A 144,179-nucleotide genomic window follows, 5' to 3' on the forward strand; every position below is an offset into this window, starting at 1 on the left:
TTCGGTTGATAAAGGGAAGCGTCGGTCAGGTACTTCACTTGGGGGTTTGATTCAAAGTCGTGATGGGGTTGCCATTTTGCACTATTGTTGTTAGAATACCGGACCAGACACCAACTATTTTTTCAATTTGTAAAATTGTGTCAAAATATTACAACGTAAATACTGAACTCAATGTCCTTCTCAGTGGTTGAATCCTTATTTTGATAAATATTTATTTATCTTGAAAAATAACTAACAGGTCTTTCTGTATCTTCGTTATAACAGTACAGCACCAGTGCCCACATCACTTTCATCAATGGCCACCTTAAATTGCTTGTCATAATTTGGTGTCACTAAAACTGTTGTTATGCTTACAGTTTTGGGATTGTCAATTACCTCCTGACATTCTGATGTTTTCTGTGCCTTTTCAGAAGTTCAGCCAGTGGAGCAGCTACACTGGCTGAAACCACTCATACCCAAAAATCTCAGAACTTCTCTGTAGTTGATGGTATTGGGAACTCTCCAATAGCTTTCGTTTTCACATTCCATGGGGACCATCTGACCATATCCAACAGTATGGCACAAGAATGTGACTTAGCCTTTTGCAAACTAAATTTTAGTCAAGTTTATTCAATCCAGCCTCTTGTACTTGATCGGACAACTCCTTTAAATGTTTCAAATGACCCTTCCACATTTGACTGAACCAGATCGTCAATGTACACTGCACAGCTGTTTAGTCCAGAAATGGCCTTGTTGGTTAGTATTTGGAATGTTGCTGCCACATTCTTCATTCCACTTGGCGTAACTTTAAACTGGTACAGATCCTTTAGTGTTACAAAAGCCAAAACTTCCTTTCTGATACATGTGCTTGCCAGTATCCTTTAAGTCAATAATAAACTTTGGTTATAAACTTTGCTTGTCCCACCTTTTCAATAGTCTTCAAAATGAGGAATAGGTTGCGAATGACTTCGAAACCGCATTGACTTTCCTATAGTCTACATAAAGTTCCATTTGGTTTTCGTACCATCATAATAGGTGAGCCCCAATCGCAGCAACTCACTTCAATCATATCATTCTTCAGCATTCTTTGAATCTCCTGTGCCAAATTTAGGAGATTGAGTCCATTTGGATGTTTCAGAATTGGAATTGAAATTTCTACGTCTACATCATGTATAATTACTTTTCTACTTGTAATTTGTTCCCACATATAGCTCTATGTGACTCTAATAACTTGATCAGGTCACTCTGATTTTCCTCTGGAAAGTAACTCAGTAATTTGCCCCTAAATTTTGAGGGTACCCGCCACCACCGGGCTCGTGGTATACCTCGTTGGAGGGAGCGGCAACAGCGCCGTTACCAGCGCCTCCAGGCTCGTTCCCACACAGGACGCCACCTCCATCCTCTTCCATGCTGCCCCTTCCCCGTCCATTACCCACTTACGCACCATCGCTGCATTGGCAGCCCAATAGTACCCACAGAGGTTGGGCAACGCCAGCCCCCCCTATCCCTGCCCCATTCCAGGAACACTCTTCTCACCCTCAGAGTCCCATGCGCCCACACAAATCCCGTAATACTCCTATTGACCCTCCTAAAAAAGGCCTTCGGGATAAGGATGGGGAGGCACTGGAACAGGAACAAAAACCTCGGGAGCACCGTCATCTTTACGGACTGCACCCTCCCTGCCAGTGACAGCGGTAACATATCCCACCTTTTGAACTCCTCCTCCATCTGCTCCACCACCCTTGTGAGGTTGAGCTTGTGCAGGGCCCCCCAGCTCCCAGTCACCTGGACTCCTAGGTACCTGAAGCTCTTCCCTGCCTGCTTCAGTGGGAGCCTACCAATCCCCTCCTCCTGATCCCCCGGGTGCACCACGAACAACTCGCTCTTGCCCAGGTTCAGCTTATACCCAGAGATGCCCCCGAATTCACTAAGAATTCTCATCACCTCCAGCATCCCCCCCAACCGGGTCCGCCACTACAGCAACAGGACGTCCGCATAAAGCGACACTCCTTATCAAATAATATACCATCTCAATTTCATTTCGATTTGATAAGGCCCACTGGTAATAATACTAATATTTTCTCTCCACTAACAAAACTACGAGGTTTGGATTTCTTATCCGCCTCTTTTACCATCACATGCTGTGAAAATCTTAAATGCTTTGACACATAGTCTAACAAGATAGTCTCAGAACGCTGATTCACCAATAGTCATTAAATGAATTTAAGTTGTCCTCTTACCTCACGACCAAAAATCTATTTGAACGGTCTGAATTTAATTGATTAATTAGATGCAATCCCAATTGCAAATAGTACAAAGTGAATTCCTTTAACCCAATCCTCTGGATAATCCTTTTTTTTTTAAAATAATTTTTATTGAAAAATTTTGAATTTATACAACAATAACGCACCATAGTAAAATACCAAAAATAACAATAATATTAACAATCATAAACATTCGCCCCACCTCCATGAACAACACAGCATTTTAACAACAACGCAAATTAACACAATATAAAGTTACAGAATAGACACGACAATAAGGAACACCCCCCCCCCCCCCCCCCCCCCCGGGTTGCTGCTGCTATTGACCAAGTTACCTATCTCTGAGCCAGGAAGTCCAGAAAAGGCTGCCATCGTTTATAGAACCCTTGTATTGATCCTCTCAGGGCAAATTTGACCCTTTCCAATTTTATAAATCCCGCCATGTCACTGATCCAGGTCTCCACTTGGGGGCCTTGCATCCTTCCACTGTAGCAGAATCCTTCGTCGGGCTACTAGGGACGCAAAGGCCAGGACACCGGCCTCTTTCGCCTCCTACACTCCCGGCTCTACCGCAACTCTCAAAATCGCGAGTCCCCACCCTGGTTTGACCCTGGATCCAACCACACTCGACACCGTCCCCGCCACCCCCTTCCAGAATTATTCCAGTGCTGGGCATGCCCAGAACATATGGGCGTGGTTCGCTGGACTCCCCGAACATCTGGTGCACCTGTCCTCACCCCCAAAGAACTTACTCGTCCTAGTCCCGGACACGTGGGCCCGGTGCAGCACCTTAAATTGGATGAGACTAAGCCTCGCACATGAGGAGGAGGAGTTGACTCCAAGGCATCCGCCCAAGTCCCGTCCTCTATCTGCTCCCCAAGTTCCTCCTCCCATTTAGCCTTCAGCTCCTCCACTGACGACTCCTCCACCTCCTGCATTACCTTACAGATGTCAGACACCTTCCCCTCTCCGACCCACACCCCCGAAAGCACTCTGTCCATCGTCCCCCACGACGACAGCAGAGGGAATCCCTCTACCTGTCGCCTACAAACGCCTTTACCTGCAAGTATCTGAACATGTTCCCTTGGGGAAGGCCAAATTTATCTTCCAGTTCCCCCAGGCCCGCAAACCTCCCGCCAATAAACAGGTCCCTCAATTTGCCGATGCCCGCCCTTTGCCACCTCCTAAATCCCCCATCCTTGTTCCCCGGGATGAACCGATGGTTGCCACCCAGTGGAGCCACCATCGAGCCCCCTGTTTCCCCCAATGCCGTCTCCACTGTCCCCAGATTCTTAGGGTCGCCGCCACCACCGGGCTCGTCGTAAACCTCTTAGGGGAGAGCGGCAACAGTGCCGTTACCATGGCACCCAGGCTCGTACCTCTACATGACGCCATCTCCATTCTTTTCCACGCCGCCCCTCCCTCCTCCATCACCCATTTACGCACCATTGACACATTGGCTGCCCAATAGTACCCCAGAAGGTTGGGCAGCGCCAGCCCACCTCTATCCCTCCCTCGCTCCAGGAACACCCTCTTCACTCTTGGAGTCCCATGTGCCTACACAAAGCTCAAAATACTGCTAGTCACTCTCCTAAAGAAGGCCCTGGGGATAAAGATGGGCAGGCACTGAAAGAGGAACAAGAACCTCGGAAGCACTGTCATTTTGACGGACTGTACCCTCCCCGCCAACGATAATGGCAGCATGTCCCACCTCTTGAACTCCTCCTCCATCTGATCTACAAGTCTGGTGAAGTTATGCTTGTGAAGAGTCCCCCAGTCCCTGGCCACCTGCACCCCCAGGTACCTAAAGCTCTTCCCTGCCCGCCTAAGCGGGAGCCTACCAATTCCTTCCTCCTGGTCTCCAGGGTGCACCACAAACACCTCGCTCTTGCCTAAATTAATTTATAACCTGAAAAGATCCCAAACTCAGCTAGCAACTCCATCACTCCCGGCACCCCTCCCACCGGGTCCGCCACATACAGTAACAGGTCATCGGCATACAACGACACCCTATGTTCCTCTCCACCTCGCACCAAGCCTCTCCACCTCTCTGAATCCCTCAACGCCATCGGCAGCGGCTCGATTGCCAGTGCAAACAACAAGGGGGACAGGGGGCAACTCTGCCTGGTCCCTCGGTAAAGCCGGAAGTACTCCGAACTCCTCCTATTCGTGGCCACGCACGCCATTGGGGCCTCATATAGCAGCCTTACCCATCTAATGAACCCTTCACCAAATCCAAACCTCCCCAACACCTCCCATAGGTACCCCCACCCCACTCTATCGAAGGCCTTCTCCGCATCCAGTGCCACCACTATCTCTGCCGCCCCCTCAATCGCCGGCATCATGATGACATTCAAAAATCTCCGCACATTCGTGTTCAGCTGCCTTCCCTTCACGAAACCTGTCTGGTCCTCGTGCACAACCCCTGGCACACAGTCCTCTATCCTGGTGGCCAGGATTTTTGCCAGGACCTTAGCATCCACGTTGAGGAGAGATATGGGCCTCTATGAACCACACTGCTGGGGGTCCTTGTCCCTCTTTAAAATTAACGAGATCAGCGCCCGCGACATCGTCAGGGGCAAAGTCCCCCCTTCCCACGCTTCATTGAGTGTCCGCACCAGCAAGGGGCACACTAGGTCCACAAACTTTTTATAAAATTCCACCGGGAACCCATCCGGCCCCGGTGCCTTCCCTGACTGCATCTGCCCGATCCCCTTAACTAGCTCCTCCAGCTCAATCGGCGCACCCAACCCCTCCACCTTCTCCTCCTGCACCTTCGGGAAAGAAAGCCCGTCAAGGAACCTCTCCATTCCCCTCCTCTCCCCCGTTGGCTCCGACCGGTACAGTTCCCGTAAAAGTCCTTGAAGACCTCATTCACCTCTACCCCCTTTCGCATCACATTCCCACTCTTGTCTCTCACTCCAGCAATTTCCTTAGCCGCATCCCGCTTGCGAAGCTGATGACCCAGCATCCTACTCGCCTTTTCACTATGTTCGTACACTGCCCCTTGTGCCTTCCTCCATTGTGCCTCCGCCTTTCTAGTGGTCAGCAAATCAAATTCAGCCTGCCGGCTGCGCCTCTCCCCCAACAGTCCCTCCTCTGGTGCCTCTGCATACCTCCTGTCCACCTCCAGCATCTTTTCCACCAGTCTATCCCTCTCACTCCTCTCGCTCCTCTCCCTGTGTGCCCGGATGGATATCAGCTCCCCACGAATCACTGCCTTTAGGGCTTCCCAGACCATCCCCACCTGCCCCACCCATCCCTTCCTCAGGCGGACCTGGTCCGCCACCTTCAGGTGGGTCTCCTGAAGCATTGCCACATCTGCCTTTAGCCCCTTCAGGTGAGCCAGTACCCTCATCCGCTTCACCGGCCCATTCAACCCTCTCGCATTCCAGGTGACCAACCGGATCAGAGGGTGTCCCGCCCCCCCTCCCCCGTTGACTAGCCATAGCCCGTCGACTGCCCGTCCCAGGCCAGCACCCCCTGCCCGACCCAGTCCCCACAGCGACAACACCTCTCCTCTGTCCCCCCAGCCCCCACCAGCTCCTTCCTGACCCTACCAGCAGCAACCCGGTATTCCCCTTCCCCTTCCCTTCCCTCCCAGGCTAGGAACCCTCCCAGCCGTGAACCGTCCTCCATTGTACTTCCGTGGGTCAGTTAACTTCTGCTGACCTCGGAAACTCCCGCCAATAACCCGACCCCTCCCAAAGTGGGATCATCCCCCAATCTATCCCTCCTCCAGGCACCGCTCCAGCGCGGGGAAGAACCAGTTAAGGCCCCGCCTCCCCCGTCACCGTCTCCGCCCCCCCAGCCCCGCAGCGCGGGAAAGCCCGCACTTTCGCACTGCCCCACCACACCCTTCTGACGCAGCTCCCAAATAACAGCCCCACTCCATACACCCCACCCGACATAGAATACAACAAACCCCCCCCGACCCTCCCCGCAAGATACACAACTCAACCAATGCCCCACAGCAGAAAAAAACATAGCAGAACAACACCCCCATAAATAACCATATCAAAATTACAAAAGTACAAAAAAAATTCAGCCTGCAGGCTGTGCCTGCACAGCACAGGCGAACACAGCAACAGCAGAATCCAGCGCTAAGATATTACAACCGACCCCCAAACCCCTAGTTCAAGTCCAGTTTCTCCGTCCGCACGAAGGCACACGCCTCCTCCGGGGAATCAAAATAATAATGCCGGTCCGAATAAGTTACCCACAGGCGCGCGGGCTGCAACATTCCGAACTTTATCTTTTGCCTGTAAAGCACCTCCTTCGTCCGATTAAATCCGGACCGCGGCTTAGCCACCACCGCACTCCAATCCTGGTAGATCCGTACAACCCCATTCTCCCACTTGCTGCTCTTCACCTTCTTGGCCCAGCGCAGCACACACTCCCAATCACTGAACCGGTGGAACCTCACCAGCACCGCACGCGGGGGTTCATTGTCCTTAGGCCTCCTGGCCAGTACTCTGTGTGCTCCCTCCAGCTCCAAGGGCAGATGGAAAGACCCGGCCCCCACTAGCGAGTTCAGCATTATAGCCACATAGGTTGTCAGGTCCGACCCCTCCAGCCCCTCTGCAAGGCCCAAGATCCGCAGGTTTTTCCGCCTCGTGCGGTGATCAAGCTCCTCGAAGCGTTCCTGCCACTTCTTGTGGAATGCCTCGTGCCCCTCCACCTTACTCACGAGGACCACGGCCTCCTCCTCTCGTTCAGTGGCCTGCGTCTGCAACTCCTTGATGGCAGCACCCTGGGTGGTCTGAATCTCCGACAGCCTTCTGTTTGTTTCCTGCAGAGAGCTCAGTACCTCAGCCTTGAAGTCTGTGAAGCAGCGCAGGAGAGCAGCTAGTTGCTCCTGGGCCCACTGTTTCCACTCCTCTGGAGCTCTGCCGGCGGCCATCTTGGATCCCTTCCCCCGTTTTTTCTGGGGAGCTGCTGCTGCTTTTTCCCCCTTTCCACTCCGAGTTCGAGTCATGGACTGCGGGGAAAGTCGTTCAGCATACCTTCCCCCACCGGGAGACGTCGAAAAATTTCCGTTTTGGGCTCTAAAAAGAGCCGAAAAGTCCGTTTAAAACGGGAGCTCCCAAATGTGTGGCTTCCTACTTCATCACAGCCACCGGAAGTCCCCTCTGGATAATCCTGACTATGAGCTCAATCCTCTGGATCATCCTGACTACAGGCCCTCAACATGGTCTTTTGATACCACCTGTCTTACGCTCCTTGTGATTCTGGATGATGCGCATGTTGCTTTACTCTTAAACTATCCATAACTTCCCTGAATAAATTCAAAATAAAATTGGATCCCTGATCTGATTGGATTTATTTTGGTCATCTGTATCTGATAAAAAATGTAACCCTCTTAGCTGTAATATTTTGGATTGAAATAACCTCCGGATATCTAATAGACACATCCATTATGGTCAACAAAATTTATTTCCACATTTCATCTTAAAAAGGGGTCCCACACAATTAATTAGGACCCGAGGAAGAGTTTCTCAAATGCTGGAATGGGTACTAAAGGTAAAAGCAAATTACTGCGGATGCTGGAATCTGAAACGAAAGAGAAAATGCTGGAAAATCTCAGCAGGTCTGGCAGCATCGGTAGGGAGAGAAAAGAGCTAACGTTTCGAGTCTAATGACTCTTTGTCATGAGCTTGGACAAAGAGTCATTGGACTCCAAACGTTAGCTCTTAGCTCTTCCTGCAGATGCTGCCAGACCTGGTGAGATTGTCCAGCATTTTCTCTCTGGATATTAAGGGTGCTGGTTTGATTACCGCCAGAGGTTTCTCTATTGCCTGACATGTGTGACATATATGGCAAAATTCAACTATATTGTGATGCAATAAAAATGTTTTTGTATTTTTGCTTGAGTTTTCCTAAACCCCCTCACGCGCTATCCACAAAAGCTTTATATAACCCTCTGGTAATACAACTTTATGAACTACGGCCCATTTCTCATCTGCCCGAATATGTAAAGATTTCCACTTCCTCATTGATACATTTTTCCCGATGTACTCTCAGTTTCTATTTCTGTGTATGCGTTCTGATACAACTGCTTTATCTCTGAATCAGGGCGGCATGGTAGCACAGTTGTTAGCACTGTGGCTTCACAGCACCAGGGTTCCAGGTTTGATTCCAGCTTGGGTCACTGTCTGTGCGGAGTCTACACGTTCTCCCCGTGTCTGTTTGGGTCTCCTCTGGTTTCCTCCCACAAGTCCCGAAAGATGTGCTTGTTCGGTGAATTGGGCATTCAGAATTCTCCCTCTGTGTACCAGAACAGGCGCCGGAGTGTGGCAACACGGGGATTTTCACAGTAACTTCATTGTAGTGTTAACGTATGCCTGCTTGTGACAATAATAAAGATTATTATTATGTTATATTTCTATGAACTTTCCTGAACTAAAGATATCTGTTTCATTGTCCACCTGCTCTTGTTCTTTATCAACTAGCTGATAAAAGATTGTTTCTGATAATTCAACCGCAGCCTCATTATCTTTACTGCTTGATTTCTCCTCGTCTCAACCTATGGCTTTATGATCTTGTTGCCACACAACCTGGCAATACCACAGTATATGCTTCCTGCAACACCTCCGTTGTTTGACTTTCCATCGGCTTTTTAACCACAGTAGGCATCACTCCCATTTGTGATCCAGCTATATTACCCCGGATAACTGAACCTCTAAAATGGGTAATTTCTCTATATCCTACCACCAATTTTCACCACCAGACTCCTTAACTTTACATAATGTAATACTACTCATTTCACCAGTAATCCCACATATTACCACTGTCGGGGCTGGTTTAGCACAGTGGGCTAAATAGCTGGCTAACAGCGCGGGTTCAATTTCCGTACCGGCCTCCCCGAACAGGCGCCGGAATGCGGCGACTGGGGGCTTTTCACAGTAACTTTATTGAAGCCTATTTGTGACAATAAGTGATTATTATTACTATGTAAGGGCTCTTCCTGTTGATTCCCTTACTTCCCATTTCGTTTATTTTGCCGTTATCATTTTTGATCCATGGATGTTTAATGGACATATACTTTAAGTCGAGCAGAGGAAGTGAGGGACTTAAAGGTTACGAACAAAAGAGAAAATACTGGAAAATCTCAGCAAGTCGGGCAGCATCTGTAGGGAGAGAAAAGAGCTAACGTTTCGAGTCCGATGACTTAAGAGTCATTGAACTCGAAACGTTAGCTCTTTTCTCTCCCTACAGATGCTGCCAGACTTGCTGAGATTTTCTAGCATTTTCTCTTTTGTTTCAGATTCCAGCATCCGCAGTAATTTTCTTTAATAAAGGTTACGAACTGTACATTGTGCTTGCTAACTCTTGAACATCAAAACTTGGACTCTTTGGCACCTGAGGATCGGAGGGACTCGGTTTGATTGGTTGGCTCGTGGTCCATGAATTGGCAAAAGTCTGTATTCTGCCCGGTAACAGGGGGTGATTGGGTCCTAACCAAATGGGGTGGTTTTCAGAGAACCAAGGAAAGGCCAGTCTGGTCCTGGACACTCGGGAAAATGCTGTGGGAGTCTCGCTCCCCAGAAATGCTGCATAGCTGCTGTATTTCTGAAACTACAGAGAACCTGGATAAATCAACAGTGAAAACCATTACAGACTGAAAGCAAAAACCCTGAACTAGTGTCTAGATTGAAGGAAGATGTGCTGGAAAACAACCATTTGAAAGAGTTTTATCCTTTTACTTCCATCATTATTTACACCCCTCTTTTCCCCTCTGTTTGTTTGTCTTGTTTGTGTATATGGGCGTGTGGAGGGTGGGATGAGTTAAGGGGAGGGGGGGGGGGTGTAGGAATTAGTTAACCAATTGTATGTGCTGCATATTTAATTAATTCATAAAATTAATTGTGTTTAAATTTACAAACCTGGTGACTGTAGTTAATGGATAGCGAAGGGCCAAAGACTTTGGGTGTTTATTCTAAGAATTATTTGTTAATTTCAATTGTGTTGCGATTCTGGGTCAGGTCGACTGGAATTGACTGCACTAGCCCAGGGATTGTAACACCACCTTTTCTGCCAATGCTCCTTCCAAACAACATATACCTCCTGATCTCTCACCATTAAAGATTGACTTGCTCCTGTATCCCTTAAGATTTTAACCACCTTACCTACTCTACCTTTTACACATGAGTGAACATTACCCTCACAAATAAAATCTTTCAAAAGACACTTTTGACAGCGGTGGGAACACAGAATCCTGCTGGCAGTGAACGCCGTGTTGCTGAGAAACACAGTTGGGAGGCTAGAGAATCCCATGCTGTGTCTCTGGCAAATTGAAATGTGCAGCTATCACTTTAATGATCGCCACCTTTCTCATCCCTTCTCCCTACTGGAGAAGAGCAGTAGTTATGTGGACTAAGGTAACTGCTTTGGGGAAGAGAAAACAAGGTGTGGCATTGGCTCTTTACCATATGGCAGTAAAATCTGAAACAAAGGGCGCGATTCTCCGCTGCCCACGACGGGTCGGAGAATAGCGGGAAGGTCTTCCCGACAATTTTCACGGCCTCCCGCTATTCTCCAGCCCCCCCCCCCCCCCACCCACCGGTCGCCCCCCGACGCGAATCGCTGCTCGCCATTTTTTACGGCGAACAACGATTCTCCGCAGGCCGATGGGCCGCGATCACACCTGCTTTCAGCGTCCATGAAAACGGCCGCAAAGTGCCCATCCCGGACAACCATGGCACCGATTGTCACGGCCGCGCCAAGGGTGGCAAGGGCCTGCGATCGGTGGGCACTGATCGTGGGCAGCGGGTCCGATACCCGCGCACTATTTGTTCTTCCGCCGCCCCGCAGGATCAGTCCGCGGGGCAGCTGAGGGGCATGACGGCTCGCGCATGCGCGGGTTTGACGCGTCTGCGTGATGATGTCATCCGCACATGCGCGGGTTGGAGCCGTCCAACCCGCGCATGCGTGGCTGACGTCATCGTGCGCGTCAGCCGGCGTGACGCTTGGCGCGCGGACTTAGCGATGGTCGCTAAGCCCGCGATGCCGTGCTTCACGGGGCCCCACTGCTAGCCCCGCCTGGGGGGGGGAGAATCGGGTCCCGGGAAGGGGCGCGGAGGCTGCCGTGAAACATGGCCAGTTTCACGGCAGCCTTTACGACTCGCCGCATTTGCAGAGAATCGCGCCCATAGTGCTTTCTGAGCTGGAATTGGAAGAGTCAGACTCAGAAGAAGGTCTGGCGACTTTATTATATATGGATAAGATTTATAAGAAAGGTGAGCATGAAGCATGGTCGGATTTTGATAAGTTCCGGAAAATGGAGAATTTATCGATGGCAGACTATATAAACGGCTGCAGAAACACTACCTGGAATTTCCAGAGTCTGTGTTGGCCTTTAAATTACTTGACTGTGCTAGAGTGAGCAACATGGATAGACTCCTGGTTTTGACAGGAGTTCAGTTTACGGATAACGATACCTTATTCGAACAGATGACAAATGCTTTACAAAAGTTTCTGGGGAAACATTCAATTCCGATGGCTCTGATGACCCAAATAGGTCAGCCTGCAATAAGGAAGAATATGGAAGATACACTACTAACAGGATGGTGAAATTGTATGGCTACAAACAGGCCTCAAGACTATAAAAGGAGACCGAGACAAGGAAATTATGAAGACAGAAACCCAGTTAGAACCTACAATAGGAAGATGAACCCCAGAAATGCAAGGGGCATGATAAATCGATGTTTTCGATGTGACTCTCAATACCATTATGCTTTCAACTGTCCAACACATTATGATAGAGTGTTTGAAGCGACACATGACACGGAAGAGTCAGAAGAGGAAAAATATAATGACCAGTAAGAAGGCACTGTCCTATTAACAAGCCGTTTTACGCCGATTATAAGGGTGTTGGTTGCAGAATCCTTCAACTGCGCTGTATTGGACAGTGGGCATGCCCAGCGCTGGGGGAATTTTGGAAGGGTGTACCAAGGAAGGTGTCGAGGGTGGTAGGATCCAGCGTCAATCCGGGCTGGGGGCTCGCAATTTTTGGGGTTGCAGTGGAGCCGGGAGTGCATGAGGCGAAAGAGGCCGGTGTTCTGGCCTTTGCGTCCCTAGTAGCCCGGCTGAGGATTCTTCTTCAGTGGAAGGATGCGAGGCCCCCAAGCGTGGAGGCCTGGGTCAACGATATGGCAGGGTTTCTTAAATTAGAGAAGGTGAAATTTGTCCTAAGGGGATCAGTGCAGGGGGTTTTCAGGAGGTGGCAGCCATTTCTGGATTTCCTGGCAGAACGATAGGAAAAGGCCAGCAGCAGCAGCCCGGGGGAAGGGGGGGGGGGGGTTGTTTGGACCGGAGGGACGGGCATAGTTGTTCTATGCTAATGGCGGGCGCTGATTTATTTCTTTCTCTACGTATACACGGGGGGTGGGGTTTGTCGAAGGTGCGGGCGTGTGTTTTGTGCGAATGGCGGGTGTTAATTTACCTCTTCCTTTGTGTATGGGGGGGGGCGGGTTACTGTTTTTTCTTTTTTCTGTTCTTGTAAAAAAAATTACTTTTTTGTTCATATTTTATGAAAATTTTGAATAAAAATTATTTTGTTTAAAAAATGTTATCCGGACTCCTCGAATGCTGAAAATTGTAACAAGGTTAAGGAATTTGAAAGTTCCATAAGTTTCAGGTTTGGGGATGATAATACTCTGAAGTTGCTGAAAACAGTGGTGATCCCTTGCAATATTGCTGGAATGAATCATTTCATTAGCACGGATGTTGTATCAAGTGAGATACCTTTGCTTCTGAGCAGACCGTCAATGATGAAAGCACACATGGAACAGGATATGGAACAGGATAAGGCAACAGTTTTTGGAAAGACGGTGGACTTACAATTTACACAGTCGGGACACTATTATATTCCATTACTGACAAATAATATTTCAAGTAGAGTGGTTAAGGATGTGTTAATGGCAGTTGAAAATGGGGCTTTAGCTGATAAAAAGCTTATTGTAAAACTGCATAGGCAATTTGCACATCCGTCTTCTCGGAGGCTGAAAAATTTATTAAAGGATGCAGGGGTAAGGGATGACGACTATACTAAACTGATAGAACAGGTTAGTGATCACTGTGAAGTTTGTAGGAAGTACAGAACGACACCAGCACGACCGATAGTAACCCTACCTTTCTGGATTCTGGATCAAATACTGGAAAAATGGATCGGGACAGGAATGGGTCCACCGGCAAAATTCCAAAAGGACAATGGGGGAGAATTTGCTAATGATGAGTTTAGGGATATGTGTGAAAACATGAATATCAGAGTTATGAACACGGCTGCAGAAAGCCTATTTAGTAATGGTGTCTGCGAAAGAAATCACGCTGTCATCGATTACATGCTTCGGAAAATTTTGGCAGATCGACAAAACTGCAGGCTCAATTCAGCTTTAGCATGGGCGGTACATACAAAGAATTCATTGCAGATGGTTGGGGGCTATAGTCTTATCAATTAATGTTTGGTAGAAATCCTAAAATTCCGTCCATTTTGGATGACCAGCCTCCAGCTTGGGAGGAGACTACAATTAGCTCTGGTTTTGCTGAACATTTAAATACATTACATAGCAGTAGAAAAGCTTTTTTGGAAGCAGAAGTCTCTGAAAGAATTCACAGAGCTTTGAGACATAATGTACGGCCATCAGATGCCGTTTTTTAGCAAGGGGACATGGTATACTATCAGGGAGACAACTCTAATGAATAGAAAGGCCCAAGGAAGATCATAGGCATAGATCGCAAACAATTATTTTGCAACATGGTAATCAAACTGTTAGGGTACATTCATCAAGGATAATGGGTACCGATTTCAAATTTAGACAGAGCAGACAGATGTGACGAAGGAACCAGAGTCATCTGGTACGCATGTGTTACAGAACTATGAGGATCAGTTAACTGATATAGACCGGGTTTCTGTCGAGGAACACGGCACTTCTGATAAATTAGAACGGCCATTTTTCGAAAGGGCAACTGCCAAAAGTTGGTACAAAAGTGACATACTGGCCTGAAGGGTCTAGTCAATGGAAGGATGCAACTGTTATTAGTAGAGCAGGGAAGGCCACTGGCAAGTATAAACATTGGTTGAATGTACAGCATTCAGGGGAGAGAGTTAAGACAATGGATTGGGAAAAGGAAGTTCAAAAATGGAGGGAACAGAAACACAGTGCCAGTTCAGATAGTACATCGGATAATGAACAGGTTCGCAGGAAAAGGTCGAGAACTATTGAAAGGACATCCCACAACAGAAGGGAAAGATCAAGCAGTAACAGTACAGAATGAGATACCAGGCGGGAGAGGGGACGTAGTTTATCAAGATCCCGGAACATGAGTAAGACTACGAATACCAATAGGAGTAGAAGCCCACATGCACGTGAGATTTTGGTGGCTTCAAATAAATTAGATGAAAAAGTTATCAAAGATGCTAAACTGCAAGAATTGAATAGTTGGAGTGAATTTGGGGTATACACGGAAGTACCGGATAGGGGACAAAAAGCTCTATCCCACAGATGGATTTTCACGGAAAAGGTTCTTCCGGATGGAACTTATAAGGCAAAGGCTAGGCTTGTGGCAAGGGGATTTGAAGAAAACTTAGAAGATCAGGATTTAAGGGTAGATTCACCTACAACAGGGAAGGTTATTTTAAAGATTTTCTTGGCTCTATTAGCCACAAAGGCATGGGAATGCAAATCTATAGATATAAAAGCTGCCTTTATGCAGGGGCATCAGCTCCAGACAGACTAAGTTAGGGGCAACTTTACGTCAGCAATCTTATTTGGAAAGCATCAGCCCAATAGCAATTAGTCGTGGCTGGGTTTCACAAAAAGACACATTGGTTTCAAAGATAGAAAAAGAGCAACTGCGAAGTTTAATTGGGCAACTGAACTGGTTAGGTAGACAGACTAGACTGGACGTGAGTTTTGATGTCTTAGAGTTGAGTACAAAAATGAATGATCCCAAAGTGGAAGACATAATAAGAGCAAATAAAGCGTTGGCCAAACGAAAAATGCAGGAGTGTGTTTTGAAGTTCCCGGTTTTAGGCGACCGTAGGCACTCGAAACTCATAGTTTATAGTGATGCGTCCTATGCAAATTTATGTGATGGGGTTTCAAGCGCAGGAGGTTTTATAATTTTCCTTTTGGGGAACAATGGTAAATGTTGCCCTCTTGTGTGGGAAAACAAAGAAAATAAGGAGTGGTCAAAAGCACTTTGGCTGCTGAGACGTTAAGCCTTGTGGAAGCGGTGGACATGGCCTTTTATATAAGCCAGATATTGACAGAAATTTTGGGATTAGGGGATTTGGGTAATATACCGACTGACTGTCACATTGACAATAAATCCCTGTGGGAAAATGTGCACTCTACAAAAAGTGTCAATGAAAAGAGGGTACGGATAGACATCGCAAGTTTGAAGCAGATGTTGGACAGAGGGGAAATAACAAAAATTAAATGGGTTGACAGTAGCTATCAACTGCAGACTGTTTTACGAAAAGAGGGGCTAGTTCACGGAAACTTTGTATATTGTTAATGAAGGGTGCCTATTTCTGTGACTTTTTTTCTCTTCCAAACAAAAAAAAATGAAAAAAGGGGGGAAATCACGTGTGTGTTTTAGTTTCTAGAAATTTTGTTTTCACCTAATTGTTTTTTTTTCTCCAAGGAAGGGGAGACTGCTAAGTAATGGGTTAAGAGACATTGCAATTAGTTGTCTCATTTATGTTAAGTGTCCAATAATTGACACTGATATGTAAAGGGACTTCAGGTGGCCTCTGGGTCTGGTGATGTGTAGAGTTTTGTGCAGAGTCTGTTGGAACAAATAAAAGTGTGTTGGTGAAAAAGGAACAGAACTTTTGTCTCTTCATACCACAGCATCTAATACATCTAACACGGAATGTGGCATCTAGGGGCTTTTCACAGTACTTTCATTGCAGACTTAATGTAAGCCTACTTGTGACAAAAAAGATTATTGAAATGAAATTGATTGATTGTGCTGAGCACAAAAGGTGGCTCTCTGCCTGGAAACTCAAATTTAGGCACTTTCAGCCCAAAATAGCCTGATATAACTGGGAGAAAAACCCCTCACCCTCCTCCAACACCATCAGGACATGCCAGGGGCTGAAAGGATGGCAACGGCAGTAAAATCCTTGAGAAAAGGACTGAGGTAACGGCAAGCACGCAGGGCGGCAAAGTCCCGGCCACACCTGATCAGGAGGGCCTGCCATACCACACGCAGGGTCCCCCCCCCCCCCCCCCCCCCCGAACGATGAATGAGTGAAGAAAGTTCCCAACACAGAAACTCCAAGTCAAGGCCATCAAAACAGTCACGGCAGCAACGATAAAAGTGGCAGTGGCGGTCACTCTGCATGTGGCACTGGTAAAGGCAGAAAGGCGGCAGGAGACTCAGGAGGCAACAGTCAGGGAGCTAGAGAAGGTCACGACCAACCACAGTGATTGGATCACCGTACTGGAGGCGCAAATGGCAAGGTTGATGGTGACACAAGGGATATGAACGGGAAAGGTAGAAATTAGTCATGCCGCCAGAACATCTGCATTGTGCACCTACCGGAGGGAACCGAGGGAAGTAACCCTGCGGAATACGCGGCTAGACAAACTAGTGGGAAGGGAAAACTTCCCCAAGTCGCCAGATGTAGACAGGGCCCACAGATCACTCCAGCCAAAGCCCAAGGCCAGGGAGCAGCCGCCAGCCATAATTTTGAAGCTGCCTGATACCAAGACAGGGAAAGGATCCTAAACTGGGCTAGACACACAGGGTCGGAGGGTCACTTGATCCAGGTGTATCAGGACATCGGGGCAGACCTGGCCACGCGCCAATCAGAATTTAACAAAGTCAAGGTGGCCTTCCTTAAAAACAAAGTACGGTTCGGAATGCTGTACCCAGCCAAGCTCTGGATGACCTTCCAGGGCAGGGAATACTATTTCATCGCACTGACGGAAGCAGATCTGTTCATCCACAAACATGTGATGGGCAGGTAACACTCAGCCAGCATTGAACCACATACCCAGCATATCGACACAGAGAAATTATTTGCACTGGACTGAACTGCCTTGTTTTAAATTCTGGAGTTAAGTTGCAGAAAGTAGGAGGAGAGCAGCAGGGTGCAGGAGGGGGTCAGGAGGAAGGGGGAACGGACATGCAGAAGTCGGGTGGTGGCAGTGATCAACCCGGGGAGGGGGGGAACCACACCAGCACGATGATCTTTGATTACTAGCAGGTAAGCTAGCAATAGGATGGATGAGCGAGGGAGTGGGGCCACAGCACATCTCCCGTCGGGGAGAGGTGCCTGGTGACAGGGTGAGAGAACACGAAGGGCGCAGACCGGGGAAAAGGGGGGCTAATGGAAACGGCTGCGAGGGTGGGGGGCACTTGCAAGGATGTGGGAGGGGCGGGGCGATGACAGAGCCGGGGGGATAGCAGAGGGATGGGAGGGGGGGGGGAAGGGTGCTGGGCTGGAAAAGACAGATCGCACGCACATGGCAACAAGTAACACAGGCACCACAAATAGCCACTTTGGAGGGCTTCCAAAAGGCAACCCCGGAGTGCAGGGGCTCACCCAGGGCACACACATAGATGGCAGCCATCTTGGGTGGCCCCTGGACAAAGGGAAATATCGGAGCGCAGGGGCTCGGCGTCATAATGAGTAAGATGACCACAGCCATTTTGGATGGACCCCTAACAAAGGGAAACCCCAAAGTGCGGAAAGCGGTGCTTCCAGGGGTAATAGGAGAGGAGTATTCCATAATCGCAATCTCTGACCATGCTCCACACTACATGAATGTGAGGTTGGAGAGGGGCAGGGCCTGGCCCAACCCCTCCCCCCTGTGGAGGATGGACAGGGCCCTCCTTGCCGATAAGGCATACTGTGAATGGATACCACAAGACATCGACGGGCACATTACCAATACCCAGAATGGGGAGGGCTCATCCTCCATGTTTTGAGAGACACTGAAGGCAGTGATGAAAAATTATTGTGTACAAGGCGCGCAGAGATGGGAAGGAGAGGGCGGCTAGGCAGCAACCGATCGACTCCATACTGGAGGTGGACTGGCGGTATTCCGCAGCCCTGACCGTAGAACTACTGGCGGAGAGGAAGAAGCTACAAATGGACTTTGACCTGCTCTCTGCGAGGAAAGCAGTGCACCAGCTCCGCCAGACACGGGTAACCTTTTATGGGCATGGAGACAAAGACATCGCCTGCTAGCTCACCAGCTGAGAAAGCAGGCAGCCACGAGGGAAAAAGCTATGGTTAAGGACAGTAACAGCAGGCTGGTCGCCATGCCGGAAAAGGTCAACGAGGCCTTCACGACTTTCTACGAGGAGCTGTACACCTCCGAGCCCGAGAGTTACTCAGGGGTGAAGCAGTTCCTCAACACTCTGGACATGCAGGTCGTGGGGGAAGATAGGAGATGGGGCCTGGAAGTACCATTAGAACTCGGAGAGGTCATGGAGAGTATCACAGGTTTACACCCGCAACAATGGACGTGACCTTCAAAAGGTGAAAACAGGACGAGGGAACACTGACATGTGCAGAAGATAGAATAGTAACCCTAGAGGAACTCACGGAAGGTTTCAACTCCCAAAAGGAAACAAACTGAGACACATACAGGTCAAAAATTTCCTCCACAAGGAAACTACGACGTAACCCAGATACCAGGATATTCACTAGTTGAGGAACTGTTGGACAAGGGTGACCGAGGGAGGTAGAACTGTGAGAACCTGTATGAGCAACTGTTGGAGGAGGTACACTCCCCCAGGGTGAGACAAGCAAAAAATAGGAGGAAGAACTAAGTCTGGAAGTAGGGCGGTTGGAGGGCGGATGCCCAAGGTTGTGGGGGGTGATGACAGAGCCATGCCCAAAAGCGGCTGTCTGCGGGGTCTCAGAGCAACCAGAACTCTTTATGGGGAGAGGGGGGCCAATGCCGTAGCCTTTGCCTCCCTAATCACATGCCGAAGAGTTCTGCTTGGCTGGCGATCGGCAGCACCACCCAAAAGTTGCAGACTGGCTGTCTGACCTGGCGGAATTCCTCCAACTGGAGAAGATAAAAGTTGTCATCCAGGAATCGGACGAGGACGTGGAAGCCATTCACCACCTTGTTCGAAGACCGAGTCATAGCAAGCAACCAGTAGAGTGGGTGGTGGGGGAAGAGAAAGTTATGGAACATGAAGGGGTGGGTGGGGGGAGGCTCACATAAATGAACGTGAGGGACAAGAGACAAAGTCGCAGGGGGCAAGCCCGAGGACATGCGGATAACCAAAGTGAACAAGAACACACCGGTTCATACACATTCGGGCCACACTGAGGAGCACAGCAGAGGCAGATCGGCGAAAGGTGGAGGGGAGACAAGTTCATGTAAATATAGATAATCTTCCTTGTTTGTTCCCGTTATCTTTTTCTCTTTTTGGTTTTTATTTTTTGTAATTTAATTTTTCCTTGGTTGTTTTTGTTCTATATTATGCTCAGTCATGCAACTTGTAATTTACCTTCCGAACTGAAATGTAAAACATAAAATGCGAAAACCAATAAAACAAAATGTTGAACTTACAGGCTGCCAGTTTAAAAGAGAAAAAGCAATCTGTCCACAGCCTTGGGACTTAACCCCTTAGAAACTGAATCTAATACAACAGAAATATTTCAAGTTATTGCCAGTTGTGACCTAGTTAGCACTCTCGTCTCGGGAGTCAGAAAATTATGGGTTCAAGTCTTACTGTAGACTCTGGAACATTGAGGCTGACACTCCAATACAGTAGTCAAGGAGTGCTGCACTGTCAGAGGTCCAGTCTTTCAGATCTGTTGAAGTAAGGCCCTGCCTGTTCTCTGAGGTGAAAGTAAAAGCTGGCATGAGACTACGTTGTATAAGAGCAAGGGAGTTATCCCTGATGTCCAGGTCAATATGGATCCTGCAATAAACATCACCAAAACAGATCATCTGGTCATTATCACATTGAAGTTTTTGGGATCTTGCTGCGCACAAATTGGCTGCCATGTTTCCTACATTACAACACTGGCTACATTTTAAATAGCACATCACTGGTTGTAAAGTACATTCGGAAACCAGGTTTGTGAAACTAGTTATATGGATGAAATGCAAGTCTTTCTTTCTTACTTGAGGACACATTATGCTTCCTGTGAACTGGAAATTCTAAACCCATTGATGGAGAAAGTATACCAGCCACATTGACATTGACCAATATATTGTGCACAAGACTTATTGTCGGCTCCTGAGTGTTTCAGTGAATAGGAACACACCAGACTGATAAAACAGGTAGTTCGATGTAAGCTATCAAATTAATTTGAGTTATAAATCTGTGCAACAGATTGATAGGACAGCTGACAAACAACACAATATTCAGCTTACACTAAACCTGGAATCAACCAAAATAACAAAGCATTTGAAAATGACAAAATCTTTTAAAGAACATGAAATGAAACTTGGAAGAGTGTAGGTTAACATAGCACGTTGTTATTACATTGCGGTATGATGTTGGGGACTGGTTGACCTCTGGGACTAATGGTCGTTCAGTTCCTTGCTCAGTTGGTGAAACCAGATCTGCCTCATCAGCTGTCTGCTGTGAAGGAGCAGCTTCTCCGGTTGTACATAGATGTCTGCGGTTATGATGATAGATCTGGTTATTCATTTTCACTGTGTACGATCGAGGTGACAACTTCTCCACACAGGTCCCAGGTTTCCCAGTGAGCTGACTTTTGTTGAGACAGTTGAATGTTTCACTCTGACTGGCTCTTCAACTCCCAGCTCTGACAAATCATAGATCATAGAATTTACAGTGCAGAAGGAGGCCATTCGGCCCATCGAGTCTGCACCGGCTCTTGGAAAGAGCACCCGACCCAAGGTCCACACCTCCATATCCCCATAACCCAGTAACCCCACCCAACACTGAGGGCAATTTTGGACACGGAGGACAATTTTAGCATGGTCAATCCACCTAACCTGCACATCTTTGGACTGTGGGAGGAAACCGGAGCACCCGGAGGAAACCCACGCACACACGGGGAGAACGTGCAGACTCCACACAGACAGTGACCCAAGCCAGGAATCGAACCTGGGACCCTGGAGCTCTGAAGCAATTGTGATAACCACAATGCTACCGTGCTGCCCTTAAACATGGTGGCAATATTAAATTACAAGCTTATCAAGGTTGCATCTGGGACTCGGTATCAGCGATATTACCACCCTGTCAGACTAAGCAATTTACCCCGAGTATCAGTTTTATTTAAGCTTCGGTTTAAACTCTAGCTTCACACTTGGCCCATTTGGTTTCTGTGCAGTACATACCAATGAAAATTTGCTGCTAGACCAGTCACCCCCAGGATCAGAATTTTTAAAAAAAACAGCCAACTAAAATCTGTGTAGCGGCAACATATCCATCCTCATCCAGCCAGTTTGAGACCTCGCTCAGTTTAGTAGAGATCTGTTCCCGTTCATCTGGTGTGGAGACTGCCTGATACTCATCCTGGTACAGGGAGATTTATCAAAGTGAAATCTATCTTTGTTGTTTCACTCTGATCTTGTCACTCCTGGCCTCAGTAGTTTTTTAACTGCTGGGTAGTCTGGGTGCAGCCTGACATTAGTCGTTGGAATGAACAACTTCCCATACGTTCAGCGAACATGTTTCAACATTTCAGCACATTGCAAGGCATCTAGTCAATGCTTTGATGAACGCTTTGACAATTTTCACTGCTGCCTCTGACTTTCCATTTGATTGGGCATAGTGTGGAGATGACATGTTGTGCTGAATTTTCTAATCTTTGATCAAGAGTGTGAATTTCTCACTGATGAATTGAGGGCCATTGTCACTCATCACAATGTCTGAAAGCTGAAGTGTGGTTTCAGGCGTCTGCAATCTCACTGGTATTCATCGACGTCAGCTGGTTTAACTCCTAATACTCTGAATATTGGTCAACTGTGACTGTGGTTGTGCCAGTGCTTCTTGTTGAATCTGAAAGATTTCACATTTGGTACGAATATTATCAACTTCCTTCAAAGATAGTGTAGCCCTTTACAGCATATCGGCAATGTACATCTGCTTCCCTTGTTTGTACTTCACTTCCAAATGATATCTCTGCAATGAAGTAACTTCATTTGTAACACTTTGAAGCAGATAGAAGTGGTTTGAGAAAGATGCTTTGAAGTGGCTTGCGTTCAGACTTGACCATCACTTTCTCTCTCCCAAACAGGTATTGATGGAAATGCTGACAAGCAAAGACAATAGTCAGGCACTACTTCACAATCTATGTATAGCATAATTCAGTTTGTGTTAATTCACTGGATACAAACACAACTGGTTGTCCTTGCTTCATGAGGGTTGCTCCAAGTCCTGTTTCACTGGTATCTCACTGCAGGGTGACATCATCATTGGTATCTCAGCAATGGCATTGTCATCACCCGTTGTTTGATGTGAGCGAAAGCTGCCTGTTCTGTGCACCAAGTTCACTGAATATCCTTTGCAGTAAGCCTGTATAGAGATTCGCACTCCAAGAAATTTGCTTGAATTTGGTTTCAGTAATCTCTGTGTTGGTTCACTGATGTTCCAGGTGTTCCATCAATTGTGTCTTTCATTATAGATCTCACAGCGATAGAGTTTCTTTCCTGTGTATGTTGATGGGAGTTTTGTCACACACCTTACACCTGAATGGTTTCCTACTGGTGAGGATATGCTGCTGCTTGAGCTATTGGAGGAGTTGGTGAAAATCTTGTCACAAAACATTTCACCCAAAGTGCTCCTCCCCTGTGTGAATCTACTGGTGGCCCAGGAGTGTTACAAATGTCACAAGAACTTCACCTCAAACCTCACATGTGAAGGGTTACTCACTGTGTGGATCCTCTGATGGAGCAGGAGTTTTGATGATGTGAGAATGACTTGTTGCACACCTCGTATATGAATGGTCTCTCCCATGTGAAGGTTTAAGTGTTTGCAGAGATCTGATGACTGCGAGAATATTTTGTTGAGACGTCAAACCTGAATGGCTTCTCCTGTATGGATCCTCTGATGCATGTGAATTTGTCACACACCTCACACATGAATAGTTTCTCTCGTGTGAACGCGACTATGTTTACGAGATTCTCTATTCTAGCAACTGATATGTCGCACATGGCACATGTGAATGGCCTCTTGTGTGTGAATGCCCTGGTGTTTGCGGAGATACGTTGACCATGAGAATGATTTTTCTCACACCTCATTGGTTTCTCCCCAGTGTGAATCTTCAGCTGCTGCAGGAGACGCGCAATTGTGAGAATTATTTATCGCACTTGAATGGTTTCTCCTGTGCGAGTGCGTTAAGTGTATGTGGAGATTGGATGATGATGAGAATGATTTCTCACACACTTCACATGTGAATAGATTCTGTCCTTTGTGAATGCATTGGTGTGCACGGAGTACTGACGATGACGAGAATGATTTGTCACACACGAGACAAATTAATGGTCTCTTTCCTGTGTGAATGCGTTGGTGTACGTGGATATCTGATGACTGTATGAATGATTTGTTACACAACACACATGTGAATGATTTCTCCAGTGTGAATTCACTGGTCCTGCAGGACATGCGTTGACAGAAAATGATTTATCACATACCTCACACCTGAATGGTCTCTACCCTGTGCGAATGCTTTGGTGTACATGCAGTGTCATTGATGATGAGAATGATTTGTTGCACACCTCACAGGTGAAAGGTTTCTCCTGTGTGAATCCTCTGGTGCTGCAGGGAGCTGGATGACTGTGAGAATAATTTGTCACACACTTCATAAGTAGATGTTTTTTCCTCAGTGAATACATTGTTGTGAGTGACGTACTGATGATGACGAGAATGAATTGTCACACCTCACACTTGAATGGTTTCTTCCTGTAGGAATGCGTCCTTGCACGCAGAGAATCGATGATAACGAGAATGATTTGTTGCACATGTCACAAGTCAATTGTTTATCCTGTGTGAATGAGCCAGTGTTTCATCAGGCCTGATAACTGTGCAAAGCACTTGTTGCAGATCTCATATTCGAATGGTTTCACCAAGTGTGACTGCGTCGGTGATTCACGAATGTCAATGGTTATTTGAAAGCTTGATCACACACCACACACTTGAATGGTTTCTATTCCAGGCTCTCATTGTGGTGTTATATGTGGAAAAATTGATGCACCTTGTACATTGGGAAATCATATGAGCCTGCGGACCTTTCTCACACACTTCACACTTGAACAGCCTCTGACCTGTAGGAACGAATCAGTGGTTCCTGATGCTCAATGTGTCATATAGATTTATAGAACAGTACAGCACAGAACAGGCCCTTCGGCCCTCAATGTTGTGCCGAGCAACGATCACCCTACTCAAACCCACGTATCCACCCTATACCCGTAACCCAACAACCCCCCCTTAACCTTTAATTTTTTAGGACACTACGGGCAATTTAGCATGGCCAATCCACCTAACCTGCACATCTTTGGACTGTGGGAGGAAACCGGAGCACCCGGAGGAAACCCACGCACACACAGGGAGGACGTGCAGACTCCGCACAGACAGTGACCCAGCCGGGAATCGAACCTAGGACCCTGGAGCTGTGAAGCATTTATGCTAACCACCATGCTGCCGTGCTGCACCTATAGTGCAAGCCTTCTGTAAAACAGGAAAAGGAAATATGATTTTCTTCAACTCCCTCTCCTCCTTTCAGCTGAAGGGGATGACTCCTCAGTTGGGATTATTCAACAGTGAGTGCCAGTCTGCTGTTCCCCCGTGTGAGGGATCAGAGGCTGGAACATGCCTAATTAGAAGCTAAGGTATAGTTTGCATTGGGCATCACTGGAGCAGCAGGACGGACATGTGGGCATGAGAGCAAAACGCTGAGTCGAAATGGCAAGCAACCAAAAGGTTAGGGTCATACTTGCGGACAGAGTGAAGGTACTCCACAAAGTGGTCACCTAGTCTGCATTTAGTCTCCCAGATGTAGAGGAGACTGCATTGGGAGCAGCAAACACAGTAGAACAAATTGGAGGAGTTGAAAATGAAATGTTGTTTCAACTGAAAAGTGTGTGTGTGCCCTTGACAGAGGTGGGACAGCTGCTGCATCTTCTGCGATTGCACAGGACGGTGCCAAGGGAAGGGGATGGGGAGTTCGGCATGGTGGAGGAGTGTACCAGGGTGTCACAGCAGGAGTGCTTCCTGTGGAATACCAATGGGGGCAACGGGAAGATGTATTCAGTGGTGACATCATGCTGGAGTTGACTAAAATGGTGGAGGATGATCCTTTGAACGCAAAGGTTGGTGCGGAGAGAAGTGAGGGCGAGACTAACCTCGTCATGGTTCAGAGAGGAACGGGAAGGGGCGAGGGCAGAGGTGCAGGAGATGGGTCGAACACAGTTGAGTGTCCTGTCAACCACAATGGGGGACTCATCAGTTTTGAAAAGAAGGCAGACATATCCGAAGTGCTGTTTTTGAAGGTGGCATCACTGGAACAGATGTGGCAGAGACGGAAATACTGGGAAAATGTGATAGATTTCTTCCCGTACTGGCCTCCCTGAACAGGCGGCAGCATGTGGCGACTAGGAGCTTTTCACAGCAACTTCACTGAAGCCTACTTGTGACAATAAGCGATTATTATTGAGCCGTGATTGACAAACCTGTAGTTCTGCCCTTGCACAACTTGGAAATATGACCCATGGTCCACCTAACCTTTCCAATTGAAATAAGTTGTCCATATTGTAAGGATCCTCCTGTTTAAACCCTGTTTGTTCCCTTTCTTTTACCAACATCTTACCTTTTTAGCTACGGAAGATCTTGTAATTCCAGCAGAAGCACAGGCTGAAGATTGACCTGTGACCCTCAAGCAAAGCAATTTGCATGAAGCTCTCTGTAATTCCCTAAGGTTGTGCTGACTTTATTTCAAACAAGCAGATTCCAGAACGATTTGGCATCAGTGATGATTCAGATTGATGGACTTGGCTGGCAGCCAATGAACAGGCTCAAAATGGTAGGCTTTGCCGATAGTCCCGTGGCGATTGGTTAGGATTTCTCGGGAATGTTTCTCGCTCCAGTAAGGTTAGGTGGTTTCAGTTTTTGTTTTGAGTTCAGAAGCGAGAAGCTTCAGATTCTTTCTCTCTAAAAATCCTTTGCAAGGCTGGAGGTCAGTGAAACTGCAGGAGTGAGATAAAAAACTCAGACTGGGATTGAGATGAGATGAAAAGTCTTAAGGAAAGCAGGCCAGAAGGTGAACCCTTGAGTTGAAGGCCCGGTTTAATAAAGGCTAAAGTACCTCTCCAAAAGAGATCCTATTGCCTGAGTACCAAGTGTATGTTTCTGCTGGAAGACCAACACCAATTGTACACAGTGGCTTTGATTGTTCAGCGTGCTGGAAGGACAGCCTGCTGCAAAGAATCCAACCTTGAAAACAACGACTCTTATTCTTTGTTATCCTTATTTTTACCCATTTCCAGATCTTGTGTGTGTGGGTAGAGGGTGAGACGTTTAAAAGGAGCAGTAGCAGCTTAGCTTGCTGTTATTCCATTGTAATTACTGCATATTTCATCTTGGTTTCTGTTATAAGTAAATCTGGTGACTCGAGGGCAACCAAGGGCCAAAGATTTCAGGAATTTTACACAAATTATTGGCTAATTCAATTGTGGAGCTGGAATAGACAACACACTAGCCCAGGGTGGCGTAACAATGTGACGGCATGAAGACAAACTTATTATTTTCAAAGCTCCATCAAATCAGCCCCATAGTCTCCACTTCCCTAAAGTGCACACAGCCAGCTATTGGGATCCAATGGGGCAAAATACTGTGTCTGCTGGAAATGCAATTAGAGATTCAGAAAATGTTGGAAATGCTCAGGTCAGGAAACATCTGTGGAGAGAGAAGCAACCTCTCTGCTGCCTTTGACATGCCCGACCACACCGTCCTCCTCCTGCAACTCTTCTGTGTTGTCCAGTCAGTGGGACTGCTATGACTTGTGGCACTTTTTCCTCTTCAGTTGTACGCAGAGAATCTGCTGCAATGGTGAATCTTCCCACCGCCATCGCTCTGGTTCCTCCCAAGGGTCAATCTCTGCTTTTCAATTCGATTCAGCCGCTCGGGCTCGCGCTTCCTCACATTCCAACTCCCGAACGCTGGGCGCCGACCGCCTCTGTGCACCAACCGCCACTGCGCGAGGAAGAACTACAACTCTGTTGGACTCTGGCCCCCGATTCCATACTACCCCTCCTCACTGCGCAGGCTCTGCAGCCACATGAGGCCTGGGTAATGTAGTTTCTATCCGATAAGAGCCTCTCCAGAGCCGCTCTGTCGGGCTTTCAAGGTTTGGGTTTATTCCACTGCCCTCGCTACTTTCTCCCTCCATCCCCTACCCCATCCTCCCATGTGACTCACTCAGGTTTGCGGGGCGAATCTCACCTGCCAGCGGCTGTTCGGTCGCTGAGCCGCCGTTTTACCTCCTGCAGCACAGCCACGTGCAGTTGTTTTCTGCAGTTCGTTTGAACCGAGTGAGCATGCGTTCGACAAGTGATCTGCATATTTAAAGGGATACTGTCCCTGTGGAGACCTGCCATTTAAAGGGAGTGTTCCTATGAACAAGGCTGAACGGGATTTGGAGGAACAAAAATCAAGTGAAGCTGAAAGACTCTTGAATTTCTGCAGCAATTTATTTTATGGCAACTGCTGATGACAGGGAGAGAGAGAGAGAGCGTTTGCCGACAGGAAGCTCAGACCAGACATCATGTCCATCGGAACCAACATTTCGGTAGGTTTGGCTGAGCGAGATCAGTCAGGGTGAAGCTGGGAAGAAGTGTGAGTGGACTCCAAATGTGGAGAGAGCTTCAACGTTCACAGACCCTCTTGAACCAACTGCTGACTCATTCCTACAGTAAGAAGTCTTACATCAGGTTAAAGTCCAACGGGTTTGTTTCAAATCACTAGATTTCGGAGCACTGCTCCATCCTCAGGTGAATTAAGAAGTAGGTTCCAGAAACATATATATAGACAAAGTCAAAGATGCAAGACAATACTTTGAATAGGAGCATTTGCAGGTAATTAAGCCTTTTCAGATCCAGAGAGAGGGGTAATCCCAGGTTAAAGAGGTGTGAATTGTCTCAAACCAGGCCAGTTGGTAGGATTTCGCAAGCCCAGGCCAGTTGAATGTAATGCAACATGAATCCAAGGTCCCGGTTGAGGCCGTACTCATATGTGCGGAACTTGGCTATAAGTTTCTGCTCGGCGATTCTGCGTTGTCGCGCGTCCTGAAGGCTGCCTTGGAGAATGCTTACCTGAAGATCAGAGGCTGAATGCCCTTGACTGCTGAAGTGTTCCCCGACTGGAAGGGAACATTCCTGCCTGGCGATTGTCGCACGATGTCTGTTCATCCGTTGTCGCAGCATCTGCGTGGTCTCGCCAATGTACCACGCTTCGGGACATCCTTTCCTGCAGCATATGAGGTAGACAACATTGGCCAAATCGCATGATTATGTACAGCGTGCCTGGTGGGTGGTGTTCTCATATGTAATGGTGGTATCCATGTCGATGATCTGGCATGCCTTGCAGAGATTGCCCTGGCAGGGTTATGTGGTGTAGTGGTCGCTGTTCTGAAGGCTCGGTAGTTTGCTGCAAACAATTGTTTGTTTGAGGTTGCGCGGTTGTTTGAAGGCAAGTAGTGGGGGTGTGGGGATGACCTTAGCAAGATGTTCATCTTCATCGATGATGTGTTGAAGGCTGTGAAGAAGATGTCATAGTTTCTCCGCTGCGGGGACCTACTGGATGACAAAGGGTAGTCTATCGGTTGTGTCCCGTGTTTGTTTTCTGAGGTCAGTGCGGTTTTTTGCTGTGGCACGTTGGAACTGTCGATCGATGAGTCGAGCACCATATCCCTTTCGTACGAGGGCATCTATCAGCGTCTGCAGATGTCTGTTACGCTCCTTCTTGTCTGAGCAGAACGAGGAGGAGCATAACAGACATCTACAGATGCTGAAAGATGCCCTTGTACGAACAGGGGCAAAGTATCATCTTGCATCTTTGACTTTGTCTATATATATGTTTCTGGAACCTACCTCTTCATTCACCTGAGGAAGGAGCAGTGGTCCGAAAGCTAGTGATTTGAAACAAATCTGGTGGACTTTAACCTCGTGTTGTAAGATTTCTTACTCTGCTCACCCCACCAATGCCGGCATCTCCACATCATTCCTACAGGTGAGAGACTGTTCACGTGTGAGGAGAGCTCCACAGAGTCATAAGATCTCCTAACTGTAACATTATACAAATGTACAGCATGTGATAAGTTAATGTCATGTTAAGCCGAGCCACCAGAGGGAGCTAAGGGACTATAAGTACTATAAATAGCACTGGCTCTTGGGCTGGGGGAGGAGACGAGGTTTGGAGCTCACAAAGGTAAGATTCATAGTGTATTGCAGAGTTAGTTAAGATATAATTGTTATAGTTAGTAGATAGAGATAGTAGTGTTAGTGAGTGTACTTTAATTCTTACATGTATGGTTGCTATTCAGAATAAGTGTCAAACTCAAATTTAGTTGTGTTAATAAAATTAGTTTAGTTCTTCAAAAGAGCTTTGTGATCACTATGCCTCCATCCTGGAAACCCCTCACAAAGATCACCACATGGTACCAGGTTGTGTATTCCCACAAAGCAAGCAGTAAGAAAGAAGAAAGAAATCAGCACATCGCTACACATTGAAATCTGCAAAGAAAAAAGAAAAAAAAACGAGACCAACATGGATGCTGTGAAAAAAACCCAGATAACTTCAAGATGTCCAGTAAACTGAGTTTAAATTGGAAAAACATCAAGCAGCAGTTTGAGGTCTTTCTCTCTGCCTCTGCGCTTGAATCAGCACCTGACACTAGAAAAATAGCGCTCCTACTAAATCTGGGATGTCCACAGGCATTTGAACCCTTTAACTCATTTGATTTCTCAGAAAATGAAGATAAAAATAAGTATGAGACAGTAATGGAAACATTTGACTCTCATTGCAAAAAACAGGTCAGTGAGGCAGTGGGGCAGCACGGTAGCATGGTGGTTAGCCTATATGCTTCACAGCTCCAAGGTCCCAGGTTCGGTTCCCGGCTGGGTCACTGTCTGCACGTCCTCCCCGTGTGTGCGTGGGTTTCCTCCGGGTGCTCCGGTTTCCTCCCACAGTCCAAAGATGTGCAGGTTAGGTGGATTGACCATGCTAAATTGCCCGTAGTGTCCTAAAAAGTAAGGTTAAGGGGGGGGGGGGGGTTGTTGGGTTACAGGTATAGGGTAGATATGTGGGTTTGAGTAGGGTGATCATTGCTCGGCACAACATCGAGGGCCGAAGGGCCTGTTCTGTGCTGTACTGCTCTATGAGGTGTATGAAAGATACATGTTTTAAAAAAAGGATGCAGCTAAAAAGGGAATCTTTTGTCTGTTTTCTAACTGATGTGAGGCTCCGAGTGCAATCCTGCAATTTTTCCTCAATTATTAAATCAATCCTGCATGACAAAATTGTGTTTGGCATATTTGAAGAGCAACTGTAATTCCATCATGTGTTAGAGAAGACATTCTCGCACAAATCCACAAAGGACATTGAGAAATGGAGAAGAAGAGCACGGCAATCGGTGTATTGGCCGGGAATCAATACAACTGCATTCAACAGTGTCGGATATGCCAAATGCACCAACCGGCACAATGTAAGCAAACCTTGGTAGAAAACGAACTGGTTACTCAACCTGGACAAATGTTGCCATGGACATATTTTACTTTCAAGGCTGTGATTATTTGATAATCATTGACTATTACTCAAATTATCCAGAGGTTATCAAATTGTCTAACTCAACAATACATTCAGTTGTCAGGGCAACGAAAAATGTATTTGCTAGACAGGGCATTCCAGTTACTGTTGTCACATACAATGGACCATGTTTTAGCAGCCTGGAGTGGTTACCATTTACCAATGACTACAACTTCACACATGTAACTATAACTGCAGGCAAATAGAAAAGCTGAAAAAGGGGTGGAAATTGTGAAGCAGCTTCTCAAGAAAGCAATGGAGGACAAAGAGGACATCGATTTAGCACTGTTAGCATACAGGGCGACACCATTGTCATTGGGGCTCTCTCCAGCACAACTTTTGATGGGACGAAAAATATTTACGATGCTACCTACTAAAATTATTCCAAACACAAACGAACAAGTCGTACATCCAAAAAACGCAGCAACTGAGGGATAAGTAAAAGAAGTATCAAACCAAACCACTATCTTCACTCAGAAGATGATATTCGAAATCCTGAAGGTGGATCGATGGACATTGCAAAAGTACTCCATGAACTCACACCAAGATCGTACGTGAGCAGAACAGAATCTGGAAAGATTTTTCGTAGAAACAGAAGAGATCTTTTGAAACTTAAACAACCTGTTACATTCGCAGAGTCAGCCACACGTCAACAACTCATATTTCCTACAAATGACTTTCCAAAAGCTATATTGTCACATAGAACATAGAACATTACAGCGCAGTACAGGCCCTTCGGCCCTCGATGTTGCGCCGACTTGTGAAAACAATCTAAAGCCCATCTACACTATTCCATTATCATCCATATGTTTATCCAATGACCATTGGCGAGTCCACTACTATTGCTGGCAGGGCATTCCACGCCCTGACTACTCTCTGAGTAAAGAACCTACCTCTGACATCTGTCCTATATCTACCTCCCCTCAATTTAAAGCTATGTCCCCTTGTGCTAGCCATCCCCATCCAAGGAAAAAGGCTCTCACTGTCCACCCTATCTAATCCTCTGATCATCTTGTATGCCTCTATTAAGTCACCTCTTAACCTTCTCTCTAACGAAAACAGTCTCCAGTCCCTCAGCCTTTCCTCATAAGATCTTCCTTCCATATCAGGCAACATCCTGATAAATCTCCTCTGCATCCTTTCTATAAGAAGGCCTATGGTGTGCTAGCGTTCATTAGCAGAGGGATTGAATTTAAGAGCCGTGAGGTGATGATGCAGCTGTACAAAACCTTGGTCAGGCCACATTTGGAGTACTGTGTGCAGTTCTGGTCACCTCATTTTAGGAAGGATGTGGAAGCTTTGGAAAAGGTGCAAAGGAGATTTACCAGGATGTTGCCTGGAATGGAGAGTAGGTCATACGAGGAAAGATTGAGGGTGCTAGGCCTTTTCTCATTAGAACGGAGAAGGATGAGGGGCGACTTGATAGAGGTTTATAAGATGATCAGGGGAATAGATAGAGTAGACAGTCAGAGACTTTTTCCCCGGGTGGAACACACCATTACAAGGGGACATAAATTTAAGATAAATGGTGGAAGATATAGAGGGGATGTCAGAGGTAGGTTCTTTACCCAGAGAGTAGTGGGGGCATGGAATACACTGCCTGTGGTAGTAGTTGAGTCGGAAAATTTATGGACCTTCAAGCGGCTATTGGATAGGTACTTGGATTAGGGTAGAATAAGGGAGTGTAGGTTAACTTCTTAAGGGCAGCACGGTAGCATTGTGGATAGCACAATTGCTTCACAGCTCCAGGGTCCCAAGTTCGATTTCGACTTGGGTCACTGTCTGTGTGGAGTCTGCACATCCTCCCCGTGACTGCGTGGGTTTCCTCCGGGTACTCCGGTTTCCTCCCACAGTCCAAAGATGTGCTGGTTGGGTGGATTGGCCATGACAAATTGTCCAAAATTCTATGATTAACCTAGGACAAAAGTTCGGCGCAACATCGTGGGCCGAAGGGCCTGTTCTGTGCTGTATTTCTCTATAATCTATAATCTATAATGAGGCGACCAGAACTGCACATAATACTCCAAATGTGGCCGCACCAGAGTTTTGTACAGCTGCAACATGACCTCATGTCTCCGAAACGCAATCCCTCTACCAATAAAAGCTAACACACAGTACGTCTTCTTACCACCTTTATCAACCTGGGTGGCAACTTTCAGGGATCTATGTACATGGACACCGAGATCTCTCTGCTCATCCACACTACCAAGAATCTTACCATTAGCCAGTACTCTGTGTTCCTGTTACTCCTTCCAAAATGGATCACCTCACACTTTTCTGCATTAAACTCCATTTGCCACCTCTCAGCCCAACTCTGCAGCTTATCTATGTCCCTCTGCAACATCCTTCCGCATTGTCCACAACTCCACTGACTTTAGTGTCATCCGCAAATTTACTCACCCATCCTCCTCCATGTCTTTTATAAAATATGACAAACAGCAGGTGCCTCAAAACAGATCCTTGTGGTACACCACTAGTAACTGAACTCTAGGCTGAACATTTCCCATCAACCACCAACCTGTCTTCTTACAGCTAGCCAATTACTGATCCAAACCGCTACACCACCCTCAATCCCATGCCTCCATATTTTCTGAAATAGCCTACCGTGGGGAACCTTATCAAACGCTTTACTGAAATCCATATACACCACATCAACTGCTTTACCCTCGTCCACCTGTTTGGTCACCTTCTCAGAGAACTCGATGTTTGTGAGGCACGACCTACCCTTCACAAAACAGTGTTGACTATCCCTAATCAAATTATTCCTTTCTAGATGATTATAAATCCTATCTCTTATAATCCTTTCCAAGACTTTGCCCACAACAGAAGTACGGCTCACTGGTCTATAGTTACCGGGGTTGTCTCTACTCCCCTTCTTGAACAAGGGGACATTTGCTATCCTCCAGTCTTCTGGCACTATTCCTGTAGACAATGACGACATAAAGATCAAAGCCAAATGCTCTGCAATCTCCTCCCTAACTTCCTAGAGAATCCTAGGATAAATCCCATCCGGCCCAGGAGACCCATCTATTTTCACACTTTCCAGAATTGTTAACACCTCCTTATCGTCTATCCTCAATCCCGTCTAGTCTAGTAGCCTGTATCTCAGTATTCTCCTCGACAGCATTGTCTTTGTCCTGTGTGAATACTGACGCAAAATATTAATTTAGCACCTCCTATCTCCTCGGACTCCACGCACAAGTTCCCACTACTGTCCTTGACTGGCCCTACTCTTACCCTAATCATTCTTTTATTCCTGACATACCTATAGAAACCTTTAGAGTTTTCCTTGATCCTACTTGCCAAAGACTTCTCATGCCCCCTCCTGGTTCTTCTTAGCTCACTCTTTAGGTCCATCCTGGCTAATTTGTAACTCTCAAGTGCCCTAACTGAACCTTCATGTATCATCTTTACATAAGCCTCCTTCTTCTTCTTGACAAGTGATTCAATTACTTTAGTACACCATGGTTCCCTCGCTTGACCGCTTCCTCCCTGCCTGACAGGTACATACTTATCAAGATCACGCAGTAGCTGTTCCTTGAACAAGCGCCACATTTCAATTGTGCCCATCCCCTGCAGTTTCCTTCATCATCCTATGTATCCTAGGTCTTGCCTAATCGCATCATAATTGCCTTTCCCCCAGCTATAACTCGTGCCCTACGGTATATACCTATCCCTTTCCATCGCTAAAGTAAACGTAACCGAATTGTGGTCACTATCACCAAACTGCTCACCTACCTCCAAATCTAACACCTGGCCTGGTTCATTACCCAGTACCAAATCCAATATGGCCTCGCCTCTTCTTGGCCTATCTACATACTGTGTCAGGAAACCCTCCTGCACACATTGGACAAAAACTGACCTTTCTATAGTACTCGAACTATAGCGTTTCCAGTCAATATTTGAAAGTTAAAGTCCCCCATAACAACTACCCTGTTACCTTCGTTCCCATCCAGAATCACCTTTGCAGTCCTTCCTCTACATCTCTGGAACTTTTCGGAGACTGATAGAAAACTCCCAACAGGGTGTCCTCTTTTTTCCTGTTTCTAACCTCAGTCCATACTACCTCAGCAGACAAGTCGTCATCAAGCGTCCTTTCTGCCACCGTAATACTGTCCTTGACTAACAATGCCACACCTCGTCCTCTTTTACCACCTTCCCTGAGCTTACTGAAACATCTAAACCCCAGAACCTGCAACAACCATTCCTGTCCCTGCTCTATCCATGTCTCCGAAATGGCCACAACGTCGAAGTCCCAGGTACTAACCCATGCTGCAAGTTCACCCGCCTTATTCCGGATGCTCCTAGTGTTGAAGTAGACACACTTCAAACCACCTTCCTGCCTGCCGGTACACTCCTGCAAATTTGAAACCTTACTCATGACCTCGCTACTCTGAACCTCCTGTACACTGGAGCTATAATTCGGGTTCCTATCTTCCTGCTGAATTAGTTTAAACCCTCCCGAAGAGCATTAGCAAATTTCCCCCTGCAGGATATTGGTACCCCTCTGGTTCAAGTGTGGACCATCCCGTTTGTAAAGGTCCCACCTACTCCAGAATGAGCCCCAATTATCCAGGTATCTGAATCCCTCCCTCCTGCATCATCCATGTAGCCACGTGTTCAACCAATCTCTCTCCCTATTCCTCGTCTCGCTAGCACATGGCACTGGTAAAAACCCAGAGATAATAACTCTGTTTGTGCTAGCTCGAAGATTCCACCCTAGCTCCCTGAATACCTGCCTTACATCCCCATCCCTTTTCCTACCTACATCCTTGGTGTTATGTGGACCACGACTTGGGGCTGCTCCCCCTCCCCCGAAGGTTCCTGAAAACACGATCCGAGACATTATGGACCTTGGCACCTGGGAGGCAACACACCAACCGTGAGTCTCTCTCGTTCCCACAGAATCTCCTCTGTCCCCCTAACTATGGAGTCCCCAATGACTAATGCTCTACTCTTCCCCCCTTCCCTTCTTAACAACAGGGACAGACTCTGTGCCAGAGACCTGGTATGTTTGGACTTCCAGAAGGCTTTTGCCAAAGTCCTGCATAAGAGATTAACGTGAAAATTAAAGCGCATGGGATTAGGGGTAGTGTATTGAGATGGATAGAAAATGGCAGATGGGATATAAAGATGAAAAATTTGTTTTCAAAAATATATATTTTTGTTAATTTTAGCGTATCCAATTTTTTTTTTCTAATTAAGGAGCAATTTAGCGTGGCCAATCCACCTGCCTTGCACATCTTTGGGTTGTGGGGCTAGACCCACGCAAACACGGGGAGAATGTGCAAACTCCACAGGAACAGTGACTCAGGGACGGGAATGTACTTGGGACCTCTGCATTGTGAGGCAGCGGTGCTAACCACTGTGCCACCGTGCTGTCCTTTAAAAAATATTTTATTAAATGTTTTTAATTTCAACATTTTAATAATTAACATTATAAAACAAATAACATTTATAAAATAAAACCAAACCCCAGCCCCCCCCCCCCCCCCCCCAACCTCCTCCCACCTTCCCCTTCCCCTCCACCCTCGCAGTTGGCAGCAACCAGCTCCCCAAAATTCAATACAAACAAACCCCATCTCTTGTGGAACCCCTCACTTGCCCGCCTCAGAGCAAATTTCACCTTCTCCAAATACAAGAATTCCATTGGATCCCCCAGCCATACCGAAGCACAGGGTTTGAGAAGTTGACCTCTACCCCAACAGAACCCGCCTGCAAGCGATCAACGAGGCGAAGGCTAAGACATCTTCCCCCGCTCCCATCTGCAACTCCGGTAAGTCTGACATCCCGAATCTGGCCCCCAGGGGACTGGGCTCTAAGTCCACATGTAAAATTACCAACAGGGTGCTGAAGAATGACCCCAAAACATCTCCAACATTGGGCAGGACCACAACACGTGCTCATGACTCCCCTCCCCCCACACCGTTCACAAATATCCTCCACCCCTTCAAACAACAGGCTCAACCTCGACTTCATCAGGTGCGCTTTAGCTGTTTCAACCCCAGCCTCAGTTGAGTCATTCATCCTCTGCAGCACTACACACCACAGTCCCTCCTCCAGCACCATCCCCAGCTCCCCTTCACACTTGGCCTTAACCCCCTCCAGATTCACACTCAAAAATCCTGCCCCAACTTCCAACCCCAACACCGACAAAACCCCCTCCAGCAATGAGACCTTTTTCACAAAATCCCGCACCCACATGTACCTGAAATATTTCCCTTACGGCACCTGAAATCTCACCTCGACCTGCTCCAGACTCGCAAACCGTCCTTCAAGACGATCCTTTATTTCCACCATTCCTTGCTCCTCCCATCCCCAAAACCTTGCATCCATCCTCCCATGTTCCCCCCCACCCTCCCCGAAACGGCATCAACTTCCACATCGCCCTCAACTTCTGAAACTGCCTCCATATATTCAGAGTGGCTACTACCAAATACCTCCACAGGGCAAATGGAAGCGGCACCATTGCCAACGCCCGCAACACCGACCCTCACAGAAACCTTTCTTCATCTTCATCTTCACCTACAAAGCCCCTGTCTCTCTACTCCAGACAAAGAGTAAGAACCAACGGGTCTTTTTCAAATTGGCAGGCAGTGACTAGTGGGGTACCGCAAGGATCGGTGCTCGGACTCCAGCTATTCACAATATATATTAATGATTTAGATGAGAGAATATCTCCAGATTTGCAGATGACACCAAGTTGGGGTGGAGAGTGAGCTGTGAGGAGGATGCAGAGATCCTTCAGTGTGATTTGGACAAGTTGGGTGAGTGGTCAAATGAATAGCAGATGCAGTGTAATTTGGTCAAATGCGAGGTTATCCACTTTGGCAGCAAAAGCGAGAAAGCAGACTATTATCCGAATGGCCATAAATTAGGAGAGACCTGGGTGTCCTTGTACCCCAGTCACTGAAGTTAAGCAAGTACAGCAGGCAGTAAAGAAAGCAAATGGTATGCTGGCATTCATTGCAAGAGGATTCGAGTACAGGAGTACGGATATCTTGCTGCAATTGTACAGGGCCTTGGTGAGGCCAAACATGGAAGATTTTTTGCAGTTTCTGTCTCCTTATCTGAGGAAGGATGTTCTCGCTCTAGAGGGAGTGCAGCAAAGGTTTACCACACTGATTCCTGGGATAGCAGGAGAGATTGAATCGGGTAGGATAGTATTCACTGGAGTTCCAAAGAATGAGGGGGTTTTCATAGAAACCTATAAAATTCTAACAGGACTAGACAGGATAGATGGATAAAGGAAGTTCTTGATGGTGGTTGTGTCCAGAACCAGGGGTCACAGTCTGAGGATACGGGGGTTTGGCCATTTAGGACAGAGATGAGAACTTTCTTCACCCTGAGAGTGGTGAATCTGTGGAATTCATTACCACAGGAAGTAGTTGAGGCCAAAACATTGAATGTTTTCAGGAAGCAGTTAAATATCGCATTTAGGACAAAGGGTAGCAAAGGATATGGGGAGGAAAGCGGGATTAGGTTAGAGGTGGATGACCAGCCATGATCATAATGAGTGGCTGAGCAGGCTCAAAAGGGCTGAATGGCTTCATCCTGCTCCTATTTTCAACATTTCTATGTTTCACAATTCATGGGGACTCATGCAACATCAACACATTCAAACAGGGTAGAAACAATTTACATGCAAGGCGTGCATCAAATCATTCTCGATCTTAACGAACCTCCATGCACACCAGCACGTTTACACAGGGGTGGAAGTGGTCAAGTATCAAGTATGATGGGCAGCATGGTGGTGCAGTGGGTTAGCCCTGCTGCCTCATGGCGTCGAGGTCCCAGGTTCTATCCCAGCTCTGGGTCACTGTCCGTGTGGAGTTTGCACATTCTCCTCGTGTTTGCGTGGGTTTCGCCCACACAACCCAAAAATGTGCAGGCTGGGTGGATTGGCCATGCTTAATTGCCCCTTAATTGTAAAAAATGAATTGGGTACACTAAATTTATATATATTTTTTTAAAGTATCAAGTGTGATGTCAAAACCAAAATCTTTATATAGTTTCGGAGCCTCCTGACACATCAGGCAATCCATACAAGAAAGAAACATTTCAATTCTGAGTTTTGTGACAAAGCAACAGCTTCAATCCTAACTGATAAACCAGATGGTTCACACAGTATGAATTTTGTGAGATGGAATTTTGTGAGATTCACACACATGGGGCGCGATTCTCCCAAAGGGAGACTAAGTGCCGATGGCCGGAGTGAAACCCGGAGTATTTCACTCTGGCGTCGGAGGCCGCTCCTCACCCCCTATTCTCTCCTCCCCCCCCCCCCCCCCCCCCCCCCCGGAGCGGCGTTGCGCGAATCTCGGGCGCCAGGCCTTGACGCTTGACGCGGTCGGCGGCGCCTAAGTGACGTCAGCCACGCATGCGCAGATTGGCCAGCTCCAACCCGCGCATGCGCGGTTGCCGTCTTCCCCTCCACTGCCCTGCAAGACATGGCAGCTTGATCTAGCGGGGCAGCGGAGGGGAAAGAGTGCGTCTCTCAGAGACGCGGCCCGACGATCGGTGGGCACCGATCGCGGGCCAGTCACCTCACGAGCATGCCCGTGGTGCTCTATCCTCTCTCCGCCCCCCCACAGGCCCCACACTTACCTGTCGCGCGATGTTCATGCCTGCAACGACCAGATGTGGTTGCCGCCGGTGTGAACCGATCAGGATCGTCAGGCCGCTCGGCCCATCTGGGCCGGAGAATCGCCGGTCGCCGGGAAAAACAGCGAGCGGCGATTCTCCGAGCGCGTGTCGCAAAACGCAACATGCCATTTTGGGGGGGGTGGGAGAATCGCAGGGGGTGCGAGGGTGGTGTGGCGTGATTCGTCCGGCCCTCCCGCGATTCTCCCCCCCCCCCCGGCGTGGGGAGTGGAGAATTGCAGCCATGATAAATCCTTCCAGTGTGAGGTCACATAGAATCGCATAGAATCTCCACAGAAGAATGCCTTTTGGCACCTTGTGTCTGCATCGACCCTCTGAAAGAGCACCCTACCTAGTCCCACTCCCCTGCCCTATCCCCATAACCCTGTAATCCCATCTAACCTGCATATCTTTAGACACTAAGGGGCAATTTAGCATGGCCAATCTACCTAACCGGTGTGTGCCTGAGCGTTCACCCAGTCATCGACACTGGTAAAACACCACCGCAGTTATACTGGGGAGAAGCCGTTTATGTGCTAGGTGTGTGAGAAATCATCCTCCGAATCATCACATCTCTGCTGACACCAACATATTCACACAAGTGAGAAGCCGTTCTTATGTGAAGTTTGTGACAAATCATTCTCGTTGTTAAGGAACATCCATGCACAGAGTGGAGGAAGTGGTCGACTGTGAGATTTGTGCAAAAGTCTTCACAAACTTAAGGACGCTCCAGTTACATCAACCAATCCACTCAGGAGACAAAACCAATCCACTCAGGAGACAAACACTTCAGTTGTGACTTTTGTGATAAAGGTTTTATAACATTTTCAGCCCTCTTAATACGCCAGAAGATTCACACGGGGGAGATACCCTTCAAGGGTGAATTCTGCGGGATGACTTTTTCCCATTTCGGAGAATGGTGTAGTGGTTGTGTCAGTAGACTGGTATTCCCGAGACCCAGGGTAATTCTCTGTGGACCTGGGTCGATGCCGCCATAGCAGACGGTAAAATTTGAATTCAATATAAATGTGGAATTTAATATCGAGTGATCATCGTTGTTGTAAGCAGCCATCTGTTCACTTTCGGGAAGGAAATCTGTCACCTTTACCTGATCTGGCCTCCATGTTACTCCAGACCCAGAGCAATGTGGTTGACTCTATTACAACCCTAGACAGTGGCTAGGGTACTAGGCAGAAATCCCAATATTTATTTAAATTTTGCAAAACTGTGAGGAAAGGATACTTCACTCCATGCAAAATGGGGATATGGTATATTGAAACAAACTTTATTACTAACGTGATTAAAATATCTTTAACATTACATAAGAACATATCTTACAATTACCCTTTAAACAGTGTTAATCAATACAGTGACAAAATAACTCTTAACTACAATCTTTATTCCCAATCAAACAACAAAATCATCTTGGATCCCAATCCACTGTTAGCACTCAGGAAAACCTGCTGTACAGAGATTTCTTTTGAGACTGTTTGAAAAGATAGAGTTCAAACCTGTCAGAACAATGCAGAATCTTTTTATTTCAAGAAGAAATTAGATGCAGCTCTTGGGGCCAAAGGGATCAAGGAATATCGGGGCGGGGGGGGGGGGGGGGGCAGGATCAGGCTGTTGAATTTGATGATCAGCCATGATCATAATGAATGATGGAGCAGGCTGAAGGGCTGAATGGCCTACGCCTGCTTCTGTTTTCTATGTGTGTTTCTATGTATTTCGTCAGAAACTTCTCAGGATCACTTCCAGCCACTAACTAACTCTGTAAAGCCTTAACATCTTACTGCTTCAACCCCTGGCTCCTCCCATTAACTACTAATCTCACTAAACTAAATACAATGGGTGGGATTCTCCAGTCCACCAGTGCATGTTTTTCAGCCATGCGCGATTTGCTGGCGGCAGAATTATATCTTCCCACTAATTGTCACCACTCCTTGCCATGGCAAAACCCACTGACAGGTGCGTGCTGCCGGCGGGAAATTTGAATTGCATTGACTGGAGTATCCAAGCCAATGTCTCTAAATAACTACTCCACAGGGAATTCTCTTAATATAAACAAAAATCCCAAGCGTTTACGATGCTTTAATTGTACCTCAGGCTCCCTAAAAGCCTAGCTGTCTTGCAAACCAGGATTTTTTAAAACACTATTGAAGCAGTCTACACACTAACCCAGGCTTTTAACCTTTACTGCACCAAATACATATAATACAATGTATCTAAAATTCCACAGGGCAGCAGTGGAATTTTAGCAGCAGTGTTACAGTGGTTAGCACTGGTGCCTCACAGCGCCGAGGTCCCAGGTTTGATCCTGGCTCTGGTCACTGTCTGTATGGAGTTTGCACACTCTCCCGTGTTTGCGTGCCCCCCCCCCCTAATCGGAAAAATGAATTGCCTACTCTACATTTTTTTTTGAATATCTGACATTCCTAAATTCATCACACCTCCTATTAAAAATAATGAACCAGCAATATAAACATATCGCTTCATTTTCCAAAGTCTTCTCACTCAAAACAGGTATGTATCGTATTATGTTTCAGCATGCAAATTTAAACATTAGTCTTCACCCTTTCTTTTCCACCTTCAAACATTTTCTCACATTTCAAAGTCATCACAAAGCATCTGCAATCATGTTTTCTCTTCCTGCTATAAACTCCAGCTAAACAAGCTTTCATTTCCATCCTTAAACTTTTCCAAAAACTTTAATGGATTATGGTCTATGTCTCGAATGACTTATTAGCAACATAGATGCCAGAATGTTCTAACACCAATACGGAACTCAAAATATCCTTCTTGATGGCTAAATATTGCCGTTGATGAATATTTAGATTCCGAGAAAAATAACAAACACGATTTTCTATTATTTTGTTATATTTCTCCAGTACAGCACCAACACCCACATCAATTGTGACCTTAAATTGCTTGTCATCATTTGGTTTTGCCAACACTGGTGCAGTGGTTAACATAGTTTTCAGATTGTTGAATGCCTCTTTTGTGAGGGCCACGAAGAATCCAGCACGAGTTTTCAGGATACAAAGAAATAACATTTATTTACAAATTAACATATATATACACAACAGCAGCAACAACTTCTCTTGCTGCCAAACTCCTCTCTCTCTGGTTCCAAACTGGCCAGCTCTATTTATGCAGGGAGTCTGCTAATGATTTCTCCGCACCCCTCATTGGGGAAGCTCATACTCCCACAGGATTGTCATTAGTCCCCAGCCAATGGTAAGCAGGCAGGTTATAACATCCCTCCCCCCCCCCAAAGTCCAAGGAATCCACCGAAGACCCTGGCGAAGGAGGGCGTCAGACTCCTTTTGCCGCAGGCCAGACACCATTTGCACAAGGCGCTGGATCAGGCGGCGTGTAACGAAATGGAGACTGGCGCTTCCATGATGAACGACGTAATGGTTGTACGTCCACCGCCCGTCGGCCCGAGGATTCTCCATCTGAGGTGTCTTGTGTCTCCATCTCGGAGTCAGAGTCTGCTGCCTCCGTCATCTCGGTGTCTTTATCTCCACGCGGTTCTGTCACGACTTGCGCAGGCTTTGAGTGAGGCACCAGAGGAAGATTGAGAGGAATACTTTCCATTGTGTCTGGTCTCTGTGGCTGTAGGAATGAGCTTCTGGGGCGGACAATCTTTGGTAGGGATAGTCTTCTGGACCGAACATGGTCTACATGTTTGCGCTGGAGACGCCTCTGGGCTTGTACCTGGTAAGAGATAGGGCCCGTTTGGCGAAAGATTACTCCAGGGACCCACTGGGCACCACCAGCAAAATTCCGAACGAACCCTGGGTCACTGGGCGTAAACTGCCGAATCGGCCGATGCCGAGAAAAAACATGTCCCTGCCGTTCGCGGGTGCGGCGTACTTTTGCGCCAATGTCCGGGAAAACCATTCTAAGGCGGGTGCGACGTCTCCGTCCCATTAGGAGTTCTGCGGGAGCTACCCCAGTCACTGCATGGGGGGTGGTCCTATATGAAAACAAAAACCGAGCCAGTCTTGTGTCCATCGACACGGAAGACTGCTTCTTTAGGCCTCGTTTGAATGTCTGCACTGCGCGCTCCGCCAACCCATTTGAAGCCGGGTGGTAAGGGGCAGTGCGGATATGACGTATGCCGTTCATCTTCATGAACCTTGCAAACTCCTCACTTGCCGGCGGAAGCTTCTGATGCTCCTGGCAAATGGAGCAGTTTTGGGCCACCTTCTCAATGTCGGTGTCGAGGCCTGGCCACCAGACATAACTCTGGACCAACATTTTCATTTTGGTCACACCTGGATGCCCATTGTGCAAGTCTCTCAGTATCAGCTCCTGTCCCTTTTCCGGAACAATCACATGCGTCCCCCACAAAAGGATGCCTTCTTCCACGCTGAATTCGGACAGCTTGGAGGAAAATGCCCGCAACTCGCCTGGGAGCTGTCTATGCTGCTCTCCATACAGGACTATGTGCCGAACCTTTGACAGGGCTGGCTCCGTCTGGGTCCACTCACAGATCTGTGATGCTATGAGAGGCAAGGTGTCCATAAAATTTAGTGTTGCAACCACCTCACCGGTCATGGGGGTTGACATGGGGCCGGTCGATAAAGGCAATTGGCTCAGTGCGTCGGCATTCCCTATCTGGGTTCCTGGTTTGTGTTCCAGAGAATACTCGTATGCAGCGAGCAACAAAGCCCAGCGCTGGATCCGTGCGGAAGCAATGGGCGGTATTGGCTTATCCTCTCTGAAAAGTCCCAGCAGAGACTTATGATCAGTCATGATAGTGAAGTGGTGGCCATATACGTACTGGTGGAAACGTTTCACTGCAAAGACCACTGCCAGGCCCTCCTTCTCGATCTGCGCGTACTTTGTTTCCGCTGCAGTCAATGTGCCTCCCGCGAAAGCTGTCGGCCACTCGGCCCCGTTCTCTATCTTGTGGGACAGGACGGTCCCAATACCATACGGGGATGCATCATATGTGATGAGCAAAGGCTTTCCAGGATCATAGTGGGTTAGTAACCCAGAAGACGACAATTGTTGTTTTACCCGCCGGAAAGCGGTTTCTTGCGACTGACCCCAAACCCAGGTAGACTACTTCCTTTGCCTGAAAAACGCACTTTGTGCGCCGTAAACGGACTCCAGCCTCCGAAAAGCGTCTAAGGACAGCCTCCAAATTTTCTAAATGTTCCTGCTCCGACGTCCCTGTGATCAAAACGTCATCTAAGTAAACAGCAACACGCGGTAAACCTCTCAAAATGCCCTCCATAATGCGTTGAAAAATAGCGCAGGTAGAGGATACTCCAAAAGGCAAACGTGTATATTCATACAGGCTCCAGTGTGTATTAATCATTACATGTGGCCGGGAGGCAGGGTCCAGCTCCAACTGTAGGTAGGCGTGACTCATATCTAATTTTGCGAACGAGAGTCCGCCTGCAAGCTTAGTGTAGAGATCCTCTATGCGAGGCATTGGGTATCGGTCGAGTCGGGAAGCTGTATTCACTGTAAGTTTATAGTCGCCGCACAAGCGAACTGTGGCATCTGGCTTCATTACAGGTACAATTGGTGCTGCCCAGTCAGCGAAACGGACGGTCCTGATGATACCCGAAGTCTCCAAATGAGTGAGCTCCCTTTCTGCATTCACGAGCAAGGCGTAAGGCACCGGGCGAGCCCGGAAGTAGCGCGGCGTGGCTTCTGGTTCGACTTGGATACGGGCTACAGCCCCTTTTATTTTCCCCAAACCGGGCTGGAATACATCTGTGTATCATCCTAGAACCTCAGTCAACCCTCCAGAAACTGTTTGGAGGATGTGCTGCCACTGCAACCGCAAATGGCGCAACCAGTCCCGACCCAACAGGCTGGGCCCATGGCCGTGCACCACGATAAGTGGGAATTGTCCCTCACTGCGTCCATAAACAACAGGGGTCATCGTAGTTCCTGCAATGTCCAATGGTTCCCCCGTATAGGTGGCCAAACTGGCCTGTGTGTTGGTTAATGTAAGCATCTGTGTACCCTGCTTGATGCGGTCGAATGTCCTCTGGGCGATCACGGAGACCGCTGCGCCAGTGTCCAACTCCATCTCAAGCGGGTGACCATTGACCCGTACTGTCACTTTAATGGGAGCCATACGGGGAGCTGCCACACAATGCAGCTGCAGGCAGTCATCCTCCGTCTCCACGTCCTCGGGAGTAGTCGCCGCAGGTTCATCCAAATGAAAGGTACGGCCCCTGGGCTGGCCCCAGTTTCGGTCGGAACGACGGCGCCTCTGGCGCCCCCAGGACCGGCGTCCACGACGGGGTCGGCGCCTACAAGTCTGACACAGACATGGCTCCTCATCCATTGGTTCTGGAGAAGGCTCCCTTCGGGGAGGAACGTCGATCCGGACGTCGCCTTGCCCAAGGTACCGCAGGGGTGCGGGAGGATGCTTTCGGACAGAAGCGGTTGCGCCCCAAGGTATGCACCTCCATTCCCTATAGCTCCTGTACTCCTCGTTTTGCGCTCTCTCGGGACAATATTATTTGAATGGCCTGTTGAAAAGTCAATGTTCTCTGGGTGGCCGCATTGTTAATACCGCAAACCAAACGGTCGCGTAACATTTCTGACAAGGTCTCACCATGGTCACAGTACTCCGCAATCCTGTGTAGCCTGGATAGAAAGTCGGCAAGAGATTCTTCTGGGGGTTTTTCAGCGGTATTAAACCGGTAACGTTGGACTATTGTGGATGGGGTTGGGTTAAAATGTTGCCCCACTAAGTTCACAAGTTCATCAAACGTTTTGGTGTCTGGCGCAGCTGGGTACGTAAGGCTCCTAATCACCCCAAACCTATGCGGGCTGCAGGCGGTGAGCAATATGACCACCTGGCACTCGTTTTCGGTGATGTTGTTTGCCCGGAAATAGTAACGCATCCTTTGTGCGTACTGGTTCCAGCTTTCCAGCGCAGCATCAAAAACATCCAAACGTCCATACAGAGGCATGTTGGAATAGAAAACAATTTCCAACCTGTGTCCAACAAAAATCCAGGGAGGTGGGTTCAGCAGTGTAGACAGCTATTCACTTTAACCCTCGTCGCCAGTTTTGTGAGGGCCACGAAGAATCAAGCACGAGTTTTCAGGATACAAAGAAATAACATTTATTTACAAATTAACATATATATATATACAACAGCAGCAACAACTTATCTTGCTGCCAAACTCCTCTCTCTCTGGTTCCAAACTGGCCAGCTCTATTTATGCAGGGAGTCTGCTAATGATTTCTCCGCCCCCCTCATTGGGGAAGCTCATACTCCCACAGGATTGTGGGATTGTCATTAGTCCCTAGCCAATGGTAAGCAGGCAGTTTATAACAGCCTCCTAATGTCCACTGAAATTTCCTGTGCTTTTTCAGAAGTTCAGGAGCAAACACATCACTACACTTTGGTATGAGTTTCCCGTAGAAATGACTTATGCCCAGAAATCTCAGAACTTGAAATTAAATGAAAACTTCTCGCCTCATTGATTGTATTGGAAAATCCCTAATAGCCTTTGTTTTTACATTCTGTGGGGCCATCTGACCATGTCCAATTATCGGCCGAAGAATGTGATTTGAGTTTTCCCAAATTCACTTTTAGCCAAATTTACCACCAATCCAGCCTCCTGTAGTCAGTCGAATAATTCCTTTAAATGTTCCAAATGCTCTTTCCATGTTTTGAACACCACCAAATCGTCAATGTACACTGCACAATTGTTTAGTCCAGAAATGACCTTGTTGGTTGATCTTTTGAATGTTGCTGGTGCATTCTTCATTCAAAATGGCATAACTTTAAACTGATACAGACCATTTGGGTCACAAAAGCCAAAACTTCCTTTGCCCTGTCTGATAAAGGTACTTGCCAGTGTCCTGTAAATAAATCAAGATTGGTTAAAAAAAATGTGCCTGTCTCACCTGTTCAACACAATCTTCCAAAAGTAGAATCAGGTATGAACCTGACTGCAGTCTACGCACAATTGTTGTGTTTGATCTGATTTTGGTACCATCACAGTAGGTGAGCTCCAATCGGTGCAACTCACTTCGATGATATCGTTCTTCAATGTGCTTTCAATCTCCTTTTGTACCTGTGCTAACTTTAGTGGATTGAGTCTGTATGGAAGTTGCTTAATTGGAGCAGCATTTCCTACATCTATATTATGTATTATTACTTTTGTAGTTCCCAATTCGTTCCCACATATAACATGTGATTCTAATAACTCTTTAGGTCACTTTGATTTTCCTCCGATTTTCCTCCGAAAGGTAATTGATCCCAATTTCTTTTAATTTCCTCATTGTCCAATTGTATGTGAGGAATGGCAGCACGGTAGCATTGTGGATAGCACAATCGCTTTACAGCTCCAGGGTCCCAGGTTCGATTCCGGCTTGGGTCACTGTCTGTGCGGAGTCTGTATATCCTCCCCGTGTGTGCGTGGGTTTCCTCCGGGTGCTCCGGTTTCCTCCCACAGTCCAAAGATGTGCAGATTAGGTGGATTGGCCATGATAAATTGCCCTTAGTGTCCAAAATTGCCCTTAGTGTTGGGTGGGGTTACTGGGTTATGGGGATAGGGTGGAGTTGTTGACCTTGGGTAGGGTGCTCTTTCCAAGAGCCGGTGCAGACTCGATGGGCTGAATGGCCTCCTTCTGCACTGTAAATTCTATGATCTATGAATGTCAAATTCAGAATCATCTGGATTCATCTCTTCTCCATGAGTTACAATGATTATCACCTCCTCCTTTCCTTCTCGATCAGAATTTTAACACAAAACACTCTGTGAGAGTTCCTTTTTTAAAAAAAAAATATTTTAATTCTCCTTTTTCACATTTTCTCCCAAACTTACACCGACCAACAATAAACAATAAGCAGTAATGAATACAATGCCAATCCTCATATCACAGTAAGAAGTCTTACAACACCAGGTTAAAGTCCAACAGGTTTGTTTCAAACACGAGCTTTCGGAGCACGGCTCCTTCTTCAGGTGAATGGAAAGGCTTTCCATTCACCTGAAGAAGGAGCCGTGCTCCGAAAGCTCGTGTTTGAAACAAACCTGTTGGACTTTAACCTGGTGTTGTAAGACTTCTTACTGTGCTCACCCCAGTCCAACGCCGGCATCTCCGCATCAATCCTCATATCAACAACAATCCCATCCTCACACCAAACTCCCAAACAGCACACCGCATGTTAACATAAACAAATAACAAAAAGGAATCAGGAATCACCCATAGTCACCATTAACACATACAGTCCCCCCTCCCTCCCAACCCCTCCCCCAATGTTCAATGTTATCCAATTCTTGAAAGTGCACAATGAATAATGCCCATGAATTGTAGAACCCCTCCATCCTTCCCCTCAGTTCAAACTTAACCTTCTCAAGAATTAAGAATTCCAACATGTCGCCCCGTCACGCCAGGGCACGGGGTGGAGAGGTTGTTCTCCATCCCAATAGGATCTGCCTTCGGGCGATCAATGAGGCGAAGGCTACAACATCTGCCTCCGCACCCATTTCCAACCCCGGCTAGTTCGACACTCCGAATATGACCTCCCGAGTGCCCGGTCCAGTTTCATATACACCACTTTAGAGATTACCCTAAAAACCTCCTTCCAGTAATCCTCCAGCTTTGGACAGGACCAAAACATATGAGCGTGATTCGCGCGCGCCCCCCCCCCCCCCCCCCCCCCCCCCGGCAACATTCGCACAGATCTTCTACCCCCTCAAAGAGTCGGCTCATCCTCACCCTTGTGAGGTGTGCTCTATATACCACCTCCAGCCGTATCAGCCCCAACCTCGTGGACGAGGTGGAGCCGTTCACACTCTGGAGCACCTCACACCAGAACCCATCCTCCATATCCTCTCCCAACTCTTCCTCCCAGTTTGCTTTGATCCCTTCCAGTGGTGCCGTCTCCTGTTCCAAATTAGCCCCGTTAACCACCGACACTATCCCCTTCTCCAGTCCTCCTGTCGTCAGCACCTCCTCCAGCAATGTGGAGGCCGGCTCCACCGTGAAGTTCTGTATCTCCTTCATGGCAAAATCTCAAACCCGCATGTATCTAAACATTTCCCCCTGCTCCAGCCCATACTTTGCTCCCAGCTCCTTCAGTCCTGCAAACAATGCCCCAAGAAACAAATCTTTTAGTGTCTTAATCCCCTTCTCCTCCCGTTTCCAAAAATTTCCATCCCACTTCCCTGGCTCAAATCTGTGGGCCCCCCGTATCGGCATTTCCATTGACCCTGCCCCCAACCCGAAATGTTGGCGAAACTGCCTCCAAATCCTCAATGGAGCAATTATTATCAGACTCCCTGTGTATTTCCCCGAGGCCATCGGGTTTAGCGCTGTTGCGAGCGCCTTTGTGAGGGTTTCTTCTGTTTGGCATTCTTATCAAATAATTTCCTCACTTAATTTCCTTTCAATTTGATAAGGCCCACTAAATCTTGCTTTAATGGTTCACCTACTATTGGTAACAATAACTTTTTCCCCACTTACAAAGCTACATTTTTTTGATTTCTTGTCCAACTAATTGTTCCTCACATGCTGTGATCATTTAAAATCTTTTCGAGCCAACTCACCAGCACTATGTTAATTTCTCCTTAAATTTTGACTCATCGTCCAACAATATAGTCTCAGATCGCTGACTCGCCAATTTCGCTTTGACCAGATAAGTGGTACTCTTACCCCATGAACAAAAATCTATTTGAATGGACTGAATTTAGTTGTTTAGGTGCAACCCTAATTGCAAAGAGTACAAATGAAATTCCTTTATCCCAATGCTCTGGATAATCCTAACCAACGGCCCTCGGCATGGTCTTTAAAGTGTGATGCCATCTTTTTTTTAATTGAAAAATATTTTATTGAGGCATTTATATATACATCAAACACAACCATAAAACAGGAATGCAAATAATCAGAACTAATAAATATCTAACACCACCACCCTGCTCCCCAGCTCCCCGACCTCCTCTTTTAAACCCACCCCCCCAGTCCCCAGTGCCGACATCTTAACTATTTTCGAAGAAGTCGATGAACGGCTGCCATATCCAGGCAACCCCCTCCACAGACTCTCTCAAGGCGAACTTTATCTTCTCTAGCCTGAGGAACTCTGCTAGGTTGCTCACCCAAACCCCCGGTTTCGGCAGCCTCTCTCCCTCTGGACACCCGGGTCTTCTGACACTCCTAAGATCGTTACTTCTGGACTCGGGACGACCTTCGCCCTCAAGACCATTGATATTGGGTAGGGTGCTCTTTCCAAGAGCTGGTGCAGACTCGATGGGCCGAATGGCCTCCTTCTGCACTGTAAATTTTATGATAACGTCGTTGAAGCACCACCAGAATCCCTCAAGCTTCGGACAGGTCCAAAACATGTAGACATGATTCACGGGCCCACCCCGTGCACCGCCCGCACCTATCCTCCACTCCTTCAATAAACCTACTCATCCTGGCCACAGTCATATATGCCCTGTGAACCACTTTAAACTGAATAACGCTAAGCCTAACACATGAAGAGGATGCATTCATCCTCCTCAAAGGCTCCTCTAAGAGCCCAGCCTCCACCTCCCTCCCAAACTCATCCTCCCACTTACACTTCACGACCCCTATTGGGGCTCCCTCCCAGTCCATTAACTGTTTATAAATTTCCGACACTTTGCTCTCACCTACCCCTATTTTTGACACCACCTTGTCCTGTAGTCCCTGGAGCGGCAGGTGGGGAAAGGTCAGCACTTGCTTCCTGACAAAATCCCTCACCTCTAAATATCGGAACCCATCCCTGATGGGCAATACAATTTCCTCCACCATCCTCTCCAAGCTCGAGAAGCTACCCTCATCGATCTCAAAAACACTCAATCTCCGCCAGTTGCCACCCCCAAAACCCCCCACCGGCCGCGCCCCCCCGGAATAAACCTATAATTCCCACAGATCGGTGCCCAAACCAAGGCCCCCTCCAGACTCGGGCGCTGCCGCCACTGTTCCCACACCCTCAGAGCCGCCACCACCACCGGGCTTGTGGAGTACCTGGTCAGCAAGAACAGTAGAGGCACCGTCAACAGTGCCCCCAAACTCGAGTCCTTCCAAGAGGCTGTCTCCATCCACTCCCACACCAACCCCTCCCCCATTATCCACTTCCTAACGATGGCTATTTTCGCCGCCCAATAATAATTCATCAAGTTTGGAAGAGCCAAGCAGTTCCCCCCCCCCCCCCACCCCCCCCCCCCCCTCGACCCTGCTCCAGCAGCACCTTCTTAACCTGCAGGGTTGTGATGCCATCTTTCTAATGCCCCTTGTGATTCTCGATGATAAACTGTTGAGTAAAATCACTTTATTCCTAAGCAATCCATAACTTCAACATAAAATTGGATCCCTGATCTGATTGGATTTCTTTTTGCGGTCTGTATCAGGTAAAATGAATTAGTTAACTCCTCTATAATTCTCTTACCTGTAATGTTTCTTAAAGTAATGGCCTCGGGAAATCTAGTAGACTTATCCATTATGGTCAACATATACTGATTTTCACTTTTTGTTTTAGGCAGTGTTCCCAAGCAATGAATTAGGACCCTACTTAAAAAGTTCCTCAAATTCTGGAATGGGTATTAATGGTGCTGGTTTATTTAATACTTGAGGTTTCCCTATTACTTGACATGAGTGGCATGTACAGCAAAATTCCACTGCATCCTTATGCAGTCCAGGTCAATAAAAATGTTTTGGTATTTTTTTCTTGAGTTTTCCTTACTCCTAAATGGCCCCCTACTGGTCATTATATGCTACCCGCAAAACCTCCTTTCTGTAACTCACCGGTAATACCACTTGATGAACTTCTGCCCATTTCTCATCTGCCTGAATATACAAAGGGCTCAATTTTCCCATTAATACATTATTTGTAATGTAATAACACTCTGGCGAAGACTCATATTCTAGTGGTTAGCACGGTTGCTTCACAGTTCCAAGAACCCGTGTTCGATTACCAGCTTGGGTCACTGTGCGGAGTCTGCACATTCTTTGCACGTCTGCATGGGTTTCCTCCGGGTGCTCCGGTTTCCTCCCACAAGTCCTGAAAGACGTGCTTGTTAAGTGAATTGGACATTCTGAATTCTCCCTCTGTGTACCCAAACAGGCTCCGGAGTGGCGACTGGAAGCTTTTCACAGTAACTTAATTGCAGTGTTAATGTAAGCCTACTTGTGACACTAATAAAGAGTATTATTATTATTATTTCTGCATTTGCTTTCTGATACAACTGTTTTACCTCTGAACTTTTCTGCTGTACTTCTACCAATTTTTATTCAAATAAATGTAAAGTACCCAATTGTTTTTTTTCCAAATAAGGGGCAATTTAGCTTGGCCAATTCAGCTACCTGCAAATCTTTGGGTTGTGGGCGTGAGACCTATGCAGATACGGGAAGATGTGCAAACTCTACACGGACAGTGAGTCAGGGCCGGGATCAAACCCGGGTCCTTGGCGCCGTGAGGCAGCAGTGCTAACCACTGCGCCACCATGCTGTCCTGTTCTTCCACCAACTTCTTGAAGTAAAGATGTCCGTTTCATCCACCACCTGCTCTTGTTCTCCATCAATCATCTGATCAAACATTATTTGTGATAACTGAACCCCAGCCTCACTATCTTTACTCCTCAAGTTCTCTTCCTCCTGTCTCAAACTGTGGTTTTGTCATCTTGTCACCACACAATCAGGAAAATCGCTGGATATGCTTCTTGCAACACCTCAGTTATTTGACTTTCCACTGGCTCTTCAACCACAATAGACATCACTCCCACCTGTGATTCAGCCGTACCATTTCCCAGAATAAATTGTACTTCTGAAAAAGGTAATTTTTCTATTACCCCTACCACTACATCACTTTTCACTGGACTCTCTCACCTTACCCTTACAGAGTGGCACACTACTCCTCTCACCACTAATTCCACAAATTGCCATTTTCTGAACTACATAGCTCCTTATTTCGTACCATTAAAACTTGACTTACTCCTTTATCTTAATCTCCACACCTACTCTATCCTGTACACAAGAGTAAACCGTACCCTCACAAATAAAATATTTTTAAAAATCTGGCACCTGCTTATCCACCAACCTCTGAACAGGCTGTACACTCTGTTGCACCTCTTCCACTGGAACAATGGTATTTTTCTCCCACTTTAATTTTTTCTTAATGTTTCTTATTGGGTTTTTGAACATAGCATATTTATCATTCTGTACACAGATTGATATAAATACATTTTTTTTAAAAACTTTTAAAAACCAGCTCAAAAACAGCAACTCTGTACAGTTAGCAATATTACATTTAACAAATAAGTAGGCACATGTTTGTGGGGGGGGGGGGGGGGGGGGGGGGGGGGGGGGGGGAGCGGAGAACCGGGGAGGTATATATACATTTGGGTGTCAGAGAAACAATTACATTAGTTATGTCCAATACAGAGAGGGCAATACGAGAATGGATCTGGTGTTGGTGTTGTTACTTGCTTCTCCCGGATGGTTTTCACTGCCGTTGTCGTCGTGTGTTCACCTCCACTTCGGCCGTTCGTCCCGTTTTTCTCCTGTATTTTCTTGCTCTCTGTTCCTGTATTTGCTGAATTTGTTGTTGTTACCTGTGCTGTTCTTCCGGCTTTCATTCCCCCCCCCCCCCCCACGCTGGTTCCCCTCTATTGTTCCCTGTCTTCTCCTTCTTCCCTCTTTCCCCCCCCCCCCCCCATTCTCCTGTGGTTCACCTTACCTTTCTTTTCTCTTAGGTTTAGCTGTCCCTCCACCACCCACCCTCCCCCCACCCCTCCCCTCGGGTTTTTCCCTACATCTCATGCCTTGGCTACTTTCCCCTGATTCTTGGCTACTTGGCTATTCTTCTCCTTGTGCGTTGGCCACAACAGGTCCCGGAACAGTTGGGTGAATGGCTCCCACGTTCTGTGGAAGCCATTATACAACCCTCGGATGGCGAATTTAATTTTCTCCATTTGGAGAGATTCTGAGAGGTTGGACAGCCAGTCTGCAGCTTTGGGGGGTGCTGCTGACAACTAGCCGAACAGGGTTCTACGGCGGGCGATCAGGGAGGAAAAGGCAAGGGTGTCCGCCCTCCTCCCCAGGAATAGATCTGGCTGGTCTGATACCCCGAAGACCGCCACTTTGGGGGCATGGCTCCACCCTCATCCCCACCACTTTGGACATTGCCTCAAAGAAGGCTGTCCAGTACCCATCAAGTCTGGCCCAAGACCAGAACATGTGGGTGTGGTTGGCCGGGCCTCCTTGGCACCGTTCACATCTGTCCTCCACCTCCGGGAAGAACCTGCTCATTTGAGTTCTTGTTAAGTGGGCTCTATGTACCACTTTTAGTTGCAACAGGTTGTGCCTTGCACAGGTGGAGGTGGAGTTGACCCTATGCAGTGCTTTGCTCTAGAGTTCCCACCCTATTTCAATCTCCAGGTCTTCCATTTCATTCTTGTTGCGTCCAGTACGGTGTCGGCCCTTTGTATCAGTCGTTCATACATGTCGCTACAGTTTCCTTTATCTGGGATGTTTGCGTCCAATAGCTCTTCCAGTAATGTCTGTTATGGCGGTTGTGGGTACGGCGGTTGTGGCAATGTCCTTGTCTCCTTTCGTTGGAAGTTTTTGAGTTGCAGGTACCTTCGCTCGTTCCCCCTGGCTAGCTGGAATTTCTCCATCAGTTCGTCCAGTGTTGCGATCCTGCCATCTGTATATAGGCCTCTGACTGTCAGTGTCCCTCCGTCCTGTCCCCACTTTTTAAAGGTGGTGTCAGTCAGCGCTAGTGTGAACCTATGGTTCTTGCAGATGAGAGCTTTGTCCGAAATTTTGGTCAGGCCAAATTGCTGCCGTAGTTGGTTCCAGGACTGGAGGGTGACTGTCACCACTGGGCTGCTGGACTGTTTTTTGGCTGGGGATGGGAGTGCTTCCATGGCAAGGGCCCAGAGGGAGGTCCCCTTGCAGGAGGGCTTCTCTGCACGCACCCACTCAGCTTCTGGCTCCTTGATCCCCTTATTCGCTCGGCTGTTGCCGCCCAGTGGTAGAATTGTAGGTTTGGAGGGCTAGCATTCTCTCCCCCCCCCCCCCCCCCCCCCCCCAAATATAAACACCATGATTAGTTTGTCTAGTGCTTTGAAAAAGGCCTTGGGGATGTAGATCGTGATAGATCTCAGTAGGAAGAGGTACCTGAGCAGTCCGTTCATTTTGATCGTCTGGACTCTCCCCGTGAGGGAGAGTGGGAGTGTGTTCCATCTTTGCAGGTCCTTTTTGACTTCCTCTGTCAGACTGGTGATGTTCCATTTGTGGATCCCTTTCCAGTCATGGGCTATTTGGATCCCCAGGTAGCGGAATTTGAGTCGGGCTTGTTTAAACGGCAGTCTGGTACCCCTTTGGCTGGAATTTTTGCCAGTATTTCGGCATCTGCGTTTCGCAGTGAGATGGGTCTGTATGACCCACATTCTGTTGGGTCTTTTTTTTCCACTTTAACCCTTAGTGCGCTAAATATATATATAATACAATGACCAGAATTCACCGGATGTTGAAATTTACTTTTCCTGTCGACAGCGCACCCCCATCCAGCGGTGCAGTGTTTACAATGGGAAACCCCATTGACGAGGGGCGGGAAGATCGAATCCCGCCGCCAGTGAATGGCACGCGGTCACAAAACACGGGCTGGGGCTGGTGAATCCAGTCCAATAAATCTGAAATTCCTACTTTCATCACAACTCTTAACTGTCCTCTGAAATGGCCAACCAAGCCACTCAGTATAAGAGCAATAAGGGAAGGGCAATATGTGCTAGCCCAGCCAGCTATGCCCACATCCCATAAAATAATTTTTTAAGCCCCGGATCTCTTGAGGCACTAGAGGATCCACACCGGAGAGAAATCCCTCAAGTGCGAGTTGTGCGATCAAGCCTTCACCCAGTCATCCTCACTGGGAACACACCATTCACACCGGAAGGAAACCATTCAAGTGTGAGGTATGTGAAAAATTGCTCTTAGAATCATCGCATCTCCGCAGACACCAATGCATTCACACTAAGGAGAAACAATTCACATGCAAAGTATATGATAAATCATTTTCTGACTCATCGTCCCTCTGTGCACACTAACACATTCACACAGGAGAAAAACCTTTTCTGGGTGCGGTGTGTGAGAAATCATTCTCCATGTCCTCGGACCTCCTGCTCCATCAAAGCATCCACTCAGGAGAGTGAGTCGTCAATTATGATCTTAGCGTGGGGAAAGCAACGCTCTACATGCAAGAAGCTTTGCACACACATACTTCATCAGAGCAAAGAAGAAATTGGAGATGATATTTTTTGGAATAGCCATAAAAGATTTTAAAAAGAGAATTTAAAATGTTTGAGTCTGAAAAATTAGCTCAGAAATGAGGCTGTCCTGATAGCTAAAGCAGAAGATGACAATTTAACTCTGGATTTAACTGAGGCATTCTTTGTATCATTTTACTCTATCTACACCTCCCACTGCCTTGGGAAAGCGGGCAGCATAATCAAAGACCCCTCCCACCTGGCTTACTCACTCTTACAACTTCTTCCGTCGGGCAGGAGATACAAAAGTCTGAGAACACGCAGGAACAGATTCAAAAACAGCTTCTTCCCCGCTGTTAAAAGACTCCTAAATGACCCTCTTATGGACTCACCTGATTAATACTACACTCCTGTATGCTTCACCCGATGCCGGCGCCTATGTATTTACATTGTGTACCTTGTATTGCCCTATTATGTATTTTCTTTTCATTTTTTTCTTTGTTTTAATAAATTTAGTGTACCCAATTAACTTTTTCCAATTAAGGGAAATTTAGCATGTCCAATCCCCCTACCCTGCATATCTTAACCCACGCAAACACGGAGAGAATGTGCAAACTCCACACAGACAGTGATCCAGAGCCAGGATCAAACCTGGGACTTCGGTGCGTGAGGCAGCAGTGCTAACCACTGTACCGCCATGCTGCCCATAGTATTTTCTTTTCATGTATTAAATGATCTGTTTGAGCGGCTCGCAGAAAAATACTTTTCACTACTCCTCGATATACATGACAATAAACAAATCCAAATCCAAAAATGAGAAAGATACAGATATGAATAAGAATGAAGAATCTTCTTTTGTAGATAGAACTTTGCTCTATGAATATTGTAAGAAGAAAACTCAGAAAACATCACAATAAGTAATATTTTACATTTAAACTCGACTCAGCAGAGTGCTAATGAACTTGTGAAGTTGATGGGACAATGGGGGGATGATTATTGTGTGTATTGCATGTGATAAAATCTGTAACACATTGTAAATTGCAATATTCTATATGATAGAAATAAAAACACATCACTTCTGACACATTTTCATTTTCTTCAGGTGGGAGATGTACATACTTATGTTCCTTGCAGTAATGACAGCCCAGAGAGATTGTTTTGTTTTAGGAGTTGGAGCGAGATGAATTGAAAATCATTCAGTGATACTGAATTCACTGAAAGGCTGTAAAACCCATTTATTTCATCAGAGCAAAGAAGAAATTGTAAAATACATTCAATAACCATACCTCGTCCTCAGTGTGTGCTGCAAAAATGGTGACAGAAGCCATGGAAGGAAGGGATGGACCTTTCCCTAATCAGCTGATCATCAGGTCATTCTCCTTCCTTGAATATGGGTGTGATGTCCGAATTTCTGCCAATGAAAGCATTGTGGGATGATCCAGTGAGTGACATTCCCGTGGAGTATTCTCAGACGGCCATTACACACCAAGCAGGGGAATTGTTTTCCGTTCAGGGAGCTCTATGAGTCTCCCAGCACCTTGGGGACGCTTGGGGAAGCAGCTATTACATAAAACTCCAGTGACCTCTGCTGCTGCTCTCTGAGTGTTGTATTCAATTTATTGAAGTCTTTTACTCTAGTCATTTATGCCCCTCCCATCATTTCCTCTTCTTTTCTCCTCTGATTCCTCTCTCTCCTGTTCCTAACTCTGCACTGTAATTTGAAGTGCCACCTCAAACAGGTACCATCGGCAGAAACTCACCACTCTCATTATTCCCATCTGGAGCCATGGTCATTTCTCTGGTAGGCATTTGACAAGGTGCTGCATAAAAGTCTGATCCAGAAGGTGAGATCGCAGGGGATTGCGGGTAGAATACTAGATTGGATTGAGGATTGGCTGACTGACAGAAAGCAGAAGGTCGGGATCAATGGGTCCTTCTCTGGCTCATGTACAGTAACTAGCGGGATGCTGCAGAGGTAGTCCGTGGACCTCAACTGTTTCCGATCTATACAAATGATCTGCAAGCAGGGACAGAATGTAACATAGCACAATTTGAAGATGATACTAAAATAGGTAGGAAAGCAGGCAGTGAAGAGGAGATACATATTTTAGAGACAGATATAGATAGGCTAGGAGATTGGTCCAAATTTGGCAGATGGAGTTTAATGTAGATAAGTGTGAGGTTATCCATTTTAGCCGAAAAAATAGGCAAATTATTATCTAATTGGAAAGCAGATTCAAAATGTGTCTAGGCAGAAGGATATGGGTGTCTTTGTTCATGAATTGTAGAAAGTCGGTGTGCAGGTACAGCATGTTAATTAAAAAGGCAAATGCAATGTTAATGTTTATTACAAAAAGGACTGGAGTATCAAAGTAGAGAAGTGTTGTTGTAATTGTATAAGGTGTTGGTGTGACCACATCTGAAATGCAATTAAATGAAATTCGCTTATTGTCACAAGTAATGACAAGTAGTGAAGTTACTATGAAAAGCCCCTAGTCACCACATTCCGGCGCCTGTTCGGTGAGGTTGGTACAGGAATTGAACCGTGCTGCTGGCCTGCCTTGGTCTGCTTTATATTTAGCCCTGTGCTAAACCAGCCCCTGGAGGACTTTGTTAAGTTTTGGTCTCCTTATTTGAGGAAGGATGTGGAGGCATTGGAGGTAATTCAACAAATTGATTCCGGGGATGAAAGGGTTTGACGGATGAGGCGAGATTAAACGGTTTGGGCTTATACTCGCTGGAGTTCAGAAGGATGAGAGGGGATCTGATCGAGGTATATAAAATACTAAAAAGGATTGATAGAGTAAACAAAATGTTCCCCCTTGTCTGTCAATTTAGAATGAGAGGTCACAAATGTAGGTTGAGAGGTGGTGGATTTAGAACTGAGATAAGGAGGCACTACTTCTCACCGACGGTGGTGAATTGCCCCCATATTGCAGTGGAATCTGAGTCATTAAATGGGTTCAAGAATGAGATAGATATATTTCTGATTTTATAAATGGGTTAAAGGCACAAGGGGAACAGGTAGGGAGGTGGATTTGAGACCAGGGAGAAATCAGTCATAATCTGATTATGTTGGAGCAGGCTAGAAGGGCGGAAATGCCTGCTTCTGCTCCTAATTCCTATGTTCCTACGCAGCTCTCACCACACTTGGAGCCCACTTACACTTCTTCCCAGCCTCATCCTTGTTTATTTTGGTAGAGTTGGTGACAAGGGAAGGGACTCAATCCCCAAGTCATAGTAACTCCCCAAGCCGGACAAATTCCCTTAGCACAGTTTACAGCCTGAGTCACAGCACAACTCTACAAGTCCCAGAATCAGTCCCTCAGTAACAGTTACTCCGCACGCACTTCTTTAATCTTCTCCCCCACTCTCTTAGCTTCTTCCTTCCAAGTCCCTACCCCGTCCCTTTCTCTCCAGTGCTTCTATTTCTCTCCCATGCTCTTGCACCCCTCTCTCCTGTGCATTTGCTGATCCCATCACTGCATGTCATCACTGCCTTGGATACTGTGGATCTTTCTCTTCTGATCTGCTGCCAAACACATTCGAGGCGACATCGGGTACTGATACTGCCAGTTTAAAAGCGTCCGAGGATGAAGGATGCTATTCCCACACTAGAAATCTGCCAAACGTTCACCAGGACAACTGAGACAGCAGCTAAAATAAGTGAGGTTTTATTCAGATGGACAATGACAAATTTAAATCTCCCCCTGATCTGCTGCTCAAAGTCTCCTCGGTATCCCAAATTTCAGGAAACTCTTGTTCCTGCAGAAATATTTGGATTGTCTGTGAGAGACGTCAATCAGAGATCCCACCCACTCTGCCCATTCTCTCCTCTTCCTCTACCACAGCTGCTTCACTTCCTGTAGGGACTCAAAACCAAGTCAGGAGATGGTGAGTAAAGGAGCAGAATTTACAATCATTACATTGCACAATATCCACACTAATGTTCAGGCAGTCTGACTATCCTGTGGGCAATCAGCTGTGGAAATGCCCCTTATGCTGTGTCAGAAGATCCAGCTCACAGACCTGTTTACTCGGTGCTTTGTGCTGAGCTGTTTGATTGGCTGTGTGTTGGATATTGAGGGTGTTTATTGGAAGCATTTCCCTTCTGATTTCCAGACTGAGTTTTGTTGATGGGTCATTGCTGAATATGCGAAGGTGAGGTGTAATTATCTGGGAGGGTCAGAGACACATTTAGTTAAATGTCTTCTGTCAAGATTTTACCTGAAGGCCTCGGCCTTTCCCAAAAGGCTGGGCTTGGATTTGATAGTTTAGCCCAGTGCTGTGTGTGAGAGCTGAATTGGGGATGTGCAGTCTGCGTGAGTGCAGTGTATTTAATTTCCCAGGATAAACAAGAGCCCTTCAATCATCTGAACTGAATCAATATTTTCCTGAGCTTCCAGCACTTCCTGCCCAGTGTATTCCCTTCAAATAATATGGCAAAACAAGGGGAGAAATGTCAAAATCTCTATTGAATTAACGTTCCTCCTGAGTGTTTTTATACTAAGCACATACTCTAAGGGTAAACCTTGTCTTCACCATAATGACTCAGGTTCATAGTGAATTGATAGCCAGTTTTACACTCCGCCCAACTGTCTTTTCCATTGCCCTCACGCCTGCAAAGATGGGGATCTGGGTGGAGGAAAAAAAGTAGCCGCGTTGTCTGCTCCTGACCACTGGCTTCTGGAAACGGAGGGTGTGTGACAGTCAAGTGAGAAAAAAGTAAGGATTTGTATCTGATCTTCCACATGGGAATAGCAGACTGACACTCACTGTGGAACAGTCTCTGACTGAGGAGTCAGCCCCTTCAGCAAAGGAGGAGAGGGAGTTGGAAAACAATAATGCTTCCTTTTCCTGTTTTACAGAAGGATTGCACCGTATTACACCAGAGAATACAGAGAGGATAGTCACCACAGAAAGATCCTGATCATCACCCAAGGAACAACTGCAGAACTGTGGGAAGACATCCAGTCTCTTCACAGCATTTCTCAACACAGAAGGCTGGGCAGGGAAACCATCAAATGGAAATTAGTTGGATCAGGGGAGCTTTGACATATCATCAGATCTGAAACTGGTCAGTGGTGTGGAATCTTCCATCAGAACCAACCTTTCCAAAGGTCTGGGTGTGGCTGGGAAGAAGTGTGAGTGGGCTACAAGTGTGAGAGCTTCAATCATTCATTGAGCCTCATGAACTGCTGACTCATTCCTACAGGTGAGAGGCTGTTCAAGAGTGAGGTGTTTGACGAGGGCTCCACAGGCTCATAAGACCTCCTAACACGCAATGTACATCTGTTGAAAAGCCACATGGAAGAGAAACCATTTGAATGTGAAGTGTGTAACAAAAACTTTGCACAATCATCGACCCTCCTGATTCACCAGCGTATTCACACTGGTGAGAAACCATTCACGTGTCAGGTGTGCCTCAAATCATTCTCTCAATTATCACACCTCCACGCACACCAGCACATTCACACAGGTGAGAAACCATTCACCTGTGACCTGTGTGAGAAATCATTCTCGCAGTCATCCCACCTCCGCACACACGAACGTATTCACACCGGCGAGAAACCCTTCAGATGTGAGGTGTGCAACAAATCATTCTCGCTGTCATGGAGTCTCCTCGAACATCAGCCCATCCACACAGGGGAAAAACCATTCACATGTGAGGTGTGCAACAAATCTTTCTCGCAGTCATCGGGCCTTCGCGCACACAAACGTGTTCACACCGGGAAGAAACCATTCACCTGCCAAGTGTGCGACAAATCATTCTCACGCTTATCATACTTCCGCGTACACCAACGTGTACACACAGGGGAGAAACCATTCAAATGTGAAGTCTGTGACAAAGCCTTCACACGGTCATCAGGCCTCCTGGCCCATCAGGGAATCCACACAGGGCAGAAACCGTTCAAATGTGAGGTTTGTGATAAAACGTTTACAATATCAACGAGGCTGCTGAGACATCAGCGCATTCACACAGGGGAGAAACCCTTCAGGTGTGAGGTGTGCAACAAATCATTCTCGCGGTCATCAAACCTCCGTGCACACCAACGTATTCACACAGGGGAGAAACCCTTCACGTGCGAGATGTGCAGCAAATCATTCTCGCGGTCATCGAACCTCCTGCTCCATCAGAGAATCCACACAGGAAAGTAACCATTTACCATTCAAATGTGAGATTTGCGATGAAGGTTTCCTCAATCCTCCTGGGATACCAGACAATTCATACAAGGGAGGAACTCTACAGATGTGATCTTTGCAACAAGGCTTTCACGCACTTCATCAATCTCCTGAAGCACCAGCTAATCCACACTGATGAGAAACCACTCAGGTGTGAGGTGTGTGTCAGAGATGAGAGTCCCTTGCAGTGTCTCAATTAGCTAAGAGTAGTATGCTGGATGAACTGGAATGTGACTCACTCCCATTGTATGAAAACAACAATCTTTATTGGACAGCTATTAAACAGTTATTAATGAAAAAATAAAAAATGAAAGAAAGATAACTTGATTAAAAGGAAGAATAAAAAGATATCTAAATAGAAAAGTGAAGAAAGACAATTTTATATACATACATATTACAAATACATACAAGCACACACTATTATCTGTTAATCCCAAATTGTTCTGTTCATGGCACCTTCCCAAAATACTTTGACAAGGAAGTTAAATAATCATGAGTGATCCATGAGGGGATTTAATCCTCTTGCATCTGTCTCACACTCTCTCAGGTTTATTTCACCAGCCAGGACCCATAAATGAAAACATCATCATTTTGAGCATTTTATGTTCCTCCCTGATTATTTGTTGTTTTTGCTTGATTCTCTAATTCACTCACCATATCCGTCAAAGGAATTGACTTCCGATCTTCCTGTAACTTAGTGATCTGATTGGTGTTCCCTTCGCAGGGAATATCTTTGAGATGCTTTTTAAGATTCAGTAACTCATCCTGACTTTGAGGTAATCTGCTCAGAAGATCAAAAGGGACGGTGGGTCTGTCTCAAGATATTTACTTATCTCCCTCTGCATGGTTCCAGTATTTTAATGGCAACCAGATGATCAAATTCAGTTCTCTTAAAAAGTTCATAGACAAAGACACAAATATCTTGAAGAGAAAGCTTTTACTTTATTCATCTCATCAACACTTTCCGTTCACATTGATCTATTCCACTGACCTACATCCAAGGTGAGTTAGTTGCTGCTGTGGGAGTTTCACAGCTATTTAAATATAGTGTTCCCTACTGCGCAATTGATCAGACAACACTCAGAGTTCCAGTTCAAAAACTGTACTCAAGCTATAGCAGGGGAGCTAAACATCCACCACATAGCTTGCCAGCTCCCCGAACAAAGAAATACAGAGCAATTAGACCTTTTGCTTATCTTCCAAGTAATCAACATATATCAGTCAAAATTGTTCACTTATTTGAAGATCATCAGTTTCAATTACTTCATCAGTTTCCCAGAGGAGAATTGACCAATTGCAGAAAAATCTATGCTTGCCTACTGGATACAAAGGCACATACATCACTATCAATACACACATGTCGAGAGTCCTGAATGCAGAGTGCGTTGTTCTCCTTTGGACCCACTTGCCGTCTATAGCTGATATCTAGACAGCAGTGATGTGTGGTTACAGCCCTCTCGCGTGCCATTAAAGAGGCCCATTGTCCAGTGTCTCTGCAGCTGTGAAGCTGCTAGTCTCGCAACGTGACAAGAATAGATGATAAAGTTGCCGTCAAAGATTTTTAACCCCTTCAGGAACTGATGAAGAGGATCAAAGTATGTGAATAGATTGTAAGAAAAAATATTCCAATATAATGTGTAAAACAGTTACCATCTTCCTTTAGTTACCATCTTATTTTTCCATCATGAGCCCTGGAGAAACCTAACTGTCCAATAAAATATTTTCTCAAAATAAACCTGCCAGATACTCCTTCTCTTAGGTCCTATGGTAATAATTATAGAATCTCTGCAATTACACTGACTTTTGGTGGGGGTTTGTTTGATAGAAATTAGGATCTCGTGCCGATCAATATTCTCTTCTCCACTCCCCACCCCCCAGACTCTGCACAGGTCAACCTCTACATTCCTCGGTGAGTCTTTGGTTGGTGTCCCAGTCCACATTTCGCTTTATTTCTGGGGGAATGTATCTAGGATTTTTATATATATATAAATAACAAGCATGTATCCATAATACCAGACTATCCACACAGGGGAGAACCCTTTCAGCTGTGAGTTGTGGGGCTAAGCCTTCACACAGTCATCAGCGCTTGTGCAACACCGACACTTGCACAGGGGAGAAACCATTCAAATCTGAGGTATGCAACAATCATTCTCGTAGTCATCTCATTTTCATATACACCAGCGCCTTCAAACTGGGGAGAAATTATTTTTTGATTTGATTTATTATTGTCACATGTATTAGTATACAGTGAAAAGTATTATTTCTTGCATGCTATACAAACAATGTACATAGGGAAGAGAGACTGCAGAATATAAATGTTACAGTTATAGCAAGGTCTAGAGAAAAGATCAACTTAATACGAGTAGGTCCATTCGAAAGTGGTGGCAGTATGATTCACCTGTGAAGGGTAGTAAATCATTCTTCCAGTCATCGACCCTCCGTGAACATCAATACTGAGAAGAACCTGTTTAAGTGTGAAATGGGTAATAAGAACTTTACACAGTTCTCAAGCCTGGTGAAGCACTGGCGCCTTCACGAAGGGAAGAAGAAAACATTCAAGTGTGAGGTGTGGAATAAGGATTTTGAACAATTATGGGACATGTTGGGTCACCATGTCGGGCGGCACTGTAGCACAGTGGTTAGCACTTGTTTTTACAGCACCAGGGTCCCAGGTTTGATTCCTGGCTTGGGTCACTGTCTGTGCGGAGTCTACATGTTCTCCCCGTCTCTGCATGTGTTTCCTATGGGTGCTCCGGTTACCTCGCACAAGTCCTGAAAGATGTGCTTGTTAGGTGAATTGAATTCTGAATTATCCCTTAATGTACCCGAACAGGCGTCGGAGTGTGGCGAATAGGGGATTTTCACAGTAACTTCATTGTAATTTTAATGTAAGCCTACTTGTGACAATAATAAAGATCATTATTATTACCTTAGCATTCACACAGCAGGGAAGACAGTGAGGTGAGTGGCTGAGCCTCACCCAGTCAGTAACCCTCATGAAACACTGACACATCCACACTGAAGAAAAGATGGTTCAGTGTGATGTATCTGACAAAGACCTAAGCATGAACCAGGATTTAACAGCAGATGGACTAATGCGGGGGTGTTGGCAATATGCAATGTTACAGTGGGGGAAATAGGTGATCTTTGTATGGGTATGAGATTGAAAGCACAGCTGGAGGTTGAAGAAACTGGCCAATTGTTGGAGATGAGAGTGAGAGGAAAATCGAGAGGAATTTAAGGACTATAGGAACTGGAATCATCCCTTGAGCCTCTTACACCATTCAATTAGATCATGGATGATCCATATCCTATCTACCTGCCTTAGCTCTGTCACCCTTAAACCCCATGTCTAAAAATAAACCTATTAATCTCAGTATTGAAATTTTCAATTGACCCTGAGCATCAAACTGATTTTGTGGGGAGAGAGTTCCAGATTTCCCCTTTTTGAGATCTAAATTATAACGCTATGCCCCTTGTTCTGGACTCCCACCAGAGGAATAGTTGTTCTCGAACTACTGCCATCATCTACTTTAATCATCTTAAATACCTCAATTAGATTACCCCTTAATTTTCTACATTAAAGGCAATGCCAGCTCAGTCTGTGCAATAATTTAACCCTTTCACCCCAGAAACATTCTGGTGAATCTATGCTGCACTCCCTCTAAGACCAATATATCCTTTCTGAGGTGCGGTGCCCAGAACTGGACACAGTTCTGCAGATAGGGTCTGAACAGAGCTCTATACAGCTGGAGCAGAATTTCCACAAGGACACAGATAGTTTTAGGGATGGTACATTCAGGGGAGAGGGGACTGCTGAAATCCCTGTACCCTACCCAGCTTCCTATGATCAGTCAGTTTCTGTGAGGAAGATATGTGTGTGTGTATCTTTTTTAAAAAAAAACATTTTAATGAGGCGTTTATGATTATATAACATCAAATACAAATGTAAATATAATTCAGTTCATAGGAAGCCCCCCAACCAACAACCATACCCACCAATGTGGCTTATATACACAATTCCCCAGTCCGTCCATTTCCTCTTGCTGATCCCGTCTAAACTAAACTAACTTCCCCTAACCCCCCGCCCATGTTCCCTATCACCCCCATATATGTGTGTGTATCTAACCCTTCATTATGTGGACAGTTTGAAAAATCAGCAAAAGCTTTTTGTGGTTTAAAAAAAGACAGATGACTTTTTATTTAAGCACTTACCCCACAATCTAACATGACTGTACCCACTCTCGCTCTCTCTCACACGCACACATGTACTCAACAAAAGTAACCTTTACAAATTCAGAAAAGCAATTCACAATGTGTATCATAAAATCTAACATGGAATCTTAAAATCGAACTGGAACTTACTGCCTGAAAGGGTGATTGAGGGAGAAACCATCACAACATTTAGGAAGTAGTGAGATAAGCACTTGAATCACCACAGGAGGAACCTCTGGTGGCAACATGTAGGTGGAGGTCAGATGTTGGGTGGCTCCTGCTAGGGTCTTTGTTTTATGGGTCTTTATGCCTGGTCTCAGGAGTACATTTTGGATGAGCAGGTGTGGGAAGTTCTAAGGAGTTGGTGAAATGTCGAAGTTTCAGAAAAAAGGTCAGGGAAGGAAGGGGGCGAGTGAAAGTCCACCAGCAAATGTTGCTGTGAGTCCAACAGGAGGAAAGATGGTGGTCGGGTGGGGCCACTTCCATTATGGGCGGCACAGTAGCACAGTGGTTGCTTCACAGCACCAGGGTCCTGGGTTCTATTCCCGCCTTGGTCACTGTCTATGTGGAGTCTGCATGTTCTCCCCGTGTCTGCATGGATTTCCTCCCACAAGTCCCGAAAGACGTACTGCTGGGGGAATTGGACATTCTAAATTCTCCCTCAGTGTACCTGAATAGGAGCTGGAGTGTGGCAATTAGGGGATTTTCACAGTAACTTCATTGCTTCAGTGTTAATGTAAGCCTACTTGTGACAATAAAGATTATTATTTTTATTATTATTAACGCTGACAGGGGCAGCACAGTGGTGCAGTGGGTTAGCACTGCTGCTTCATGGCGCCGAGGTCCCAGGTTCGATCCCGGCTCTGGGTCACTGTCCGTGTGGAATTTGTACATTCTCCCTGTGTTTGCGTGGGTTTCGCCCCCACAACCCAAAGATGTGCAAGGTAGGTGGATTGGCCGGGTTAAATTGCCCCTTAATTGGAAAAAAAAAATAATTGGGTACACAAAATTTTTTTTTTAAATTATCGCTGACAGGTTGGGTGCAAGCAATTAAGATAAATGTATTGCCATAGTTTTTGTTCATTTTTCAGTGCCGGCCGATCTTTTTATCAAAGGCTTTTTTAAGGAAGTAGAAAAGATGATTACATTATTTATTTGGAGGGGGTAAGATGGCTAGGATTAAGAAGGTGCTGTTGGAGAGAGGACGGCAGTCAGGGGGGTTGGTCTCCCAAATTTATAGTGTTATTGCTGGGTGGCGAATGCTGAGAAAGTACGGGACTGGGTTAGAGGGGGTACTCCCAGTGGGTTAGAATGGAGGAGAGTCTATTCAGGGGATCGGGGTTGAGGGCATTGGCAACAGTGCCACTCCTGATGGCCCCAGGGAAATACTCAGGGAGTCCGGTGGTAGTGGCAATGCTCAAGATCTGGAGGCACTTTGGGTTGTGGGCGGGGTCAACTGTATCAGGCCCAAACCCGTGCATGAAGTTGACACATCCACCCTCCGTAGCACCTCACATCACAACCCCTCCTCCATGCCCTCCCCCAATACTTCCTCCCACTTTGCCTTAATCCCATCCATTGATACCTTTTCTTCTTCCAGAATAATCCCATAAATCGCTGACACTACTCCTTTCTCCAATCCCCCCGCCGTCAATATCTTTTCTTATTAGCGGGGTCAAGGGAATTATCGATTTGAACCAGGGAGGTGGGTTGGGAATTTTCGGAGATGGGAGTTAGGGTATTAAAGGATTTGTTTCTGGGAGGACGGTTTGAGAAGTTGGAGAAGCTGCGGCGGGGGTGGGGGGGGAGGGAGTGGAATGTGGGTAGGGGCAGGGGGAGATGTTTAGGTATATGCAGGTCCAAAATTTTGCCAAGGAGGAGATACAGAGCTTTCCGATGGCACCTGCCCCCACACTGTTAGAAAAGATATTGACGACAGGGGGATTGGAGAAAGGGGTGGTGTCAGTGATTTATGGGGTTATTCTGGGAGAAGAAAAGGTATCACTGATGGGATTAAGACAAAGTGGGAGGAAGAGTTAGAGGAGGGCATGGAGGAGCGGTTGTGGTGTGTGGTGCTACGGAGGGTGGATGCGTCAACTTTGTGCGCAAGGTTGGGGCTGATACAGTTGAAGATGGTATACAGTATAGGGCGCACCTCACAAGGGTGAGGATGAGCAGACTTTTTGAGGGGGTGGAGGATTTTTGTGAACACTATTGGAGGGTTGCAGGGTGGGGGGCACAAATCACGTTCATATGTTTTGGTCCTGCCTAAAACAGGAGGGGTATTGGAGGGGGGGTCTTTCAGGTAATCTCAAAGGTGGTGCACGTGAGACTCGAATCAGGCCATCTAGAAGCCATATTTGGGGTGTCGGATCTGCCGGGGTTGGAAGTGTGTGCAGAGGCAGATATCTTAGCCTTCACTTTGCTAATTGGCTGAAGGCGGATTCTGTGGGGTGGAGGTTGACTTCTCCGCCCTGTGCCTCGCCGTAGCGGGTGGACCTGCTTGAGAAAGTGAAGTTCCACGGGCAGCACGGTGGCACAGTGGGTTAACCCTGCTGCCTCACGGCACTGAGGTCCCAGGTTCGATCCTGGCTCTGGGTCACTGTCCGTGCTGAGTTTTCACATTCTCCCCGTATTTGCGTGGGTTTCGCCCCACAGCCCAAAACATGTGCAGGCTAGGTGGATTGATCATGCTAAATTGCCCCTTAATTGGAAAAATTTAATTGGGTACTCTAAATTTATAAAATAAAAAAGAAGAAAGTAAAGTTCCAGCTGAGGGGGAGGATGGAAGCGTTCTATAACTCATGGGCCTTGTCCGTCATGCATTTTCATGAATTGGATGATATCGAACATGGGGGGGGGGGGGGGGGGGGGGGGGGGGGGGGGGGGGGGGCGGCGGGGTGGAATGTATAAATTAATGATGATTCTTTTTCATTGGTGATTTGTATTCAAAATGTTGGGAGCTGTTTGAGGGTGGGTCGGATGAGGGGATTGTTGGCTCGGGGATTGCCATTGTATTTGTTGCTTTTGTTAATTGTTTGTTGTTGTAAATATGATAAACGTGAAAAAGGAAGTGAATAAAAATATTGTATTAAAAAAGTGCAGGCCTGATGAACAATCATCTCCCGTTGGCTCTCTCAATCCAATGAGGTGCCATCTACACTGAAGCAAAACTGCAATTGCCTCTTGCGAGCAAACACAAAGCTTTTTTTTAAATTTAGAGGACCCAAATATTGTTTTCCAATTAAGGGGCAATTTAGTGTGGCCAATCCAGCTAACCTGCACATCTTTGGGTGAAACCCATGCAGACACAGGGAGAGCAAACACGAAGCTAAATTAAATAAAATAACCTTCTACCAAAGTCTTTGATTCCGTAACCCATATGAATAATTAACAATGCTAATGGATACAATTGTCCCCTCTCCAGACTCATGAGGTGCAAGAAGAAACTCCCAAATTCACTCAGTTTCTTTAATCTAGAAACTCAACATCGTTTAAATAATTTATTGAACTGTATGTAGATCTTTTGGCTCCATTTCAAACTTAAGTTGACCTTCCAACATTTAATACTTTCACACCGCTACCCTTCATCATGTAAGAGAAACATAGGTTAGCTTTTTACAGTAACCAACCCCAAGCTTGTTCAAATTAAATTTACATCAGAACCATTACCAGTTTCTCAAAGATATGCTTCCATTTATAGGCTGTTAATACAATAATTCCTGAAACTAAAAGTTATATTCTAAAACATATGAATTATGTTAGGATACCGGACCAAGCCCCAATTTTTGTTAGAAAACCAGACGAGAACCCCAAACATTTTGCTATTTGTAAAACTATGAGGAAAGGATACTTCACCCCAGGAGTGATGATTCTAACCAATACTTTATTTTATGCTAATACAAACTTTAATTTAAACACAGAATTAACCACATTAACATCAAATAAATCATTTTAAAATTTACAGTTAAACAGTTCTAAAATAAAAATAAAAACGTTAGCTTACTATCTACACCTACCACTATATATATTCCAACCAAGCAACCCAATAGAGTTCAAAATCCACTCATAAATAAAGTTAACAATCAAGGTTACTTGCTGTTCTCTGTGCAGATCTTTGGAGAGACCTTTTCAGGAACAACCTGAAAATCCTTCTGTCTTGTCAGACTCAAAGCCCAAGGCAAAACTACAGCAGACCTGGCTCCTTCCATTAATTACATCATCTGTATCCCACCAAGATGTCCCATGACCTGTTTAGCTCGGACAAAACATGATCCCTCATTAATTATCTGCACCACAGGGAATCTCCAAAAACATAAACAATATCCCATTAGCCATCTCTCTGTTACCAAGTAAATAGTTAAAATCAATGCTTTGCTCACTTTGATGATTCATTAATCACAGCTTTAGCAGACATACTGTGTATAGTTTTTAATAACATTACTGAAACAAAATATAAAATATATTTCCTACATTCATCACAAAGTTTCTTTAAAATCTCTGCTTTGGTCTGGCTCCCAATTCTGATGGTCAGAAATGACACCGAACGTTAGTGGCACAGGATGGAGCTTGTTTCCTTCATACAAACACATGCAGAATGGAAGAGATCGAGATATGTTACAGAGTGGACAACGACACTGCAGTCATCTACAAACTGTAGACCATGTGTATCTGTGGTAGTCAGTTTAGCTTTGCCAAGGTGGTGACTGACTCATAAGGAACCCGGACCATTCCAGAGCATTAAGTATGTACAATTTGTGGGCAGGTAGATGTTTGCATAGGCAAATTTGGCAATTTCTTTGTGTGTTAGAAACCCACAATGCAGTTCATGACATTCTTTCCTTTCTGTTCAGTATTGGTTTCAACCACTTTATTAAATAATTTTTTCTGAATAATTAAAAAGGAATACCATTGAGATGGTATTTAGTACTCACACCAGAAGGCATTTGAACTTTGATGAGGTGAATAGTTATTCCCAGGCATATTGTAAATAGAAAGGGAGCTATCACACAGCCTTATTTGACACCAGTCTGGATTTTGAAGACTTCTGTTTCAGATATCCCACTCAAGACAGTTACAGTCATATCATCATGAAGCAATTGCAGGATTGGAATGATGTTTCTTGGACATCCAGACCTTTGGAGCACCGTCCACAGAACCTCGTGTTTTACTGAGTCAGATGCTTTTGTCACATCGATGAAAATAATGAAGAGTCCCTGGTGTTGTTCTTGATATTTTTCTTGGATTTGTCTGGCAGCGTGTACCATATTGGAGGTTGCTCTGGAAAGTCTAAAACAAATCAAAGTTCGAAGGGATGTCTGCATCACTCAATCCATGTGGGGTATGATACCTACTGGACAGATCATCGATATTTTTATCGGTGATGAATATCCACCCAGCAGCAAGTCATCACAAGACCCAAATGTCCAAGAGAAAGATCAATGTCTCAGCCCTAAAACAGCCCGTCAGAAGGAATTCTAGGTGCAGTTGACGACCGATCTTCACGCATCCAACTCAATTCCTGAACAGTGGGTCAGACACTGCTGAGACAGACAGTGCTTTGGAAGGACAGCTACCCTGTATGAGCACTAAAAGGTAAACAACACAGACAACTCTCAGTGTCAGGAAAGTAGGTGAGCCAGCTTCAAGTCATGTAGAGATGTTGGTGTTTGGAGAAAGAGGAAGAGTGGGTGAAATAACATCACACTGGAAGGGTTTGTCTCCAGTATTGGTACACTGACGTTTCAGGAGGTCCGATCACTGTGTGATGGCTTTATTACAGAACTCAGACCATTAAGGTTTCTCCCCTGTGTGACTGTTGATGAACCAGGAGATAAGTTGTGAGACAGTCTCATCAAGACGCCTCACTCCTAAATGGCTTCCTTCACTGAAGCTTTATTGTCAATCTCACACTAAGGGTTATTTCATTGTGTGATTCCTCTGATGGAGCAAGAGGTACATTGGCTCAAAGAACAATTTTTCACACACCTCACACTTGCAGTTTCTTCTGTGTGAATTCACTGGTATCTCTGGAGATTCGATGTCAAGGAGAATGATTTCTCACACATCCTTCATGCGAATGGTTTCTTCCTGGTGTGTATGCATTGGTGTACACGGAGGGCTGAAGACCATATGAATGATTTGTCATACACTTTGCACGTAAATGGTGTCTCCCCTGTGTGAATGCATTGGTGTGCGTGGAGGGTCGCTGATTCCGTGAAAGATTCATCATATACTACCTTGCACATGAATAGTTTCTCCTCTGTGTGGACTGTCTGATGAACCAGGACACTTTGTGAAGGCTTTGTCACACACCACGCACTTGAACGGTTTCTCACCAGTATGAATGCGTCGGTGTTGCACAAGTGTTGATGATTGTGTGAAGGATTTTTTACATACCTCACATGTGAATGGTTTCTCACGAGTATGAATGCGTTGGTGTTGCACAAGTGTTGATGGCCGTGTGAAGGATTGGTCACACATCTCACACTTAAAGGGCTTCACCCCTGTGTGAATCCTCTGATGCCTCAGGAGATCAGAGGATTGAGGGAAAGCCATCTCACAAACATCACATCTGAAGGGTTGTTCCCCGGTGTGATTCCTTTGGTGTTTCAGGAGGCTCCAAGATGCCGTATAAGCTTTATTGCAAACCTCACATTTGAAGGGTTTCTCCCCTGTGTGAATTCTCTGGTGTATCAGGAGGCTGAAAGACCTCACAAAAGTTTTACTGCAAACCTCACACTTGAAGTATTTCTCTCCTGTGTGGATTGCCTGATGTCGCTGGAGAATCCTTAACTGTGTGAAGGATTTATCACACACCTCATACTTGGTTGTTTGCTCCCCTGTGTGAATGCTTTGGTGTGAACGGAGATTCATTAACCACAAGAATGACTTCTCACGCACCTTGCACGTGAATGGTTTCTCCCCAGTGTGAATGCGTTGGTGCTCCCGCAGAGTTGACGAAAGCAAGAAGGATGTGTCACACATATCACACGTGAATGGTTTCTCCCCAGTGTGAATATGTTGCTGTCTGCAGAGGTGCGATGACTCAGAGAATGATTTGTTGCACACTTTGCATATGAATGGTTTCTCGCCTGGGTGAATGCTTGATGTTTGTGGAGAATCGATGTATCCGAGAACGATTTGTTACATACTTTGCAGGTGAATGGTTTCTACCCTGTGTGAAGACGGTGAATGAGGAGTTGTATTGATATGGACAATGATTTGCAACATAACTCACAGGAGAATGATGTCTCCCCTGTGTGAATGTGTTGGTGTGCACGGAGGCTCGTCAGTTGTGAGAATGATTTGCTGCACACGTTGCAAGGGAATTGTTATTCTCCTGTGTGAATGCGTTGGTGTGCACGGAGGGTTGATGGCACCGAGAATGATTTATTGCACAGTTCACACGAGAATGGTTTCTCCCCTGTGTGAATGCGATGGTGGATGCGGAGATTCCATGACTTTGAGAATGATTTGCCACATTCTTTGCACATGAAAAACTTTTCACCTGCGTATATGAGTTGGTCATTCGCGAGCACTGACGACTGTACGCAGGTTTGGTCACACACCTCACTCTTGAATGGTTTATCATCCATCTAATTCTGCAGTTAGGCCTTGGGTGATGGTCAGAATCTATCTGTGGTGTCTATCCTCTCTGTATTCTCTTTGGTGGTACAGTACCAATCCTTCTGTAAAACAAAAACAAAACATGATTTCCTTTAACTCTGACTCCTCAGTTAAGAATGAAATGAAAAAATGAAATGAAAATCACTTATTGTCACAAGTAGGCTTCAAATGAAGTAACTGTGAAAAGCCCTGAGTCGCCACATTCTGCCGTCTGTTCAGGGAGAATGGTACAGGAATTGAACCGTGCTGCTGGCCTGCCTTGGTCTGCTTTCAAAGCCAGTGATTTAGCCCTGTGCTAAACCAGCCTCTCCTGTTCTACAGTGAATACCAGTCTGCTTTGCCCTGTGTGGGGAATCACTTACAAGTCCTTTCTTTTCGCTCACTTGATTGTCACACACTGTCTGTTTCTAGCAACAGACAATGTGGCTACTTTATTTCCTCCACCCAGACCCCCATTTTCCCAGGCACCAAGAGGGCAATGGAAACAAGACAGGCATGTAAAATGGGCTTTCAATTCACTGTGAACTTGCGATGCGCTGGTGAAAACCAATTTTACCCTTAAGAATATGTGTTTAATATAAATAAAACACTCAGGAGAAATGTTAATTCAATGAAGATTTTGAAACTTTTCCCTTGATTTTCCCAATTATTTAAAGAAAATATACTGGGCAGGAAGTGCAAAAAGCGAAGGAAAATATTGCTCCAGTGCAGCTGATTGAAGGGTTCTGGTTTATCCTGGGAAATTAGATACACTGCACTCACGCAGACTGCACATCCCCAATTCAGCTCTCAGACACAGCACTGGGCTAAACAATCAAATCCAAGCCCAGCCTTTTGGGAAAGGCCGAGGCCTTCAGGTAAAATCTTGACAGAAGACATTTAACTAAATGTGTCTCTGCCCCTCCCAGGGGCCAAGGCCTTCAGGTAAAATCTTTAAAGACATAAAAATACGTTTCATCCCTCTGCCCCTCCCAGATATGATGTGGAGATGCCGGCGTTGGACTGGGGTGAGCACAGTAAGAAGTCTGACAACACCAGGTTATAGTCCAACAGGTTTGTTTCAAACACTAGCATTCGGAGCACTGCTCCGAGGAAGGAGCAGTACTCCGAAAGCTAGTATTTGAAACAAACTTCCCAGATAATTACACCTCACCTCATATTCAGCAATGACCCATCAACAAAACTCAGCCTGTAAATCAGAAGGGAAATGCTTCCAATAAACACCCTCAATATCCAACACACAGCCAATCAAACAGCTCAGCTCTCTGATTGACGGCTCTCGCAGTCAATCAAGTAGAGAGCAATCTGTTGTCCCACCCATAATGTGCATGTCAACCATTCTGCGTAGCCAGTCACGTAGGAGGCAGTGGGGCCTCGCTGGCTCTGTGCTCCGCCTAGTTCTGCGCCGATGCTTTCTAGACTGACTTTCACCCGTCGGAATGACATTATTCATGTTGCATGTGGGCCCGGAGCCTGCGCAGTGAGGAGCGGCAGTATGGATATGGGGAGACCCAGCCCCCGGTGCCTGATGGGAGGTGTAGTTCTGCCGCGCGCAGAGGGAGTTAGCGCCCAGTGTTCGGGAGTTGGAATGTGAGGAAGCACGAGGCCAAGAGTCAGAATCAAATTGAAAAGCAGTGATTGACCCTTGGGAGGAACCAGAGTGATGGCGGTGGGAAGATTCACCATTGCAGCAGATTCTCTGCGTACAACTGAAGAGGAAAAAGTGCCACAAGTCTGATGTGACCATCAATTCAATCGAGACAAGAGTTGAAATAAACTGTGGCTTTAATCAACTAGAACAGTGCCTGCCTGCAACTGATCTAACACTGAGAGCCGCCTACAGGTCGACTGCTCTTTATACCTCCCTTGAAGGGGAGGAGCCATGGGCGGAGCCCATACAGGCCCCAACATGTTACCTCATGGATAATACCAAACAATGGCCCATAGGTGGAGCCCACAAGGGCAACAGCATAGCACAGATACAAATGGTGGATTATTAATGTAATACATTCAACACATTCACCCCCTGTTAAAAAAATGAAGTCCGGCAGGGGTGATGGGTTCATAAGTTCAGCCGGTCCGGTGCATGGATTGTGCACTGTGATCGCCGAAGCTCTGGCATTGTTGCTGGTCCGGGTGTTGAACGCGTCCGTGCTGGCATCGGTAGTGAGGGCACTGGTGCGGGTACAGACGTGGACTCTGGGAGCTTCTCTTCTAGAGCTTCATTCCTGTGGATCGGTGAAGGGGGAATGGCGCGTGGGAGGGGGTGCGGGAGCCATACAGGGGCCGGGCGCTGGTCATGGTAGGTTGGGCGTGATAGGGTGGCGGTGGAACCGCCGGGTGCCAGGTCCCGGAGGGAGACCGTATCCTGTCGGCCATCGGAGTGTTTGATGTATGCGTACTGGGAGTTGGAGTGTAGGATCTGGACCCTCTCTACCAGGGGGTCGGACTTATGGCTCCTGACGTGCTTTCTGAGCAGGACGGGCCCCGGTGTCTTCAGCCAGGACGGAAGCGAGGCCCCTGAGGTGGATCTCCTGGGGAAAACAAATAGGCAGTCATGAGGGGTCTCATTTGTGGCCGTTCAAAGTAAGGACCTAAGAGAGTGCAGCGCATCAGGGAGGACCTCCTGCCAGTGAGGAACTGGGAGATTCCTAGACCGTTTCAGTCGGTGATTACTTTGGGAATAGCGATCACAATTCCGTAAGTTTAGAATACTCATGGACAAGGGCAAGAGTGGTCCGAAAGGAAGAGTGCTAAATTGGGGAAAGGCAGAGTATAATAAAATTCGGCAGGAGCTAAGGAATGTGGATTGGGAGCAGCTGTTTAAGGGTAAATCCACATTTGAAATGTGGGAGTCTTTTAAGGAAAGGTTGATTAGAGTGCAGGACAGACATGTTCCTGTGAAAATGAGAGACAGAAATGGCAAGATTAGGGAACCATGGATGATGGGTGAAATTGTGAGACTAGCTAAGATGAAAAAGGAAGCATTCATAAGATCGAGGCAACTCAAAACTGATGAAGCTTTGGAGGAATATTGAGAAAGTAGGACGAATCTCAAACGCGCACTAAAGAGAGCTAAAAGGGGTCATGAAATATCTTTGGCTAACAGGGTTAAGGAAAATCCCAAAGCTTTTTATTCGTATATAAGGAGCAAGAGGGTAACTAGAGAAAGGATTGGCTCACTCAAAGACAAAAGAGGGAATTTATGCGTGGACTCAGAGGAACTGGGTGAGATTCGTAATGAGTACTTTGCATCGGTATTCACAAAGGAGAGGGACAAGATGGATGTTGAGGCTAGGGATGGATGTTTAAATACTCTAGGTCAAGTTGTCATACGGAAGGGGGAAATTTGGCGTATTCTAAAAGACATTAAGGTGGACAAGTCCCCAGGACCGGATGGGATCTATCCCAGGTTACTGAGGGAAGCGAGGGTCGAAATAGCTGGGGCCTTAACAGATATCTTTGCAGCATCCTTGAGCAAGGGTGAGGTCCTGGAGGACTGGAGAATTGCTAATGTTGTCCCTTTGTTTAAGAAGGGTAGCAGGGAAAATCCAGGGAATTATAGACCTGTGAGCTTGACGTCAGTGGTAGGCAAACTGTTGGAGAAGATATTGAGGGATAGGATCTATTCACATATGGAAGAAAATAGACTTATCTGTGATAGGCAGCATGGTTTTGTGCAGGGAAGGTCATGTCTTACAAACCTAATAGAATTCTTTGAGGAAGTGACAAAGTTAATTGATGAGGGTAGGGCTGTAGATGTCATATACATGGACTTTAGTAAGCCGTTTGATAAGGTTTCCCATGGCAGATTGATGGAAAAAGTGAAGTCGTATGGGGTTCAGGGTGTACTAGCTAGATGAATAAAGAACTGGCTGGGTAACAGGAGACAGGGAGTAGTGGTGGAAGGGAGTGTCTCCAAATGGAGAAGGGTGACTAGTGGTGTTCCACAGGGATCCGTGCTCGGACCACTGTTGTTTGTGATCTACATAAATGACCTGGAGGAAGGTATAGGTGGTCTGATTAGCAAGTTTGCAGATGATACTAAGATTGGTGGAGTTGCAGATAGCGAGGAGGACTGTCAGAGAATACAACAAAATATAGATAGATTAGAGAGTTGGGCAGAGAAATGGCAGATGGAGTTCAATCCAGGCAAATGCGAGGTGATGCATTTTGGAAGATCAAATTCAAGAGTGGACTATATGGTCAATGGAAGGGTCCTGGGGAAAATTGATGTACAGAGAGATCTGGGAGTTCAGGTCCATTGTACCCTGAAGGTGGCAACGCAGGTTGATAGAGTGGTCAAGAAGGCATACAGCATGCTTGCCTTCATCGGACGGGGTATTGAGTACAAGAGTCGGCAGGTCATGTTACAGTTGTATAGGACTTTAGTTAGGCCACATTTGGAATACTGCATGCAGTTCTGGTCGCCACATTACCAGAAGGATGTGGATGCTTTGGAGAGGGTGCAGAGGAGGTTCACCAGGATGTTGCCTGGTATGGAGGGAGCTAGCGATGAAGAAAGGTTGAGTAGATTAGGATTGTTTTCATTGGAAAGACGGAGGTTGAGGGGGGGACCTGATTGAGGTCTACAAAATTATGAGAGGTATGGACAGGGTGGATAGCAACAAGCTTTTTTCAAGAGTGGGGGTGTCAGTTACAAGGGGTCACGATTTCAAGGTGAGAGGGGGAAAGTTTAAGGGAGATGTGCGTGGAAAGTTTTTTACGCAGAGGGTGGTGGGTGCCTGGAACGCTTTACCAACGGAGGTGGTAGAGGCGGGCACGGTAGCATCATTTAAGAGGCATCTAGACAGGTATATGAACGGCCGGGAACAGAGAGAAGTAGACCTTGGAAAATAGGAGACAGGTTTAGATAAAGGATCTGGATCGGCGCAGGCTCGGAGGGCCGAAGGGCCTGTTCCTGTGCTGTAATTTTCTTTGTTCTTTTCTTTGTTCTTTGTAGGGCCAGTAGGACGGTCTTCCAGACCATCGCGTTCTCCCTCTCCACCCGCCTATTCCCCTGGGGTTATAACTTCTGCTCGAGGCGATGCCCTTACTGAGCAGATACTGATGCAGTTCATCGCTCATGAACGATGAGCCACGGTCACTGTGGACATAATTGAGGAAATCAAACAGAGTGAAGACACTATGTAGGGTTTTAATGACGGTGGCCGTGGTCATGTCGGGGCACGGGATCACAAAGGGGAAGCGGGAGAACTCATGGATATTGTTGAGAAAATCTGTATTGCGGTTGTTGGAGGGGAGGAGCCCTTTGAAATCGATACTGAGGCGCTCAAAGGGCCGGGATGCCTTTACGAGGTGGGCCTTATCTGGTCGATAACAGATACTGTACAGATTTGGCAGTCCCTGGTCATAGCTCTGGCCTTCTCGGTGAGGTAGGGCAGGTTGTGGGCCATGATGTAGTGGAGAAGTCGGGTGATCCCCGGGTGGCAGTGGTCATCGTGGATAGCACGTAGTTGGTTATCTTGCGCGCTGGCGCATGTGCCGCTGGACAAGGCATCTGGCGGTTCATTGAGTTTCCCAGGACGATATACTATATCGTAATTATGGGTGGAGAGTTTGATCCTCCACCTCAAGATCTTATTGTTCTTGTTTTTGCCCCGCTGCGTATTATCGAACATGAAGGCTACCGATCGTTGGTCGGTGACGAGGGTAAACCTCCTACCAGCGAGGTAGTGCCTCCAGTGCCGTACGGCTATCACGATGGCTTGGGCCCCCTTTTCCACTGAGGAATGCCGAATTTCGGAGGTGGTGAGGGTGCGCGCAAAAAACGCTACCCGTCTGCCTGCTTGATTGAGGGTAGTGGCAAGAGCAACCTCTGATGCGTTGCTCTCCACCTGGAAGGGGACAGACCCGTCCACCGCGGCTTTGGCGATGTCCGCCTTGATGCAGCTGAAGGTCTGACGGGCCTCAGTTGCCAGTGGGAAGATGGTGGCCTTGATTAGTGGGCGGGCTTTGTCCGCATAGTTGGGGACCCACTGGGCGTAATATGAAAAGAACCTGAGGCACCTTTTCTGGGCTTTGGGGCAGTGGGAGTTGCAGGAGGGGGCGCATACGGTTGGGATCGGGTCTTAGAATCCCGTTTTCCACGACGTAGCCGTGGATGTCTAGTCTGGTTGTGCGGAAAACGCATTTCTCCTTGTTGTAAGTGAGGTGAAGGGTTTGGGCGGTTTGGAGAAATCTGCGGAGGTTGGCATCGTGGTCCTGCTGGTTGTGTCCGCAGATGGTGACATTGTCCAAGTATGGAAATGTGGCCCGCAGCCTGTACTGGTCCATCATTCGGTCCATTGTTCTTTGGAAAACCGAGACCCCATTCATGACGCCAAAGGGGACCCGGAAGAAGTGGAAAAGGCGGACGTCTGCCTCAAAAGCCGTGTAGTGGCGGTCGTCCGGGTGGATTGGGAGCTGGTGGTATGCAGACTTCAGATCCACCATGGAGAACACCCGGTAGTGTGCGATCTGGTTAACCATGTCTGCAATCCGGGGAAGGGGGTACGCATCGAGTTGCGTGTACTGGTTTATGGTTTCGCTGTAATCTACGACCATCCGGTTCTTTTCCCCGGACTTGATGACCACCACCTGAGCTCTCCAGGAGCTATTGCTGGCCTTGATGATCCCTTCCCGCAAGAGTCACTGGACCTCGGACCTGATAAAAGTCCTGTCCTGGATGCTGTACTGCCTGCTTCTGGTTGCAACTGGTTTGCAGTCGGTGGTGAGATTTGCGAAGAGTGGGGGAGGGTCGACCTTTAGGGTCGCGAGGCTACATACGGTGAGTGGGGGTAGGGCACCCCCGAATTTCAGGGTTAGGCTCCTGAGGTTGCATTGGAAATCTGGTCCCAATAGGAGAGGGGGGCAGAGGTCTGGGAGTACATAAAATTTAAAATTGGCGAACTCGCTGCCCTGTATTGCTAGGGTTGCGGTAGTGCACCCTCGGATTTGCACCGAGTGCGACCCAGAGGCGAGGGAGATGGTTTGGTGCGCTGGGAAAATTGGGAGCGAGCAGCATCTTACCATGTCCGGATGAATGAAGCTCTCTGTGCTCCCGGAGTCGAAGAGGCAAGGCGTTTCGTGCCCGTTTACCCGGATGGTCATCATGGAACTCCGGAGTTGTTTGGGTCGCAACTGGTCCAGAGTGACCTCGCTGAGTTGCAGGTAGCCGGCGTGGTCGGAGGCACTGGGGGCGGTTCCATGATGGCTGCCCTTGTTGGTCACACGTGTCGAGCGGCGTAGCAGATGACGGCCAAGATGGCGGCCCCCGTTGGTTGAGCGTGGGCACTTTAAATGGCCCCCGACAGGCACCATGCGCGACTGGCAGGTCCGTGGAAAATCGCGGAAGCACTGTCGCATCGGATTTCTGCCATGAACGGCTATTCTCCGCTCCCACACTGGGCGTGATTCCGGCGCAGAGGGTCGGAGAATCCCGGCCATGGGCACTCAGCATCAGTCAAATTCTCAAGGCTTGCAGTGAAGAAAATACATCCTGACACATACAGGAAGGTTCTGAACTGTTCCTCACCGTGATTTCTGTGTAAATCCTTAATGGTTTAAAATGGTTTGGAGAGAACGCGAATGTTCTCTCTTGGCTCGATCTTCAGGAAAAAATTCTCAGTGCTGTAGCAAATGGAATTGCCATGTGCTTCCCTGTGCTCTTCCGCCAGGTTCACGTTTTTCAGAAGGAGAACTAATCAGCGTCAACGTGACCACTTGCTGGGGGAGGCCGGTGAATGACAGGAGGCCATTGGATGACGGGTGGCTCTCGTTATTTGTATGAAAATGGGGCTTAAGAGGTAATAATTGGTTTCTCGCCACGCTACAATGAGATTCCGATTTCGTCTGTGGGAGCAGACTGTTTGCCGCCTGACACAGTTTTTATTTTTGGCCTCTCCCGCTATTCACGGGCGTTGTTACGCTTGAGCGGGAGAGTACCGAGGCCGGAAGATCGCGCCCTCTGTTGCGTCAGAATTAGTTCCAATGATGATCGTTGTAATTTAACTCTATTACTGCAGGAATTATAAGGGTCCTGTTATTGTTCCGTCTAAATAGATTACAGGCCATTGTTTTTTGGGGGCAATATCTCTACTTTTTGTTATATATAATGAACACAAAACATAGTAGTTTGGACCACATGATTTCAGGTCCAATTGAAGTTAGTTCCATTTATTGCATCCTGACCTTTAGAAATAGTAGTGAGAATAGAATACAGTCGCGGACATTTCTGACCACGAAGTCCTGTTCCAAATCTTTTTTTTTGTTGAATTAATGACATGCTCGATTTGCCCATTTCTGATGAAGCTGAATCTCTGCATTTCACTGGAGCTCAGAAATCCTGTGCAGAGCTCTCTATTTGAGATACTAGCGCTTTAAGATCCATAGACAAAAGTTCAATGCAAATGTTAAAACTGTCAATGACTAGAGGAAGAGGGGTACAACTCGTTTTTCATACTTTAATATGCCCCAACATGTTTAGTGTTTGGAACTGCTCTTTTCTAAAGGAATTCGAAATACTGGAAAGAAGGGACAAAGCAAGTTTTGCAACTACTTGAGAACTGGGAGGAGTTTGATAATAGGTACACACACACACATATTGTCCCCTTTTTAAAGACCCTGTTAAACAGGGGGCGTGCATTTTTTGCATGGCAGCGAAGGAATTTGAAGAATTGCACAGCATTTGTGATACATTTAGGAATTATCACATGGTGATGGTCTCTTGTGTGCATATGAAAGAGGTGTTTTGAATATGGTTTTCACAGCCCTGCCATTTATCTGAATGTAGCTGTGTAACAATTATGATATAATTTATACATTGGAAAACTTGCCTCTTCTACCGCTGACCCAAAGTGGCTGCTGAGCAAATGCAGTAAGATTTTGTTTTCCATTTTTATGGTGAAATTCTAATTTCTAACTTGCCACTATAAATGACGAGTGAATAAACTAACACTGTGGGCGGGATTCTCCGATCGCTGAAATTGCGTTCGGTGATCAGCCGGAGAATCCCAGTTTACGCCAGAATCAGGGGGCCGGTGCCGTTTTTGCGATGCTCCACCCGCTCATAAACGGCATAAATGGGGAGTACACCGCACGCTGTATGGACATTCTCAAGGCGTCACCTGTGGACCTCCCCCGATGCACCGAGTCCCCGATGGCGTGGGACACGTGTGCTCACACCGTTCGGGTACTTGGACTGAGTCCAGCGCCACTACAGTTGGGAGGGGGCAGCCGTTCTGCTGGCAGGGGAGCCTTCGTCAGGCGCTGGGGTAATGGTGGGGCCGTGGTACGGTGTGGCGAGGCTGGTCACAGGGGAGCAGTTTTTGGCTGGCCATAGCTGGCACCATGTTGCACAGCGCGGCTGTCACAGGCCTCCGGTGCCCATGCAAGGCCACGGACCTGGCCATTCTCCGGCTGTATCCTACACTGCCGGGCTGGTAGCCCCGCACTGAACAGAGGATTAGTGCCGGAGCCGCGCCGACTTTCTGGTCGTAAGACCAGAGGGATCCTGCGGACATAGCTGTAGAATCAGAGAATCCAGCCCAGTGATTACCCAACGTGACGCGTGTTCAAGTGCCGCATAAAACAATTACGTCGTCTGCCTTTTTTTCTGAGGACCATGTGTGTTGTACGTCTTTTTTCCTGTATTAAACGATTTCTTAAATCCCTTTAACATTAGCAGCGAAGAACTGTTTAGATGTATTTGAACGATAGAAATGAATAATCGTCCGCTGTTAGAATATTTCCATTCCACATTCTATTACACATTTCGCTGTCGAAATTTGGAAGTTTTTCGATTAACTAAACTGCGCTCCGATGCAAGAGAAATGACAATTCTATATTTGTTGTATGATCCAAACTATCAGCCTATCCCTAGCGAAGCTCACGCTCTGCTGTCAACAAAATCAAACGCGTCTTTGCTGGACAGGATCAGACAGCTTTGGTCAAATTCATTATTAAAACTTACAGACGCAATCGTGTCAGACTATTCTGAAGAAAGCTTAATGTCCCACCCACATTATCGTCGCGATTTAATCAGCTTATATGAATGCAAACATAGCATAAAGATAGAAAATGAAGAACATCACAAACGCCAAATGCATCACATTCAAATGTCTGCCTGTTGATTATTTGGTAGCGTCTAATTTTATATCTACCCTTCATTTAACATTTATTTTTGTAATAAATTCATCTGTTGTTTCCATGGTCCAACTGTACCACAACAAATATATTCCGGTGTAGGGCCATAGTAGTTGTTGGGCTAGATTACCTGACAATAACTGAACATGAACTAATAATTACAATGCTGAATTAAATCAGCTAGTGGGTCTCAATCAAGACCTTTGCCTCGGAGGGACAAGCGATACCGCTGAAATGTGATGGGATTCTCATTTTAGCCATTTGCGTGGTGGCAATTAAACGTCAGCATTTATGCCAGCAAGGTTTAACTTTCAGTCACTCACCAGCACTCCGATAAACCCGAAGAGGCAAGTAAATAATGGCAATCCAGATCGTGGAGAGCTCTCCTTCGTCTGAAGATTAGAAACGCTAAGAAGATTCAACTTTCAACTGGTCAGTCGGGATCACACAGAGAAGGTGCTTGATTCTGGTGCAACAGGTACCATCATTCAGTACATTCGGATTTATTCACTAGTTGTTGCGTTCCACTTACAAGCTGCAGATCTCTTCACTTCATAATAATACAATTTTCCCGAACATTTTTTATTACAATCGTGTTACTTTACCAACCAATGTTTTATGCGTAATACAGATTGCGAATATTATTGAAATTATTACTGCTGTGCAGTTGAATAACGAAGAGAGCCAAGAGAAACTTTAAATCTCTTATAATTGTCTTTCTTATCCGGTCCCAAATACACATCTTACCTAGACTGTCAGTATGCTTAGAAATGTAATTCACCAATTAAACAGACCTCGCATATCTTGTTGGATAACTTTAATCTCTCAATTTAACACTTGAGAGAACCAGTTGAAGAAAACATGGCCATGAATAGAGAAGTCTTACAACACCAGGTTAAAGTCCAACAGTTTTGTTTCAAACACTAGCTTTGGGAGCACTGCTCCTTCCTCCTAAGGTTGACCTGGTGACCTGGTGTTGTAAGACTTCTTACTGTGCGCACCCCAGTCCAACACCGGCATCTCCACATCATGAATACAGAAGCATAGCAATTTCCCTTATCACACTGCAGTTGTCAGCTTGTCAGCCCACTAATTGCTGGATTAGACCTGAAAGATGTAAATGACCCCATCCAGTCCAAGTATAGATCTTGCAATTTCTCCATGGTTCATTTTATCACTACAGTAAGGGTTAAATAGGAATAAAGGAGCGACTTCTCCCAGAGAGGTAATCGGGCGGCATGGTTGCACTGCTGCCTCACAGCTCCAGGGACCCGGAGTCCAGGGAGTTTGCACGTTCTTCCTGTGTCTGCGTGAGTTTCCTCTGGGTGCTCCGGCTTTCTCCCACTGTCCAAAGGTATGTCGGTTAGGCGGTTTGGCCATGCTAAATTGCCCCGAGGCGGTATTACTGGGATGGGGTGGGGGATTGGCTTTAGGTAGGGTGCTGTTTCAGTGGGTCCGTGCAGACTTGATGGCCCAAATGGCCTCCTTGTGCACTGTCGGGATTCCATCTGTGGAGCTGGCTGTGTGCACTTTTAGGGAAGTGGAGACTATGGGCTGATTTGATGGAGCTTTGAAAGTAACAACACTGTCTTCATGACTTCATGTGGACAAATTATTCCAATTGGAGAGGTTAGGGAGGACCAACGGTCATATTTACAAGGGCAAGAACAGAACTACAGATTCATCAATCGTTAAAAGTAACAAGGCAGCTCAACAAGGACATTTTATTTTTTAAAAATAGACACGGATCTATTTTTGGAGGAATAGAATTGAAAATCAGAGAAATGATGCTGAACTTGTCCAGAACCTTGTTTAGACCACACTTGGTGAGCTGCGCAGAGTTCACATCAACATATTGAAAAAGGACAGAAAGGAACTGGGGAAGGTGCAAAAACATAGATAAGGATGATATTGAGAATTGAGAAATTGCAACTACAGGTATCAGGAAAGTCTAAACAGGCTGGGAGTCTTTCCCTGAGAAAAGAGAAGGTTGAGGGGGGACATCACAGAAATCTTTAAAAAGATGAATAATAGAATTAAGAATTTGGGGTAAACGGAGAGATGTTTCCACTTGTGTGCGAGAGTCCAAAACTAGGGTCCAGAAATATAGGTTGGTTAATAATAAGTCCAATGAGGAATTCAGGAGAAACATCTTACCCAAAAGAATGATTAGAATGTGCAATGAGAAGAGAAAATGCTGGACAATCTCAGCAGGAAGTCTGACAGCATATGTGAGAGAGAACAGAGCTAACATGGCGAGTCAGAATGACTCTGGTTTATCCTCGGAAATTAGATACATTGAACTCACAGACTGTACATCCCAAATTCTGCTATCAGACACAGCACTCGGCCTCCCATACAGGAGAAACTGTTCCTGTGTGATGTGGATGAAAATGATTCTCATGCTTTTTTTTGGAAAGTATTTTTATTCTAATTTTCAACATTTTAGATTTTACAACAAAATAAACACACCTAACACATTAAACCTATTAAGAAGCCCCTCTCCACTGTAGCCACCTGGGATGGCCACTTCCAACTAGGTACAGAGAAACTCGCAAAGACTGATAGGTAAAATGGACAAGCAAAGAATCAGGCAGGCTCAGAGCCTGAAATACATATTTGTCAGCAAAGTCCAGACAGCATCGAAACTCCATCCCATTAGCATGGTTAATCAGGCAGATTAGCAGGTGATAGCCCGTGTCCTCCAAAACAAAGGACTGGTACTCCAGCAACCGGGACAGTCCCAGTCATTTCGGCGCCACTCCCTGTCCAAGGGAAATGCAAACAACGGGGTCAATGACCGCTTGGGACATGCCCAGCCATCCAGATCCCCGCCCACTTAATGGCTAAGGAATCGAACAGAGTGATCAGGGATCACCCAATTAGTAAGGCCCAAATCGAAGGACCGCCCAAAAGAGTGCGAACCCCCCCCCCCCCCCCCCCCCCCGAGCATAAAGGAAGAGTTCGCCATATTTCACTCTCTTTTGGCCTTGGTACCCTGGTCACGGCCATTGCTGATTGCAGCAACACCAGAAGCAAGTTTGAGTTCAACGCCCACTACCAGATGGATGAGCCCAGCTGAGCAGCAGTTATCACTTCAAACCCAAGAGATCCAGAATTGAACCGCAGCCACTGTTTCCTGACCTAAGCCGGGTGCCCGAAGTTAAGTACAGGTTGTCTTAGTAATAGGTGTAGTTGACTAGTAGTGTTTATGTTGCATGACTGTTTGTATGTAAATAAAGTACCTTTGACCTTGAACTAACTAACTGGTGTTTGGCTCTTTGATCGATAGCCGGTTGAAACTTGTGGTGGTATCATTCGATACCTGGTGACTCTAAGCATTCGGACATGGACAATATAGAAAGAAGGCAAATTCACTGATTGCCCTAATTGGAACAGAGCCACAGAAAAGACCAAGTAGGAGAGAAAACACACACCACCCATCCCTCCATGGGCTGTAGCCATCAGGGATGGCCACGTCCCGATTACAAAATGGACACTTTGCAAAGAATGTAGGGAAATTGGACAATACTTTTTTTTAAATAAATTTAGAGTATCCAATTATTTTTTCCAATTGAGGGGCAATTTAGAGTGGCCAATCTACCTACCCTGCACATCTTTGGGTTTTGGGGGTGAAACTCACGCAGACATGGGGAGAATGTGCAAACTCCACACGGACAGTGACCCAGGGCCGGGATTCGAACCCGGGTTCTCAGCGCCGTAGGCAGCAATGCTAACCACTGTGCCGCCGTGCTGCCCTCGAAAATGGACAATACTGAGAAAGAAAGCAGGTGCAAGGTTTGTCTGTTGATTGGAGTTGTCGTCCCAGACAAGACCGATACTGCAAAGCCATTACCATACTAATGAGCCATCTCCGGGGACAAAAGAGTAACATTTAGGTAAATGATACTAAGGCAGACACCCCGGTGCCAGAGGAGACTAGAAGTAAGCAGGCCAACGGCCACCTAGGACCCGCCCAGCAATCAGGGCACCCACCCCTTTATTGGAGGAAATCAATAGGAATGATCAAGATGCAGTCCAATTAATTGGCATCAAGTTCAAGGCCCACCCAAAAGCGCACAAAGCCGCTTTGGGTATAAGAAGAAGCCCCCAAGACAGAATTGCTCTCTTGGCCTTGGTTCTCAGCGAGGAGAGACCTGCCTAGCAGCTCCACCAGAACAAGTAAGTCCAAAGTCAACGCACGCTACGAGACAGACGCTCCTAGCTACTATTCCGTACCAGCTCAACCCCAGCAGCCTCAGAACCGGACAACGGCCATTGTTCCTCTGACTGAGTGGGAGCCCGAAGCTAAGTATGGGCTTTAGTAGTAGTGATAGTTTAGTTGGTAGAGTTTTGTGCATGAGTATAATTGACTGTGTGTGTAAATAAATGAGCATTGATTTCGAACTTATTAACTGGTGTGTCGAGTCTTTGATCAGTATTCGGATTTGAACCTTGTTGCGGTATCGAAAGATACCTGCCGACTCTTGAACAAACGTAATTAGAATTAAGGAAGGCGACCACATTAACCGCCATAAACAGAGCCAACTAAAGAGAGAACACAACGAGCAACAGGGCACCATGTCCTCCTCCAAAATCCTTCCATAAATCACCAAGACAAACCCCCCTCTCCAACCCCCCTGCCGACAGCACTTGCTCAGCAATGAGGAGGGAGGCACTATCGGGAAGGTCGGAAAGACCTTCCTCGCAAATTCCCACACCTGCATCGACCAGAAAGTCTCTTCCCACTCCAGGCCAAACTTCTCATTCAACTCCTCCAAGCTCACAAACCACCCTCCAAGAAACAAATCCTCCATCTCCCTGATCCCCCTCCCTTCTCATCCCTGGAACATTGCACCCATCTTCCCTGGCTCAAATCTGTGATTTCTCCTGATCGGCATCACCCTTGACCCCACTCCCAATATAAAATGCTGCCGGAACTGCCTCCAAATCTTCAGTATGGCCACCACCGTCGGACTCACCATGTACTTCCCTGGAGCCAACCGGAGCGGTCCTGTTGCCAGTGCCCACAAACCTGACCCCCTACATGAACCCTCCTCCATCCTTACCCACAAAGCCCCCGCCTCCCTATTCCATCCCTGTACCTTCTCTGTATTCACCGCCCAATAATAATGCATCAAATTTGGGAGGTCTAACCACCCCCTGTCCCCCGACCACCGTCCCTTCTGCAGTACAACCTTCCTTATCCTGGCCAGCTTCCCCATCCAGACAAACAAAGAAATCAGCCTGTCCACCCCCTTGAAAAATGCCTTTGACGAAATGACCGGCGGGCAGTGAAATAAAAAAAAAGTTCATCTTCACTGCCTGCACCCAGCTCACCAATGACAGAGAAGATTATCCAACCTCAACAGATCTGCCTTCACCCTCCCAACAAAACTTGAGAAATTCAAGCTCTGAGGACCTGCCCAGTCCCGAGCCACCTGCACCCCCAGATTCCTAAAGTAAGACAATGCCACATGGTAACCCCTCCTACCCCGTCCCCTATCCATGGAGAGCAAACCACAAAATACTCACTTTTCCGCAGATTATGTTTATACCCTGAAAATGTTCCAAATCTTGGAAGCAAACCTATTATGTCCCCCACAGAGGAACCCACCCAGAAATGTATCACAGCCAATCATCTGCGTACATGGACATCCTATGCTGCCCCCCTCACTATCCCATAACACGACTTCGAGATCCTCAGCACAATGGCCAAGAGCTCTATCGCCAATGCAAAAAGAAGGGGGGACTTGGAGCACCCCTGCCTCATCCCTCGGTGCAACATAAAATACCCTGAATTCATATATGTGCACAAGCTTGCAGGCCCAATCCCAAACTCTCCAACACCGCAATCAGATACCTCCAATCCACCTGATCAAATGCCTTCTCCGCATATAATGTCACCACCACCTCAAACTCTTTCCCTCTGCCGGAAAAAGCACCACATTTAGCAACCGCCTCATATTCAATGACAACCGGCTGCCCTTAACAAACCTCGTCTGATCCTCCTCAATCACCTTCGGAAGGCACACCTTCAACCTTAACCTCAGCACCTTTACCAGCATCTTGCCTTTCACATTCAGCAGAGATATGATTCTATATGACCCACACTCCACTGGGTACTTACCCTTCTTTAACAGCAACGAGATGGAGGCCTGTCCCATAATGTTCGGCAAAAAACCCCTAACCATCAAGCCCTCGAACATTTCCACCAGCAACAGTGCCAGCTTATCCTGAACAATTCCACCAAGAAAACTTATCTAGCCCCGCCGCCTTCCCCGTCTGTACATTCTCAATTGCCACTTTACCCCTTCGACACCCACCGACTCCTCCACCTGAAGTTAAAAGCTCACCACTATTCTTAGAATTCCCCCTATACCAAAAAGGGTCGATATTCTAAATGGTGAACAGGGATTCTCACTCCCTAACTCCGATGCAGGCTTCGTTGGGTGCTATTCAGGTCAAATTATATTTTCAAGTTATCCCTCGGTATAACCCATACCTTCACCGAAGAATTTTACCTACTTACCCCTTAGTAGCATTGATATCCTGGGTCCTGCATTGCTAAGTAAGTAAAGTAGGCTAATAACCAGTTTCAGGTTAAAACTTTTAAGTTACTTTATTATTATATATTTTTTTCTTTTAAGAAGCTGCAATCACTGTCTTTACAGAAAGGTAAAAAGATCTTGCTTCTGGATCTTTCTGGTTGGTTGAAGGGACCTTCAGGCCCAACTTGACAATCAATCTTCTTTTTAAAATCTGGTCTTCTTTAGATGTATTCGCTGGTGAGCTTGGTTGTTATGTCCTAGCTTTCCCATGTACGAGCTGTGAGAGCTGACTCTGCTGGCTGTCCCCTTTCTTCGGGTTTATATTCTCTTTCTAACAGTTATTAAATTCTTGTGACTTTATTGTAAAGTAACTTTATTTCCCTTGGATTGTAAAAGGTACCTTTAATCTGAATTTTTCTAACACGACTAAGTATTCATTTTGGGCATGGCCTCAGCCCTCAGATCTGATTACATTGTCCTTTGTGATGTTCAAAGTTCCTTTGTGGTATTCAAAAATGCTTTGGTTTCAAGAGGTGTTACTTTTAATTCCTGTCATTTCTATAGTTTTATTTTCCAATTGTGTCCCCCAGCTCATAACTTTGACTTTGATTTTGGCTTTAAATTATGTTTCTCGTAGACTGATAGTCTCCAATTTTCTTTGATTTACTTGATATCGGCAGGACTTCACACCTAGAATTGTCACCAAATTCAACTGAACCTCTTCCTTTCCTTTCCAGCTGCTTACTAAGATAGTTAATTTCAATGAAGGTGTGAAACATTGCTTTTAGCTGTATGCTAAAATCCACTTGGTTATAACTTGAAAGGTTTACATTTATCACGAACTGAAACTCTCATCCATGCTTTTCCAGATGCTTACTAAGATAGTTACTTTCAATTAAGGTTTTGTTTTTGCTTCACACAAAAATCCTGTGTGTTTGTTTGGGAGAAGGAATCTGCATTTTATAATCCTGCTCTTTGCAGCTGCTATTAACCCTTCGTGGGATCTTTCCCTGTATTCTCTCATGTTTCTCTCAGACCAGATATTGCCAGACTTCCATGTTTCAAATGACACATGAAATGAAATGAATGAACATGAAAATCGCTTATTGTCACGAGTATGGGAAGGTTAGAGTGGCCTAGGTTGGTTGAAATGGAGAAGGTGGGGTGTGTAACATAATATGGAAAGATGCTGTTTAGCACACAGCTAAATCGCTGGCTTTGAATACTTAGTCGTGTTAGAAAAATTCAGATTAAAGGTACCTTTTACAATTCAAATGAAGTTACTGTGAAAAGCCCCTAGTCACCACATTCCGGCGCCTGTTCAGGAAGGCTGTTACAGGAATCGAACCGTGCTGCTGGCCTGCTTGGTCTGCTTTCAAAGCCAGCGATTTAGCTGAGTGCTAAACAGCATCTTTCCATATTATGTTACACACCCCACCTTCTCCATTTCAACCAACCTAGGCCACTCTAACCTTCCCATGAACTCTCTCATCTCCCACTCATCCTCTGGTGGCTCCGACTTATACAAATCCCCCAAAACACCTCAAATACCGCATTAATCTGCTCTGGGACCACCACCAGCTCACCCGTCCTATCCTGAACCTGAATCATCTCCCTCGCTGAAGCTTGCCTACAGAGCTGACCTGCCAACAGATGACCTGCCTTCTCCCCGTACTCATAGATAGCCCCCTTCGCCCTTCTCAGCTGCCGCACTGCTTTCCCGTGGACAGCAGATCGAAACGTGCCTGCAATACCTTCCTCTTCACCAGGATCTCCACCTCCAAAATCTCTTCTATCAGCCGTTGGCTTCCTCCCTCTCCTCTTTATCCACCTGAGCCCGAAAGAAAATCCCCGCACCCCTCACCACTGACTTCAGAGTCTCCCAAGCCATCGATGGCAAGACCTCCCCCTGTACAGTTAAACCCCACATATTGCTCAATCACCTTCCCCTTCCTATCACAGAAGCTGTGGTCTGCCAACAACCCCACATCCAGCCTCCACACTGGCTTCTGAGCCAACCCCTGATCCAGGACCATGCCCATCCAATGTGGAGTGTGATCAAAATCTCAATTTCAGAATACTCCACTCTCTTAATAACAGCTAACAGCGCCTACCCAACCACAAAAAACTCAATCCTTGAGAACACCTTGGGCGTGATTCTCCAAACCTGGGAGAAATCGTGAGGCTGGCGTCAAAAACGGGCGGGTTTGACGCCAGCCTCCGCCCCCCCCGACCGGGAACCGATTCTGGTCCCTGGTCGGGGCTAGCATCCCGCGGCCGTGAACTCCGGCATCGCGGGCTTAACGAATTTCGTTAAGCCCGCTTGCCAGAGTTTGCAACGGCTGACGCGTCACATGACGTCAGCCGCGCATGCGCGGATTGGAAGACTCCAACCCGCGCATGCGCGGATGACGTCATCACGCATTTGCGTGAAACCCGCGCATGCGCGGGCCGGTATGCCCCTCAGCCGCCCCGCGAATGGATACAGCGGGGCGGCGGAAGGATAAAGAGTGCGTGGGGTAAGTACCTGCTGCCCGCGATCGGTGGGCACCGATCGTGGGCCCATGGCACCCTTGGCACGGCCGTGGTACTGCCGTGCCAATTGGTGCCATGGTTCCCCAGATCGGGACTTTACGGCCGTTTTTACGAACGGTCAGACCAGGTGTGTTTGACGTTCCTAAAAATGGTCGTAAAGGGCTTGGAATTCGGCCCATCAGCCAGCTGAAAATCGCTGCTCGCCGTAAAAAAACGGCGGGCGGCGATTCGTGTCGGGAGGCGGGCGTGGGGGGGGGGAGAATAACGGGAGGGCGTCAGACCAGCGTGGCCGTAAAAATTTACGACCCCCGCTATTCTCCGCACCGTCGTGAGTGCAGAGAATCGCCCCCCTTATGTGTGCACCAGGGAGAAAAAACAAATACTCCAGTCCCTTGGGTGTAAATGTTTCCACGGGTCAACCGCTCTCACCTCCCTCATAAGCACAGCCAACGCCTTCACCCCACCCCCCTGACGAGGTCAGTGAACGCGATTGCGACCTGTCCATCCCCGGTTCCAACACTGTGTTCCAATCCACCCCCAAAATCAACTCATGGGTATCCAGATTCAGGATGACAGCCAGCGCTTTCTTCATGAACCCCACGTGATCCATATTGGGAACATATACACTAGTCAGCACCACCAACCACCCCTCCAGCGCACCCATTATGATCACGTACCTGCCCCACTGGCCTGCCAGCACCTTCTTTACCCGCTTACCCACCAAAATCACCATACCCCCAGACCCTACTATCAAACCGCGAATGAAATGCCTGGCTCACCCAACGCTCCACAAGCCTCATCTGGTCCTTCGCCCTCAGACAGGTTTCTTGTAGCTTTCAAACTCTTCAAGTGCAAGAAAACATCTCTCTCTTCACCAGTCCCCACAACCCCCTCACGTTCCACGTCACCATTCTGACCGGGGGCCTCTCACCAAACCCCTGTCCCCCCACCCCGTCTATCTGCCATCACCATTACCCCAGACCCCACCATCCGGCAGGACCTGCCCCATCCTTTAGTCACCTGCAACCCCCACCACCTTCCCAGAATCCCCCACCCACTTCCTCGTGCAAACACCTCCCAGTATTGATCCCTCCCAGTACTGAAATCTGCCATCCTTACCTGGTCTGGCCTACATGTGACCCAAGACCTACAGCAGTGCCCTCTGAAATGGCCTAGCAAGTCACTCAGTTATATTCAACCGCTACGAAAACACAAAAAAGGAATGACCACCCAGCATCGAACCAGGCACCAGTAACGACAAAGGCAAACACAGCCCTGCCGACCCTGCAAACTCTTCCTTACTCACATCTGGGGGCTTGTGAAAATGTTGGGAGAGCTGTCTCACAGACTAGTTAAACAACAGCCTGACATAGTCAAACTCACAGAATCATACCTTAGTGACAATTTCCCAGACACTATTATCACCATTCCTGGGTATGTTCTGTCTCACCAGCAGGCCAGACCCAGCAGAGGTGGCGGCACAATGGTATACAGTCGAGAGGGAATTGCCCTGGGAGTCCTCAACATCAACTCTGGACCACATGAAGTCTCATGGCCAGGGCCGGCTCAAGGCACCGGCAACTCGGGCAGTCGCCCGGGGCGCCATGTGCTAGGGGGTGCCAGAGACTCGGGTCCCGCGCATGCGCAGTTGGGCCGGTGCCAACCAGCGCATGCGCGGTGGCCGCCCTCCCCCGCGGTGGGCGGCCCCCCCCCCCGGTCCGCCCCCTCGGTCCGACCCCCGCTCGGTCCGCTCCCCCCGCCCCCCCCCCCCCCCTCGGTCCCCCCCCCCCCCTCGGGTCCGTCCCGCCCTTCTCGGGTCTGCCCCCCCCTCGGGTCCGCCCCCCTCGCCCCGCCTCCTCGGCCCCCCCCCCCTCGGCCCCCCCCCCCTCGGCCCCCCCCCCCCCTCGGCCCCGCCCCCCCCAAGGGCGCCGAAGTTCAGCTTGCCCGGGGCTCCAGCAACCCTAGGGCCGGCGCTGCTCATGGCTTCAGGTTAAACATGGGCAAGGAATCCTCCTGCTGTTTATCACGTCCCGGCCACCATCAGCTGATGAATTAGTACTAGTCCATGTTGAATACCAGTTGGAGGAAGCACTGAGGGTGGCAAAGGCTCAAAATATGCTTTGGGTGTGGGACTTCAATATCCATCACTAACAGAGCCTTGGTAGTAGCACCACAGACCGAGCTGGCCAGGTCCTAAAAGACATAACTGCTAGACTGGGATTGCAGTGATGGTGAGGGAACCAACAAGAGCAAAAAACATACTTGACCTCATCCTCACCAATCTGCCTGCTGCAGCTGCATTTGCCCATGACAGTATCGGTAGAAGTGATCACCGTACAGTCCTTGTGGAGACAAAGTCCCATCTTCACATTGAGGATACCCTCCATCGTGTTGTGTGGCTATACCACCAGGCTACATGGGATAGACTTTAAACAGATCTAGCAACCTAAGACTGGGCATCCATGAGGCACTGTGGGCCATCAGCAACAGCAGAATTGTATTCAACCATAATATGCAACTTCATGGCCTGGTATATCCCCCTACCATTACTACTAAGCCAGGAATCAACCCTGGTTAAATGAAGAGTGCAGGAGAGCATGCCAGGACCAACATCAGCCATACTCAAAAATGAGGTGTCAACCTGGTGAAGCTACGACACAGAACTACTTGTGTGCTAAACAGCATAAGCAGCAAGTAATTTCACAATGAACATATCAGATCTAAGCTGCCATCGTGCCATATCCAACCGCGAGTGGTGGTGGACCGTTTGGACTTGGATGGCATGGACTGTATTAAAGTTTGCTCCACAAATATCCCCATCCTCAATGATGGAGGAGCCCAGAATATGTGCAAAAGTCAGGGCTGAGGCATTCGCAACAATCTTCAGCCAGAAATGCTGAGTGGATGATCCATCTCGGTCTCCTCCGGAGGTCCCCAGCATCACAGATGTCAGTCTTTAACCATTACAATTCACTCCACATGATATCAAGAAACAGCTGAAGGCACTGGATACTGCAAAGGCTGTGGGCCCTGACAATATCCCAGCAATAGTACTGGTCTTGTGCTCCAGAACTTGCCGCACCTTTAGCCAATCTGTTCCAGCACAGCTACAACACTGGCATCTCCCCGGCAAAGTGGGAAGTTGCTGTAGCCACCTAAGATGGACACTGGGGTAACAAAATGGAGAACTGCTAAGACTGTAGGGAGAAAACAGTTTAGCCAGGACAAGCAGTCTGCAAAGGCTAATTAGCATTCTGCACATAGCAAAACTAGTTTATGGCCAGGTGGAAGATCTCAACCAAAGGTGTAAATAGCAAAACGCTTTGCATAGTAATGAGGCAATCCAGATCTGGGCACACACAATAGCAACATTTGGGTTTGAATGGATACTTTGAGTGGACGCCCAGACGAAACGGCACCAGAAGTATCCATCACAAAAGACCCTAGAGACCGCCCCACCCATCGAGAAGAGACCCTCAGATTGGGGGATTTGTAAGACATCGATTGGGAAATGATCCAATCGATACATGGTAGGTAAAGGCCCGCCCCGAAAAGGCACGGACATTGGGGGCCCTATAAAGATAGACCCCGCACATGGTTCTGTCTGTTGTGCTCCGGCTCCGTTGCTGTTGTGCTCCGGCTCCGTTGCTGTTTTGCTCCGGCCTCGCTGTCTGTTGGCTCCGGCTTGGACTGCTGTTTTGACTTCGACCCAGATCTGCTGTTGTATCCTGACTCCGACTCCAGCCGTTGATCCTGTCTTCCATCACCAGCCGTTGAGCACCAGCCATCGTTCAGTAAGTGCCAAAACGACGCTCGCTACGTGAACCCGGCATTGCCTATACATTAATCGACTAGTAACGAACAGAAGGTGCAGCGCAGAAAGGAACAAAGGCCTTGTCCCCTGACCTTGCTGGTTCCTACTTAGATAAGTATTTAGTCGTTTAATAGTAGGAATAGGTATTAGTCTTTAGCGTATGCATGCGTATTTATTATATTTGTATAATAAATATTGATCGTTTGAACTTACTAATCGGTGTATAGTTTTATTACTTTGAACCTGACCTTGAAATACTTGTGAGGTGTCTAGATACGGCACCTGGCGACTCCGAGCTGAAAATACACACACAGAGCTGTAGCAGTGTTAAGCACACGGCCTTTAAACGGAGGCGTGTTAATACACTCCAATAAACGCGTAATACACTCAAGTAAAACGTGCAACATTACCCAGGTGGGTCCTGTACACAAGAAACAGGAAAAATCCAACCCAGTCAATTACAGCCCTATCAGTCTACTCTCCATCATCAACAAAGTGATGGAAGGAATCATCAACAGTGCTATCAAGTGGCACTTACTCGAGACTTCCAGTGGCAGTTATGCAGCAGTAAGCCACACATGTGGGAGCTCCCATTTTAAAGAGATTTTTTGGCTCTTTTGAGAGCCCAAAACGGAAATTTTTCGACGTCTCCCGGTGGGGGAAGGTGTGCTGAACGACTTTCCCTGCAGTCCATGACTCGAACTCGGAGTGGAAAGGTGGAAAAAACAGCAGCAGCTCCTCAGAAAAAACGGGGGAAGGGATCCAAGATGGCCACCGACAAAGCTCCAGGGGAGTGGAGACTCTGGGCCCAGAAACAACAAACTGATCTCCTGAGCTGCTTTAAAGAATTCAAGGATGAAGTACTGAGCTCTCTGCAGGAAACAAACAGAAGGCTGTCAGAGATTCAGTCCACCCAGGGTGCTGCCATCAAGAAGTTGCAGACGCAGGCCATTGAACGAGAGGAGGAGGCCGTGGTCCTCGTGAGTAAGGTGGAGGGGCACGAAGCACTCCACAAGAAGTGGCAGGAACGCTTCGAGGAGCTGGATCACCGCATGAGGCGGAAAAACCTGCGGATCTTGGGCCTTGCGGAGGGGCTAGAGGGATCGGACCTGACAGCCTATGTGGCTGTAATGCTGAATTCGCTAGTGGGGGCCGGGTCTCTCCATCTGCCCCTGGAGCTGGAGGGAGCACACAGAGTACTGGCCAGGAGGCCTAAGGAGAATGAACCCCCGCGTGCGGTGCTGGTGAGGTTCCACCGGTTCAGTGATCGGGACTGCGTGCTGCGCTGGGCCAAGAAGGTGAAGATCAGCAATTGGGAGAATGGGGTAGTACGGATCTACCAGGACTGGAGTGCGGAGGTGGCTAAGCGGCGGTCCGGATTTAATCGGACGAAAGAGGTGCTGTATAGAAAAAAGATAAAGTTCGGAATGTTGCAGCCCGCGCGCCTGTGGGTAACTTATTCGGATCGGCACCATTATTTCGATTCCCCGGAGGAGGCGTGGGCCTTCGTGCGGACGGAGAAACTGGACTTGAACTAGGGGTTGGGGGTTGCGAGGTCGGCTGTAAGATATTAGTGCTGGATTCGGCTGTTGCTGTGTTCTCTTTTTCTTCGGTTTTTTTCGTCTTGTTTTAGTACTTTTGCAATTTTGATATGGTTATTTACGGAGGGGTTGTTCTGCTATGTTTTTGTTTTTGTGCTTGGGGCATTGTTTGGGCTGTGTATCTTGCGGGGAGGGTCGGGGGGTATGTTGTATTCTATGTCGGAGTGGGGGTATGGAGGGGGGCTGATATTTGGGAGCTGCGTCAGAAGGGTGTGGTGGGGCAGGGCGAAAGCGCGGGCTTTCCTCTGGTTTCCCGCACTGCGGGGCTGGGGGGCGGAGACGGTGACGGGGGAGGTGGGGCCTTAACTGGTTCTTCCCCGCGCTGGAGCGGTGCCAGGAGGAGGGATAGGATGGGGGATGATCCCACTTCGGGAGGGGTCGGGCTATTGGCGGGAGTTTCCGGGGTCAGCAGAAGTTAGCTGACCCACGGAAGTACAATGGAGGACGGTTCGCGGCTGGGAGGGTTCCTAGCCTGGGGGGGAAGGGAGGGGGGGGGGGGAAGGAGAATACCGGGTTGCTGCTGGTAGGGGCAAGAAGGAGCTGGTGGGGGTTGGGGGGACAGAGGTGAGGGGTTGTTGCTATGGGGACGGGGTCGAGCAGGGGATGCTGCCCTGGGGCGGGCAGTCGACGGGCTATGGCTAGCCGACGGGGGAGGGGGGCGGGACGCCCTCTGATCCGGTTGGTCACTTGGAATGTGAGAGGGTTGAATGGGCCGGTGAAGCGGTCAAGGGTACTGGCTCACCTGAAGGGGCTAAAGGCGGATGTGGCAATGCTGCAGAAGACCCACCTGAGGGTGGCGGACCAGGTCCACCTGAGGAAGGGATGGGTGGGGCAGGTTTTCCACTCGGGGTTGGATGTGAGGAACCGGGGAGTGGCGATTCTGGTGGGGAAAAATGTGTTGTTTGAGGCATCGGAGGTGGTGGCGGAAAAGGGGGGTAGGTATGTGATGGTTAGGGGCAGGCTGCAAGGAGAGAAGGTGGTACTGGCTAGTGTGTATGCCCCAAATTGGGACGATGCGGGCTTTATGAGGCGTATGTTGGGACGGATCCCGGATCTGGAGGCGGGAGGTCTGATCATAGGGGGGACTTTAATACGGTGTTGGATCCTTCAATGGATCGGTCCAGCTCTAGGACGGGTAGGAGGCCGGCGGCGGCCAAGGTACTGAGAGGGTTTATGGATCAGATGGGTGGGGTGGATCCATGGAGGTTTGTAAGGCCGAGGGCACGCGAGTACTCTTTCTTCTCCCACGTACATAGGGTCTACTCTCGGATAGATTTCTTCGTGGTGAGTAGGGGACTGATTCCGAGAGTGGAGGAGGCCGAGTATTCGGCCATTGCAATCTCCGACCACGCTCCGCATTGGATAGAGTTGGAGATGGGGGAGGTGCGAGACCAACGTCCATTGTGGCGGTTGGATGTGGGGTTGTTGGCGGAGGAGGAGGTGTGTAGGAGGGTCCGGGCAAGTAATGAGGGGTACCTTGAGGTGAATGATACGGGGGAGGTTCAGGTGGGGGTGGTCTGGGAAGCCCTGAAGGCAGTGATTCGTGGGGAGCTGATATCCATTCGGGCACACAGGGAGAGGAGCGAGAGGAGTGAGAGGGATAGACTGGTGGGAAAGATGCTGGAGGTGGACAGGAGGTATGCAGAGGCACCAGAGGAGGGACTGTTGGGGGAGAGGCGCAGCCTGCAGGCTAAATTTGATTTGCTGACCACTAGAAAGGCGGAGGCACAGTGGAGGAAGGCACAAGGGGCAGTGTACGAACATGGTGAAAAGGCGAGTAGGATGCTGGCTCATCAGCTCCGTAAGCGGGATGCGGCTAAGGAGATTGCTGGAGTGAGAGACAAGAGTGGGAATGTGGTGCGGAAGGGGGTAGAGGTGAATGAGGTCTTCAAGGACTTTTACGGGGAACTGTACCGGTCGGAGCCAACGGGGGAGAGGAGGGGAATGAAGAGGTTCCTCGACGGGCTTTCTTTCCCGAAGGTGCAGGAGGAGAAGATGGAGGGGCTGGGTGCGCCGATTGAGCTGGAGGAGCTAGTTAAGGGGATCGGGCAGATGCAGTCAGGGAAGGCACCGGGGCCGGATGGGTTCCCGGTGGAATTTTATAAAAAGTTCGTGGACCTAGTGGGCCCCTTGCTGGTGCGGACACTCAACGAAGCGTGGGAAGGGGGGACTTTGCCCCCGACGATGTCACGGGCGCTGATCTCGTTAATTTTAAAGAAGGACAAGGACCCCCAGCAGTGTGGTTCATACAGGCCCATATCTCTCCTCAACGTGATGCTAAGGTGCTGGCAAAAATCCTGGCCACCAGGATAGAGGACTGTGTGCCAGGGGTTGTGCATGAGGACCAGACAGGTTTTGTGAAGGGAAGGCAGCTGAACACGAATGTGCGGAGATTGCTGAAAGTCATTATGATGCCGGCGTTTTAGGGGGAGGCAGAGATAGTGGTGGCGCTGGATGCGGAGAAGGCCTTCGATAGAGTGGAGTGGGGGTACCTATGGGAGGTGTTGGGGAGGTTTGGATTTGGTGAAGGGTTCATTAGATGGGTACGGCTGCTATATGAGGCCCCGATGGCGTGCGTGGCCACGAATAGGAGGAGGTCGGAGTACTTCCGGCTTTACCGAGGGACCAGGCAGGGTTGCCCCTTGTCCCCCTTGTTGTTTGCACTGGCAATCGAGCCGCTGGCGATGGCATTGAGAGATTCAGAGAGGTGGAGAGGCTTGGTGCGAGGTGGAGAGGAACATAGGGTGTCGTTGTATGCCGACGACCTGTTACTGTATGTGGCGGACCCGGTGGGAGGGATGCCGGGAGTGATGGAGTTACTAGCCGAGTTTGGGACCTTCTCAGGTTATAAATTAAACTTAGGCAAGAGCGAGGTGTTTGTGGTGCACCCTGGAGACCAGGAGGAAGGAATTGGTAGGCTCCCGCTTAGGAGGGCAGGAGAGAGCTTTAGGTACCTGGGGGTGCAAGTGGCCAGGGACTGGGGACTCTCCACAAGCATAACTTTACCAGACTGGTAGATCAGATGGAGGAGGAGTTCAGGAGGTGGGACATGCTGCCATTGTCGTTGGCGGGGAGGGTGCAGTCCGTCAAAATGACAGTGCTTCCGAGGTTCTTGTTCCTTTTTCAGTGCCTGCCCATATTTATTCCCAGGGCCTTCTTTAGGAGAGTGACCGGCAGTATTCTGAGCTTTGTGTGGGCACATGGGACTCCGAGAGTGAGGAGGGTGTTCCTGGAGCGAGGAAGGGATAGAGGCGGGCTGGCGCTGCCCAACCTTCTGGGGTACTATTGGGCAGCCAATGTGTCAATGGTGCGTAAATGGGTGATGCAGGGGGGAGGGGCGGCGTGGAAAAGAATGGAGATGGCGTCATGTAGAGGTACGAGCCTGGGTGCCATGGTAACGGCACCGTTGCCGCTCTCCCCCAAGAGGGTTACCACGAGCCCGGTGGTGGCGGCGACCCTAAGAATCTGGGGACAGTGGAGATGGCATCGGGGGGGAAACAGGCGGCTCGATGGAGGCTCCACTGGGTGGCAACCATCGGTTCATCCCGGGGAACACGGATGGGGGATTCAGGGGATGGCAAAGGGCGGGCATCAGCAAATTGAGGGACCTGTTTATTGGCGGGAGGTTTGCGGGCCTGGGGGAACTGGAAGATAAATTTGGCCTTCCCCAGGGGAACATGTTCAGATACCTGCAGGTAAAGGCGTTTGCTAGGCGACAGGTAGAGGGATTCCCTTTGCTGCCCTCGCAGGGGACGATGGACAGAGTGCTTTCGGGGGTGTGGGTAGGAGAGGGGAAGGTGTCTGACATCTATAAGGTAATGCAGGAGGTGGAGGAGTCGTCAGTGGAGGAGCTGAAGGCTAAATGGGAGGAGGAACTCGGGGAGCAGATAGAGGACGGGACTTGGGCGGAGGCCTTGGAGAGAGTCAACTCTTCCTCCTCATGTGCGAGGCTTAGTCTCATCCAATTTAAGGTGCTGCACCGGGCCCACATGTCCGGGACTAGGATGAGTAGGTTCTTCGGGGGTGAGGACAGGTGCACCAGATGTTCGGGGAGTCCTGCGAACCACGCCCATATGTTCTGGGCATGCCCAGCACTGGAAGAATTCTGGAAGCGGGTGGCGGGGACGGTGTCGAGGGTGGTTGGATCCAGGGTCAAGCCAGGGTGGGGACTCGCGATTTTTGGGGTTGGGGTGGAGCCGGGAGTGCAGGAGGCGAAAGAGGCCGGGGTCCTGGCCTTTGCGTCCCTAGTAGCCCGTCGAAGGATTCTGCTACAGTGGAAGGATGCGAGGCCCCCAAGCGTGGAGACCTGGATCAGTGACATGGCGGGATTTATAAAATTGGAAAAGGTCAAATTTGCCCTGAGAGGATCAACACAAGGGTTCTATAAACGGTGGCAGCCTTTTCTGGACTTCCTGGCTCAGAGATAGGTAACTGGGTCAATAGCAGCAGCAACCCGGGGTGGGGGGGGGGGGGGGGGGGGGGGGGTGCATTATTGTCGTGTTTATTCTGTAACTTTATTAATTTGCGTTGTTGTTAAAATGCTGGGTTGTTCATGGGGATGGGGCGAATGTATATGATTGTTAATATTATTGTTATTTTCGGTATTTTACTAAGGTGCGTTATTGTTGTATAAAATCAAAATTTCTCAATAAAAATTATTTAAAAAAAAAAAAGTGGCACTTACTCAACAATAACCTGCTCACGGACACTCAGTTTGGGTTCGGCCAGGGTCACTCAGCTCCTGACCTCATTACAGCCTTGGTTCAAACATGGACAAAAGAGCTCAATGACAGAGGTGAGGTGAGAGTGACAGCCCTTGACATCAAGGCAGCATTTGACCGAGTATGGCATCAAGGAGCCCTAGTTAAACTGGAGTCAATGGGAATCAGGAGGATCATGGTTGTGGTGATTGGAGGTCAATCATCTCAGCTCCAGGACATCACTGCAGGAGTTCTTCAGGGTAGTGTCCGAGGACCAACCATCTTCAGCTGCTCCATCAATGACCTGCCTTCCATCATAAGGGCAGAAGTGGGAATGTTTGTGGATGACTGCACAATGTTCAGCACTGTTCATGACTCCTCATATAATGAAGCAATTTATGTCCAAATGCAGCAAGACCGGGACAATATCCAGGCTTGGGCTGACAAGTGCCAAGTTACATTCACGCCACACAAGTGCCAGGCAATGATCATCTCCTACAAGTGAGGATCTAACCACCATCCCTTGATATTCAAGGGCATTATCATCGCCGAATCCCGCACAATCAACATCCTGGGGGTTACCATTGATCAGAAACTGAACTGGACTAGCCACATTAATATAGTGGCTGCCAAGGCAGGTCAAAGACTAGGATTCCTGTGGCAAGTAACTGACATCCTGAACACCCCCCCCCCCCCCCCCCCCCCCACCAAAAGCCTGTCCACCATCTACAAGGCACAAGCCAGGAGTGTGATGGAATACTCGCCACTTGCCTGGATGAGTGCAGCTCCAACACATTCAAGAAGCTCGACACCATCCAGGACAAAGCAGCCCGCTTGATTGCTCCCCCTTTCACAAACGTTCAAGCCCTCCACCACGAATGAACAGGAGCAGCCATGTGTACCATCTACAGAATGCACTGCAATAACTCACCAAAGTTCCTTAGACAATACCTTCCCAATGCACAACCACTACCATCTAGAAGGACAAGAGCAGCAGATACCTGGGAACCCCACCACCTAGACGTTCCCCTCCAAGTCACTCACCACCCTGACTTGGACATATATCGCCGCCCCTTCACTGTCGCTGGGGCAACATCCTGGAACTCTCTCCCTCACAGCATAGTGGGTGTACCTACACCTCAAGGATTGCAGCAGTTCAAGAAGGCAACCCACCATCACCTTCTGAAGGGCAACTCGGGATGAGCAATAAATGCTGGCCCAGCCAGCGAAGCCCACATCCTGGAAATGAAAAAAAAAACAGCCAACCCTCGTTTGCTAGCACAGTGAGCACTGCCAGAGTCCCCACCTTCTCCCAACCACACCCTCAGCAACCTGGCCCCCCCATGCCAGGAAAACCCTCCAACCCCATCCCTCCCCACCCCACTCTCCCACCAAAAGCCAACTTTAACCCTCCAGCCATACAGTCAGAGCAGGGAGACCACATCCACCGAACAGACCAATAAAAAGAAACAAAACCGTATCAAAACCCCCAGTTGAAAAAAAATGAATAAAAATGATCCCAGGCCATGCCATACAAGTCCAAATCCCAAAACGTATCTCAGTCCTAGTCCTTAGCCTTCACGAATACCTCTGCCGGCTCAATAGAAGTCCTTCGAATTGTGAGTCACTATCAGCTTCGCTGGGTAGACCATTCCAAACCTCATACTGCTCTACAGTGCCGGTTTCATCCATCCAAAGGTTGACCGCCTTCTCGCAAACTCCGCAGTAAGATCTTGGTATATATGCATACCAACGCCTTCCCACTTCACGTCCCGTTTCTGCTTCACTCAGTTTATAACCTTCACCGCCACATGGTAACTGTGGAAGCAGACTATGACCGCCCTTGGTGGCTCATTCGGCCGGAGAGACTGATGGCCACTGTCCAGCTCATAGAGGGAGGGCTCTTCCCTCTCACCCATCAACTTGGCCTCTGGCCTTCCACCCCCTCGGTCAAGCCCATGATCCTCAAATTTTGTATCATCTACCTGTTCTCCAGGTCCTCCACTTTTGCTCCGAGTCCATTATTGACCTCCGCCACACTCCACGGCTCCTCACCCATTGAGGTGAACTGGTCACTATGTTGCGACCAACCTCTTCATCTTCTCTCCTTGCTCCCGTACCTTAATCAACGTCTTTGTTAATGCAGCCTTTATCGGGGCAAGCGCTCCTCCACCCACTCTTTGAGTGAGGTCATCATCTCCTTCCGATGCACCCCTAAATGTTTGGCGAACAGCCTTTTGAACTCCCCCGATACCACCTCGGTCAGAGTCTCAACCCAATGAACCAGCACCCGCCATCTTTCCTCCTGTTCGACTCACAACAGCCTTCGCCGACGGACTCGCCCCCTTCCTTCCCTGACCTTTATTCTGGAACTTCAACATTCTACCGATTCCTCAGATCTTCCCACACCAGCTCATCCAAAAGGTACCCCTGAGACCGGGCATAAAGATCCAAAAAACAAAGACTCTAGTAGGAGCCTTCCAACGTGTGACCTCCACCTACACGTCGCCAACGGAAGTCATTCTCATGCTTTTCGATCCTCTGCATACACCAATGCTTTCACATGGGAGAAACATAAAAATGTTAGATGTGTGACAAAGCGTTTGCACATCTATCAACACTCGTGAATGACCAACATTCATACAAGGGAGAAACCATTCACGTGCGATTTGTGTGACATATTCCCACGGCCGTCGCACCTCCGCTTACACCAGTGCACTCACTTAGGGATGTGGTGTTGTGCGAAGTAAATAATGGCATTCTGGGAAAAGTGGTCAACTTTTAGTACAAAGCCAAGCTCACAGATCACATAACCTAAGGCCTGAATAAGAGCAGAAAAGGTCAACTTGACCCGAAAACTGGCTGACTCTAAACTCGGATAAAACTCAGTCGTCATAACCCAGAGCAGTCTAAATACACAAGATAAGCTAGAACTCGTCTCTTTCGATACTTAAACAAGTTTGCTCCGTTTCTTAAACATGCAATCCAAAGACAAGATAATGATAGACCCCAGCCCTCTAAGGTCAGAAAGGTGACGCCAGTTTAATGATATTGCTTATGTTTTACTTTTGATCAAATTCCTGACCAAGCTGTATTCACGTTATCTTGATTCTATAATGTATAAATATCGTCCTATTTCTCTGTAATAGCGCAGACTTGGGACGGACCCAGCAGTTTGTATTTGACTGCCAACTTTTGTACCAACCTTTGGCAGTTGCCCTTTCGGAAAAATGGCCTGATCTAATTTATCAGAAGTGTCGTGTTCCTCTACAGAAACCCTGTCTATATCAGTTAACTGGTCCTCATAGTTCTGTAACACATGCGTACCAGATGACTCTGGTTCCTCGTCTTGTCTGTCTGCTCTGTCTAAATTTGAACATTTGTAATCGGTACCCATTATCCTTGATGAATGTACGCTAATAGTTTGATTACCATGTTGCAAAATAAATATTTTGCCATCTATGCCTATGATCTTCCATAGGCCTTTCCATTCATTAGAATTATCTCTCTTATAGTATACCATTTCTCCTGGTTGAAAAATGGCATCTGATGGCCGTACATTATGTCTTAAAGCTCTGCGAATTCTTTCAGAGACTTCTGCTTCCAAAAAACTTTTCTACTGCTATGTAACGCGTTTAAATGTTCAGCAAAACCTGAGCTAATTGTAGTCCCTTCCCAAGCTGGAGGCTGGTCATCCAAAATGGAGGGAATTTTAGGATTTCTACCAAACACTAATTGATAAGGCTATAGCCCCCAACCATCTGCAATGAATTCTTTGCATGTACCGCCCATGCTAAAGCTGAATTTAGCCTGCAGTTTGGTCGATCTCCCAAAATTTTCCGAAGCATGTCATCGATAACAGCATGATTTCTTTCGCAGACACCATTACTAAACGGGCTTTCGGCAGCCGTGTTCATAACTCTGATATTCATGTTTTCACACATATCCCTAAACTCATCATTAGCAAATTCCCCCCCATTGTCCGTAAAGAATTTTGCTGGTGGACCTATTCCTGTCCCGATCCATTTTTCCACAATTTTGTCCAAAATTACTCTCTTTTCTTTACTTCGTACAATCATTGATTGACTAAATCTGGTAGCTAAATCTACAAAATGCAAAATAAATATATTATTTGCTTTATCCCAGATCTTAAGGTCCATGGCCACAATGTCATTAAAATCCCTGGTCAAAGGTAGGGTTACTATCGGTCGTGCTGGTGTCCTTCTGTACTTCCTACAAACTTCACCGCGATCACCAACCTGTTCTATCAGCTTAGAATAGTCATCATCCCTTACCTCTGCATCCTTTAATAAATGTTTCAGCCTCCGAGGAGACGGATGTGCAAATTGCCTATGCAGTTTTACTACAATAAGCTTTTTACCAGCTAAAGTCGCATTATCAACTGTCATTAATACATCCTTAACCACTCTACTTGAAACATTATTTGTCAATAATGGAATACAATAATGTCCCGACTGTGTAAATTGTAAGTCCACCGTCTTTCAAAAACCTGTTGCCTTATCCTGTTCCATATCCAGCTTCATGTGTGCTTTCTTCATCGACGGTCTGCTCAGAAGCAAAGATATCTCACTTGATACAACATCCATGCTAATAAAATGATTCAGCCAAGCAATATTGCAAGGGATCACCACTCTTTTCAGCGACTTCAGAGTATTATCAACCCCAAACCTGAAACTTGTGGAACTTTTAAATTCCTTAACCTTGTTACGATTTTCAGCATCCAATGAGTCCAGATAACATTTTAACCAGTCAATCCCACACACAGTAGATGTGCAGCCACTGTCCAATACAGCACAGTTAAAAGATTCTGCAACCAACACCCTCATTACCGGCGTAAAACAGCTTGTTAATAGGACAATGCCTTCTTTCTGGTCACTATCTTTTTCCTCTTCTGACTCTTCGGTGTCATGTGTCGCTTCAAATACTCTATCATAACGAGTTGGACAGTTGAAAGCATAATAGTATTGAGACTCACATCGAAAGTATCAATTTATCATGCCCCTTTCATTTCTGGGGTTCATCCTCCTATTGTAGGTTCTAACTGGGTTTCTGTCTTCATAATTTCCTTGTATCGGTCTTCTTTTATAGTCTTGAGGCCTGTTCGTAGCCATACGATTTTGCCATCCTGTTAGTAGTGTATCTTCCATATTCTGCCTTATTGCAGGCTGACCTATTTGGGTCATCAGAGCCATTGGAATCGAATGTTTCCCCAAAAAACATTTTTAAGCCGCTGTCATCTGTTCGAATAAGGTATCGTTATCCGTAAACTGAACTCCTGTCAAAACCAAGAGCCTATCCATGTTGCTCACTCTAGCACAGTCAAGTAATTTAAACGCCAACACAGACTGTGGAAATTCCAGCCTGTGTTTCTGCAGCTTTTTATATAGTCTGCCAAATTCCATTATATAGTCTTCCATAGATAAATCCTCCATTTTCCGGAACTTATCAAAATCCGACCATGTTTCATACGCACTTAACAAGTCATCTTTTTTATAAATCTTATCCATATAAAGTAATAAAGTCGCCAGTCCTTCTTCTGAGTCTAACTCTTCCAACTCCAGCTCAGAAAGCACTTTGTTTCAGATTTTACTGCCATATGGGCAGCACGGTAGCATGGTGGTTAGCAGAAATGCTTCACAGCTCCAGGGTCCCAGGTTCGATTCCCGGCTGGGTCACTGTCTGTGCGGAGTCTGCACGTCCTCCCCGTGTGTGCGTGGGTTTCCTCCGGGTGCTCCGGTTTCCTCCCACAGTCCAAAGATGTGCGGGTTAGGTGGATTGGCCATGCTAAATTGCCCGTAGTGTCCTAAAAAGTAAGGTTAAGGAGGGGGGGGGGGGGGTTGTTGGGTTACGAGTGTGGGGTGGATGCGTGGGTTTGAGTGGGGTGGTCATTACTCGGCGCAACATCGAGGGCCGAGGGGCCTGTTCTGTGCTGTACTGTTCTATGTTCTATAAAGAGCCAATGCCATACCTTGTTTTCTCTTTCCTGAAGCAGTCACCTTAGTCCACATAACTACTGCACTTCTCCATTGGTCGTATGATTCCCTTTCAGAAAATAGGGGAGGATAATCATAACCAGCCATCTTTGTCCTGGGTTCAGCCATGTTTCCCTTTTTTTTCACTCCTTGGTTTGATCTGGAAAAATTGTATCTTTCAAGCCTTCACATTTACACAGTAACCGTCCACTGCTACCATTGTTAACATGTACTAGATGCTGTGGTATGAAGAGACAAGAGTTCAGCTCCTTTTTCACCAACACACCTTTAATGGTTCAAACTCACTCTGCACAGAACTCTACAGATCATCACAAGCTCCAGAGTCCACCTGAAGCCCCTTTACACATCAGTGTCAATCATTGAACACTTAACATAAATGAGACAATCATTGAACACTTAACATAAATGAGACAACTAATTGCAATGTCTCTTAACCCATTACTTAACACAGACCTCCACAGACCCCAGCATATTTACACTGCGGCTCACCTGATTCCCTGACACTGAGAGTTGTCTGTTTTATTTACTCTCCAATTCTCAAACAGGGGGATCTGTCCTTCCAAAGCACTCTCTGTCTCAGCAGTGTCTGTCACCAACCTCTCCCACCATTAGTAAAATTGTTTCAAGGTCAATTTTATTTTTGACCTGATCGCTAAACATTAGAAAAAGAAGACATCAATCTGTATAGAAGCTGTAGCTTATGCACAAGTTTCTGTGCGATGGACAAGGTGGCAATAACTGAATATTAAATATATCTGTGTTAATTTTTGAGACTTTAAATTGTAGTTTTTGAGTTGAAAGTAGGGAAAGATCACAAGATGCTGTTTTATTTGCAGACTTTATGAGGCTTTGTAAAATGCAGTTGTCTTGGAGTTGTCTCTGATTTTTTCATAAGGTTAATTTCTCATCAGAAGTTCCCCTGGGTGTAAGCTGAAAACTATCTCTAGCACTTGGAAAATGTGTCACATGACAGCACAGCAAAGTCTGGACTATAATTTCTTTTCCATTTCTTCCTTTAGGTAAAGCTGGCCCATAACGCCCAGGAGCTCTTGTTGAATGGAGGGAGGGTTCCGTACATCAAGGAGCTGACTGAACGGGAGGAGTTCACGAGAAAGCTGTTTGGTCTCTCCAACTCCATGATAATCAATGGTGGATCAGATATGGGGATGAGTGAAGGTGATGTCAATAGCCGAGTGTTTAAACCATCAGGAGGAGAATTAATTTATGTGACAAAAGGTAATAATTGTGCTTTTCTTGCTCTAACAGATGCATGGATGTCCGTGGAAACATCAGATGGTGATGGAGGAGAGTTGGCAGCAGCATCTGAGATTCCTGAAAGGGCTGATGAGGAAGGGACGGAGGTGAATACCTCACAGCAATGTGGCATGGCAGCTGCAGTGGAGGAGGGAGAGTGTCAGGAGGGTAAGATGGCTTATTTGGAGGGTAGTGTTGATGACTCAATGTTAAATATTGTGGTTTGTGTGAAGGAGGAGGCCTGTGATGATCTGGCTGCTGTGGTGAAGGGAGCACGCTCAGAACCTTCCGGAGGTGAGGAATCTGAAGTTTTGGGAGCAGAAGCTCTGCCGTCTCCAAGAGCACACGGACAACAAAAGGGCCATGCTGCTGCTGAAGAAAATGAAGATGATCTGAAACCTCTTAAACGCTTACATCAGGAACAGGTTCAAAGCACAGAGAATTATCAGGCCACTTCTAACTTGCTTCAGCAAACTTTGACTGAATTTAAGACGGATGCTCGCCAGAATCTGCAAAGAAACAATGAGATTCTTCAGCAGCAGAATGAGGTTCTGAGACAGCAGAATGAGATTCAAAACCAGTATCTACAAAGAAACAATGAAATTCTTCAGCAGAATGATGCTCTTTGTCAGCTTTTGCAAAGAAGCAATGAAACTTTGAATGAAATGAGGCAGATTCTGTCTCAGATTGTAGCGCCTGCACCTACTAGATAGCAGCCGCCCAGTGCTGCTGGACATGCTTCTGGTACAGGAGAGGGAATGTCATAGGGATAGGGGAGACACAGAAAGAATAAGGATCCCTCCCTCCAACATCTCATCCCCTACCTCATTATGTCCCCCTCATGATATTTTACTGTCTTTTCAGTCTGGATTTTCGCCACGACAGTGAGGACAATGGTGGAAAAGACCTGAGTCTCGATGTCCCGCCCCCTAATCACAGCGCCTCCCATTTTCAATGACCCAGGAATGGGTCAGTTCAGGAATTTGCACATTTCACAGAGACAATTGTCCATATAAATCAACAACTGCCTCCACTTGTGTGACTTTGGGTGAAAGGTGCCTGAAACCTGATGTGCACAGCGTATACCTTGTAGGAGCAGGTCTGAACTCTGTGGATTTATTTGGATAGATAGAGTATCCTTTTGGAGCGGATATGGTCGCCATACAACTTTTGTGGGATGTAAGCTGCCCTTTCAGATTCTTGAAAGTAGAAATGAAAGTGCTTAACAAGCGCATAAATGCATTCAAACTGATTGGAACTGTCAAGAACAATTGCTAAAAACGTTAAGATGAATTGTCAAAGCAAGCTCACAAGATATTTAAAACTCCTGCCTTTAACTCTGAAGAAACTGGAGTGTTATCAATTATTGCCTTTCACTCTGTCTGTTGATAGAAACCTCAGGGATTGACTGGATTAGTGTTGAATGACATATTTTACAACCATCCATTATCACAGTAAGGTACCTGTCCTATCATGTGTTGATTGGCAGCTCCAAGTGGGCATGCATTCTTTGAAGTGGGACTAAGAATTTCAATACTTGTTTTTAGACAGAATTAGGCAATTAAAGGCTGTGTTGTTATAAGGAATGTAAATAAAGTAATTGTTTTTTTTATTGAATGACTAGTTAAAAAAATAAAGTCTGCAATGGACACTTGGAACTTCATCTTATTTAACCCCACCATGGATCCAGTGGTCTGTTCATTGTAGATCCTGGATGAGCTGGAAAGGATGGTGGAAAGGTGGTGGATGGGGTTATGGGATTGTTTAAATTAGCCCAAAGTTTGCACAGAAGTTATAAAGGGGCATGTGAATTGGGTATGGGGTCAGAGGTTGATATGGAAGGTATGAGGGGCCATGGAAGGGCATTGTTTGACATGGACTGGATGTGGAGAGTATGTGAAGTGTGCCGGCTATTTTATGATTCCTTCTATTTTAAACTTCGATACACTGCCGGTTCTCCGAGGCAGGCCCTCCATCCAGCCCGCATCCTCACCCTCCGCACTCATTAGGGTCACCCTGCCTGACTCCTAGGGTACTCCACCACCCTGGAACAAATATCCCAACTTCCAGGCCCTTTCCCCCAGGTTGGATTTTCTCCAATCAAACAAAGCACCGAGTAAACAGGTCTCTGAGCTGGATCTTCTCACACAGCATCAGGGGCATTGCCACACCTGATTGCCCACAAGATAGTCAGACTGCCTGAACATTGGTGTGGATATTATGGGATGGAATTCATAGGAATTGTGATTCATCGCTCACTGAATATTGATTCCTGAACGATTGTGGATCCTCGGATGTGTTTGACAGCATATCAGTTGAGGAAGACCCACCGTATCCAAGGCAGTGATGATGTATAGTAGTGGGATCAGCACATACACAGAAGGGAGGGAGACAGAAGTGAGGGGCATATGTGAGTGGGGGAGGGGGGTGAGTGAGGGAGGGGTGGCCTGTCAGGGGAAAACAGCAACATCAACCAGAGCAGTGGCACCATGGCTGGCTCTATTGTTAAGCAGGGAGGACAAAGTGCAGAAGAGCAATTATAGGGACTCTATAGTCAGAGGCACAGATATGCCCTTCTGTGGATGTGAAAGAGACTCCAGGATGGTAAGTTGCTTCCCAGGGTCCTGGATGTCTCAGAATATGAAGGGGCATTCTGAAAAGGGAGGGTGAACAGCTAGAGGTCGTGGTACACATTGGTACTAATGACAAAGGCAGGAAGAGTGACGAGGTCCTGCAGCAGGAATTCAGGGAGTTAGGTAGAAAGTTAAAAAACAGAACCTAGAGGGCTGTAATATCAGGATTACTCCCTGTGCCATGTGCAAGTGAGGCTAGAAATAGGAAGATAGTACAGCTAAACATGTGGCTAAACAGCTGGTATAGGAAGGAGTGTTTCAGATATCTGGACCATTAGGATCTCTTCCGAAGCAGTTGGGACCTGTACAAAAAGGACAGGTTGCATTTAAACTGGAGGGGCATAAATATCCTGGTCGCGAGGTTTGCTAGTGCTCACAGGAGGGTTTAAACCAATGTGGCAAGGGGAATGGGAACCGGAGTAATTAGCCAGAAGGTGAAATAAATGAGCGGGAACTAGAAAATAGGGCCAGTAAGACTCAGATAAAGAGCAGTCAGGGAGATGTTGCTGAACACAGCAGGACTGGTGATTTCAAGTGCATCTGTTTCAATACGAGAAGCATAACAAAGCAGATGAACACAGAGCTTGGATTAGTACTTGGAACTATGATGTTGCCATTACAGAGACTTTATTGAGGAAGGGACAGGATTGATAGCTAAACATTCGGTGGGATAGAGAGGGATGTGAAAGGGGTGCGGAGATGCACTACTGGTTAAGGAGAATATCAAAGCTGTACTGCGAGAGGACACATCAGAGGGCTCATGCAATGAGGCAAGATGGGTAGAGTTCAGGAATAGGAAGGGTAGTCACAATGTTGGGGGTTTACTACAGGCCTCCCAACAGCCAGCGGGAGATAGAGGAGCAGATATGAAGGCAGATTTTGAAACGGTTTAAAAGCAATATGGTTATTGTAGTGGGTGATTTTAACTTCCCCTATATTGACTGGGACTCACTTTGTGCTAGGGGCTTGGATGGGGCAGAATTTGAGAGGAGCATCCAGGAGGGCTCCTTGAAACAATATGTAAATAGTTCAACTAGGGAGGGGGCCGTACTGGACCTGGTATTGGGAATGAGCCCGCCCATGTGGTTGAAGTTTCAATCGGAGAGCATTTCAGGAATAGTGACCATAATTCACTAAGTTTCAAGGTACTGTTGGATAAAGAGAAGAGTAGTCCTCGGTTGAAGGTGCTAAATTGGGGGAAGGCTATTTATAATAATATTAGACAGGAACTGAAGAATCTAGATTGGGGGCAGATGTTTGAAGGTAAATCAACATCTGGCATTTGGGAGGCTTTCAAATGTCAGTTGATAGGAATTCAGGACCGGCATCTTCCGGTAAGGAAGAAGGATAAATGTGGCAAGTTTCAGAAACCTTGGAAAACAAAGGATATTATGAGCCTAGTCAAAAAGAAAAGGGAAGCATATGTAAGGGCTGGAAGGCTGGGAACAGGTGAAGTCTGAGGAATACAAGGAAAGTAGGAAGGAGGGCTGAATGGGCTCACAAAGTCATTGGCAAACAGGATTAAGGAAAATACCAAGGCTTTTTATAACGTATATAAAAAGTAAGAAGGTAGCTAACCAGGGAAAGGGTTCACCCGCTTGACGACAGGAGAGGAAATCTATGTGTGGAGCCAGAGGAAATGGGCGAAGTAAGGGTCAGCACGGGCATAGTGGTTAGCACAATTGCTTCACAGCTCCAGGGTCCCAGGTTCGATTCCCGGCTTGGGTCACTGTGCGGAGTGTGCACATTCTCCGTGTGTGTGCGTGGTTTCCTCCGGGTGCTCCGGTTTCCTCCCACAGTCTAAAGATGTGCGGGTTAGGTGGATTGACAATGCTCAATTGTCCTTAGTGTCCAAAATTGCCCTCAGTGTTGGGTGGGGTTACTGGGTAATGGGGATGAGTGGTGGGCTTGGATAGGGTGATCTTTCCAAGAGCCGGTGCAGACTCGATGGGCCAAATAGCCTCCTTCTGCACTGTAAATTCTGTGATCTATGATCTACTAAATGAGTACTTTGCATCAGTAATCACCAAAGAGAAGGATTTGGTGGACGATGAGTCTGGGGAAGGATGTATAGATAGTCTGGGTCACATTGAGATCAAAAAGGTGTTGAGCATCTTTAAAAACTTTAAGGTAGATAAGTCCCCAGGACCTTATGAGATCTACCCCAGAATATTGAGGGAGGCAAGGGAGGAAATTGCTGTGGCCTTGACAGGAATCTTTGTATCCTCACTGGCTACAGGTGAGGTCCTAGAGGACTGGAGATTAGCTAATGCTGTTCCTTTGTTTAAGAAGGGTAGTAAGGGACGACCCTTAAAAATAGACCAAATGTGGGACGGCACAATGGTGCAGTGGTTAGCTGAGGACCAGGGTTCGATCCCGGCCCCGGGTCACTGTCCGTGTGGCGTTTGCACGTTCTCCCCGTGTCTGCGTGGGTCTCACCTCCACAATCCAAAGATGCCCCTTAATTGGAAATAAATAATTGGGCACTCAAACTTTATTTTAAAAAAGGGTAGCAAGGATAATCCATGAAATTACAGGCCGGTGAGTGGTGGGGAAATTATTGGAAAGGATTCTTTGAGACAGGATTTACTCCCATTTGGAAGCAAGTGGATGTATTAGTGAGAGGCGGCATGGTTTTGTAAAAGAGAGATCGTGTCTCACCAACTTGATCAGGTTTTTTGAGCAAGTGACAAAGATGATTGATGAAGGCAGGGCAATGAATGTTGTCTACATGGACTTCAGTGGGGCCTTTGACAAGTTCCCTCATAGCAGACTGGTACAGAAGAGGAAGTCACATAAGAGCAGAGGTGAGCTGGCAAGATGGACACAGAACTGGCTTAGTCATAGACGACAGAGGGTAGCAGTCGAAGGGTGCTTTTCTGAATGGAGGGCGGTGACTAGTGGTGTGCCACAGGAACCTTTGCTGTTTGTAGTATGTATAAATAATTTGGAGGAAGTGTAACTGGTCTGATTAAGAAGTTTGTGGACAACACAAATATTGGTGGAATTGCAGATAGCGATGAGGACTGTCAGGGGATACAGCATGATATAGATTGGTTAGAGACTTGGGCAGAGAGATGGCAGATGGAGTTTAATTCGGGCAAATGTGAGGTAATACATTTTGAAAGGTGTAATACAGATGGTAAATATACAGTAAATAGCAGAACCCGTAAGAGTACTGACAGGCAGAGGGTTCTTGGTGTACAGGTCCACAGGTCACTGAAAATCGCAACGCAGGTCGAGAAGGTAGTCAAGAAGGCATTCGGCATGCCTTCTTGATCGGATGTGGCATTGAATATAAAAATTTGCAAGTCATGCTGCAACTGTATAGAACCTTAGTTAGGCCACACTACCGTAAGGATGAGGACGCTGTGGAGAGGGTACAGAAGAGGTTTACCAGGATGTTGCCTGGTATGAAGGGCATTAGCTATGAGAAGAGGTTGGATAAACTCATTTGTTCTCACTGGAACGACCCCAGGGGCGATCTGATGGAAGTCTACAAAATTATGAGGGACATGGACAGAGTGGACAGTCAGAAGCTTTTTACCAGAATAGAAGAGTCAATTACTCGGGACATGGGTTTAAGGTGCGAGGAGCAAAGTTTAGAGACTGTAGGCTCCTGAGTGTTTCTGTGAATAGGAACACACCATGCTGATAAATCAGGTAGTTTGGTCAATTAAAAAAGTGAATTTATTGTGAGTTGTAAATCCATACAGAAGATTGATAAAACAGTAGACAAACAACAACACAATATTCAGCTTACGCCAAATATTGAATCAACTAAAATAACAGTAGCACATTATAATTGCACTAACAGACTCACATCAGGGGAAACTCTCAGAATATGACAGACAGAAGTGTCTTTAAAATCCCTGTGCTTTAGTCTGGCTCCCAATTCTGATGGTCAGAATGAACTTTAGTGACACAAGATGGAGCTCCTTTCCATCATACAAATCCTCGAATGGTTACAAAGATCCAGTGGTCACATGGGGCCATGGACCAGTTTTCATTCCTAGAAGACACTTTCCCCAGGTGAGTTGGACAACACTTTCAAATTCCCAACTCTCTGCCCTCTGTCCCTCCATTCCTCATAATGTTCTATAGCCGTCAATCTGGTTTAATCACTCCCTCATATTCTACACCCTTGATCCTAACATTGCCTTTACTCACATCATTCTTGGTCGATCACCCTGCTGCTCAAGTCCAGGAGTGAAGACTTGAATGTATCTGGTACACATCCATTGATAAAACAATGCCATCCATTGCCAGATCTGACTGGATCACATCAAGCACCAGTGGTCCTGCTTTTCTCTGTCAAAACTGCTCATTACACCAGGACCATTCTGAAGAGAATGATAATCCACAACTTCTCCTCTCAATGCACAATAAACGGATGTCTCAATCAGAAATGTTAAGATTTGGACATTTGTAAAAGGACTTATTCTTTATAAAGTGGGCAATGTGCTCCACAGATGCTCACTGAAAATCAGGTGAGCTGCCCTGTCTATTCAGGAATGGATTCACTGTCGAACAGAAATGAAAAGTACATTCCATTTAAACAAAAAGCAGGTGGGCTCACTTAATTGGAGAAGTGATGTCCGTGCTGCTTGTAAAGAAGTGCAGTCCTGAAAATTGTTTATTTTGGGAGTTAGATCTATATTAATTTAAAGCCTTCAGTGAACAATGAAATGTTGTACTGTCACGGATATGAAGAAGGTTTGCATCTTCCTTTTAATGTGCAGTGTGGTGTATTTGACCAGTGTTCCTGTTAATTCACATTTGCCTCATGTTAATTCAGAGTAGACTCAAAGGTTTTACAGCACAGAAAGAGGACCTTCATCCCATCATGTCTGTAACAGCCATCAAGCATATGTCTCATCTAATTCGATTTTCCAGGACTTGGTTTGTAGTCTTGAATGCTCTGGCATTTCTAATGCCGCCATCTAACATGGCTGCCCGCAAATGACAATGGGAATTGTGGTCAGGTTGGGACACAGACGGTACACAGCCCCTATGTATTGTGCAGAGGGGAACCAGACCTACACTGAAACTCACACCTAAATGCAAATCACCGATTTCCCCAGGACAATGGGACACAGATTGAAACACAGCAGCAGTAAGACTTGGGGGCACCTATTTACCTTATTTGGGAGTGCATATGTGCCTTGGACAATAGCAGCTCGGACCCACCCAACCATCGAGGTACCCGCCCCTAATTGGCCAGAATCGATTAAGGTGATCAAAACCCTATCGATCCATTGGATCCTGAGTTGGGACCGTCCAAAAGATCGGGGGATAAGAAGAACTGCGCAACCAGTATTCGGCCTCTTTTGGGGACCGGCCTCTGCCTCACCAATCACAGCGCATCGACCAGCCAAGTTCAAGGACCCGCGATCACTACCTGAAGGGCGGGCCACAGCCGAGACGAACCTGACGACTTCTAGCTGCCGCACGTGAGGATTCAGATAAAGGCCTTACCTAACCTATACAGAGCCGGTCACTTGGAAGTTAAGTAAAGGTCATTTCAGTTGTTAGGTGTAGTTTAATGTGTAGCCGCGTGTAGATTATTACGCATAGAACCAAGCCTGTGTTTAATAATAAACCATAATTGAACTAATATGCTGGTTGTGTGGTCATTTGTCCAATACAAGGAACGTACTCGCGTCTTCTGGTTCTGATAAAAGAGCAACATTTACTCCTTGAATGCTATGGCATTTCTAATGCTTATTTAAATGCTTTTTAAATGTTGTAAGGGTTTCACCTCTACCACCATTTCAGGTAGTGAGTTCCAGTAAGATTTTAAGATTCCATGTTCGACTTTAAGATAGATTGCTTTATTTTTCTGAATTTGTAAAGTTGACTTTCCTTCAATGTATTTGTGTGTGTGTGTCAATGGGTGCAATAGTGTTAGATCATGGGGCGAGTGCTGAAATTAAAAAAAATTCATGGGGCGAGTGCTGAAATTTTAAAAAATGATGTCTTTGTTTAAACCCACAAAAAACTTGATGCTGAATTTTCAGATTGTGCACATTACGAAGGGTTAAAAACATACATATCATGCTCATAGAAACTGACTGATGGCAGAGAGTTTGGAAAGATTTCAGAAGTTGCCTCTCCCCGTCAACTTCTCCTCCCCAAAATCCACTGTGTCCTTGTGGAAGTTATGTTCCAGCTGTACATAGCTCTATTTAAACCCTATCTGAAGAACTGTGTTCAGTTCTGGGTGCCGCACCTCAGGAACGATGTATTGGCCTTGGAGGGAGTGTAGCGTAGATTCACCAGAATGTTCCTGGGGCTCAAGGGTTAAATTAGGAGGACAGGTCGCACAGACTGAGCTTGCATTCCCTTGACTGTAGAAAATTAGGGGGTAATTTAATTGAGGTGTATAAGTTGATGAAACAGATTGAAAGAGTAGTAAGAGAGAAACTATTCCTCTGGTGGGAGTGTCCAGATCAGGCGGACATAGTATTAAAATTAGAGCTCGGCTGTTCAGTGGTGATGTCAACAAACACTTTTTCGACGGTTCGCGGCTGTGAGGGTTCCTAGCCTGGGGGGGAAGGGAGGGGGGGGAAAGGGGAATACCGGGTTGCTGCTGGTAGGGTCAAGAAGGAGCTGGGGGGGGGGGGGGGGGGGGGGGGGGGCTGGGGGGACAGAGGTGAGGTGTTGTCGCTATGGGGACTGGGTCGGACAGGGGGTGCTGGCCTGGGGCGGGCAGTCGACGGGCTATGGCTAGCCGATGGGGGCGGGACGCCCTCTGATCCGGTTGGTCACTTGGAATTCGAGAGGGTTGATTGGGCCAGTGAAGCGGTCGAGGGTACTAGCTCACCTGAAGGGGCTAAAGGCAGATGTGGCAATGCTTCAGGAGACCCACCTGAGGGTGGCGGACCAGGTCCGCCTGAGGAAGGGATGGGTGGGGCAGGTTTTCCACTCTGGGTTGGATGTGAAGAACCGGGGAGTGGCGATACTGGTGGGGAAAAATGTGTTGTTTGAGGCATCGGAGGTGGTGGCGGATAAGGGGGGTAGGTATGTTATGGTTAGGGGCAGGCTACAAGGAGAGAAGGTGGTACTGGCTAGTGTGTATGCCCCAAATTGGGACGATGCGGGCTTTATGAGGCGTATGTTGGGACGGATCCCGGATCTGGAGGCGGGAGGTCTGATCACTTTAATACGGTGTTGGATCCTTCACTGGATCGGTCCAGCTCTAGGACGGGTAGGAGGCCGGCGGCGGCCAAGGTACTGAGAGGGTTTATGGATCAGATGGGTGGAGTGGATCCATGGAGGTTTGTGAGGCCGAGGGCACGCGAGTATTCTTTCTTCTTCCACGTACATAGGGTCTACTCTCGGATAGATTTCTTCGTGGTGAGTAGGGGACTGATTCCGAGAGTAGAGGAGGCCGAGTATTCGGCCATCGCAATCTCCGACCACGCTCCGCATTGGATAGAGTTGGAGATGGGAGAGGTGCGGGACCAACGTCCGTTGTGGCGGTTGGATGTGGGGTTGTTGGCGGAGGAGGTGTGTAGGAGGGTCCGGGCAAGTATTGAGGGGTACCTTGAGGTGAATGATACGGGGGAGATTCAGGTGGGGATGGTCTGGGAAGCCCTGAAGGCAGTAATTCGTGGGGAGCTGATATCCATCCGAGCACACAGGGAGAGGAGCGAGAGGAGTGAGAGGGATAGACTGGTGGGAAAGATGCTGGAGGTGGACAGGAGGTATGCAGAGGCACCAGAGGAGGGACTGTTGGGGGATAGGCGCAGCTTGCAGGCTAAATTTGATTTGCTGACCACTAGAAAGGCGGAGGCATAGTGGAGGAAGGCACAAGGGGCAGTGTACGAACATGGTGAAAAGGCGAGTAGGATGCTGGCTCATCAGCTCCGCAAGCGGGATGCGGCTAAGGAGATTGCTGGAGTGAGAGACAAGAGTGGGAATGTGGTGCGGAAGGGGGTAGAGGTGAATGAGGTCTTCAAGGACTTTTACGGGAAACTGTACCGGTTGGAGCCAACGGGGGTGAGGGGGGGAATGGAGAGGTTCCTTGACAGGCTTTCTTTCCCGAAGGTGCAGGAGGGGCTGGGTGCGCCGATTGAGCTGGAGGAGATAGTTAAGGGGATCGGGCAGATGCAGTCAGGGAAGGCACCGGGGCCGGATGGGTTCCCGGTGGAATTTTATAAAAAGTTTGTGGACCTAGTGGGCCCCTTGCTGGTGCAGACACTCAATGAAGCGTGGGAAGGGGGGACTTTGCCCCCGACGATGTCGCGGGCGCTGATCTTGTTAATTTTAAAGAAGGACAAGGACCCCCAGCAGTGTGGTTCATACAGGCCCATATCTCTCCTCAACGTGGATGCTAAGGTGCTGACAAAAATCCTGCCCACCAGGATAGACTGTGTGCCAGGGGTTGTGCACGAGGACCAGACAGATTTTGTGAAGGGAAGGCAGCTGAACACGAATGTGCGGAGATTGCTGAATGTCATCATGATGCCGGCGATTGAGGGGGAGGCAGAGATAGTGGTGGCGCTGGATGCGGAGAAGGCCTTCGATAGAGTGGAGTGGGGGTACCTATGGGAGGTGTTGGGGAGGTTTGGATTTGGTGAAGGGTTCATTAGATGGGTAAGGCTGCTATATGAGGCCCCAATGGCGTGCGTGGCCACGAATAGGAGGAGGTCGGAGTACTTCCGGCTTTACCGAGGGACCAGGCAGGGTTGCCCCCTGTCCCCCTTGTTGTTTGCACTGGCAATCAAGCCGCTGGCGATGGCGTTGAGAGATTCGGAGAGGTGGAGCGGCTTGGTGCGAGGTGGAGAGGAACATAGGGTGTCGTTGTATGCCGATGACCTGTTACTGTATGTGGCGGACCCGGTGGGAGGGATGCCGGGAGTGATGGAGTTGCTAGCTGAGTTTGGGATCTTTTCAGGTTATAAATTAAATTTAGGCAAGAGCGAGGTGTTTGTGGTGCACCCTGGAGACCAGGAGGAAGGAATTGGTAGGCTCCCGCTTAGGCGGGCAGGGGAGAGCTTTAGGTACCTGGGGGTGCAGGTGGCCAGGGACTGGGGGACTCTTCACAAGCATAACTTCACCAGACTTGTGGATCAGATGGAGGAGGAGTTCAAGAGGTGGTACATGCGGCCATTGTCGTTGGCGGGGAGGGTACAGTCCGTCAAAATGACGGTGCTTCCAAGGTTCTTGTTCCTCTTTCAGTGCCTGCCCATATTTATCCCCAGGGCCTTCTTTAGGAGGGTGACTAGCAGTAGTTTGAGCTTTGTGTGGGCACATGGGACTCAGAGAGTGAAGAGGGTGTTCCTGGAGCGAGGAAGGGATAGAGGCGGGCTGGCGCTGCCCAACCTTCTGGGGTACTATTGGGCAGCCAATGTGTCAATGGTGCGTAAATGGGTGATGGAGGGGGGAGGGGCGGCGTGGAAAAGAATGGAGATGGCGTCATGTAGAGGCACGAGCCTGGGTGCCATGGTAACGGCGCCGTTCCGCTCTCCCCTCAGGGGAAACAGGGGGCTCGATGGAGGCTCCACTGGGTGGCAACCATCGGTTCATCCCGGGGAACACGGATGGGGGATTTAGGGGGTGACAAAGGGCGGGCATCAGCAAATTGAGGGACCTGTTTATTGGCGGGAGGTTTGCGGGCCTGGGGGATCTGGAAGATAAATTTGGCCTTCCCCAAGGGAACATGTTCAGATACCTGCAGGTAAAGGCGTTTGCTCGGCGACAGGTAGAGGGATTCCCTTTGCTGTCCACGCAGGGGATGATGGACAGAGTGCTTTCGAGGGTGTGGGTCGGAGAGGGGAAGGTGTCTGACATCTATAAGGTAATGCAGGAGGTGGAGGAGTCGTCAGTGGAGGAGCTGAAGGCTAAATGGGAGGAGGAACTCGGGGAGTAGATAGAGGACGGGACTTGGGCGGATGCCTTGGAGAGAGTTAACTCTTCCTCCTCATGTGCGAGGCTTAGTCTCATCCAATTTAAGGTGCTGCACCGGGCCCACATGTCCGGGACTAGGATGAGTAAGTTCTTTGGGGGTGAGGATAGGTGCACCAGATGTTCGGGGAGTCCAGCGAACCACGCCCATATGTTCTGGGCATGCCCAACACTGGAAGAATTCTGGAAGGGGGTGGCGGAGACGGTGTCGAGGGTGGTTGGATCCAGGGTCAAACCGGGGTGGGGACTCGCCATCTTTGGAGTTGCGGTAGAGCCGGGAGTGCAGGAGGCGAAAGAGGCTGGTGTCCTGGCCTTTGCGTCCCTAGTAGCCCGCCGAAGGATTCTGTTACAGTGGAAGGATGCAAGGCCCCCAAGCGTGGAGACCTGGATCAGTGACATGGCAGGATTTATAAAATTGGAAAAGGTAAAATTTGCCCTGAGGATCAATACAAGGGTTCTATAAACGATGGCAGCCTTTTCTGGACTTCCTGGCAGAGATAGGTAACTGGGTCAATAGCAGCAGCAACCCGGGGGGGAGGGGGGGTGCACTATTGTCGTGTCTATTCTGTAACTTTATAGTGTGTTAATTTGCGTTGTTGCTCAAATGCTGTGTTGTTCATGGAGGGAGGGGGGGCGAATGTATATGATTGTTAATATTATTGTTATTTTCGGTATTTTACTAAGGTGTGTCAATGTTGTATAAAATCAAAATTTTCAATAAAAATTATTTCAAAAAAAACTTCATTAAAATGGGATGGGAAATCTGGAACTCTCTCCCTCCAAAAATCTGTTGAGGCTGGGGGCCAATTGAAAATGTCAATATTGTTAGAATGGGGAAGGCAGGATGAAGTAGGGAAAGGACAGGGAATGGGGGATGCTGGTTATTTGTTGTGCTGTATCATTTTCCTTCTGCTCTTATTTGTTGTGTTTTCTTAATGCAAATTTAGAAAATCAAATTATTTGTTTTTCCAATTCAGGGGCAAGGGGGAATCGAATCTGGGTCCTCAGCACCGTAAGCAGCAGTGCTAACCACTGCACCACCGTGCCGCCCTTTATTTGTTGTTTGTATAAATGCTTTAATAACATTTTTTTTTTAAAAAGAACATTTCAATGCAGAGATTGATAGGTTTATTGTTAAACAAGGGGATTAAGAGTTACAGAGCCATGGCAGGTAGATAAGAGTTAAGATTTGGATCAGCCATGATATAATTGAATGGTGTCACAGACTCAAGGGGTTAAGCCAGTTCCTACATTCCTTAAATTTCTCTCAATTGCCCTCTCTATCTTATCTCCAATGATTGGTCAATGTAATTCTCTTCGACCTCCAGCTCCTGACCCATACCCTCTCCATCAGAAAGACTACCTGATGGGCGGCAAGTAGCACACTCAATAGCACTGTTGCTTCACAGGTCCAAGGTTCGATTCCCGGCTTGGGTCACTGTCTGTGTGAAGTCTGCACGTTCTCCCTGTGGCAGCATGGGTTTCCTCCGGGTGCTCCAGTTTCCTCTCAAGTCCCAAAAGACGCACCGTTAAGTAATTTGGACATTCTGAATTCTCCCTCTATGTACCCGAACAGGCACCGGAATGTGGCGACTAGGGGCTTTTCACAGTGACTTCATTGCAGTGTTAATCTAAGCCTACTTGTGACAATAAAGATTATTATTAAATATTGCCAAGGCAAGATGGTGGGAGATTTGGAGGGGAACCTCTGTAGCATGTCCCATTTCAAACACCACCACCGGCCCCCGCATTTTTCCATCTGCTGTTGAAATCCTTATCCATGCTGATTGAGTAAAGTATTTGACACACACCAGACACAAACATTGTTTCCTTAGTGTTGATGTGTCAGTGTTTCATGAGTATTCTGACTGTGTGAGGCTTAGTCACTGAGCTCACTTGTCTTCCCTGCTGTGTGAATGCGACGGTGATCCAACATACCCCACAATTGTTCAAAGTCCTTATTACACACATCACACGTGAATGTTTTCTTCACCCCTGTATGAATGCGCCGGTGAATCACCAGACCTGGCAATTGTGCAAAGCCCTTATTACACACCTCACAGGTGAATGGTTTCTCTCCAGTGTGAAGGCGTTGGTGTTCACGGAGGATCGATGACCGGGCAAAAGATTTCTTGCACACTTCACATGCGAATGGTTTCTCCCCAGTGTGAAGGCGCTGGTGTTCACGGAGTTTTGATGACTGGGAGAATGATTTCTTACATACTTCACAGGTGAATGGTTTCTCCCCAGTGTGACTGCGTCGGTGTTGCGCAAGCGCAGATGAACGTGTGAAGGCTCGGTCACACAACTCACACCTGAAGGGTTTCTCTCCTGTGTGAACGCTCTGGTGTATCAGGAATCTCGTTGATGTTGGGAAAGCTTTATCACAAAATGCACATTTGAAGCGTTTCTCCCCTGTGTGGATTGTCTGATGGACTTGGAGGTCTGATAACTGTGTGAAAGCTTTCTCACACACATCACAGCGAAAGGGCTTCTCCCCAGTGTGTATACGTTTGTGTCTGGGGAGATTTGATGACTGTGAGAATGATTTGTTGCAAACCTCACACGTAAATGGTTTCTCTCCAGTATGAGTGCGTTGGTGGTTATGAAAATGGAATGAGCACGAGAATGATTTGTCACACAACTCACACTTCAACAGTTTCTCTTCCATGTGGCTGTCCCTCTGGTTACAGCGAGTATAACTGAGTCTGTGGACCCGTTGTCACACACCTCACTCTTGAACAACCTCTAACCTGCAGGAATGGTTCGTGAAACTCGATGAATCATTGAAGCTGTCACCACATGTGGCGTCCATTCACACTTCTTCCCAGCCTCACCCTGACCCATCACCCACAGACAAACCTTTGGAAAGGTTGGCTCTGATGGAAGGTTCCACACCACTGACCAGTTTCATTCTGATGATATGTCAAAGCTCCCCGACGCAACTGATTTACAAATGATGGTTTCACTGCCCAACTTTCTCGGTGTTGAGCAATGCTGTGAAGGGACTGGATGTCTTCCCACAGTTGTGCAGTTGCTCCTTGGGTGATGGTCAGGATCTATCTGTGGTGTCTATCCACTCTACATTCTCTGGCGTAGTACGGCACAATCCTTCTGTAAAACAGGAAAGGGAAACATAATTTCCTCCAACTCCCTCTCCTCCTCTGCTGAAGAGGCTGACTCCCAGTTAGAGACTATTCCACACGGAGTGCCAGTCTGCTATTCCCCTGTGTGGGGAGATAAGATACAAGTCCTTTCTTTTTCCTCACGTGACTGTCACACACCCTTTGTTTCCAGCAGGGATAGTGACCAGGAGCATACAATGTGGCTACTTTCTTTCGTCCACTCAGTCCCCATCGTCCCAGTCACCGTGAGGACAATGGAAAAGACCGCCTGGCTATGAATTAACTAGCTTGTGTTGTGCTGGCAAACACCAGTTTTACCATTCGAGTAACTTTTTTTACAATAATGGTCCTGGGAAATACTAATTCTATGGAGATTTTGAAATTTCTCCCTTGTTTTCCCAAAATTATTTGAAGTAAGTGCTGGAACCCAAGGAAAGCATTGCTTCAGGGAGGCTGATTGAAGGGTTTTGGTTCATCCTGGGAAATTAGATACACTGCACTCACTCAGACTACACATCCCAAATTCAGCTCTCACACACGGCACTGGGCAATATCAAATATCGCAGCACTATCAAATCCAAGCCCAGGCTGTCGGGAAAGGCCGAGGCCTTCAGGTAAAATCTTTCACGAAGGCATTAAAAGGTATTTCAATAAATGTGTCTCTGCCCCTCCCAGATAATTACAGCTCACCTTCTCATATTCAGCAATGACCCATCAACAAAACTCAGCCTGTAAATCAGGAGGGAAATGCTTCCAATAAACACCCTCAATATCCAACACACAGCCAAACAGCTCAGCACAAAGCACCGAGTAAACAGGTCTGTGAGCTGGATCTTCTGACACAGCATAAGGGGCATTTCCACAGCTGATTGCCCACAGGATAGTCAGGCTGCCTGAACATTAGTGTGGATATTGTGCAATGTAATGATTGTAAATTGTGCTCCTTCACTCACCATCTCCTGACTTGGTTTTGAGTCCCTACAGGAAGTGAAGCAGCTGTGGTAGAGGAAGAGGAGAGAATGGGCAGAGTGGGTGGGCTCTCTGATTGACGTCTCTCACAGACAATCCAAATATTTCTGCAGGAACAGGAGTTTCCTGAAGTTTGGGAAACTGATCGAGGAAACGGAGGCGACTTTGAGCAGCAGATCAGGTGGGGATTTAAACTTGTCATTGTCCCATCTGAATAAAACGTCACTTATTGCAGCTGTTGTCTCGGTTTCCCTGGTAAACACAGTAAGAAGTCTTACAATACCAGGTTAAAGTCCAACATGTTTGTTTCAAACACTAGCTTTCGAGCACTGCTCCTTCCTCAGGTGCGAAAGATAGTGTTTGAAACAAACATAGAAGGATTCCTGTGCACTTTGTACTAAAATAATGAATGAAGGGCAGGTGAATACAGTGATTGGCAGCGTCAATCTCATTTTTATAGTGATTGAAAGGAAGATTCAACACTTTTGATGTGAATCCCTTGCAGCAAGTTCAAAATGATAAAAGCTGTTCCAATTCAACAAGAACGTTATTGAAAAGGAAAGCAATGATCAGGCTGCAGATTTCCAAATATCTTTCCAAGTTCTTACTGTGCTCACCCCAGTCCAACACCGGCATCTCCACACTCTGGTAAACGTTTGACAGAGATTTCTAGTGTGGGAATAGCATTCTTTATCCTCGGATGCTTTCAATTTGGTAACATGAGCGTGGGATGTGTAGCCTTGGATGTATTTTTTTTTTTTTTTTTTTAAATTTTTTTATTGGAATTTTTTGCAGAAAATATAACAAAAAGTATAGCAAAAAGCAGTAATATGCAACTAACAGCCCCATAACACCCACAATTCCCCCCATACCGTAACATCACATGTATCACATTCCCCCCCCCCCCCAAACAAGAGAACTTAACCATAAATTAAAATTAGATAAATCAAATTTAAATAAAATAAGCTAACATAATCAACGCCCCCCCCCCCCCCCCCCCCCCCGGGTTGCTGCTGCTACTGTCCCAGTACCCTATCGTTGAGCCAGAAAGTCGAGGAAAGGTTGCCACCGTTTAAAGAACCCTTGCACCGATCCTCTCAGGGCGAATTTAACCTTCTCAAGCTTAATAAAGCCCGCCATGTCATTGATCCAGGTCTCCACGCTTGGGGGCCTCGCGTCCTTCCACTGTAGCAAAATCCTTCGCCGGGCTACTAGGGACGCAAAGGCCAGCACACCGGCCTCTTTCGCCTCCTGCACTCCCGGCTCTACCCCAACCCCAAAGATCGCGAGTCCCCATCCTGGCTTGACCCTGGATCCCACCACCCTTGACACCGTCCTCGCCACCCCCTTCCAGAACTCCTCCAATGCCGGGCATGCCCAGAACATATGGGCATGGTTCGCTGGACTCCCCGAGCACCTGGCACACCTATCTTCACCCCCAAAGAACCTATTCATCCTCGTCCCAGTCATGTGGGCCCTATGCAGCACCTTGAATTGAATGAGGCTAAGCCGCGCACACGAGGAGGAAGAATTTACCCTCTCCAGGGCATCAGCCCATGTCCCGTCTTCGATCTGTTCCCCCAGTTCCCCCTCCCACTTCGTTTTCAGCTCCTCTACTGACGCCTCTTCCTTCTCCTGCATAAGCTTGTAGATATCGGATATCTTCCCCTCCCCGACCCAGACCCCCGAGAGCACCCTGTCACTCACCCCCTTCGCGGGGAGCGCAGGGAATCCCTCCACCTGCCGTCTAGCAAATGCCTTTACCTGCAGATATCTAAACATGTTTCCCGGCGGGAGCCCAAATTTCTCTTCCAACTCCCCCAGGCTCGCAAACCTTCCGTCGATAAACAGGTCCTTCAGCTGTCTAATGCCCGCTCTATACCATCCCAGAAATCCCCCATCCATGTTCCCCGGGACGAACCTATGGTTCCCCCTTAACGGAGCCTCCATCGAGCCCCCCACTTCTCCCCTATGTCGCCTCCACTGCCCCCAAATCTTGAGGGTAGCCACCACCACCGGACTCGTGGTATACCTCGTGGGAGGGAGCGGCCACGGCGCCGTTACCAGGGCCCCCAGGCTTGTATCCCCACAGGACGCTCTCTCCATCCGTTTCCATGCTGCCCCCTCCCCCTCCATCACCCACTTACGCACCATCGACACGTTGGCCGCCCAGTAATACCCCGAGAGGTTGGGCAACGCCAGCCCCCCCCCATCCCTACTCCGCTCCAAGAAGACCCTCTTCACCCTTGGGGTGCCATGCGCCCAAACAAATCCCATGATGCTGCTGGTCACTCTTTTAAAAAAGGCCCTAGGGATAAAGATGGGCAAGCACTGGAAGAGGAACAAGAACCTCGGGAGAACCGTCATTTTGACGGATTGCACTCTGCCCGCCAGCGATAGCGGCACCATGTCCCACCTTTTAAATTCCTCCTCCATCTGTTCCACTAGTCTGGTGAAGTTAAGCTTATGAAGAGCCCCCCAACTCCTGGCCACCTGCACCCCCAGGTACCTGAAACTCTTCACTGCCCTCCTGAAGGGGAGCCTCCCAATTCCCTCCTCCTGATCTCCCAGGTGCACTACAAATACCTCGCTCTTTCCTAAGTTCAGCTTATAGCCCGAGAAGCCCCCAAATTCCGCTAACAGTTCCATCACCCCCGGCATTCCCCCCTCTGGGTCCGCCACATATAACAGCAGGTCGTCTGCACCTTGGATGTATTTGACAGCAGATCAGAGGAGGAACTACAGTATCCCAAGATGTGGAAATGCTGGCATTGGACTGGGGTGAGCACAGTAAGAAGTCTTACAACACCAGGTTAACTTCCAGTCGGGGAACACTTCAGCAGTCAAGGGCATTCAGCCTCTGATCTTCAAGTAAGCATTCTCCATGGCAGCTTTCAGGACCCGCGACAACGCAGAATCGCCGAGCAGGAACCTATAGCCAAGTTCCGTACACATGAGTACGGCCTCAACCGGGACCTTGGATTCAAGTCTCATTTCGTTTAGCATGGAGCTAAATCGGTGGCTTTGAAAGCAGACCAAGGCAGGACAGCAGCACGGTTCAATTCCCGTACCAGCTTCCCCGAACAGGCGCCGGAATGTGGCGACTGGGGTTTTTCACAGTAACTTCATTTGAAGCCTACTTGTGACAATAGCGATTTTTATTTCATTTCATTCACCTCCACCATCTGGCCTGCAAAATCTTACCAACTGTCCTGGCTTGAGACAATTCACACTTCTTTAACCGTGATTATCCCTCTCTCCAGTTGCTCCGTTTGGACCTGTAAAGACTTAATTACCTGCAAATACTCGCATTCAAAGTATCGTCTTGCATCTTTGACTTTGTCTTTCTATGCGTTTCTGGAACCTACCTCTTCATTCACCTGAGGAAGATGCAGTGCTCTGAAATCTGGTGATTCGAAACAAACCTGTTGGACTTTAACCTGGTGTTGTAAGACTTCTTACTGCACAGTATCCAAGGCAGCGATATGGAGGGAATCAGCACATGATCAGGAGAGAATAACACAGGAGAGTGACTAATATATATTTAAAATTCCTGATATCGTCAATTTCAGCCGAATTATCCTCTAAAACCAACACAAACTAGATTAAACTCCAGGACACAACCTGTGCACTTCTGGTTGTTGCATATTTGTTAAGAAGTTGCAAACTTGTGTGTGACCAATTGAAGCAGTATAATTTGGCAGGCACGGTAGCACAAGTGTCTGCATGGGTTTCCTCCGGATGCTCTGGTTTCCTCGCACAAGTCCCGAAAGACGTGCTTGTTAAGTGAATTGGACATTTGGAATTCTCCCTCAGTGTAGCCAAACAGGCACCAGAGTGTGATGACTGGGGGATTTTCACAGTAATTTCATTGCAATGTTAATGTAAGCCAACTTGTGAAACTAAGAAAGATTATTATTTAAAGATGATACATTGTGATCGGAGTGGCTTCATGATCAATGCAGTGTGTAAACATCTACAGGACAATTTATTCATTTTACAAGATGTTTGTGTTTCAACAAATGGTGGGTGGGGTTTGTACAGGGCGATCAGAGTCTGAGGAATTATTTTTGTGGCCCTGTTCACAATAACCTCATTTGAAGCCTACTTGTGGACAATAGCGATTTAAATTTCATTTCATTCACCTCCACCATCTGCCCTGCAAAAGTTGTGATAACAACTTTTGTTCCCGTTCACGGAATAATCCACCTGGAGTTGGAATTGAACCCACAAGTCAAAGGGTTGCGAGTTCAGGTCCCACTCCAGGACTTGAGTACAAAAATTCCTGGCTGACACTCAAGCGCAGTACTGAAGGGTGGAAGAGATTCCAGAGATAGGGAGGGGAGAGGCCATGGAAGGATTTGTAAACAAGATCAAAAATTCACTAAAACAAACACTGAGCTTTCTAGGGAAGAGGCACGGTGGCAGAGTGGTTAGCACTGGTGCCTCACAGCACCAGGGACCTGGGTTCAATTCTGGCCTCGGTTAACTGAGTGTGGAGTTTGCACGTTCTCCGTAGTTTCCTCTGAATTATCTGGTTTCCCCCCACAGCCCAAAGACGTGTAGGTTATGTGGATTGGCCATGCTAAATTATCTCTTCGTGCTCAAAGGTTAGGTGGGGTTACGTTTTTCGGGGGAGCGGCCTCGGTACTCTTTTAGAGGGTTGGTGCAGACTCAATGGGTCGAATGGCCTCCTTCTGCACTTTAGGGATTGTATGATTCAAAGAGTGGGTTATTTTGCAAGTTTTATTTCTAACAGACTGTTAGAGCAGTAGACCTTTGAAGACAATCCCTTAAGATGTTCATTCCAGCTGACATCAGGGACTTTACCACCTTTCACTGTTTCAGGAACGTGACTGGAGAGATGATGCAGGAGAGAGGTCTTTAGATTTCTGGGACGTTGGAATGTTTTTTGGGGACGGTGGGGCCTGTACAAGGCGGCGGTTTGCACCTGAACTGAAATGGGATTAGTGTCCTTGTAGAGGGCTTTGCTATTGTTGTTGAGGAGATTTTAAACTAACTTGGCAGGTGTCTGGGATCCTGAAAGAAGGTTCTGGGGCAGCTCGGTGGTGTAGTGGTTAGCACTGCTCCCTTATGGTGCCGAGGTCCCAGGTTCGATCCCGGCTCTGGGTCACTGTCCGTGCGAAGTTTGCACATTCTCCCTGTGTTTGCGTGGGTTTCGTCCCCACAACCCAAAGATGTGCAGGGTAGGTGGATTGGTCACGCTAAATTGCCCCTTAATTGGAAAAAATGAATTGGGTACTCTAAATTTATTTTTAAAAAGACACTCAGAAAAGGTTAATTTAAAATAATTTGTCCAACTCGTGGAAAGGGACACGGGGGTCAAGATGACACCTAACGCAGGCCGCACCTTAGCCAGCACTGAACATCTCAAAACAAAAATTAATTTGCAAGAAAAAGAATGATTCATCAGAAAATCCGCATGAAGTGCAAATGTTCCCAAGTTGGAAGACAAGAACCAGCATAAAAATATAATATAAATAAACCAACAGTAAATGATCACATTGCAAACAATTCAGTCAGGCCTGTTAGTTCGAACAGTCAGAGATCAGAGCACACAAGAGTTTCTTTTTCAACGTGTAGCACAGCCAAAATTCGAAGCGAGATCATTGAGTCAGGAAGGCATAGAATGTCTAGACCAGTTAAGTCACAGGGGGTTTGGCAAGATTGGATGGTATGTGTTCTAATGCAAGGAGTCTGACGAACATGGCGATGAATTGAAAGTATAAATTAAAATGTGGGGATACGTCATAGAGGTCATTGAGACATGGTTGAGTGAGGGGCAGGATTGGCAGCTCAATATTCCAGAATACAGGATCTTCAGGTGAGAAAAAGGGGGTAAAAAAGAACGTGCCTCAATTTTGATCAGGGAATCAATTACAGAAGTAAGGAGGGACAACATCTTAGAAGGCTCTTCAATTGAAGCCACATGGATAGAACTTAAAAACCAAAAAGGAGCAATCATATTGCTGAGAGTGTTTTATCGGTCCCCCAACAATCCGAGAGAAGTAGAACAGCAGATGTGCAGACAAATTTCAGAGAAGTGTAAAAGTAATAGGGTAGTTTAAAATCGCGGATTTCAACTTCCCCAATAGTAACTTGGGTAGCTACACTGTGAAAGGTTTAGAGGGAGCTGAATTCCTAAAATGCATGCAGAACTTTTTAAGCCACTAAATAGAAGGACCAACAAGATAGGGGGCAGTCCTGGACTTAATTTTCAGCAACAGACCTGGGCGAGTGGTTAAAGTGTCAGTCGGGGAGCATTTTGGAGACCAGTGATCATAACGCTGTTAGGTTCAAGATTGTTATGAAAAAGGACAAGGCACCCCACTATCCCCTGCTGCTCACATTGGATCATCCCACAATGCTTTCATTGTCAGGAACTCAGACATCACACTCATATTCAGGGAAGATGAGTGACCTAATGGTCAGCTGGTTGGGGACAATGTCCATCCCTTTCTTCCATGGCTGATCTCATCATTTTATGTGCCACTCCCTGAATCCCAAGATTGTTTTGCAACTCACAGACAGCCCCAACACACAATCAATTTTCCTGCTTTCTCTTTTCTGTTTCTCTCTCCCTGATGCATGAGCTGATTTAAACCCCCCCCCCCCCCCCCCCCCCCCCCCCGCACCCCCGCCCCTTGCCCATCATCATTGCCTTGGATGCTGTGGGTCTTCCTCTTCTGATCTGCTGAAAAAAACATATCTGAGGCTACACATCCCGCACTGCTGCTGTCAGTTTGAAAGCCTCCGGGGAGGAAGAATGCTATTCCCACACTAGAAATCTCTGCCAAATGTTTAGCAGAGGATTTGACAGCACTTGGCAAAATTGCTGTTCAATGTAAAATCTTATAACAAACTACAAAACTACAGAGAGTCCTGGCTCTCCCATTAATTTCTTCATCTCGATCCCACATAAGTTCCATCACCTGTTTAGCTAGGACTAAATACAATCCCTCATAAATTATCTACACACCAGGGAACCTCCGGCAATCAGAGCAATATCCCATTTGCCATCTATATGCAAACAACTAATTGGTTAGAAATATGGTTACCTCACTTTTTACGACACCTTAATTACAGCTTTAGCAGACACACAGTCTGGATACATTAATTTTCTTTAATGGTATTACTGCAATAAATATATCCCCTAACCCAGGTTTTTATTAAGATTACTGCAATAGATATGAAATATTTACATACATACTTGCACCAATTTATTACATTCATCACAGAAACATAGCTTACAAGCAATGTCCCTCGCTGTTCCTGGGTATGTCCTGTCCCACCAACAGGAGAGACCCACAGTGATATATATAATCAGGAGGGAGCTCCCTGGGAGTTCTCAAAAATTCTAAAACTCATGAAATCTCAAAATTTCAGGTTAAATATGGGCAAAGAAACTTCCTGCTGATTCCTACGTACCCCTCCTCGTCCCCTACCCCATCTCAGCTGATGAATCAGTACTATCAGAACACCATTTATAGGATGCACTGAGGGTCGCAAGACAGAATATACTCTACATGGGGGACTTCAGTGTCCATCACCACGAGGGGCCCTGAGTACCACTACTGACCAAGCTGGCAGAGTCCCAAAGGACCCTGGATTAGGGCAGGTGGCGAGGGAACCAACAAGAGGGGAAAACCTTCTAGATCTCATCCTCACCAACCTGACTGTTGCAGCTGGATCTGTCAATGACAGTATGGTAGGAGTGGCCACTGCCAAGTCACCTCTTCACATTGAGGATACCGTCCATCGTGTTGTGCTGCACTGCCTCCATGCTAAATAGTATAGACTTCGAACAGACTCAAGGCTGGGCAAATATAAGGCATTGTGGGCCATCAGCAGCAGCAGAATTGTATGGAACCACAATCTGTAACCTCATGGCCCAGCATATTCCCCACTTTATCATTATTATCATCAAGCCAGTGGATCAACCCTGGTTCAATGAAGAGTACAGGACGGCATGCCAGGAGCAGCACCAGGCACACCTAAAAATAAGGTTTCAACCTGGACAAGCTACAACACAGGACTAGTTGTGTGCCAAACAGCAGAAGCAGCAAGGTTAATGATAGACTGAGATAGGTGATTCCACACCAACAGATCAGATCTAAGCTCTGCAGTCCTACCAAATCCAGCCGTGAATGTTGGTGGGCAATTGAACAACTCACTGGAGAAGATGGCTCCACAAATACCCCCAATTTCAAAGATGGAAGAGTCCATCACATCAATTTCAAAGATGGAAGAGTCCATCACATCAGTGCAAAAGACAAGGCTGAAGCATTTGCAACAATCTTCAGCCAGAAGTGACACTCTTTGTTTACTTCAATTATCTTATTCATTTATAATTATTTCAATTACATGTTGTGTTCTCATCTTTCAGTAAGACATTTATAGAAGCTTGTAAAGTTTAATGTAAAACATTTAACGGAGCAGTGCGGTGGCGCAGTGGTTAGCACTGCTGCCTCCTGGAGCCAAGGTCCCAGGTTCGATCCCGGCTCTGGGCCATTGCCCATGTGGAATTTGCACATTCTTCCAGTGTCATGTGGGTCTCACCCCACAACACAAAGATGGACTGGGGAGGTGTGTTGGCCATGCTTAACTGCCCCTTAATTGGAAAACTAAATCATTGGGTACTCTAAATTTAAAAAAAAACTTTATCAGCTGAACAGTGACATAAAAATGCCTCCACTTTTACAAATTTCTTGAAATAAAATATATTTTCTCACTTAATTACAACGGTCCCATCTATTAGTAAAGGGGAGGGAACGGTTTTGGCAATTGTTAATTGGCAAGCTCAATGACCGAAAGTAGCAGCTGCTGAAGCGCAGTGTCCTGACACACATCTCCTCTGACATCATTTCGGGATATCCTTTGGCAGTACATTAAAAAATATATTATAAATTTAAAGTACCCAATTCATTTTTTTTTCAATTAAGGGGCAATTTAGCGTAGCCAGTCCACCTACATCTTTGGCCTGTGTAGATGAAATACACAAGGAGAATGTTCAAACTCCACATGGACAGTGACCGGGGGCCAGGATTGAACCTGGGTCCTCAGCGGTGAGAGGCAGCAGTGCCAACCACTACGTCACCTGCCGCCTCTTTGGCAGTATACTCTTGAGGATGGATGACTGATTTGCTGCAATACCTGTCACACAGACGGTTGACATTAGTTCACAGGATGCTTGCATATATCAACCTAGGCATTAAACTTTGTTAAAGCATTTGAAGTCATCACTGAGGCTTCAATGGCTGAACATTACATCAGGGAACAATTCAGCTTAAAATACACTGTCAAATCCAAATGTACATTAGCTCTGAATCAGCTGGAAGGATAGACGTGCTAACATTGGGGTCCTTGAAGGAGTCAATAGCACCAGTATCGAGGCTATGATCATCCAAAACCTATTTCACTGGGTCGCCCATATGCTTCGGATGTCAGAATCTTGACTGCCAGCTCAATGAAGGATTCCAAACAAGAGGAGGACAAAAGAAGCTCTTCAAAGACACCTTGTAGGTTTACCTCAAGAAATGGCACACAGACGTCAATGCCTGGGAGATCTTTTCTCAGACCTATTTGGAGAAACCTGAATAAAGGGTCACAATTCTTCAAGAACACCCTATAGCAAGAGGAGGCCCAGAAAAAGAGCCTGAGAAAGGAATACCTGTGAGTTAGCATCCAATGACCGATACCATCATTTGGAAACTCCTGCCAAGTGAGTGATTGAAGATGCGACTCCAGGTTCGGGCTCATCAGCCACATAATGAGCCACAGAGCCCGTGACCAGTAACACTGAGTCTCTTATGTGGACAATCATAGCAGTTAATGAGTGATCACCGCATTCTATCCATTACAGTTCCTTTAATGGAATTAACATCCTCATGACAAACCAAAGTTTAAAAAATAATAATTCTGTCCCCTTCAGTGATGTCACTCACTTGATACAGTAAGCAGTCATGTACACCTAGGTACGGTGAAATGTATTGCTAATAAAAAGTATTGTTTTAATGGAATTAACAGCCTCATGGCAAACCAAAGTTAAAAAATATATATGTCCTTTCATTTTATTTGTATTTTAAACATAATTATAAAGGCTAAGGACTAATTATTTAAAACTTTAACCTACCGAAAAAATGTCTCCTGCCTCTGCTAGACTGAAAAATGTCTGTGTACATAAAAAGGTGCAAAAATTCACCAAATATCTAGTAAGTGGCCCAAGTTAGCGCTGCAGCTGGATTTTTCATTCAGTAGCGTAGAGCTTCAAGCAGTGGGGAAAATTTTGGGGGGTTTGAATGTTGCCTTAACGCCCCCACTTCTGGGTCGTCGCGCCGCACCAGTGACTTAGAGGAATGAATCCTCCAGCAAGTTATGAGCCAAAAGCTACATTAAATCAGTCCACAGTCTCCACATCCTCACAACCAGCTCTTGGAATCCAATGGGGCAAATTCTGTGAATGCTGAAAATGTGATAAACATTCAGAAAATGCTGGAAATGCTCAGGTTAGGAAACATCTGTAGGGAGAGAAGCAATCTCTCTGCAGCCTTTGACATCCCGACCACACTGTCATAAGAACATAAGAACTAGGAGCAGGAGTAGGCCATCTGGCCCCTCAAGCCTGCTCCACCATTCAATGAGATCATGGCTGATCTTTTGTGGACTCAGCCCCACTTTCTGGCCCGAACACCATAACCCTTACACCCTTTATTCTTCAAAAAACTATCTATCTTTACCTTAAAAACATTTAATGAAGGAGTTCCGCTTTCACCTGCCAGTGGAAACAACCTGCCCGCATTTATCCTATCTATTCCCTTCATAATTTTGTATGTTTCTATAAGATCACCCCTCGTTCTTCTAAATTCTAACCAGTATAGCCGTCTACTCAACCTCTCCTCGTAATCCAACCCCCTCAACTCTGGGATTAACCTAGTGAATCTCCTCTGCACACCCTCCAGTGCCAGTACGTCCTTTCTCAAGTAAGGAGACCAAAACTGAACACAATACTCCAGGTGTGGCCTCACTACCTTATACATTTGCAGCATAACCTCCCTAGTCTTAAACTCCATCCCTCGAGCAATGAAGGACAAAACTCCATTTTCCTTCTTAATGGCCTGTCCTCCTGCAACTCTTCTGTGTTGTCCAGTCAGTGGGACTGCTATGACTTGGGCACTTTTCCTTCTTCAGTTGTACACAGAGAATCTGCTGCAATGGTGAATCTTCCCACCGCCATCGCTCTGGTTCCTCCCAAGGGTCAATCTCTGCTTTTCAATTCGATTCAGCCGCTCGGGCTCGCGCTTCCTCACATTCCCACTACCGAACGCTGGGCTCCAACCGCCGCTGCGCGGGGCAGAACTACAACTCCCATCAGACAGCGCGGGCCGGCTCTGGTCCCGTTTCCCCACTGTCGGTCCTCACTGCGCAGGCCCCCGGGCCATATGCAGACGGGGTGATGTCGTTCTGGCCGGTGACGATCTGACTCGCAAGCGGCTGCGCAGAATAGTGCGGAGCATCATGTGAAGCTTGGTTGCACAGAATGATTGACATGTCCGTTGTGGGCGGGGCTCCACATCACTGTCTTAAGATTGGATGTGAGAGCCGTCAATCAGAGAGCTGCTTTGTGCTGCGTTGTTTGATTGGCTGTGTGTTGGATATTGAGTGTGTTTTTCGAAATATTACCCTGCTGATTTGCAGGCTGAGTTTTGTTGATGGGCCATTACTGCATATAAGAAGGTGAGCTGTAATTATCTGGGTGGAGTAGATTTATTGAAATGTCTTTTTCTATCTTCTTTAAAGATTTTACCTGAAGGCCTCGGCCTTTCTCAAATGCCTGGGCTTCGATTTGATTGTTTGCCCAGTGCAGTGTCTGAGAGCTGAATTTTGGATGTGCAGTCTGACTGAGTGGAGTTAATTTCCCAGGATAAATCAGAACCATTCAATCAACTACACCAAAGCAATATTTTCCTTAGCTTCCAGCACTTTCTGCCCAGTGTGTTTTCTTCAAATAATTTTGAAAAACAAGGGGAGAAATTTCAACACCTTCATTGAATTAAAATTTTCCTGAGTTTTCTTGTACTAAACACATACTTCAAGGGTAAAACTGGTCTTCATTAGCACAACTTAAACTCATAGTGAATTGATAGCCCGTTTTACACTCTGCACGACTGCTTTTCCATTCCCCTCAAAGTGTCTGGGAAGATGAGGGTGTGGGCGGAGGAAAGAAAGCAGCCCTGTTGTCTGCTCCTGGTCATTACCCAGTGTCCTTGCTGTAAACCAGAGGACGTGTGGAGAAAAGAAAGGACTTGAACTTGATCCTCCACACAGGGGAATAATAATAGCAGACTGGTACTGTTGGACGGCTTAACTGAGGAGTTAGCCCCTTCAGCGAAGGAGGAGAGGGAATTGGAAGAAATCATGTTTCTTTTTCCTGTTTACAGAAGGAATGCATCGTATAACACCCAAGAATACAAAGCGGATCAACGCTGCCCTGACCATCACACAAGAAACAACTGTGGGAAAGACATACAGTTCGTTCAGAACATTGCTAAACACAAAGAAGTTTGGCCAGTGAAACTGGAAATCAGTCGGGAGCTTTGACATATTATCCACATGAAACAAGCCAGTGGTGGCCATTGATTCCCATCAGAACCAATCTTTGTGAAGGTTTGGTTGTGGGTGATCGGTCAGGGTGAGAGGGGAAAGAAGTGTGAGTCAGTTCCAGGTGTGGTGAGAGCGTCAATCATTCATCAAACCCCATGAACCACTGACTTCTTCCTATAGATGAGAGACTGTTTGAGTGTGAGTTGTGGGTGAAGGAGTCCACAGCGTCTTAAGGTCTCCGAACACACAAGGTGCATTTGTCATATAACTGCGAACGTAAGAACAGCGACATGGCAGAGACACTGTTCAAGTGTGAGCTGTGCGACAAATCTTTCTCACGCTTATCTTACTTTCATTTCCATGAACGCAGTCACACAGATGAGAAATCATTTACTTGTGAGTTGTGCGACAAATCATTCTCGCATTTTTCTAACCTCTGCTCACACCAGCGTATTCACGCAGGGGAGATCCCATTCACATGTGAGGTGTGTGACAAATCGTTCTCGCAGGTGTCATTTCTTCAGTCACACCAGCAAATTTATACAGGGGAGAATTTGTTTACCTGTGAGGTGTGTAGCAAAGCCGCTCAGTCATCTAACGTCTTGGACCATCAAGCAAACCACACAGGGGAGAAGCCCTTCAAGTGTGATGTTTGTGAGAAAACTTTTGCGACTTCTACGAGGCTCCTGACACACCAGAGGATTCACACTGGGGAGAAACCCTTTAGGTGTGAGTATTGTGAGATGTATTTCATCCAATCATCCGATCTCCTGAGGCACCAGAGGATCCATACAGGAGAGAAACCCTTCATGTGTGAAGTATGCAATCGAGCCTTCACTCAGTCATCGACACTCATGCAACATCGTCGTATTCATACTGGGGAGAAGCCGTTCAAGTGTGAGGTGTGTAAGAAATCATTCTCCCGCTCATCCAACTTTCGTGTACACCAACGCATTCACATAGGGGAGAAAACATTCACATGTGAAATGTGTTACAAATCATTCTCACGGTCATCAGCCCTCTATGAACACCAACGACTTCACACAGAAGAGAAAACATTCACGTGTGAGGTGTGTAATAAGGACTTTGCACAGTTATCAGGCCTGTTAAATCACAGGCACATTCACAAAGTGGAGAAGCCGCTGAAACATGAGGTGTGTGACTGAGACATCACACAGTGAACAACGCTCAGAAACACTGACATCCACACCGAGGAAAAATGTTTCAGTGTGAGGAATGTCGAAGTCTTAACAAGGTCCATGTCTTTCCTGATGCACTAGTCAATTCACAGAGGGGATACGGCATTAAATTGTGGGGTATTTGAATGAGCCTTTGAACAGTCAGTGATTCTTGTGCAATGCCGACCCATTGATACTGGGGAGAAGCCTTTTGAGTGTGAGGTCTGCAATGAGGGCTTTGCTCAGTCGCCGGGTATTGTGCATCATTGGCACATTCACATTGGAGAAAAACTGTTCACGTATGAGGTATACGTCAAAACCTTCACAAACTCGTCAAAGGTGCAGGCCCATCAGACGGGAGGAACAATTCCAAGTTTGATATTTATGATCAAGATCCCCTGAAGTATTTAAACCTCCTGGAACAGCAGTGGATCCACACTGGTGAGAAACCATTCTGGTGTGAGGTGTGTGACTTTCGCAGTGTATCGCCTGGACCTTCAACACGCCGTGATGAATGAGGGAATTTCAGATATATTGTGCTGTATGTATTTGGTGCAGTAAGGGTTAAAATATCACAGAAAATATTTGCATCTTCACATCAGGAGAACTATGACATAATGTAGGTGATGTAAAACAGTGTCCAGTACATCCTAAATGGAAGATCTACTCGTGTCTCATCCTATAATAATATAATTTATTGGTATTAGGGTTCGTATTTGACTGCTGAAAACATAATTTTTAAAAGTCTGCTTTGAAAGGAAGCCAGCTCAGTGGCGCAATTAGAGCATCATTAAAGTTGGGCCAAGTTGGGAATTCTGTTTATATAAATGAGTTTCTCCGGGGGGTAGACAATTCGATACATTTTAGTTTGGTAAGATGGTGTCGTTAATGGAAAAAACCAGTCAGGTGTTGAGTTTTCAGTTATGAAATTCAGTTAAAGCTTTGACTGTGGACCCACCAGCAGCTGCTTTCAAAACAGTGAGTTTTGATCTATCAGGAGCAGTTTCTTTCAAAACTGGAGGTTAAAGATTTGCTTGTGAACAGGATAGGAGCAGTGTCTCAAAGGCTGGCAAGTTAATCAGCAGTTTGAGACGGGCAAGAATCTGCAAGCTGGATCCTGAAGCATATCTCTTTCTCAAAGCAGGTTGTCCAAGACATATCTGTTAAGCACGTATTCCTGGGTCTGCTCAGTGTATTTAAAAGTAGATTTTGACCTGGTTTTGTTTCAGTGGAGATAAAAGATAGCAGTTAGGGTTTATTGTTTCACTGTATTGTTAAGCATTGTAAACATTGGGCCAATTAAATTGAAACTGCAAGCTGTTTTTTTTTGTCTGAGGTTAAAGTTATTTTAATCCTGTGTTAGTAATAATGTTTGTTTTAATATACCATATCTGGCACGGTAGCACAGTGGTTAGCACTCTTGCTTGACAGCACCAGGGACCCGGGTTCGATTCCTGGCTTAGGTCACTGTCTGTGCGGTGTCTGGGTGGGTTTCCTCCGCGTGCTCCCGTTTTCTTCCACAAGTCCTGAAAGACGTGCTTGTTAGGTGAATTGGACATTCTGAATTCTCCCTCTGTGTACCCGAACAGATGGCGGAGTGTGGCGACTAGGGGATTTTTACAGTAACTTCATTGCATGTTAATGTAAGCCTACTTGTGTCACTAATAAAAACTATTATTTTTATTATTGCGTGGGATCACCCCTGGAACAAGGTATCCTTTCCTCACAGACTTACAATTGAAATAAAACATTGGGGTTTCTGTCCGGTATCTCAGCAACTGTGGGGGTCTGGTCCTGGATTGTAATAACACTCACCCAGAGCAGAAATCCGATTGGTCTTATGATGAATGTAGGAATTTAAGCTATGTATTTGGTGCAGTAAGGGTTCAAAGCCTGTGTTAGGATGTGTTTGACTGCTGCAATAGTGTTTTTAAAATCCTGGTTTGTAAGACAGTTAGGCCTTTTAGGAGCCAGAGGTACAATGAAAGCATCATACAAGATTGAGCTAATGGATTTTTGTTTGGATTAAGAGGGTTGCTTGGGGAGTAGATAGTTAGAGACATAGTATTTCAGCCTGGCAAGATGATGTAACTAATGGGAAGAGCTGGAGTACCAGGCATTTTGCAGAAAAACAGTTTAGTTTAAGATTGAGATGTGAACAGAAATCAAGCATCTGCTCACAATATAGTTCAGTTAAAGATCTGTCTGTGGACACACTAGCAGT

General features: G+C 47.0%; 6 protein-coding genes across 10 annotated transcripts in view; 4 read left to right on the forward strand and 2 right to left on the reverse strand.

Moving 5' to 3' along the window:
- The first annotated feature begins 27,823 nt into the window (after nt 1-27,823).
- On the forward strand, nt 27,824-112,230 carry LOC119975578. Its single transcript, XM_038815367.1, has 3 exons — nt 27,824-27,990; nt 111,283-111,439; nt 111,530-112,230. Exons 1-3 carry the CDS (start codon nt 27,967-27,969, stop codon nt 112,228-112,230), a joined length of 882 nt encoding a protein of 293 aa, XP_038671295.1. The 5' UTR covers nt 27,824-27,966.
- On the forward strand, nt 60,704-64,793 carry LOC119976694 (zinc finger protein 271-like). Of its 2 annotated transcripts, none has more exons than XM_038817396.1 (2): nt 60,704-60,769; nt 61,744-64,793. In XM_038817396.1, the coding sequence occupies exon 2, from the start codon at nt 62,183-62,185 to the stop codon at nt 63,032-63,034; it is 852 nt and encodes a 283-aa protein (XP_038673324.1). In that variant the 5' UTR covers nt 60,704-60,769; nt 61,744-62,182; the 3' UTR covers nt 63,035-64,793. The 2 variants fall into 2 exon arrangements, with proteins under 2 accessions (XP_038673324.1, XP_038673325.1); XM_038817397.1 differs by lacking the exon at nt 60,704-60,769 and adding an exon at nt 60,825-61,036.
- LOC119976700 (zinc finger protein 2-like) lies at nt 71,211-74,953 on the reverse strand. The gene has a single exon (XM_038817412.1). It carries the CDS (start codon nt 74,258-74,260, stop codon nt 73,502-73,504), a length of 759 nt encoding a protein of 252 aa, XP_038673340.1. The 5' UTR covers nt 74,261-74,953; the 3' UTR covers nt 71,211-73,501.
- A 12,943-nt stretch (nt 112,231-125,173) lies between the features above and the next one.
- On the reverse strand, nt 125,174-139,223 carry LOC119976697 (gastrula zinc finger protein XlCGF71.1-like). Of its 4 annotated transcripts, XM_038817400.1 has the most exons (3): nt 130,862-131,203; nt 128,141-128,895; nt 125,174-127,176 (listed from the first exon to the last, which is right to left on the reverse strand). In XM_038817400.1, the coding sequence occupies exon 3, from the start codon at nt 126,731-126,733 to the stop codon at nt 125,942-125,944; it is 792 nt and encodes a 263-aa protein (XP_038673328.1). In that variant the 5' UTR covers nt 126,734-127,176; nt 128,141-128,895; nt 130,862-131,203; the 3' UTR covers nt 125,174-125,941. The 4 variants fall into 4 exon arrangements, with proteins under 4 accessions (XP_038673328.1, XP_038673331.1, XP_038673330.1 ...); XM_038817403.1 differs by lacking the exons at nt 128,141-128,895; nt 130,862-131,203 and adding an exon at nt 139,205-139,223; XM_038817402.1 differs by lacking the exons at nt 128,141-128,895; nt 130,862-131,203 and adding an exon at nt 137,848-138,222.
- LOC119976677 (zinc finger protein 271-like) overlaps nt 128,285-144,179 on the forward strand; it is a 60,362-nt gene continuing 44,467 nt past the window's right edge. Inside the window, exon 1 of the mRNA XM_038817366.1 lies at nt 128,285-128,337. The gene's annotated coding sequence lies outside the window, so the exon portion shown is untranslated. The remainder of the gene's footprint in view (nt 128,338-144,179) is intronic.
- On the forward strand, nt 139,653-143,275 carry LOC119976692 (zinc finger protein 271-like). Its single transcript, XM_038817394.1, has 2 exons — nt 139,653-139,910; nt 140,615-143,275. The coding sequence occupies exon 2, from the start codon at nt 141,068-141,070 to the stop codon at nt 141,941-141,943; it is 876 nt and encodes a 291-aa protein (XP_038673322.1). The 5' UTR covers nt 139,653-139,910; nt 140,615-141,067; the 3' UTR covers nt 141,944-143,275.

The sequence above is a fragment of the Scyliorhinus canicula genome, chromosome 13 (assembly GCF_902713615.1).
Source record: "Scyliorhinus canicula chromosome 13, sScyCan1.1, whole genome shotgun sequence".
NCBI classification, from domain to species: domain Eukaryota; kingdom Metazoa; phylum Chordata; class Chondrichthyes; order Carcharhiniformes; family Scyliorhinidae; genus Scyliorhinus; species Scyliorhinus canicula.

Excerpts from the sequence above, each read along its gene's own strand:
- LOC119975578 (XM_038815367.1), top strand. The coding sequence starts at position 27,967 with ATGTCCATCGGAACCAACATTTCG. Across the intron at positions 27,991-111,282 it reads CCATCGGAACCAACATTTCG|GTAAAGCTGGCCCATAACGC; the intron begins GTAGGTTTGGCT and ends TTCTTCCTTTAG. Across the intron at positions 111,440-111,529 it reads AGATATGGGGATGAGTGAAG|ATGCATGGATGTCCGTGGAA; the intron begins GTGATGTCAATA and ends TTGCTCTAACAG.
- LOC119976694 (XM_038817396.1), top strand. The coding sequence starts at position 62,183 with ATGGAAGAGAAACCATTTGAATGTGAAGTGTGTAACAAAAACTTTGCA.
- LOC119976700 (XM_038817412.1), bottom strand. The coding sequence starts at position 74,260 with ATGTGTGACACATCCTTCTTGCTTTCGTCAACTCTGCGGGAGCACCAA.
- LOC119976697 (XM_038817403.1), bottom strand. The coding sequence starts at position 126,733 with ATGGAAGAGAAACTGTTGAAGTGTGAGTTGTGTGACAAATCATTCTCG.
- LOC119976692 (XM_038817394.1), top strand. The coding sequence starts at position 141,068 with ATGGCAGAGACACTGTTCAAGTGTGAGCTGTGCGACAAATCTTTCTCA.